General features: G+C 35.8%; 1 protein-coding gene across 9 annotated transcripts; it reads left to right on the forward strand.

Moving 5' to 3' along the window:
• Positions 1 to 2,176: 2,176 nt before the first annotated feature.
• On the forward strand, positions 2,177 to 98,875 carry LOC128223800 (uncharacterized). 9 transcript variants are annotated; one of them, XM_052933202.1, is made up of 11 exons: positions 2,177 to 2,272; positions 8,870 to 8,988; positions 9,749 to 9,934; positions 10,506 to 10,862; positions 11,144 to 11,186; positions 13,033 to 13,143; positions 87,339 to 89,327; positions 91,804 to 95,626; positions 96,060 to 96,278; positions 96,625 to 96,816; positions 98,590 to 98,875. In XM_052933202.1, exons 8-11 carry the CDS (start codon positions 94,614 to 94,616, stop codon positions 98,795 to 98,797), a joined length of 1,632 nt encoding a protein of 543 aa, XP_052789162.1. In that variant the 5' UTR covers positions 2,177 to 2,272; positions 8,870 to 8,988; positions 9,749 to 9,934; positions 10,506 to 10,862; positions 11,144 to 11,186; positions 13,033 to 13,143; positions 87,339 to 89,327; positions 91,804 to 94,613; the 3' UTR covers positions 98,798 to 98,875. The 9 variants fall into 9 exon arrangements, with proteins under 9 accessions (XP_052789162.1, XP_052789160.1, XP_052789168.1 ...); XM_052933204.1 differs by lacking the exon at positions 2,177 to 2,272 and adding exons at positions 5,962 to 6,062; positions 6,188 to 6,339 and having other exon boundaries at positions 87,339 to 95,626; XM_052933200.1 differs by having other exon boundaries at positions 87,339 to 95,626.
• Positions 98,876 to 144,179: the final 45,304 nt, after the last annotated feature.

Here is a 144,179-nt window from a genome sequence, read left to right on the forward strand (position 1 = left end):
TTCGGCTTTAAACTTGCAAAGTTTATTGCAGTGAAAAACGACATATGAAAAGTGGTGAACAAAACTTAACAAAGAAATGTTATGTATAAAAATATATGCATGAGATGGTATTTTATACATGAATATTATTCCAATATAACAGTACAAAAGGTCAGAAGAAGGTATAATTTCAGGTTGAATATTTAACTTAAATAAGTTGTTAGTAAAATTTCATTTCTTAATTTCGTTGCAAAAAATATGCATTTCGCAATATTCATTTCACATTTTTTATTTGGAGGACATAAGCGTTTCAAACTTATTTAATGTAAGCCATCTACAAAAGTAAGGTTTAAAATAGTTAATAGTTTTTTCTTAGGTCCCTGTATACAGGGCTCACAAGCAAAAACTGAAATTCTGTTTCACCACCTGTCGTTGAACAAACTTTACAAAGTCGTTCGTTTCTTGGTGTATTATCATACCCCCCAGTCTCTATTGCTAGTGTATGTGCAGATACTCTAAATTTTGTTAAAACGACTCTTTATTTTAAGACAGACATTGTCTACATAATTTTCTAACACGAAGGTTTGTTTAAACATACAATATGTCTTTAATTTACGAGAGTTATTTATATCGGCATAAATAATTGATAATACATATAAAACAATCGCTGTTTTATTTTTGATATTGGTATATCTATGTCGTTTTAGTTAGTCCAAATATACTCTAAGCCATGTTCTTGTAGGATAATTTTTACAGTTGTTGCCACCCTGCGTAATATTATTATCCGCGTCACATTTTAACATTGTATGAGTTCGGCGAATAAATGAATTTTCATCAGGTTTAAGTATTTTAGCCCAATATTTAAGCTTTCGGTGTTTACGGAGTATCAACGAAACTCTATCAAGATTACCATATAATGCGGACCTGTTAGTTGATTCTTTAACATTTAATAACTTTCTCAAAAAGTTGGTATGGATTAGTTGCAAATCCGGGCAGGGGTGCGAGCCAATAACTTCACTCCCAAAATGAGGAATCGATGAAACTAGGGAGTCAAATATCTTCAGCTTTTGATTCATAGGTAAATCAACTTTATAAGATATAGAAAAGAGTCTATTAAGTGCATATGATGCATGCTGAGCAATTGCGTTTTGGCTTCGGCACCACTGTCCATTCTTGTATATATTTATACCAAGATATTTAAAGGTTTTTATTAGTTCCAGCATTTCTCCATATATGAAGAATTCTGTTTTGGTATGTCGCCCATTTTCAAATATCATTACATTTGTTTTTTGTGTTTATTTTAAGCCCCCAAGTGTTGCAATAGTTTTCTATGCCTGTTATCATTGATTGTAACGCCTGGGCTGACTTTTCAAATATGACTTGGTCGTCGGCGTAAAGTAAAAGAAAAAGACGTAGTTCGTTACCACTGAAGATATCATCGATATTATCATTAATATTTTCTGTTAAATCGTTTACGAATATCATGAAAACTATCGGAGAACTAGGGTCCCTCTGTTTCACCCCTACTTTTGGGTCGAAGAAGGGTGATAACTCTTTCTTAAGTCGTACACACGATTTTACTTAGTTATACATTGCTTCTGCAAGAAATTTCTTTCATAGGAATCAAAACAACATTCATAGTCTACGAACTCAGCATGCAATTTGTCACCTGAATTAATTATTGATTACAGGATCTTAAATTAATGTTGCATTTGAATTCATAAATAATTGATATCAAATACACATTATTGTTATTTTCTGAAGACAATGGCCCATTCACCGCATTGATGACTTAATTATCACATTATAAAATCAGACGTCAATTCATTTTAAATTAAAAAACCTTTTCTCACAATATGCAGTTTGTGAAATGTGTTATTTTTGTTTTAAAAATGTGTACATACATCCATTTTTAATCTACCAAAATTAGCCTTTTATTTATAAATGTTATAATAAAATAACATGTGATAAACTCGTATTTGAATATAAAACACTACCAGTAGTCCACAATATTCTGGGTTTTTTTTATAACTTATACGTTCAATGAGCCAACATGTTTAAAGAAATCCTTCTTATTATATGTTGTCTGCGTTTCTCCATGGCCTTCTGTGTGTATGTTATCTGCGTTTCTTAAAACCCTTCTCTCTGTTTATATTATCTGCGTAACACTTTCTCTTTGTTATCTGCGTTTAATACCGGCCATCGTAGATAAAAAAAAAGCCATATTGACCTTGACCAAAGTATCACGATTTTATTTTGTATTAAAACAACATCATCCGGATAAAAGTTTACAGTAAGTTGTATGAATATATTCTTCAATAAGGCAACATTATTAAATCAGTAAGCGGTTTATCAAAGGACTAAGGCTTTTGCTATTTGAGAGAGTTTAAGAAATCCAAGAAACTTTGAGTGGGTGAGGAACCACTTGTTTCTGAAACATTGCCAAATTGTCAGGCTGAATAATGTGGCAAGAAAACATTTTCTGCCTGTGCATTTACCACATTAATTATCAGTCAACGAGTAACGCATTCCTTGACTGTCTGACTTCATTTATTTCTTACACCAGTAAAGGGTTAAGTACTGGTTGGAGAGCAGTAGCCGGCGGAAAGCAGTAGCCGGCAATCGCTTTTTATTCGTGTTTTTTTAAAAAAAAAATTCTTAAAAGAGGTGAGAATGGTAAAAAAGAACCGTATCCAAGCAACACCATTTGCATCGAATCCAGCACAAAGCATTCGTTTAAACATTTTATTTACAAAAAGTATTGGAAATGTCAAAAAGTTTGCCAACTTTCTCGTGGGGGATGCTCACGTGAATGTTACTGCGCATGCGCAATTGAATAAATTTGCATATCTAATTATAGCACTAGCATTGACCGACATTCAAGTGATGGTTATGAACAATTATTTGTCGATGAATCACAGCAAAATGTATTTTTTTAAAAAGCCTGTTGAAATGATATTTTCATATTGCACGTCAATCGCTTTCTAACAATATTGAGACATATTTAAAATTGTATGTACCCATGGTGTGGTTTTAGGCGCGTTGTTAAAGCGAGACTACTCCAGCGCTTGGTTACCAGTATTACTTCTCTGTTCAATAGAAGCGCCCCATGGGGAAATTATACTTAATAAGCCGATAAATATCGGTTTTATAGTCAAGGAGCGGTACTGAAATAAAACTGCCGGGTACTGCTTCTCATAATCCGTAAATTGGCACTAATTGATTACCCCCTTTGTGGCCCCAATTAGGCACGCGCTTCGTGACGACACAAATTTTAATATTGTAAAGTTAGTAGACCTTGACCCCTAGTTTATTAAAATGTAAGTATTATTTCCGTTACATTCCGATCTACCGAGAAAATCTTCAAAAACATGCAAAAACTGCCGTCTACTGCTCTCCAACCAGTAATGAAATTTCTTCCCAAACCATTAAAATTAAACGGTAGCCTTTGATGCATTACCTCTGATGGCAGCCGCTTACAGTAATTTGTTTTGCTTACATTTTTGACATATATTTGGCATGCGCAGGTTTTTGATAGGGTGTGGTTTTTTGGGAAATGCGGTCAGTCGTTTCATGTGCGCTCGAAGAACGTTGCGTGTAAGTTCTGTCGAAAATTATAATTTAGCTCACAAAACATTTCGATTGGTTCTGTGAGAAGAAAGTGATACTCACGGACTTTAATTCCCAAAAGGAGGTACTTTTTATGTGTTAATTCTTATATTTGTTTTAAATCAAATGCTGAATTCTGAGAGCGTAATTTAGACGTGCACTTTTGTAATGTCTTATAATCATTTAAATTTGTTTCAAGTATTTTTATAATTATTTCTTTCAGTTCGACGTAGACTAATGTAGAGCGTTAAATACGTAATAAAGCTACCAAACTACATAATTATGGATTCAGTCGCACCGGCATGCGATATCGGACCGTTACAGTCGAACTCTTTTTAATTGAGTGAATTTCGAACTACGAATAAGGGATATATATAGAGGTGCTGTGTTTCGAGAAATCGGAGTCAGAAATCGAACACCTTTAAAATGCTATAAATGTAGCACGTACTGGAGCTATATGAATTCAATGACTCACTGGATTTAAACTTGACTTATAATGGATAAGCTGTTGCGATGGATCTATGCTAGATAAACAATCGTGCTTGGGTGACATTTGATTCCTAGCTGCGGAGCAAAACACGTGTTTATCTTGTGATTAACTTGCTGGAGCGCCTAGCTTTGTTTCTGCGGTGTTTTATTACGCATACAAAATACCACATACATCAGTTAGAAAAATGAGTGTTTTCAGTTTAGGCCAAGTGAACGTTTAATGTTTGTTTCCTGAATACAAAGTGTATTAGTTTGCATAATTATTTTGTACTTTATTTTACATTCTAGTTATCTTTACAAACCAATCGTTTTTTATGATATGGTGATTTTGAATGTATTTTAACCGTTAAGACATAAAGGAAATTAGACTTAATATCTTTTAAATTTTGAATTTTGATTGTGCCTCTTTATTTCTTTAATTTATTTTTATTTCGATTGTCTGATCTGTCAAAAACTAAGCCAATGGATGAGTCTGCCGAGTCCGATAAACCAGCGCCCAAGCGTACGAGTGACCGTGCTATAATACTGAGTCAAAAGGGCTTTGAGTTTCAGTTACATATTTTGAAGGGAAGTTTCAAAACATCAATTTCTGCATGGCGTCGTCATCTGGCTCAAGCATTAACTTTGATCTCCGATTCAGCTGTAAGGGAGCATAATAATTTGTTCATACATTCTTTCGAAAAACTTACCATTACATTTTATTAGTGAATTGATTTATTTGGCCAATCATAGCAGGGTGTAGAATTACAAGAATAAGGAATTTATGATAGTGCAGAGAAGGAGCGGCAACACATTCTGCAGCAGATAGCTGCCCACATTAAAGAATTAAAAAGTGGAAGTGAAAATTCCGGTTCGGTTGTTTCTAAGAAATTCAGAAGGTCAAACTTGTCAAACAATAGTTCTCATTTGTCAGATGCTGCAACCCGAGCGGCGGTGTTATAAGCGGAGTATAAGTATTTTGATATAAAGTCTAAATCAAGGGCTTCAAATGTTGAAATAGATTATAATGGTTGAGGCTGAAGTTGATGCGTTATGTTCAGTTGTTGGGTCTTCTGGTGTTGACTAGCAGCTTACTGTTTCCTATCAGCAAAGTTCTGTATGTGAAGCACAGCCATCTCTTTTAGACATTTTGCCGCAGTTCATGTTCCAAATGTTCCTGCTTCTGTTGTACGTTCAATCTTGCGTGCGTCTGTCTTAGTGTCTATTATGTCGCCCTCTTTGCGTCAACGACCCAGGCTCCTAGCTTAAAAAACAGTCACTGTCTGAATCCAGGTGCCAACGTGTTTACGCCTGCGGCTGCATCAAGTATGCTGGCCCAGTTATTTCTATACATTCGTCGTCTTATATGACGTTGAGTAAGGTATCCCCAGTTGAAGTTCAGGAGCAGGGGCTTCTCGATTTAGCTTAAACATTAGCTGATCAAGTTCAAATCCGGCTGGGTTGCAGCCACCAGAACCGGGTGTTTTTAAGGGTGACCCTTTGAAATAAAATATACTGGTTGTAAGGCTGCCTTCCAAACTTTTAACGATCAGAGAAACATTCCCCAAAGGGGGAGGATTTATTACCTTAAAATGTACATTTGTAAGGAGGCGAAATGTGGTTGAAAACTTCTTCATGATGGCGACTGATGAAGAGGCTAAGAATTTGCTAGACGAGCGTTTTTGTAATACATTTCCCATTGCAAGTGCGTACAGAGTGATGTGAAATGGTTAGCAGATTTTTAGCGTCTTACCGCCATGAAAACAATTGGCCCATTTGTGGATCCTTGATGAGGATCAAGAAAACTGAAAACTGCTAAGTGAACTTCCAGATTGGCTTGTAACGAGATGGGCGAGAATTGCTGCGAAATACAAGGAACAGCATAAGGTTTACCAACCATTTTCCGAATTGGCAGATTTTGTTTCGCAGGAGGCAAAACTGGCATGTGGTCGAGTCACGTCTTCACGTGGATGGCTATAAATCCCGAAGGGTTGTAAAAGATAAAAGTAAGCCCCAAGGCCGTTCATTTCTGTTAGAAACATATAGCCACCCGAGTTAATCCGTCAATAATTTAATAGTTGTCCGATGTGCAATAAAGGCCATGAGTTATACGATTGCAATGTGTTTCTAGGTAAGCCGAAGGCGGAAAGAAAAACATTCATTCGGAACGCGCTTTTCTGCTTTGGATGTTTGGGTCCAGATCACATCACGCGCAAATGCAAGCATGGAAGACAATGCCGGTTTTGTTCGAAATTCCACCCGACATCGTTACATGGAAATCAGGTACAGACTAAGCAAGACTCCGCTGCGACAAAGAGCATCGCCAAACCCAAACCGATTTAAGATGGCTCATCTTTTCTTAACGATGCTAGTTCGGCGAGCAAATGCTCAATGATTGTTCCGGTCTTCGTTTCTCATTCAGATAATCCGAGCAATGAGAAATTGGTATACGCTTTTCTGGATACTCAATCTAATACAACGTTTATTTTGGAACAAACTTGCATTGATTTAGGTCTTAACGGTGTCGATGTGTAGTTGTCTCTATCTACAATATCACGTCCGTTTGCCTTTTCTAGAATGATAATGCCAGCGAATCGTTCACATTTTCCGACACCCGAAATTGCGAAATTCTGGCCACATTTGGAACCAATTGCAAACGACCTTATGCCGTTGAATGAATGCGAAATTGGTTTGCTTATAGGATACAATTGTTCAAGAGCTTTAGTACCTTGGGAGGTCATTCCTTGCAATGGTGATGGTCGACACGGCCAGAAAACTGATCTTGGTTGGGGTATTGATGAGTGACCGTGGGGATCATATTGATAATTACCTCGGTATTGATATAACTGCCCAAGCGAGCTTCATTGAACTACATACCCCTTTTTAATATTGTTCAAACATTGACCCTAATATGTTCTTATTTTACCTTTACTGCACTTTTTTGTATAGCCTGAACTGACTGATGGTCATTTCAAACGTAATAAGTACAGTAAGGGTCGATTCTGATTAAAAAAGTTATACAGATTATATAATAATCAATAATCATCTACAAAATGTAAGTCAAATCAACTTTTAACACGGAAACACCATTTTTTTATGACCTTGTACCTGTTTAACAACATTTATTAACTTCTGATATTGACATGAAGGCATGCATTCTGGGTCCTGGTAGCAGTTTTGGTACTTTTATTTTATTTTGACATCCTACCTCCCTTAGGAATGTGCAAGTTTTATAGTCAATTATACTTACAAGAAAGAGTAAAATAGTTCTATAACGTTACTTTGTTATTATACATTAACCAGATCCTTTATGACCAATGTTTACGGTCTCAGGAGTCCTAGCTCAAGAATAAGACCCGCAATTCGTTTTATTAAAACTCTCCTTCTCGCAGAACGTTTATGGTAACATTTTCTGAATTGACAACACTATCGTTTTGACAGAGAAATATCAATACTGTAAAATATATTAATTAATATAATCATTAGTCATTTGAACAATTTGCTTTTTTTAGCGTTTGTCTTGATTGTTTGTAACATGGGATTTGAACTTAAATACTGCCTCATCCCATTCAGTCAACTGAACATCTAAATTATATCAGTTTAATTTTATATACGCACGTAAAAAAACTGCTCTATCTAACATTCAGCGTCACGCTATTCAAAGAAGTATTACTTATTGTTTTTAAAGGAATAAAATATATGACGATTTACACAGAATTTATAAACAAGACAAAATCAAAATTGTTTTGTATATGAAGCGCACAAATCACTATTTATATTTAGTATGGCCTTTTTGAAATCGAAACTAGAGTATTTCCTGGAAAACATTATAGCTGTGAATCATAATAGCTTTTCAACTAATCATGGATTTATAACAGAAACAGAAACGGTACCAATAGGCGTTCACTGAAAAATTAGTGTATAACGAGGTGAAAACAATTGTGAGAAATAAAATGATGATATATTAACTTTAGATGACAAAACTATAAACATTTGATTGAATATGACTATTTATATGTCTGGATTCGTCCTACTGCTAACGATGCCTTAACTGAATATTGATTTTAGAAGAGATACATCTATGACTTTGTGTGTGCCATTCTGTTTATTTCAATAATTTTTAAATCAAAGTCGGATGTTATCAGCCTTCATCAATTCAAAACGTGTAAAGGCACCAACACCGCACCAAACCGATGTCTTGTGCATTACGATTTTTACCAATGTAAACAAAAATCTTAAAAAAAATCCTCAAACAAAAATGTTGATGTGCGTACATATTCATAAACTGGATATTCAATTCGCGCTTAACACAAACTTTTAGTGTTTTATATCCTTTAATGATTTAATTATTAAAACCCTTATTTCAAAGCAAAGTTACTGTGGAATAAAGCAGGTATATGTTTCTTTCATTTTAATAACAGGGGGTTACTTTCTTTAGCACAAAATTTGCCATGAAATAGATTATTTGTAATTCAATTTTAAACGGATTTTGAGCAAGTTTTTTACCGAAAATGTGAATACATCGTAAGGACATTTTGCAGAAACGTAAACAAATGTATTTCCACATGATCAGAGTATGGAATTAATAACTACCGTGTATGTCTCATCATAACTTCACCAAGTGTAAAACTGAAGGTAAATGTGCCAATGTATGGATTGTGACAAAGATGGTTTTTTCGCTCACTCGCCCTATTTATTTTAGAAAATTTCAATGACCATGGCATCAATTTATTGTACTAAGCCTAAGGTTTCTAGAAAGTACAAAAAAACAACCTCGTACGTTCATATTTAAAGTAATTTTACATCATTTCAGAGATGCTGATGATTGTACCAGGAAGGACATACATAAGGACGGTGAACACTGGCGCAGGCAAAATGGTTACATCACACATTTGAAACCAATATTTTTCACCGAACTATATTAAACGACACGTAAGCAATTCACGTCAAATTCTATTTATAGTATTTAATCGATCTAGTGTCGCTTAGCGATATTGTTATTTGACACAATTAAGTTATAATAATTTAACTCATATTTTCATGTTAACGAATGTGTACATGCATGTCAACTATTACTATTACACTCTTCAGTTTCACAGTACAAAATAGGACGATTTATTACTGAGGGAAATTAGTTTCATCTCATGACACAAACAGACGTTGTTTTTTTCTATCTGCATTTATATGCTTGGGAAACCAAACAATTATATTTGGTCAATACCTGACATCGTGTAGCGCACTAGCTTCGCACTAAAGCATCCCGGGTTTGAATTGAAGGCCTGAGCACATGTTAGTCTGGTTGGAGGTCAAGTGGGTTTCCACCTGGTACTCCGGGTTCCCCAAGTACTCATAATTCAATGAACTACAAGGATAAGCCCAGTGGTAGACAAATATAAAATTACTTAAGAGGCACAAACTCAGTGCTCAAATGACACTTAACGAGAGACAAACACGTTCACACATCGTATACACACGTAAACAGACCAAATGCACACGTACACACACCCCATACACACGTTCAAACATCGCATACACACGTACACAGACCACATACACACGTACAAACACCCCATACACACGTTCTAATAGTCTCTAAATAGTGGCGGATTGGATTCAAGTTAACTATGTTCGTACATGTATGCTCGCTGACAAGAAATAGGTACCGTTTAAAATGTATTTACCTTTCTTGCAGTTAATATTTCCAAGTACGTGTTAGCACAACTACCTGCAAGACATCGTGTGTTGGTCTCAAGCCCGAAAAAGATCAGTAGCAAATATAAGTACAGAAATATACTAAAATCATACCATATTTTTATTACGTTGGAACACAAACTCCCCTCAGATCAGCATCCATAGATTGAAGAAATCAAAAGAAGAGGTAAAGTGAACACATCTAGGGTTCTGCTCATCCTTTACTTGCTATGCAGCAGCTTGTTAATAAAACTCTCTTTGTATATGCTATCGTCATTGTCATACCATGCTTTATTATTGATTGTGATCTTGTATGTGCTGCTGTGAAGGAATTGCTGCTCAGGTCATCCCAGATCTGATCTGTGGTGATATTTTCGTTTAGACTACTTTTAATCTGCTTTTTGCAACTATTTTGACTATCAGTTTTTTATTACTCTTTTTCTTAAGTGTCTCTTAGGCCTCTGGTCTAGAGCAGCAGATCTTTCACAGGTTTAACCTCTTTTACTTGCTTTGCTATGTGATATGTGCTTATTTAACAATGCTCAAAATTATTTTAATGCTTTCTTACCATGATATTGTTGTTCAACATGTATACTATTGTTATAGTCGGTTCAAAAGCGCTTGTCGCTTATGTTATATTGTTATTTCTGACTTGCCGACTTAAAATAAAATTTATCTTATCTTATCTTATCTTATCTTATCCTATAACTACTTATACGTGCCATAAAATAGTAAGTTTTGCAATATTGTGTTTTTAGATATCCAACTGCAGTCCGTGTATCTTTCCAAAGATGGTTTTTGACTTCACGTTGGAAGGGAAGAACTTGAGATGGCTTACTTTTGGATTGTTCATCTTCCTTATCTGCCAGGCAGGCATTTTCCTCGGTCTGAAATCGGGATCGCGTTTTAAATATCCGACCTCTTCACCATTTATGCGAAAAGCTAAAATCATACCATTCGAATCCAACAGGCAGTGTATGGCATGTGATGCACTCAAGCCACCCTTATATAACATCCTAGACAATGATAAGGACATCACTGCACTAAGACAAAGGCATAACTATTCTTTATGTTGCGGCCCTTCCAACAATGTCATGCAGCTTCTTATTCAAAAGGTAGGTGTACAGAGTGTCAACTGATGATTACAATAAATATATGTTTTCAATGGTATTTGTTTCGTTTCTATTTATACAACATGTGAACATTATAAAACGACACACTGTGCATACTGGACTGAATTGCTTAAACAATAGAATATATAAGACAGAAAACAGTGTTACACACTAAAACGTTTCGTATTGAATCTTAAAACAACATGAATTGACTCATTTTAACGAATAAATTTTTCGAAACACTGTCGTAAACCTTTGCTGAATGCTTTGGTTCTTTATTTAAGGAAATGTCATTGCAGTATTACGAAACCAGCAACAGAGATTCAAGTAAGTAATCTCCATGTTTAAATTGAATGCAATGGTTCAATTTGATATCCGTTTTGTCGTATAGGCCTTGTAACAAAACAGAAGGAAGTTTCATATACATAAATATTGTAAAGACTGTCATTTTAATATTAGAAATCAAAATAGTATGTAATATTGTTTTAATGTAGCACCGTCTACTGTCATTATTTAAATTACGGACAAAAATAAACTATTGTAATGTTCATGGAATCATTAAGTCTGGGGGCCGGCAAAGAAAAAGTTGTCAAGTATTTGACAAGTTACGGCTTTCGTCGTTACCGCTATTACTACTGTAGGAAGATTTTGTGTATTTAACATTTGAGTAATGGCTTTAGTATAAAAGTCTAAATTTAGCTGGTAAATAATAAATGGATTTGACTGCAGATATATTTTTAATGGTTGACTATTTTTCTAAAGATTTATGAACCTTATACCCCTACTCTATAATGTAATTTATACATATAAAAGGTTCATCAAAGAGAGTTGTTAAAATAGAACAGTCCGTTTTCGTCACGTGATGCAAGTTAATATGAAAACAGCAAGAGGCATAGGAATAAGCAATCGTGTCTCGACACCGATGAAGGAGCCTCACGTTAAATTTTGGAAAACTGAAGTTTCTTTTTGAATTGTTTAAGGTGGACTCTTAAATATCGGAGACTAAAATAATCAGTGTGGAGCTTGCGCTACCTCTTCTAGTTACCCGTAGGGTTTCTTATGGGCCTATAAGTAAGCCTGGATAATTGCGATACAAACGGAACAGGATCAATGGTTGATTCCCCGTATGCAAGCATATAAAAAAGACTGTGGGTTTACATATTGTGAGATTAGTTTATGAATATTTGTTTACTTGCCCTGTTGAATATATGATATAGGCGTTGTAGATACATCAGTTGGTACGTTCTGTGGTTTTGCATAATTAAATATTGATACTTGAACAATAGTATTTACTATGATTTACAATCATTTGGTTTTGTCAGTATTAATTGTTAACCAAGTGTAAACACATACTGATTACATATTTAATTTTTGGGACAAGGCTGTCAGAGAAAAGGGATATAGATTGATTTAAGGCAGCGTGACCGAGCTAGTCAGGGAAAAAAACGTTACACTATGACCAGTCAGTTTGAATGCAAGGTCATTGCCACCAACGGGTTTAATGTAATGGGGAGAATTTCTCAAATTATTTTGTTTTAGAAATGGCTACAAAGTTTTATAGTTTTATAGGGTAACGCATCTTGTAAAGTTGTTAGTATTTTACTAGGACTAGTAGGCAAAATGTTTTGAAACGCCATAAGCAATAACATGGGAATGTTATACATATGACCATATCATGATTACAACTAAAGCAATAACTCCATACAAGTTAAGAGATGGTAAGTATTTAAAGGCAAATGTATAGAAAGTGTATCATATCAAGTATTTCAACATTGGCGAGAAAATGTTTTAATGAGTAGTGTGCTCTGCCAGTTGGGTTCTGAACATTATATTTTACCGTAAAGATGCGGAGCTCGAACACTTGGGATAGCGGAGCATGAGGTTTTTGTTAAAAAATGTCTTGATGAACTTTTTTGTAGATCAAAAGAGTTGCAATATGGCGACTCAGGTTTAAGGAAACCATCTCAAAAATGCATTCAACGTTTTTAAATAACGTTAAGATCTGATCGCTGTTTCCTTGGGATGTAAAATAAAGCAAAAACAGTAACAGTTACTAAAATACATATAGTAACCGGAAAATACTATATGGACATCTGCAATCTGTATTGTTTTAACTTTTGCATTATGACACTGTATAAGGTATTTTGCACCATACCATAAGTTTCTATTACAGGTATACTTCTAGAATCGTTTACGAACAACTGTGGCCAAAAAGAGGAATTCAAAACGCCAAAGGCTAATCTTGTCGGTGTAGTAGATAGCGTTCCAAGTGTTATTGTTAAAGGTAATCACTAATACCATTGTATTGTAAGTTACTTTTAAAAATGAAATATTATTTTCAGAGGAATTGTTTAATTCTTTACTAAAAGTGATAATCATGCATTCTCAATAAAACGGTGGAATGGCATTTTCAAAATGCCAAAAACTAAACCTTGGATTTTAAAATCAAAATGAACATTTTTATGCAGCTACTAGTATACTTGTATAGTTACAAAATATTTTCAACAAGATATAAGAGGTTTTGATTTTATGCTATTTTGAACAAACCCTGTCAAACAGGTTTTGAAACCTGTTAAGGTTAGTTACTTTGATGCATTCTTTCTTTAAGATAAACTACCTTAGACTTGCGTTAATTTTGAGGTCGATATTGCAGATATGTATTACTCCGCAGTATTTTATGAAACACTTCATACATTTTTTTATAATTTTATAACAAAGGAGAATTGTAAGTAATCGGAAAAATGTAACGAGTATTTTGTAAAATTATAAAAATCTAAATAAAGAGAGTAAATCAATATATATGCAAAAAGCTACAGAAACATGCTCAGTAGCAAGTTTAAACATAAACCCGGTTTAGTGGCAATGGGCAACGCCAAAGACATAGAACACAAATTCACAAACAAGAAACATAGAGAACAGCACACAACTCTACAAACAGCACAGTGCATAAATACTATATATATATATATATATATATATATATATATATATATATATATATATATATATAAAAATAATTCGTATGTTTATCAAGAATTGTTAGGCACCGCCTTGGAACGGTCAGTAAAATGTAAATTTACTGGGGGTTTAAACCAGTTTATGTGCACAAACCTCACTCTTATCCCAACAATTCTTAATAAAGATAAAACGCAAAAGATAAATCTTATCAAAGTATGCATTAACTTGAGGAAACTTATCAATAAAACAAATAATAATAAAAAACGAAAAGGTAAACCCTAAGTACTTCAATGGTAAGAGATCCCAACTCTTTCTGCAGACGGAGGGAAACAATTCAGAGCACCTAATGCAAATACTTTTCAAAGATACGATGCAGTCATCGTTAGAAACCAAAAGCTTCACACATATTTTGTTTATATTCACAGGTTTCTAAAATGACACATTGTTTCGGTGTGCAACCAAATGCTTTGCCGCATAAATGATAAAATATTTGCAATCATTACCTTTAATTAACCTATGTAAATTCTGATAGAGCAGTATGACTTCAAAGTAACCATTCTTACTACAAATAATGACGAACAGAAGGGATTCAAACAGACTATAAATATTTAGAATGAACGATAAGCTATATTTATTTTTAATCAAAACATGCTTATTTAATAACTATCTAACTTTATCGAACTGGATTTACACATAAAACACGTAAACTGATTAATGGAACAACCCAAGAACAAACAAACCACAACTATTTAATACTCAACACTGGAAAACACCGTAACATTGTTATGAAAGTAACCACCTTTAGTACACTAAACATGTCAAACGTTTATGAAAGAAAAAGAGTAATTACTAATCAAGTTTGAACTACCTTCACACAGTTAACTGTCTAGAAGTCACATTACTGATTTATGTAAGGTTCGTTACAAATTAAATCTTTGTTCATTTAAAAACGTTTCTTAAAATGTGTTGTTTTTTTTACCTGAGCAAAATATATTTAACTTAAATTCCACTCAACGTCAGATTTGCACAGGTCATTAAGTGTCAAATAACTTACACAAGTTCAATAATTTGTTATCTAGAGAGCTAAATTCAAAATTTGTCATAAGAATAATTGTATCATGTATATGACGTCATATCTGCCAACTAAGATGGTAAAATATCAGTCTCTCACACAGTAATTATAGTTTTTTTTTCTCTCTTGTATCTACAGTGTCAGGATTTCAGACGTATCTAGTGTAAGGTTCGTTCGGTTTTCATTTTTTTGAGTTGCCTTTAGGCAAACTCTCTGGAGTCATGTTTGATACCATATTTCAGAGTTACACTTTTTTTCGCGGACCCCTTGATTCAGGTAGAATGCCGCGCTGAAAGAAGTTCCATATCTATCATGTTTTCCACATGCATAGTTCAATTATTATGTGTGATGTGTCTTAATAAATCATTTATTGTGCGAGTCTGAAACTCGATTATTTGCATTTTGGTCAAATGAAGGTATTAAAAATGATTTATCCTGTCTCGTAGTAATTTATGCTTTTACATATTGTCAGAGGGGTGAGCGCAAGACTGTGTTAAGTGTAAAGCAATAAAGAATGCACTTAGCACAGTCTTGCGCTCACCCCTCTGTCAAATTGTGCAGTACCGGGTAATAAAAGTAGTCCATTGAATTTCCCGCCAGCTTGTCAAAACGCGCCCAATTCTGTGGTACTTCAGCTAAAAGTAGTCCATGAATGTGAAGTGTCGGGCGTGCTATTTTGTTATTTCATTAAAATAAACGTATGGAAATTAAAAAAAATTAACGTCGAGAAACGTTTGTTATCATAAGTGATTTATATACAATTCATTTTGAATGTTCGACTAAAATATCGCGGAGGAATCGTCGCCAGCTTCAATCCGGGCTAACTCTTCTACAAACCACAAACTATATCTGGTAAGTAGCCAACTATAACAAATTGTTTTTCCTTCAATTTCTTATTGTATATGTTGAGTATTTTACAATCATAGCAGTGCACTGTTATTTTTGTCTTGTGACATATCTGCACAATTTACAAAGCGTCCGAAGTCAGTCATTTTTAAAAAACTCTGGGCATCGTTCAACAACACCGGAGCCTGCCATTTTGTAAAATCTCGGCCCTCGTTCAAAAACAACGAATCGACAATCAGCAGTTCCGTTTGCATGCACTTGAATATATTGTCATTCAATTGAGTTTTCTTTTTATCGTAGGTTATTTATGTTTGATGTTCTCTGTGCATTTTTAAACAAACCATTTTTGCACAAATTACGTAGCGTCAAGGGGACGCCTGAATTCGACTTCGGAAAAACGATCCGTCTTCGTTCATTTTAGCATGCATGGAATAATTTCGTAACCAAGTCTTATGTTTATCTCGGGTTATATATGTATGTTGTATTCCGTGCATTTCTACTTAACGTTACTCGAGTGCGCATGCAAAATTTAGGTTATCATTTTACTGCGCTATTCGCCCCCACCACCATTATCAAACACGTACATTTGGGATTTTTTTATTGATGTTCACACTCACAGACATGTATTGAATTGACATATTAAAGACTGGTTAAAAATCAATTAACATTTTGTTTACATCAAGAGTTTGATAATCAATAGTTTGAGGTGTTTGGAATATTGGATACATTGTTAAAATATTGTAAAGCAAGTATTTGAGAAGCACTTGTGACTTTTTTCATCAAGTGTTTACATCACACGTGTTTGAATATTGGAAACGAGATTTTAATTGTTAAGTGGGTGTTTGATCAATAGAGTGAATACTTCCGCAATTTGGTACATTCAGTTTCTTGCAATTCAGCTGATATGAACATTCAATATGACTTGCATGTTTTCAATCTCAGATCCATTGCAGAAAATAATGTATGTAAAAACAAACACAAGTTTGTAAGTATTGTGCCAGAACAAACACTGCCATCATCTCAGACGTCGACCTCTATACCATTGCATGCATCTCCCATTGTTGCAGATTGTTTTCCACCTTCTCATCCAGCAGTTTGTGCGCCCATCACATTAATTGACTTGCCATTTCTTGTCCCTGTCAATCAACCTGTTGTTAACAGTAAAAAGAGAAAGAAATCCTCAAATGACCGCACAAAACCTGGCTGTGCGCAGCCAAAAAAACAAAAAACATCCCTGTTAAATTGTAATGAAGAAGAAATTGTATCGAGGTTCCATAATTCAGTCTCTGTTGGCCCTGAGTATGTTTGCAGTAGCTGCAACCAGCTTTTTTTCAAACATTCAGTTTTGAAACTTAAGTCCGACCTAATTCCGACTGACTTGAGTGCAAACTGTTTGAATGGAACTTCAAGTGTTGATGGTTTAGAATGGGTGTGTCATCATTGTAATACATATCTCAAACAAGGCAAAGTACCACCATGTTCTATAGGTAATAATCTGAAATTTGCAGACATTCCAAATGAATTATCAGGCCTTACAGAATTAGAAAATCGTCTTATAGCTCCGAGGATTCCATTCATGCAAATACGTGAGCTACCTCGTGGTGGTCAAAATAGTATGAAGGGAAATGTTGTCAACGTTCCATCAGACGTCAATAGCACTGTCAGATTACTGCCTAGGAATATGGATGCTACCGAAACCATACCTTTGAAATTGAAAAGAAGCAAATCTTTCAAGAGTTATATCTTATTTGAACAAATCAGACCTCAAAAAGTACTTGCTGCGGTCAAATGGTTAGTTTCAAACAGTTTGCTTTTCCAAAATGAAGGCATAAAAGTTGATGAAAATTGGCTGTATCAAACTAATAACACCTTCAAATGTGCTGAAAATGATTTGGTAGATGAGTGTGATAGTGACAATGACACTACCACAGACAATTGGTCTGAACCTGATTTATTACGACAGCCTCAAGGAAACTTGGATACTGTTATGCAAGCAGTAGATTTCAGAGAATTTAATCGAATTCTTACTGTTGCACCTGCAGAGAGTAACGTTCCATTGGGTATGTTTCAAGACATAAATGCAGAGTTTTTAGCTTTTCCTAGCATTTACTGTGGTCAAACCAGAGACTCAAATAACTGTAGAAAAGTTTTGTTGCATTACAGCACAATATGTAAATGGGAATTGCGGAATAAAGACAGGCGTGTGGCCAGTAACATATCAAACATATTTTTCAAGTTGAAGAAAGTGCAAATTAAACAAATTTCTGATAAAGTGTCTTTGGCGATTCGCAAATGTAAATTGAAAGGTCGCACGTTAACAGCAGGAGAGATTCTAAATGAAAATAGTTTTCAGAATATAATTAAACATGATGAAGGTTACAAGGTTTTGAGAACATTGCGTGGCTCGCCTCCTTATTGGGAACAAGCTAAAAAGGATATATTTGCAATGATTAGGCAGTTGGGTATTCCTACATGGTTTTGTTCCTTTTCCGCAGCAGAGACTAAATGGCATGCTTTATTACGTATGCTGGGAAATATAGTTAATAAAAAACAATATTCTGATGATGATATCTTGAACCTTTCATGGCATGAGAAATGTGAACTTATCAAATCTGACCCAGTGACATGTGCCAGATATTTTGATCATAGAGTGCAAGTCTTCCTGTCTACTGTCATGCAAAATGAACAACACCCTATAGGACAGATTAATGATTATTTCTACCGTGTAGAGTTTCAGCAAAGAGGTTCTCCGCATATTCATATGTTAATCTGGGTTAATAAAGCTCCCAAGCAAGATACTCATTCAAATGATGCGATTGTTTCTTTTGTAGACAAATACATAACTTGTCATAAAAGTATAGAAATTAGCAATTTGATCAATTACCAAACACATCGTCATGCACGAACATGTAGGAAAAAGCATACAGCCGTGTGTCGATTTGGGTTTCCTATACCTCCAATGGAAAAAACTGTACTTCTAACTGGCCTTGACCCAGACTTTATTGGACGTGCAAAAGCTGAGAAAGGCTATAGCATGATTATGAGTAAACTTGATCAAATGAAACTAACTGACAATAACATGACAATGACTACTTTCCTTCGTAGCATTGACATTTCATACAATGATTACATTTTGGCAATACGTTCACACATAAGTCCTGGAAAATCTAAATTATATGTTAAACGTGGTCTTTCTGAAATTCGTATTAACAATTACAGCCCTGTATTGTTGAAGTGCTGGGAAGCAAACATGGATATACAATATATACTTGATCCATTTGCATGTGCTGCATATATTGTTTCATATATTTCAAAAGGTCAGCGTGGTATGTCTAATTTGCTCAGTGAAGCATGTAAAGCTGCACGTACGACAGCAAATGACATAAGACAGCAAGTAAGGAGTATAGGAAATGTCTTCCTGTCACATGTTGAAGTAGGTGCGCAAGAAGCAGTGTACTTGTTGTTGCAAATGCCGTTGCGAAGAGCCTCTCGTCAGATAACCTTTCTTAATACCAATTTTGTCGAAAATAGAGTCGCATTGATTAAACCATCATCTGAATTGAAGAAACTTCCAAAAGAGTCTACATCTGTTGAAACCGACAATAACATTAAAAGGTATCAGCGTAGACCTCATTCAATGGAACAGTATTGTTTAGCTGATTATGTTGCATGGTTTGACATCAAATATCCTCATAAAAATGAAAAAAACAGTCTTGGATATTGTTCCAAATAGCAATGAATTGCCAGAAACAGATTATGAAATTGATACACTTGATGATCCAATTATTCACACATTTGGTTCATGTAGTTCTGATTCTGTAGAAGTGCATTACGCTCATGATGGTGCAATTTTAAAGAAACGATCAAGAGAACGAGTATTGTACACTGTTGGCTACAACATTGACATTGACAGAGAGAATCATTTTCGAGAGTTGATTATGCTTTACCTACCATGGCGTAATGAATCGAAATTGATAGACGGTTATGTATCTTTTGAAGAAAAGTACAACATATTTGCAGCAATTATTGACAAGAACAAGCAGTCCTATCATCGAATGTCTTCTTCTGATTTGGCAAATCTTAATTCGGATTTGCTTCACTTCACACCTGACAATGACATAATTGTTCCTCAGTCACAGCAACAGAACGATTTGGATGAGTTGGAAGGTTCTACAGAGTCTCAGCTTTACAAGTGTTTCGATCCTGGGAGACCAGACAATACCTATGATCTTGCTTTAGACCTTGGTATTGGTAGGAACCAAGTAAGTGAGTTTGAACAGGTCAAAGCATTACTTTGTGATGACGAATACAGACAATTGGTACAAAGGTTGAATAAAAGACAGAAAGAGTTCTTTTACCATGTCTTGTTTTGGCATAAAACAAAGACTTCACCTATATACAATTTCCTGACAGGTGGTGCAGGTGTTGGGAAAAGTGTTCTCCTGAAAACATTGTATCAAGCATTGACTAAATATTACTTATCCCAAGTAGGTGAAAACCCAGATAATTTGAAAGTCCTAATTTGTGCTCCTACAGGAAAAGCTGCATATAATGTTGGAGGTGTGACGATTCATTCTGCTTTCAACATTCCTGCAGAACAAGGATTTAATTTTAAACCTTTAGATATGCAACAACTTACTTCTTTTCAGACAAAATATAAATGTTTGAAATTAGTATTTATTGACGAAATATCAATGGTTGGTCAGAAGATGTTCAACTTCATCAATCTTCGCCTTCAGGAGATTATGGGAACTACAAAACCCTTTGGTGGCATATCAGTAATTGCTTTCGGTGATTTATACCAATTGAAACCAGTTATGGATAGGTGGATTTTCTCATCGTGTTCTAACATTCATGGACAAGAAACTTTGGCAACTAGTTTATGGGAACAATATTTCTCAATATTTGAATTGCATGACATTATGAGACAGAAAGATGATCTCAGTTTTGCGGAGCTTCTCAATAGATTACGAGAAGGATCCCATTTACCAGAAGACCTGCAATTGTTACAGAACAGACTTGTAGATAAAAGTGAAGATAACACAAGTATTCCGCATTTGTACACTCAAAGAGATGCTGTTAAAAATATAATGAATCAGTTTTTCAGAAATGTCCAGATGGAAAAAAAACTATTGTAAGTGCTATTGATAGTATCTCTGGTGATATCCCCTCACATTTGAAAACGAAATTGCTTTCAAAAATTCCTGAAGATTCTAATAAAACCAAGGGCTTATCAAAATATCTTCATATTGCTGAAGAATGTCCAGCAGAGTTATGTGCCAACATTGACGTCTCTGATGGCTTGGCAAATGGTACACCTTGCTTAAAAAAGAAAATTGAGTTTAGGGTTCCTGGCTCAGATCGTTGCAGTATTATTTGGGTGCATTTTGATGAACAAAACGTTGGCAAGACATACAGAAACCAGTACAAACACTTATTTACAGTTGACATTCCATCACACTACACACCTATTATTGAAATCAATAGACAGTTTTCATTCAATTACTACCAATCTTTCCATGTAACACGCAGACAATTTCCATTGATTATGTCCTCTGCTAAAACAGTCCATAAAGCACAAGGTTCAACTATGAATGAGGCTGTCATACATTTTGGATGTCGGAAGGTGGAGCATATGCACTATGTAGCTTTGAGTCGGGTAAAAAATTTGGCATCTGTCAAAATATTGGAACTTAATGCCAACAAAATAGCTTTATCTACTGCTGTCATTAAAGAGATGGCTCGTATGCGTCAGTCGGCTGTTACATCTTTATCAATTCCTCTTGTGTATTCATTTCCACAAAATTCACACACTTTAATTTTCCACAATTGTCGGTCTCTGCACAGATATATTAATGACATTCGTAAGGATTTCAATTTTCTAGCATCGTCATTCATAGCCTTCTCAGAAACTAAACTCAACGTCCAACCATCAGTGCAGTACGAGTTGCCAGGTTTCAATTTGTACAGAAATGATGGTTATGTAAATGATCATAATCATCAAATATATCATGGTACAGCTATCTTTACAAGAAATCCTGTACCAAATTTCAAAATTTTGAATACACATGGTTTGGAACTTTCTAGTGCTACAATTTCTTTGTGTGAATTAGAACTACAGATTGGTATAGTGTACTGCCCACCAAAGAATGCATCCTTCGACTCTTTTAAGAAAGTGTTCCAAGTATTTAACACAGAGTTCAATTTCAACAAACCACTTGTGATCATGGGTGATTTCAATGTGAACTTGATGCAGCAAGACAAGTTCTCTGCTTACATTACTTCTTCCCATAAATTGAGACAATTAGTCACTACTCCAACAACTGATCATGGTTCATTGATAGATCATATTTATACAAATCTGGATGATAAATACATTGCTAATAGTGGTACTTTGGAATCTTACTTCTCTGATCACAAGCCAATCTATTTAACGCTCAAATAGACTATATTTCCATATTATCTTGTTCCCCTGATCCTTAACCCATTACCTGATAGATACATACTTTGATACATATTGCCACATCTTAGAAATGGGATCATTGAAAACATCATAAAATTAGAGCATTTGATCATGAGGAGCAAATGATCTATTTTGTATGTTTTAAAAACAATTTCACATTCAAATTTTAGTTCTCCAAAAAGTTACCCATTTTGATCTAAATTTAAAAATTGATGCCATAATCTAAATATGGAATATCAGGTAATGGGTTAATGCTTGCTGTAAATAATCACACTTTAGTAATAAATTGCATTTGTAATCAATATTTTATTTTCAGCCACAGCAACGATGACGTCACTACTTGACATCATGAAAAAGACTGGACCCTTGCCACAGCCACTGCGGGTGTTGGTTGCTGCTGTCGCAGAGCCATACACCTACGCCCCAGAAAAGCAACTGCTGAAACTGACACTCTGTGATGCCACTGCCATGTGCAAGGCAGTGGTATTTGATGCGAAGAAATTCCCAAAGTTCAAGGAGAATAGCGGTGTAGTCTTGCACAACGCAGTGTTGAACAAGGACAGGGAGGTTGTGGTGACGACCCAAACACGAGTTTTCGTGTCGGTGGCTCCAGAGGTGCCAGCTGATCTTCTACTGTCGGCCATAGAGGTCATCAGGCCAACCCCTCCAGATATCGTCCCCATTGATAGAGCGAAGAGGTCCCCGGCCAAGCAGAGGACATCTATTCAAGGACAGATTGTAAATGTGAGTTCTTTCTTCAGTCGGCACTTATTTTTATGCCCCCTAGATCTTCAGACCTGGGGGCACATGGAGCCACATATTTTCAGTAGTGAGAAGTTAATGTCATCAAGGTCAAAGATCAATTTTTGAACTTATGCAGATAGGCTTCATATTAGGCATGCATGTGTGTAGCTCATCGAGCCGCACATTTTCGGTGCTAACATTACAAGGTCATCCTTCAAGGTCAACTGTCAACATTTGAACTAATACAGCTAGAGACTTCATATTAGGCATGAAGATGTTGTTCATAGAGCCGCACATTTTTGGTTGTATTATTTCAATGTCAATGTCATTTTTCAAAGTCAAAGGTTTAAAAAAGAGCAGTGCTTCACAAACACATTTCTTGTTTAGCAACATACATTAGATATCTACTGTATTTGGTGAGTACAAGTAATTTAAATTTTGAGAAACTATAATGTTCCTACACACTAATGATTAAATCTTAAGATGAATATTCACCAATTTTTAGCTCTACTGGCCAAAGGCCAGAGAGCTTATGTCATCACGTGGTGTCTGTTGTCAGTGCGTCCGTCCGTGTGTGTGCTTGAATTATGGCCCCTGAATTGGTCAAAATGGCACCGCCTTAAACAATTGTTTGTTTATGCTCTAAAGTCTAGTTTTGATTTTATCTCAAATTAAACTTGTACAGTAGTAAGGTATCAATGAGAGCTCGGTTCCTTTCGAAAACCAACCAGATCCGCCCATGCATGACTGAATTATGACCCCTGAATTGGTCAAAACGGCGCCTCCTGAAACAATTGTTTGTTTATGCTCTAAAGTCTTTAGTTTTGATCATATCTCAATCAAACTTGTACAGTAGTTACTGGGATTCATGAGAGCTCGGTTCCTATCGAAAATAAGCCAGATCCGCCCATACATGACTGGATTATGTCCCTTGAATTAGTCAAAATTACTACAAAACAGCTTGTTTATGCTTTAAATTCTCAATTTCTTTTCTGATCTTCACCAATCTTATTCAGTAGTTAGATATGTACATAAGTTCAGTTCCTTTTGAAAACCATCCAGATTCGCTAAGAACGACTGGATTATCTCCCCTGAAATCGTCGAAATTGCTAAAAAAAAATAAAAAAATTGCCATTTTGTCTTCATTTCAAATCCGATCTTCATCAAACTCAACAGTAGTAAGATATGTACATGAGTTCAGTTCTTTTTGAAAATCATTTAGATTCGCTTATGAACAACTGGATTATCTCCCCTGAAATTGTCAAAATTGCTTAAAAAACGGTGGGTTTTTTGCCATTTTGTCTACATTTCAAATCCGATCTTCATCAAACTTATACAGTAGTTAGATATGCATATGTGTTTAGTTTATTTAGAAAAAACAGCAAGATTCAGTCATGCATGATTGGATTATCTCCCTTGCAATTGTCAAAATTTGCTTTTTTATGCCATTAAGTCTCCATTTCAAATCTGATCTTCACCAAACTTATACAGTAGTTGAATATCTATGACAGCTCTGGGAAATTGACCAAACGAAAAAAAACAGTAGATCACAGGCCCTCATGGGCCTCTTGTTTTCAATGCATTGATTTAGTATTTCTTTCTATAAACAGCCTTTTTGGCAATATCTTGACAAAATGACTGCTGATTGACTGGATTTTTAACTTGTCTGTTTTTAAAACAAAAAAGTTTGAGGTATTGTTACCACTAGGTTGATTTGGGCGGTGGTATCATAAATGTCATTATGGAAAACTTATAACCTTTGTCATATCTTGAACATTTTATTATGCCCCCTTTTGAAAAAAGTAGGGTATATTGCTTAACACATGTCGGTCGGTCAGTCAGTCTGTCTGTCTGTCGGTAGACCAAATGCTTCCGATCAATAACTTTTAACGATTCATTCCAGGGATCACAAACTTGGTAGGCTTGTTGGTCATGACCAGCAGATGAACCCTATTGATTTTAGGATCAGTGGGTCAAAGGTCAACGTCACAGTGACCTTTAGCTGTAAAATGGTTTCCGATCAATAACTTGAGAATGCTTGGGCTCAGGGACATCAAACTAAATAGGCTGGTTGGTCATGGCCAGCAGATGAACTCTTTTGATTTTGAGGTCAATGGGTCAAAGGTCAAGGTCAGTGTGACCTTTAGCTGAAAAATGGTTTCCGATCAATAACTTGAGAACTCTTAGTCCCAGGGATCTCGAACTTAATAGACTGGTTGGTTATGAGCAGCAGATGAACCCTATTGATTTTGAGGTCAGTGGGTCAAAGGTCAAGGTCAGTGTGACCTTTAGCTGAAAAACAGTTTCTGATCAATAACTTGAGAATGCTTGAGCTCGGGGATTTCAAAATTCCTAAGCTGGTTGGTCAAGACCAGCAGATAAACCTTATCCAATTTTAGGTCAGGGTTCAAAGGTCAAGGTCAGTGTGATTCGAGCTGAAAAAACGAGTTTGAAATATTGGTCCATGTCTAAAAAAAAATGTCAAAATATTACTTACAACATGGCTCTTAAGGGGGCATGTTTTACAAACATCTCTTGTTTTAAGTTAATGTTATGAAATTTCTCGCACTAGTTTGATTTGTGAAATTTCTTTCTAAGTTCCTGTGTAACGGAACAGATATATGTTATCATTTGGGGCCCAGTAATTTTTTTGCAGTTGTCATATAGTAATCGCCCTATGTGTCTGTCTAGCCGTACACATGTTCGTGTCTGATCCATATCTCCCGTCATGAATAAATGATTTTTTAAATTTTACAGAAATGTTAACCACATCCAAGATTATGTGTTGCAGGTCAAAGTTCAATGTCACAAAGCTTAATTGTCATATATTATACTAATACAGCTAGTGACTTCATATTTGGCATGTAGGTGTACCTGATGGAGCCACCAATTTTCAGTGGTAACATTTGAAGGTCAAGGTCATCCTTCAATGTCAAAGGTCAACTTTTGAACTATTGCAGATACAGAATTGATACTTGACATGCATGTGTATCTCATTAAGTTGCAGATATTCATTTGTAACATAACACAGTCAAGGTCATCCTTCAAGGTCAAATGTCAAATTTATTTGTGACAAGACCCTTTGGGCGCATTGGTGTTTCAACTACACACTTTTATTTACCATCGCAAGGGTTACAATTTGACAGGGTAATAACTAACGTTTTTTTGTGTGCAAATTTAATGCCCCTTTACAGGCAGACAAATATTGGCATACATAAAAGATGATTGAAAATAAGCAATCAAAAACTTCTTTATGCCACATCAAAGATGTCGATGTTATTTCTCCTTGCAGGACAGCGTTGCCACTACAGTAATGGTGAATGACAAAGAGGTGAATGTGCAGACCATTACGGTGGAGGACCGTACTGGGAAGGTGAAAGTCAGCCTGTGGCGCAACATTGCAGCAGAGCCTGTGATGTTGGGGGATGTTGTTGCCATCACCAATATTGTTGTCAACAGCAAGAGATATAACAATGAGGAATCCCTGTCGTCAACACAATTTACAAAGATAGAGGTAAATGCTATATCTTGGAACATACAAACATACATGTACTCGAGCAAAAGTTCCTTTCCAAATCCTCTGATCTACCTAAACTATTTGCAATGCACAGACTTGAATTTAGCATGAAGGTGCATCTCAATGACCCACACATTTTGAGGGGCCACTTGTCAAGGTCACATTCAAGATGTAAAATTGCCATTAACTTTTCATCCATTTGACAAACTTCATATTTAACATGATATTGCATCTCAGGAAGCCGCTCATTTTTTTAGCGGCCATGTTAAGGTAAAGATGTCCCATCAACATCAAGCGTTTCATTTATGAAATGTTTATACTACCCCTGGCAATTACGCATGCAAACTATTTCGATAGTGTATTTGTCCCATACTCTAACTTAAAAACTACTTGAAAGAATTAAAGGAATTGAAGGAATTTGATTGAAACTTGCAACTTAGATAGATAGCAATGTGAAGTTGTGCACTTTGCAAGGGTTATAACGCTTGGTCAATTTGTTGCAGAGTTATCTCCCCTTGTTCCATAGTTTAATAGTGTAAACTTTGTCCAGAGCATACTATGACAACTACTAGATTATATTTGATAAAGTTTTAAACAATGGTAGAGCTCAATTAGAGGAAGTACAGTTTACAAATACCATAACCCATGTTTGCTTAATGACAGAGTTATTTCCCTTTGTTACTTTTTCTTGTCCAGTGCATAACTTGAAAACTACCGGATGGAATTTCATATACTGCATACAATGGTAGAGCTCAATGAAAGGAAGTGCAGTGTACAAGAACCATAACCCCTTTATGCTTAATAACGGAGTTATTCCCTACTTTATTTATATAGGTTACTGACATGCCAAACACCGAGATGACGGCCACCATTCTAGGACTTGACCTGGGTGATGTGGAATCCTAGTTACTCACAGAACAGGATGGAATCTTCAATGTATCAAACGAAGTGCTAGTTGCAGCCTTTCAGTGTCAGTTGGAAGACATTACAGCCAAACTACCAAAAACACTGAATTTCATAGCCAAAGGACAGTCTGTGGTCACCTTTAATGAGTGAAAAATCATGTTCAAAGTTTATAGTTTAGAGATGTTTACTTTTCATACACTGGAGCATGACAGTCTGTGGTCACCTTTAATGAGTGAAAAATCATGTTCAAAGTTTATAGTTTAGAGATGTTTACTTTTCATACACTGGAGCATGACAGTCTGTGGTCACCTTTAATGAGTGAAAAATCATGTTCATAGTTTATAGTTTAGAGATGTTTACTTTTCATACACTGGAGCATTCATAGTGTTGCCTGTTATATCATTCCATCACCAAGAATTACCAAACTTGCTAGCTCTTGACCTGGGTGGTGTGGAATCAAGCTTAGTCACAGAACAGGATGGAATCTTCACTAAATCGAACGAGGATCTAGTTATCACCTAGGATTACCAAACTTAGTGTGAGGATGCATATATTGAATGCAGCATTCCACTTTCATCAGTTTCATGTCCTTCTGACGTTGACCTTTACATTTGATCTTCATTATTTAGAGTAATATTCTTGATGAAAATTCACTTTAAAACACACAAAAATCTATCTTTGTCTGTTAGAGGACATTACCTATCTGTCATTGATGTGACAGATTGATGCATTATTTGATGTGAAAGTGGCGTATTTTACCTATTATAAAAGTCATTTGAATTCAATTTGAGAATTTTATTTCTCATAGTTCCTGCCCACAACTGTCAATCATTATGTGAACCACCAGCCGCGTTTCACAATTTTACTTTAAAGGTACCAGTATGAAACAAGAGCAGCAATGTGCCAATCAACCTCTTGTGTACTTTTTAATTGGCCAATTGTAAAGCACGCAACGGTTCGTAAACTAATTTACAATCTGGGGTGGGAATCATGAAGCATTAAAATCCTCACACTTTATTCATTTTGGTGTAATTAGGGACCCCCACACATCAATGTGGGAGCCCTATAGTAATCACCCTGTTTGTCTGTCCGTCCATTCGTTTTTTGTTTTGCTTCCATAACTTCAGTATTTCTTAACACATTATCCCCTATGCTATATTTAGATTCCGACGTCATTTTTATATTTTTAGCTAACCAAAAATAATCTTGAAGGCAAAGTATCGGTTTATCTCAATGGTTTTAAAGGCATTATGGGATGTAGAGCATTTGCTCCTCTATTTCTCACAATTTCTTCAAACATCAGCCACAATAATTGTGCAATAATGTGTCTCTAGGAGATAATGAGTGTTAATGGAATTTGATAAAACTTCATACAATAGTAAAGCTCAATGGGAAGAAATGCAGTGTACAAGAACCATAGCTCTAATTTACCTAATTATGGAGTTATTGACCTTTGTTACTTTGTCTTGTCCGGAACATAACTTGAAAACTACTGTATGGAATTTCATAAAACATCATACAATGGTAAAGTTCAATGATAGGAAGTGCAGTAATTTGCTTAATTACAGAGTTATTGCCCTTTATTACTTTTTCTTGTCCAGAGCAAAACTTGGAAACTACTGGATGGAATTTCATAATACTTCATACAATGTTAAAACTCAATGAGATGAAGTGCAGTGTACAAGAACCATAACTCTTAATTTGCTAATTATGGAGCTATTGTCCTTTGGTACTTTTACTTGTCTGGAGCATAACTTGAAAACTACTGGATGGAATTTCATATTTACTTCATACAATGGTAGAGCTCACTTGGTCAGATTTCTAGTTCAATTACATATTGTAGGAAAAAATCTACCTCTTTTACTAAAAATGATTTCATCTATAACGTTTTTGGTCATTACTTTTACCAGACGATATAGGTTTTTTTCGTGTTTGAAAGATTGAATATTCATCAGCAGAATTACTTTTAAATCTTTGTCAGTGCATATCTCCTATACTATATGGCCTACGATCACCAAACTTGGCTTGTGGTTGCATTTTTGGATTGTGAAGTGTCATGTATCACTATCATTCTGACCTTGACCTTCACATTCTACCTTGATTTTCACACACCAATTGAGTGGAGGCGTCCATGTAACATATACGCATGTCTACTAGTAGTTAAGTTTTAAATATACTTTAGTTAAATACAAGGAGTACAGGAATACTCGCATTTTATTATACCAGGCTTTAAAAATTGAATTTGCTTTTGCCAAATTCCAGCTACAGCTGTCTGCATTCTTTTTACATGCTCTTGGTGACACCTTCCCTAATTGACCACTACCTATCTAAGACAGGTAGTTGTATTAAAGAGTTGTTTTGCTGAATACACTCAACAAAACTCCTAATCGGTCACCTAGGTAATCTTCTAATATTCCCTTCCCTGTACAATAAGCTTAATTACAAATTAGATTTATGAAAAGACCATTATCTCGTACACATGCTGTGAAAACTTGGTTCACGTACTACGCTTCATCAAAAAGATACAGTGTCTCAAATGACAACACTATCAATAATAAAAGTCACAAAATCTAACATAGCGTATAAAGGAAGAAAAATAAAAATACCACCCTTTGTCACTTTAAAATGATATTACATGACATGTGAGACTGATACACAGTCACCAATGGCTTAATAAGTTAAAAAAAAATGTTCAACTTTAACATTACCTTCTATGTGAAACAGAGACTGTGTCAAAAGATTTTAAAAATACAAAATCAATGAAAAATGTGATTCCCTATGGAATTTGCATTGTAATTTCTTTTCCTTGTGACTTTTGGATTAGGAGTAATCACATATGAACTGTGTTTTCTTTGCCGTTTAAGCTTCGATTTAGCTGAAATTTTCTAAGAATATTGCCACGAGATGGGGAAAATAGAATACTGAACTGTATATTGTTGACACTTTATGCATTTTTCAGGAAAGTTACTTTACTAAGTGACCGATTAGGAGTTTTGCTAAGTTTACATCAGCTGAGACAATTTTCAAGTTGGTGGCATTACTTTGGGTACAATTTTGCCATTTAACACTTAAAAAAGTACCCTCCATTCAATGCATGACTTATTGTCACATGTTCAAACTTCTGTTGCTAATGCATGTTGCTAACTTAATGCATTTTAACACAATTGTGCCCTTCATATATTTTTTTTGCCCCCATCTCTTAAAGAGGGGGGCCATATAGATTTGCCTCTGTCCATCCAAAATATTTGTTTCGTGCATAACTCTAAAAGCACTCATACTTCAGACTTGAAACTTCATGGATATTCTGGGTGTGAATTTGTTCACCTTGGTATTTTCATCCAACCACATTTAACATTGACAGTCAAGTCAGAGTTATGGGCCTTGATTTAGTGAAAAAGTGGAATTTTCACTTTGTGTCACATGTTACTCTGAAACTATTAGTGCTAGAATGATATAACTTCATGGCCATATTATTCAGGGTGTGAACTTGTGCACCTGGGTATTTTCATCCAACCACATTTAACATTGACGAGTTATGGGCCTTGGTTTAGTAAAAAAGTGGAATTTTAATAACTCAAACTATTAGTGCTAGAATGATAAAACCTAAGTTATATATTTTTATATCAGCCGGTAAACTTGTGCAATGGGATATTTTCATACAACCATATTTTGATATTAACAGAGTTCTGGGCCTTGATGTGTTTGTGACCAAATGGTAAATGGGGGCATCTGTGTGCTATAGATACATTTCTAGTTCCATTTGGTACCAAATGAAAGTTGTGGGACTGCTGCAAGCATCCGAAATTTTCCATGTGAACTTTATTTCATGTACATTCACTTGTGTTTTTAGCTCACCTGAGTATACAGGTGAGGTATTGTGATCGGTCTCTGTCTACCAAAACTGTTCAAAGAATTCTGATATGTCAAAAATATCGCCACCAGGGTCGTCGCCAGTTTTCCTTATACACTATATAGAAAACTTTGAAAATCTTCATCTCCAAAACTACTGGTCCAATTACAAAATTATTTCACAGAAATGATCCTTGGGTGGACCTCTACCAAATTTGTTCAAAGAATTTTGATATGTCCAAAAACATGGCCGCCAGGGGCGGGGCCAGTTTTCCTTATACGGCTATATAGAAAACTTTGAAAATCTAATCGAAAACTACTGGTCTGATTTCAAAATAATTTCATAGTAATTATCCTTTGGTGTACCTTTACCAAAGTTGTTCAAACAATGATGATATCTCAAAAAACATGGCCACTAGAAGCGGCCAGTTTTTTTCTTATATACCTATATCATAAAGATTTTTGTGCTGTTTCTTTTGTTGCCCTTTTATCAGGTGAGCGATATAGGACCATAATGGTCCTCTTGTTAAATGTTTGGTAAGTTCACTTGTGCCATATTGCAATTCTGACATTATATGTAAATTTACTTATCTTCCATGTTTTTGATATGTCTTTTGCATATTATGTTGCCTATGATTTATTTCTACGGCTTGAGTAAACTTTCAACTGTTTTTAAATATTGTGTATACTCACTTGTGCCATAGTGAAATGGTATCAAACATACACTCAGTCAAAGTTCTAACCGATCACTATTTAAACTCGATTCTTTTAAAAACTATATTTCTGTGCTGTCTGAAAAATTAGACATACATTAATATACCTACTTAGCGTAAGCATGTAATATCCGATAGTGGATTCGTGTGTATGGGCGCTGTGTCGAGTGGTAAGAATGAATTTCATTTTTTCGCACATTTTCATTAATTTCATTTTGTGATACAAAATATAATAATTCAGCCATACAATCGATGTCATGGCTGAATAATTCTATTTTGTATCACAAAATTCATTTATGAGTAATTGATGCTTTTACATATCATACGGAGCAACGTACCTGTCTCACAAAAGTGCCGGTATTCACATACCAACAGCCATGGAATGATTCTTGATGGACAGTCGCCCCATGTTTAGTTTTTTTTTATTTATGGCGGTCGACATGTAATGTAAAGCCGCAGTTGGGTGTTCGAACCATCGAGTTGACAGGTTCCACATGCGAAAGAATGAAATATAGCCATACCGCTCATCACAGCACCCACATACACGAATCCACTATCGGATTTTACATGCCAATGCTAAATAGGTATAGTAATGTATGTCTTATTTTTCAGACAGGACGGAAATATAGTTTTAAAAAAAATCCAGTTTAAGAAGTGATCGGTTAGAACTTTAACTGAGTGTATGTCATTTCACATATCTTACAAACTATTGATATGTCATTTGCTTATTATGTTGCCTATGATTTCTTTCTATGTTATGACTAAACTTTTACTATACTGTACATATCGTTGTCTGTTTATCTTTGTTTCATTCAACTTAGATATTTTTTCAAGCCAATTTTTTTTTGCTAACCTTAAATTAATATAACAGGAATACAACTGCTTTCATAGTACATCGTTTACCCATTACCCGATATGCTATATTTGGATGATGACATTATTTTCTACACTTGGTTATAAATTTTTGAAATGCTTTGCAAAAGAAAAATTGAATTTCTAACAGTTTTGAAAACCTTTTAAAAAAAGTGAGCATTTGCTCCTTAAGAAGAACATGCTCCATTTTTAACATTTCTCGGATGCATCAAAATGTGTCTTATCAGATAATGGGTTAATAGTGTCGCGGGTTAGTGTTAGAACACATAATTAATGGCAACATATCAAAGCCAAGATCATCCTTCAAAGTCAAAGGTCAAATTTAAGGTTAATCAAGATGTTAATAGGCCATATTGCATACAGGCAGCAAATTGTTTTACAAACAGTGTTTTATGTGAAACATGAGACATACTATTTTACAAAACTGATAATGTACAACATAAACCTTGTACTTGTATTACTTTTACACCATCTTGTATGTACAATCTCATTCTAACCAGTATTTCAAGCAGATTCTATGCCAATCTAGTCATTGTTTTTTTTCTTCATCTCATATCTTCAAAGGCTTAGAAAAAATAACCCCTTCACTCCCAGGCCAAGTGTGCACATGAAAACTATTATATTTACTTCCAACTTAAAACACTTCCCCAACCTTTGGTAATAAAATCTATGGATTGAATTTCAAACAGTTTGGATCTAGATGAAACTTTAGTTTCTAAGTGTCTTGTACAGGCTCAAGCCATATTCATAAAGCTCCTAAGGAAAATCTTAAACTTAAGTGAACATTTACATTGCAGATTTCTCACTTTTTTACCCATAATACTTCAATGAAACTTTGCATTCATATGCAAAACTATGTTTTTCATAAGCATGAAAAGTTTCTTTGACGTTTGCTTAAAAATAAATTGGAAATCCGCATCTGAAATGTTCACTTAAGTTTAAGATTTTCCTTAGGAGCTTTATGAATACGGCCCCTGAGCTACTGTGTGCCCTTTAGGCCAGTAAACAGGTTAAATATTCACTATTTTGTTACCTCTGATTTTTTACCAAATCATACTTAATGTGCAATGTATCTATTTTCTTGATAAAAATAAAAGAAAAGTCCACAATTTTTTTTTTGTCACTATAACCACTTCATCAACGTCAAGGTCACACTGATTTCAACTGTTTTATGCAAGACTTGTAACTGCAAGTGATTTTACATCCGACAATTGTATACAGCTGTTTGTCTCCCTCCAAGTGTGACCTTGACCTTATAGGTAGGGACCTGGATCTTGTATATGTCACATCATCTTCATGTGCTGAACAACTGTGTATAGTTCTTTCAAACCATGACAATATTACATGTCTCATGTCTGCTAAAAATCTAGAACCTTTCGTCAAATATTTACAAAACTTTTGTTTACTCATATAAGCTTCATTTAGCAATGCATCTGCAAGAAACTTCTCTTGGCAACTCTCAGGACCTTCAGTCCTTTGATTTATTTCTTGGCCTAAATTTTACTTTCAATGTTTTTCAAATCAGATTCGCTTAACTTATACATCCGTCTTGATTTTCCTGTTGGGCTTGGTTCTAGTACGCTACATATTATGTTCTGTCTATCTATCCAAATTCTATCCTCGTGTTTTGGCAACTGCAGCAGCTTCCTAACATCCTCGTCATTTCCCAATATTTTGCCAATATACACTTTTGTACCATACATAGCAACAACAAATGTCCCTACAGCCAGCACATAGGGTTCTTCGGCAATGAGCTTCTGTGGTACTTCCCTTTCAACTGTCGGTCTTTTCCTTTCTTCTTCCTCGACAACAATTGTCTTGAAAATGGTACATCTCCAGTCATTCGACTTACACGTTTAATCAGTGATACAATCTGGGCAGTAGCAGCTGACGCTGGATGTTAAGATCATGTTATCCCCCTTTCCCAAGACCCGTGCACTTTCATTGGCTTGATGTCCCACTCAGTCAAAGAGTGTGTCTTCTCCTGGCATTCTGTTATAGACATGTACAAGATATACATATTTTTCATAGTGCATTGGTTTGATTGTGTCCATCGATAAAATTCTTCTCCATCTTGTATGGTTACTTTTCCAGCTTTCACTGCTTCATCGGCCATTCTCTTTGTCGTTCCCCCCAACCCATCGCCCGGCTTCGAAGTAATTCCGCACAGCTTTGCAACTGTAAATATTCTCGTGGTTTGCGACAACACTGAATATTGCTTTATTTCTATACTGTGACGTAGGGCTGTCCGTAAAGTAGTGCAATTTGCGAACACTTGGTACATGCTTCTGGATTTCAGGAACAATCTTGTCTACAAAGGTTAGTACTGTATTTGAATTGTGGCCCATTTCATCCGACACAATAACGATACTCGGGTGCTTCAAATCGTTTTTTTTTTTTAAATAAATAACCACTGGATGGAGGGTTACTGCACTTTTGTTCCAATACGCCGACTGCATTTCTTCTACACTTTTGCATGCATAGTTTCCAGCACAATCCATGCAGACCACGACCTCATCATCGGGGAGGTCCTTCTTTATTTTCTACGATTCACCATACTGCCTACGGACTATGTGGACATGCTCAGTAAATTTCTTGACTTGTACTTTCATATGTTTCAAGAATTCACCTTTATTGAGTGTTCGGGTGATGACTTTCATTGCCATCTTCGTTTTCCCTTTGTCTTCTACCTGAACTCTCTTCCATTGCCCATATGTAACATCGGCTGGTGTTTTCTTTCATTTTTTTCGATGTTAGCAGCATCCTCTATACATTTCTCAGGATTGAGTGGTACGTCAATACCGCACTTTCTTAACGCCTGTGTGCACAATGCAAAAGTTTGATGTTTCGTGCAGAGGCAACAGCTGCGAGAAATGAATTTGGTCAATTTTATATGTGCTGGGCGTAAGCGACAGAATGAGGCCAAGGACAGTTTGACTTCTGGATTTTCGCTCAAGAATTTCAAGTGCAAGTTCTTAAGGTAGTCCGTAAGTATCCTAGTTTGGCGTGTTTCTCCATTTATTTTCAGTTTATCTTGCTTTCCAGGATTACATCTTGAATTATCATCACGCATAAGAAACTCCAGTACATGAGCCCTATACCTCTCGACCTCTCTTTGTCGCCGATTTCTGTATATGGTGTTTTCAACTGAAGCTACTTAGGTAATTCTGTTTCGCCAAAGACCCGTTAATTTGCTTACTTCACTTCCTAACTTATATTTGCTTAGGATCTTTCCACCTTTCAGACCACGCACATAATCCAGTTCCATTCGTTTTATTCCCAATCGACGGTTCTCAATTTGGGCTTGAACAACATTTGCAAGTAGAAGTTGTTTTCTGACTTTTGCACTCTGATGTTTACTCAAACCCGCATTCTTCAGATTTGCTTCGTTTTGCTTCTTGGTGTATCTGGTGTTCCCGCTTCAATGTCAATTCTATAAACAGCCGAGGTACTTGGTGTTTCTTGGCTCCGTGCGTTGCATTCTGTTGCAGGATGTTCAGAAGGACATTTGCTTTCGCTGTCTGCAGCACTTGATGCTCCCGTTCTCTGTCCCCTGTCTTTCTTTTTGATGCGTTGCATCGATCTCATTGTACTTCTATATTTTTTTCTTCAAATCATCAAATTTTACTTTCAGATCAGATAACCATAGGGTAACGAACCTTACATACACTTTTGTGGTGAATGAAAACCACAGGGTGTCTTTCATTTAAATGACCTTTCATTCAGAACAAAACGACTGAATTTTGTTTCTGAACAACATATATTTGATCATATGTTTGTAATAAATAACAAATCAACAAGTGTTCTAGATGGCGGTTAAACAGGAATTTTGTACATGAGGGACAATCTGGAGTCAATGCGCCGGAGATCTAGGCGGCGCCATTTTAGGGTGTGTAGCATGTCAGTTACACTGGAAGTGCGGCCAAAGTCAGCCATCGCCCAACGCGCTGACCTCCTCTGGACCGCTTCTATTTGGTCTATTTGAGTTTGAGTATAAGGGGACCAGACTTCGGAGCTATAATCCAGCTAGGGTCTGACAAGGGTCTGGTATGCCATGGACTTAAGGGGTATGGAATTGACCTTTATGTTCCTGCGAAGGAAACCTAGAGTTTGATTTGCCTTTTTTGTTGTCCTATTTATCTGGGTGTCCCACGATTAATCATTTGAGATATCCACTCCGAGGTATTTTGCTGAGGTGACAGATTCTAAGAGTGTATTGTGTAGATAGTATTGTGAGGGAATAGAATGTTTCCTTCTTGAGACGTGGATAACTTGACACTTGGAGGGATTGAATTCCATATCCCAGTCCAGCTCCCACTTTTCTAGTGTCTTAAGATCATTTTGTAGGGTATACGACTGTTTGACTGAGGTAAGTGACATGTATATTGCTGTGTCATCTGCAAATAGACGCACTTTAGACTGGATGTTTTGTGGGAGGTCATTTATGTATGCAAGGAAGAGCAGGGGCCCGAGCACAGACCCCTGATGAGACAGGTATTGGCTCTGAGCTTGTACCGTTTAGGATCACAGATTGAAGCCGGTTATCTAAAAAGCTCTTAATCCATTTTAATTTTGACGACGTATGCCATAATTATGCATTTTTAGGAGGACTTTCTCATGGCTCACTTTGTCGAAGGCTTTGCTAAAATCTAAGAGTATCAGGTCAACCTGTTGTTTGTTGTACACTGATTTTACAAGGTCATTTACAAGCATTGTTAGTTGTGTCACACAGGATCTTTTTTCTCGGAAACCATGTTGGAGATTGTACAGAATGCCAAAGTTTGTAAAGTGTTTTGAAATTGATGAGGATACTATATGCTCCAGTGTTTTGCAAAGTACACATGTAAGGGATATTGGCCTGTAGTTGGCTGGGTCTGAGTTGTCGCCCTTCTTGTAAATAGGGGTTACAATTGCATTATTCCACTGGGAGGAATCCCTCATCAATGGATTTCTGGAAGAGAATTTCAAGGATTGGTGACAGCTCCTTTGAAAGAGTTTTAAGAATGATGGGCTTGATTTTGTCTGGCCCACATGCCTTATGAGGGTTGAGATTTGTTAGGAGCTTTTCAATGCCGTTGGAACTTATGTATATATTTGGCATTCTTTGGTAATTTTGACTGTCTTCAGGTGGTGAGTTTTTTTTTATCAGTTATCTCTTGGAGTTTCATCTTGCAGTAGGATGCTAAGTTAACGGGTGATTTTGGACTAAATACCGATTGGAACTGTTTATTTAAAACTTTGAAGTGTCATCTGTATAGAGTTTGTTTCGGTATTTCAGGGGTGGCAGGGATGCTGAATCTTGTTTGGAATGTTTTAGGAGGGAGTAGAACTTTTTGGTGTTTGGCTTTGATGAGGGAGAGGCATCAGACAGGTTTACATTAAGAATATCCTCAAGGTAATTTTGATAGACCTCTTTTGTTTTCCTTCGGACTGTATGTTTGAGGTCCAGGAAGTATTTGTGATCAGAGGGTTTGTTTGATTTCCTAAATTTTTGAAGGTCCTATCACGCCTTCTAATAATCCTCTTTGTACTTTGATTAATCCAGGGAAGATGGTTTCTAATGGAGGACATTTTTGACGGTATGAATTTCTCTGATAGGTTATTTAGAGTGGATGAGAAGTTAACCCATAGATCTTCGATTGATAGGGTGGATTATTTGCCCTCCTTTAACATTTCCTGATGGTACGTGTCCATTGACTGTTTAAATCCTTCCCAGTTTGCTTTTTTATATAGTTGGATTTTTCGAGGCTTTTGGTAACAGATTTTGGTTGAGGTAAGAACTTTGACCTCAACAATGTTGTGGTCGCTGATGCCAGGTAGGATGTTAACCTGATTTACCAGGGTTGGATTTGTTGTAAAGAATAGGTCTAATATATTATTTTCCCTAGTAGGTAGGTTGACCATTTGTGTTAAGGTTAAAATCGTTTATGGTCTCAAGAATTTCTCGGTAGTATGTAGGATGTTTGCATTCAGGGGATGGACTCATGGTGTTCCAGTCCATTTTTGGTAGATTCAGATCCCCAGCCACCCAAACGTTAGTGATTTTTTGTTAACTTTTGCTAGGGATTGTGCAATTCTAAAGAGCTGGATGTATCTAGCTCGCGTGGTTTGTAGTATGCACCTATAATTAATGGTTTATTGCCTACTAGGTCAACTTTAGTCCAGAGATCTTCGCAATTGGACTGAAGTTCGGGCATTTCTTGGGCATTAATGCAATCTCTCACTGCGATGAATACTCCACCACCTGCCTGTGTGACACGGTCTCTTCTAAAAGTTGTGTAACCTATATCTGGGTCAAAAATTTCATTTGTGTAATGTTTAGGTTTAAGCCAAGATTATTATTATATCAGATCTTGTTGAGAATGCTAGGTTGCTAAACTCATGTTTCTTGTCAACAACTGATCTGTAGTTAACGATAAGAACTTTAATTGATCTTTTAATATTGTTTTTAGTAGACATTTTGGATTTCTGACTTTTGGGTTCCTTGTTTCGCTTTGGTGTTGAGGTGTGAGCCATGGAGAAGGACAGATCACTGGAGTTTGATTGGTTAAGGTTTTCAAACGGATTGGGTGTTTCAAGAGAGTCTAAGCTGGGGGTTGAATTTAGTGTGATATTTACATTTCACATATAGTGCATTTCCAGACACCAACCCCACTGGAATTTCCGAGTCTGTCATACATAGATTCATCAATGTTCTGGCAGTTAGCATGAAACCAGACATTGCACATGTCACACTGGACACCTTTACAGGTCCAGGCGACAGGGGTTTGACAATTTCCACAGGGAAAGACTGTGGAGTTACCTTCCAGGTATTGTCCAGTTTGGACAGGGCCGGGGTTGCTTTCAACATCAAGGGCAATGGCAAGAAGAAGGGGGAATAAAAAGAGCATGGATTTGAAAACATCTTTACCTTTGTCCTTTTTATATGGGGAGGTTTTCTTTAGCCACTTGATTAAGAGGGACATTTGAAGTTTGACAATTCCCTTGGCCAATGGAGTGTGGTTGGTAGTACCTACGCTAACACAGAGGGAACATAATATAAAAATAAACAAAACAACTGTAGTTTTAAACATGATGGATTAACTGAGAAAAAAGTGAATCACCTGGACAGGAAGCAGAAAATGTAAACACAGGGGAGATAACAGTGTTGATAACTGTGTATGGGCTAAAAAAATGGACATGGAAACAGGGGTATAAGTGGCTAAATACTGCTATTGCAAAAATTTGATGAATTGCAGAAGCTATAAGGAGTAAATATACTCAGATGGGGATGAGTTTTACCATAACCTGCTTTCAAGTGAAAGGAATTTATGAAGTTTTACTGGAGCCGATAGAAAAGGATGACTTGCGGCTGACGCATGGGCACTGTCATCTCAGATTTGTTGTCTCAGATTTTTTGGTAACAATGCCTTCAATTCAGTCATATACGATAACTAACAATAGAACATATCTCAATTATTTGGAAAACTGCCGAAAATGTCATTGTTTTAGCTTTAGTACCGCTTTTAGCCATGCGACATCAATTTCCGAATGTAAATATGGATTACTGCGACATGAAATTGTGTCTGCTCTTGTATTTCAGGTTTCAAGATATTATACAAAAACTGGCTCATTTGAAGACAAAACATCCGTTAGATCGCAGCTTTTAATGATAAAAAAGATGCAACTCAAAAGAGGGTCTTTTTTATAAAAACTGATCAAATCGAGTTAATATATCAACAACAAAAAAAGAAACTGTATGACAGACCTTTGCCTTTCCTTAATTTATCATATTTTCAGAACCGTTCAAATTTATAATCACGGATTTATGTAAAACTTTAAGCTAAATGAATTTCTCTCCTTAGCATCGTTTTGACCTTTATATGGTAATTGATAGATATGTGTTTTAGAGAGAAAATATTTCATTTTTCTAGCGCAACATCATCTCAAATGGGTCTTTGAAAAACTGATTTTAACAACAAATGCATATAAACCTTATGTAAAACAATGTCCCTATATGAATAATATCATGCATGTCTTGCCAAAACTCATTTCAATAATATCATTGTATAATAGTAAATGTATGTCCTCTAGACAATTTCTGCTTGGCAACAATGTTTATGAAAAATGTTTAATTGATGTATAATTCTGGCCTGTATGGCCAAGAGTAAGCCTACGATTGACCACGACATATATATATTTATATATATATATATAATTAACGTATCTGTGGGTCGGATATGTAGTGAAGTGATAATCTGCATTATGAGTGTTTTTTGCAAAGGCTTTTACAATGTTTTATACAGGAACAAAGCAATGAATGAAATGCAAAGGTAAATAATCATAGTATTCAATGTTTCGTAATAAAAGGGTGAATATAATGTCAAATCTTCTTTCGTAATGTCCGTATAGTTCTTTACTATTTTTTTACTGTTTTTTTTTAAATAAATGGAACTATAGACTTATCCAATTGTCTGGAAAATAGTCCGATGTGTTCAAATCTCTATCAAGAGAAGAACCTTTGGTAGGCCACGCTGAGTAATACACTGTTATACCACCGGACAGCCAAGCCCCCCACCAACCAAATGTCCCCATAGTAACAATCACGTGATCACAACACACCATGAGTGCAAAGTCCAAGACATCGGTTTGAAATGGGGAGTAGAACACGTCTGGTCCTGATGTACTGATTTTGCACCATTTGATGTCATCACTAATTATCAAAGTTGACTGTTCTGTTGTTAAACCGATTTCTAAAGAAGTCTATCGACCTTTTGAGATACGCCGGATCCGTTGGGAGATTCCCGCGTTTTATGGCGACCTCCTGGAGCATGTCTCCTCTTCTGACATGTACGCAGACGTTCACAGCATCTGTAATAAACACATAAATATTCGTTAGAAATATTTGGGAAAGGAGCATCTACTATTTATATAAATCGTATGTTTTACTTGACAAATTGCCAAACACAAGCCTGTCTTAGTGTAACGGTTTTCGCTATACCTTTCCCCGACCCTCAACGCCAATTGTGAATGTTTGATTTTTGTGTAAAATTTTTGACGATTACCATACGACGATTGCAACAATTTTACAAGGTTATACAAATAAAAGCGGTTTATGTATGATTAGGAATGATTCAAAACGATTGTTCAAATATTTGTTATAATCCGTATTACATCGTAAATTTTCATCTTCATTCAAACTGAAATAATAAAGCAACGATCGACTACGATCATCTAACGATAGGCCACAAATACCGTATACTTGTCGCACTTACGACTATCCCCTATTGCGCTACGTTTGCGCTACGGTTGGAAAGCGTTTTGAAAACAGTCGTAACGAATTGTAGCAGCTCCACGACAATTTTAAATCTTTTCGCCTGAATCTTTATCTTGAAATGAAATGATTCCGTAACCTATTTCTAGCTTTAAGATGCATTCTTACTCCCAAGTAAGATTTACCACAATAAATTCAATTGTTTTAATATACCCAAAAGGATGAATAAATGTCCAATACAATGGTTCATATGAAGGATACCGTGTTAAATTTGAAAGAAAGGTATAGCAACACGGTATAACGACCTTATGAGACGGTATAAAAGTAGATCAGAGTTTATCTTTTAGAATTCACCAATCATTTAATATTTCTGCGTTTTCAGCTAATAAATACACGGTTACCATCTTGTTATCAGTTATTAATGATTTTCAATAAATGAATTATTTAGTAACTAGTTAAAGGTTCAACAGTCAAAATTATGTTTGTTATACGCGTGTATGTATCAATTTTGAATAAGAGTGTCACTTAAAGATTAAATACAACAATCTAAATACAAGTTACCCGGAGATGATATGTTTCTAAGGAATCCTTTAGCTTTATCCGTATATTCGCTCTTTAACGTGAACATCTGCCGTACTTCATTTCTCGCATTAGCAAAATATCTCCAACTCTGGCGAAATCCACCTAACGTCCAATTGCGAGATGTGTCCAACGTTTCAACCACCGTTTGGTACTCATGCCTTTCTTCCTTAACCAGAATGGAATTTGTTGCCGGGAACTTGTAATATATTGGTGGCAATTCAAACCACTTGAATATTCGATGGTTATCAAATGTCGTCCGAGGTAAGAACCCGTGTCTCTTGGCCACTCCAATTAAAGCTGCGATTTTAAACATGACGTTCCCAGCGCCTCCTTGCGGATCATTCAACGTAAGAAATGTATTGCAAGTTCTGTTCTCACGCGTAATGTTTCGAAGTGCAACAGTCGTATGATTCATCACTTCAATTTCTTCTTGTGCATGGTGTTTCTTTATTTGTTGGTAAGCGTATTTTGCCCAGAATATTTTAAAACAACAATCGGTCCTTTGACAATAATTCCGGTGGTTGCACATTGATATGTTTGAGTTAGTCCGTCGCTGATAAATTGCATCATACAATATAAACATATCTTCTTTAAATATGTATATAACATAAACAAATGCCAACAATATTATTGACGCGTACATTCCGCGGTAACTCATCTTATTTCTTTCTGTAAACAAATATTCAATATACCCATAATACTTCAATGAAACTTTGCATTCATATGCAAAACTATGTTTTTCATAAGCATGAAAAGTTTCTTTGACGTTTGCTTAAAAATAAATTGGAAATCCGCATCTGAAATGTTCACTTAAGTTTAAGATTTTCCTTAGGAGCTTTATGAATACGGCCCCTGAGCTACTGTGTGCCCTTTAGGCCAGTAAACGGTTAAATATTCACTATTTTGTTACCTCTGATTTTTTACCAAATCATACTTAATGTGCAATGTATCTATTTTCTTGATAAAAATAAAAGAAAAGTCCACAATTTTTTTTTTGTCACTATAACCACTTCATCAACGTCAAGGTCACACTGATTTCAACTGTTTTATGCAAGACTTGTAACTGCAAGTGATTTTACATCCGACAATTGTATACAGCTGTTTGTCTCCCTCCAAGTGTGACCTTGACCTTATAGGTAGGGACCTGGATCTTGTATATGTCACATCATCTTCATGTGCTGAACAACTGTGTATAGTTCTTTCAAACCATGACAATATTACATGTCTCATGTCTGCTAAAAATCTAGAACCTTTCGTCAAATATTTACAAAACTTTTGTTTACTCATATAAGCTTCATTTAGCAATGCATCTGCAAGAAACTTCTCTTGGCAACTCTCAGGACCTTCAGTCCTTTGATTTATTTCTTGGCCTAAATTTTACTTTCAATGTTTTTCAAATCAGATTCGCTTAACTTATACATCCGTCTTGATTTTCCTGTTGGGCTTGGTTCTAGTACGCTACATATTATGTTCTGTCTATCTATCCAAATTCTATCCTCGTGTTTTGGCAACTGCAGCAGCTTCCTAACATCCTCGTCATTTCCCAATATTTTGCCAATATACACTTTTGTACCATACATAGCAACAACAAATGTCCCTACAGCCAGCACATAGGGTTCTTCGGCAATGAGCTTCTGTGGTACTTCCCTTTCAACTGTCGGTCTTTTCCTTTCTTCTTCCTCGACAACAATTGTCTTGAAAATGGTACATCTCCAGTCATTCGACTTACACGTTTAATCAGTGATACAATCTGGGCAGTAGCAGCTGACGCTGGATGTTAAGATCATGTTATCCCCCTTTCCCAAGACCCGTGCACTTTCATTGGCTTGATGTCCCACTCAGTCAAAGAGTGTGTCTTCTCCTGGCATTCTGTTGAAGACATGTACAAGATATACATATTTTTCATAGTGCATTGGTTTGATTGTGTCCATCGATAAAATTCTTCTCCATCTTGTATGGTTACTTTTCCAGCTTTCACTGCTTCATCGGCCATTCTCTTTGTCGTTCCCCCCAACCCATCGCCCGGCTTCGAAGTAATTCCGCACAGCTTTGCAACTGTAAATATTCTCGTGGTTTGCGACAACACTGAATATTGCTTTATTTCTATACTGTGACGTAGGGCTGTCCGTAAAGTAGTGCAATTTGCGAACACTTGGTACATGCTTCTGGATTTCAGGAACAATCTTGTCTACAAAGGTTAGTACTGTATTTGAATTGTGGCCCATTTCATCCGACACAATAACGATACTCGGGTGCTTCAAATCGTTTTTTTTTTTAAATAAATAACCACTGGATGGAGGGTTACTGCACTTTTGTTCCAATACGCCGACTGCATTTCTTCTACACTTTTGCATGCATAGTTTCCAGCACAATCCATGCAGACCACGACCTCATCATCGGGGAGGTCCTTCTTTATTTTCTACGATTCACCATACTGCCTACGGACTATGTGGACATGCTCAGTAAATTTCTTGACTTGTACTTTCATATGTTTCAAGAATTCACCTTTATTGAGTGTTCGGGTGATGACTTTCATTGCCATCTTCGTTTTCCCTTTGTCTTCTACCTGAACTCTCTTCCATTGCCCATATGTAATATCGGCTGGTGTTTTCTTTCATTTTTTTCGATGTTAGCAGCATCCTCTATACATTTCTCAGGATTGAGTGGTACGTCAATACCGCACTTTCTTAACGCCTGTGTGCACAATGCAAAAGTTTGATGTTTCGTGCAGAGGCAACAGCTGCGAGAAATGAATTTGGTCAATTTTATATGTGCTGGGCGTAAGCGACAGAATGAGGCCAAGGACAGTTTGACTTCTGGATTTTCGCTCAAGAATTTCAAGTGCAAGTTCTTAAGGTAGTCCGTAAGTATCCTAGTTTGGCGTGTTTCTCCATTTATTTTCAGTTTATCTTGCTTTCCAGGATTACATCTTGAATTATCATCACGCATAAGAAACTCCAGTACATGAGCCCTATACCTCTCGACCTCTCTTTGTCGCCGATTTCTGTATATGGTGTTTTCAACTGAAGCTACTTAGGTAATTCTGTTTCGCCAAAGACCCGTTAATTTGCTTACTTCACTTCCTAACTTATATTTGCTTAGGATCTTTCCACCTTTCAGACCACGCACATAATCCAGTTCCATTCGTTTTATTCCCAATCGACGGTTCTCAATTTGGGCTTGAACAACATTTGCAAGTAGAAGTTGTTTTCTGACTTTTGCACTCTGATGTTTACTCAAACCCGCATTCTTCAGGATTTGCTTCGTTTTGCTTCTTGGTGTATCTGGTGTTCCCGCTTCAATGTCAATTCTATAAACAGCCGAGGTACTTGGTGTTTCTTGGCTCCGTGCGTTGCATTCTGTTGCAGGATGTTCAGAAGGACATTTGCTTTCGCTGTCTGCAGCATTTGATGCTCCCGTTCTCTGTCCCCTGTCTTTCTTTTTGATGCGTTGCATCGATCTCATTGTACTTCTATATTTTTTTCTTCAAATCATCAAATTTTACTTTCAGATCAGATAACCATAGGGTAACGAACCTTACATACACTTTTGTGGTGAATGAAAACCACAGGGTGTCTTTCATTTAAATGACCTTTCATTCAGAACAAAACGACTGAATTTTGTTTCTGAACAACATATATTTGATCATATGTTTGTAATAAATAACAAATCAACAAGTGTTCTAGATGGCGGTTAAACAGGAATTTTGTACATGAGGGACAATCTGGAGTCAATGCGCCGGAGATCTAGGCGGCGCCATTTTAGGGTGTGTAGCATGTCAGTTACACTGGAAGTGCGGCCAAAGTCAGCCATCGCCCAACGCGCTGACCTCCTCTGGACCGCTTCTATTTGGTCTATTTGAGTTTGAGTATAAGGGGACCAGACTTCGGAGCTATAATCCAGCTAGGGTCTGACAAGGGTCTGGTATGCCATGGACTTAAGGGGTATGGAATTGACCTTTATGTTCCTGCGAAGGAAACCTAGAGTTTGATTTGCCTTTTTTGTTGTCCTATTTATCTGGGTGTCCCACGATTAATCATTTGAGATATCCACTCCGAGGTATTTTGCTGAGGTGACAGATTCTAAGAGTGTATTGTGTAGATAGTATTGTGAGGGAATAGAATGTTTCCTTCTTGAGACGTGGATAACTTGACACTTGGAGGGATTGAATTCCATATCCCAGTCCAGCTCCCACTTTTCTAGTGTCTTAAGATCATTTTGTAGGGTATACGACTGTTTGACTGAGGTAAGTGACATGTATATTGCTGTGTCATCTGCAAATAGACGCACTTTAGACTGGATGTTTTGTGGGAGGTCATTTATGTATGCAAGGAAGAGCAGGGGCCCGAGCACAGACCCCTGATGAGACAGGTATTGGCTCTGAGCTTGTACCGTTTAGGATCACAGATTGAAGCCGGTTATCTAAAAAGCTCTTAATCCATTTTAATTTTGACGACGTATGCCATAATTATGCATTTTTAGGAGGACTTTCTCATGGCTCACTTTGTCGAAGGCTTTGCTAAAATCTAAGAGTATCAGGTCAACCTGTTGTTTGTTGTACACTGATTTTACAAGGTCATTTACAAGCATTGTTAGTTGTGTCACACAGGATCTTTTTTCTCGGAAACCATGTTGGAGATTGTACAGAATGCCAAAGTTTGTAAAGTGTTTTGAAATTGATGAGGATACTATATGCTCCAGTGTTTTGCAAAGTACACATGTAAGGGATATTGGCCTGTAGTTGGCTGGGTCTGAGTTGTCGCCCTTCTTGTAAATAGGGGTTACAATTGCATTATTCCACTGGGAGGAATCCCTCATCAATGGATTTCTGGAAGAGAATTTCAAGGATTGGTGACAGCTCCTTTGAAAGAGTTTTAAGAATGATGGGCTTGATTTTGTCTGGCCCACATGCCTTATGAGGGTTGAGATTTGTTAGGAGCTTTTCAATGCCGTTGGAACTTATGTCTATATTTGGCATTCTTTGGTAATTTTGACTGTCTTCAGGTGGTGAGTTTTGTTTTTATCAGTTATCTCTTGGAGTTTCATCTTGCAGTAGGATGCTAAGTTAACGGGTGATTTTGGACTAAATACCGATTGGAACTGTTTATTTAAAACTTTGAAGTGTCATCTGTATAGAGTTTGTTTCGGTATTTCAGGGGTGGCAGGGATGCTGAATCTTGTTTGGAATGTTTTAGGAGGGAGTAGAACTTTTTGGTGTTTGGCTTTGATGAGGGAGAGGCATCAGACAGGTTTACATTAAGAATATCCTCAAGGTAATTTTGATAGACCTCTTTTGTTTTCCTTCGGACTGTATGTTTGAGGTCCAGGAAGTATTTGTGATCAGAGGGTTTGTTTGATTTCCTAAATTTTTGAAGGTCCTATCACGCCTTCTAATAATCCTCTTTGTACTTTGATTAATCCAGGGAAGATGGTTTCTAATGGAGGACATTTTTGACGGTATGAATTTCTCTGATAGGTTATTTAGAGTGGATGAGAAGTTAACCCATAGATCTTCGATTGATAGGGTGGATTATTTGCCCTCCTTTAACATTTCCTGATGGTACGTGTCCATTGACTGTTTAAATCCTTCCCAGTTTGCTTTTTTATATAGTTGGATTTTTCGAGGCTTTTGGTAACAGATTTTGGTTGAGGTAAGAACTTTGACCTCAACAATGTTGTGGTCGCTGATGCCAGGTAGGATGTTAACCTGATTTACCAGGGTTGGATTTGTTGTAAAGAATAGGTCTAATATATTATTTTCCCTAGTAGGTAGGTTGACCATTTGTGTTAAGGTTAAAATCGTTTATGGTCTCAAGAATTTCTCGGTAGTATGTAGGATGTTTGCATTCAGGGGATGGACTCATGGTGTTCCAGTCCATTTTTGGTAGATTCAGATCCCCAGCCACCCAAACGTTAGTGATTTTTTGTTAACTTTTGCTAGGGATTGTGCAAATTCTAAAGAGCTGGATGTATCTAGCTCGCGTGGTTTGTAGTATGCACCTATAATTAATGGTTTATTGCCTACTAGGTCAACTTTAGTCCAGAGATCTTCGCAATTGGACTGAAGTTCGGGCATTTCTTGGGCATTAATGCAATCTCTCACTGCGATGAATACTCCACCACCTGCCTGTGTGACACGGTCTCTTCTAAAAGTTGTGTAACCTATATCTGGGTCAAAAATTTCATTTGTGTAATGTTTAGGTTTAAGCCAAGATTATTATTATATCAGATCTTGTTGAGAATGCTAGGTTGCTAAACTCATGTTTCTTGTCAACAACTGATCTGTAGTTAACGATAAGAACTTTAATTGATCTTTTAATATTGTTTTTAGTAGACATTTTGGATTTCTGACTTTTGGGTTCCTTGTTTCGCTTTGGTGTTGAGGTGTGAGCCATGGAGAAGGACAGATCACTGGAGTTTGATTGGTTAAGGTTTTCAAACGGATTGGGTGTTTCAAGAGAGTCTAAGCTGGGGGTTGAATTTAGTGTGATATTTACATTTTCACATATAGTGCATTTCCAGACACCAACCCCACTGGAATTTCCGAGTCTGTCATACATAGATTCATCAATGTTCTGGCAGTTAGCATGAAACCAGACATTGCACATGTCACACTGGACACCTTTACAGGTCCAGGCGACAGGGGTTTGACAATTTCCACAGGGAAAGACTGTGGAGTTACCTTCCAGGTATTGTCCAGTTTGGACAGGGCCGGGTTGCTTTCAACATCAAGGGCAATGGCAAGAAGAAGGGGGAATAAAAAGAGCATGGATTTGAAAACATCTTTACCTTTGTCCTTTTTATATGGGGAGGTTTTCTTTAGCCACTTGATTAAGAGGGACATTTGAAGTTTGACAATTCCCTTGGCCAATGGAGTGTGGTTGGTAGTACCTACGCTAACACAGAGGGAACATAATATAAAAATAAACAAAACAACTGTAGTTTTAAACATGATGGATTAACTGAGAAAAAAGTGAATCACCTGGACAGGAAGCAGAAAATGTAAACACAGGGGAGATAACAGTGTTGATAACTGTGTATGGGCTAAAAAAATGGACATGGAAACAGGGGTATAAGTGGCTAAATACTGCTATTGCAAAAATTTGATGAATTGCAGAAGCTATAAGGAGTAAATATACTCAGATGGGGATGAGTTTTACCATAACCTGCTTTCAAGTGAAAGGAATTTATGAAGTTTTACTGGAGCCGATAGAAAAGGATGACTTGCGGCTGACGCATGGGCACTGTCATCTCAGATTTGTTGTCTCAGATTTTTTGGTAACAATGCCTTCAATTCAGTCATATACGATAACTAACAATAGAACATATCTCAATTATTTGGAAAACTGCCGAAAATGTCATTGTTTTAGCTTTAGTACCGCTTTTAGCCATGCGACATCAATTTCCGAATGTAAATATGGATTACTGCGACATGAAATTGTGTCTGCTCTTGTATTTCAGGTTTCAAGATATTATACAAAAACTGGCTCATTTGAAGACAAAACATCCGTTAGATCGCAGCTTTTAATGATAAAAAGATGCAACTCAAAAGAGGGTCTTTTTTATAAAAACTGATCAAATCGAGTTAATATATCAACAACAAAAAAAGAAACTGTATGACAGACCTTTGCCTTTCCTTAATTTATCATATTTTCAGAACCGTTCAAATTTATAATCACGGATTTATGTAAAACTTTAAGCTAAATGAATTTCTCTCCTTAGCATCGTTTTGACCTTTATATGGTAATTGATAGATATGTGTTTTAGAGAGAAAATATTTCATTTTTCTAGCGCAACATCATCTCAAATGGGTCTTTGAAAAACTGATTTTAACAACAAATGCATATAAACCTTATGTAAAACAATGTCCCTATATGAATAATATCATGCATGTCTTGCCAAAACTCATTTCAATAATATCATTGTATAATAGTAAATGTATGTCCTCTAGACAATTTCTGCTTGGCAACAATGTTTATGAAAAATGTTTAATTGATGTATAATTCTGGCCTGTATGGCCAAGAGTAAGCCTACGATTGACCACGACATATATATATATTTATATATATATATATAATTAACGTATCTGTGGGTCGGATATGTAGTGAAGTGATAATCTGCATTATGAGTGTTTTTTGCAAAGGCTTTTACAATGTTTTATACAGGAACAAAGCAATGAATGAAATGCAAAGGTAAATAATCATAGTATTCAATGTTTCGTAATAAAAGGGTGAATATAATGTCAAATCTTCTTTCGTAATGTCCGTATAGTTCTTTACTATTTTTTTACTGTTTTTTTTTAAATAAATGGAACTATAGACTTATCCAATTGTCTGGAAAATAGTCCGATGTGTTCAAATCTCTATCAAGAGAAGAACCTTTGGTAGGCCACGCTGAGTAATACACTGTTATACCACCGGACAGCCAAGCCCCCCACCAACCAAATGTCCCCATAGTAACAATCACGTGATCACAACACACCATGAGTGCAAAGTCCAAGACATCGGTTTGAAATGGGGAGTAGAACACGTCTGGTCCTGATGTACTGATTTTGCACCATTTGATGTCATCACTAATTATCACAAAGTTGACTGTTCTGTTGTTAAACCGATTTCTAAAGAAGTCTATCGACCTTTTGAGATACGCCGGATCCGTTGGGAGATTCCCGCGTTTTATGGCGACCTCCTGGAGCATGTCTCCTCTTCTGACATGTACGCAGACGTTCACAGCATCTGTAATAAACACATAAATATTCGTTAGAAATATTTGGGAAAGGAGCATCTACTATTTATATAAATCGTATGTTTTACTTGACAAATTGCCAAACACAAGCCTGTCTTAGTGTAACGGTTTTCGCTATACCTTTCCCCGACCCCTCAACGCCAATTGTGAATGTTTGATTTTTGTGTAAAATTTTTGACGATTACCATACGACGATTGCAACAATTTTACAAGGTTATACAAATAAAAGCGGTTTATGTATGATTAGGAATGATTCAAAACGATTGTTCAAATATTTATTATAATCCGTATTACATCGTAAATTTTCATCTTCATTCAAACTGAAATAATAAAGCAACGATCGACTACGATCATCTAACGATAGGCCACAAATACCGTATACTTGTCGCACTTACGACTATCCCCTATTGCGCTACGTTTGCGCTACGGTTGGAAAGCGTTTTGAAAACAGTCGTAACGAATTGTAGCAGCTCCACGACAATTTTAAATCTTTTCGCCTGAATCTTTATCTTGAAATGAAATGATTCCGTATCCTATTTCTAGCTTTAAGATGCATTCTTACTCCCAAGTAAGATTTACCACAATAAATTCAATTGTTTTAATATACCCAAAAGGATGAATAAATGTCCAATACAATGGTTCATATGAAGGATACCGTGTTAAATTTGAAAGAAAGGTATAGCAACACGGTATACAGTTATTAATGATTTTCAATAAATGAATTATTTAGTAACTAGTTAAAGGTTCAACAGTCAAAATTATGTTTGTTATACGCGTGTATGTATCAATTTTGAATAAGAGTGTCACTTAAAGATTAAATACAACAATCTAAATACAAGTTACCCGGAGATGATATGTTTCTAAGGAATCCTTTAGCTTTATCCGTATATTCGCTCTTTAACGTGAACATCTGCCGTACTTCATTTCTCGCATTAGCAAAATATCTCCAACTCTGGCGAAATCCACCTAACGTCCAATTGCGAGATGTGTCCAACGTTTCAACCACCGTTTGGTACTCATGCCTTTCTTCCTTAACCAGAATGGAATTTGTTGCCGGGAACTTGTAATATATTGGTGGCAATTCAAACCACTTGAATATTCGATGGTTATCAAATGTCGTCCGAGGTAAGAACCCGTGTCTCTTGGCCACTCCAATTAAAGCTGCGATTTTAAACATGACGTTCCCAGCGCCTCCTTGCGGATCATTCAACGTAAGAAATGTATTGCAAGTTCTGTTCTCACGCGTAATGTTTCGAAGTGCAACAGTCGTATGATTCATCACTTCAATTTCTTCTTGTGCATGGTGTTTCTTTATTTGTTGGTAAGCGTATTTTGCCCAGAATATTTTAAAACAACAATCGGTCCTTTGACAATAATTCCGGTGGTTGCACATTGATATGTTTGAGTTAGTCCGTCGCTGATAAATTGCATCATACAATATAAACATATCTTCTTTAAATATGTATATAACATAAACAAATGCCAACAATATTATTGACGCGTACATTCCGCGGTAACTCATCTTATTTCTTTCTGTAAACAAATATTCAATATACCCATAATACTTCAATGAAACTTTGCATTCATATGCAAAACTATGTTTTTCATAAGCATGAAAAGTTTCTTTGACGTTTGCTTAAAAATAAACTGGAAATCCGCATCTGAAATGTTCACTTAAGTTTAAGATTTTCCTTAGGAGCTTTATGAATACGGCCCCTGAGCTACTGTGTGCCCTTTAGGCCAGTAAACGGTTAAATATTCACTATTTTGTTACCTCTGATTTTTTACCAAATCATACTTAATGTGCAATGTATCTATTTTCTTGATAAAAATAAAAGAAAAGTCCACAATTTTTTTTTTGTCACTATAACCACTTCATCAACGTCAAGGTCACACTGATTTCAACTGTTTTATGCAAGACTTGTAACTGCAAGTGATTTTACATCCGACAATTGTATACAGCTGTTTGTCTCCCTCCAAGTGTGACCTTGACCTTATAGGTAGGGACCTGGATCTTGTATATGTCACATCATCTTCATGTGCTGAACAACTGTGTATAGTTCTTTCAAACCATGACAATATTACATGTCTCATGTCTGCTAAAAATCTAGAACCTTTCGTCAAATATTTACAAAACTTTTGTTTACTCATATAAGCTTCATTTAGCAATGCATCTGCAAGAAACTTCTCTTGGCAACTCTCAGGACCTTCAGTCCTTTGATTTATTTCTTGGCCTAAATTTTACTTTCAATGTTTTTCAAATCAGATTCGCTTAACTTATACATCCGTCTTGATTTTCCTGTTGGGCTTGGTTCTAGTACGCTACATATTATGTTCTGTCTATCTATCCAAATTCTATCCTCGTGTTTTGGCAACTGCAGCAGCTTCCTAACATCCTCGTCATTTCCCAATATTTTGCCAATATACACTTTTGTACCATACATAGCAACAACAAATGTCCCTACAGCCAGCACATAGGGTTCTTCGGCAATGAGCTTCTGTGGTACTTCCCTTTCAACTGTCGGTCTTTTCCTTTCTTCTTCCTCGACAACAATTGTCTTGAAAATGGTACATCTCCAGTCATTCGACTTACACGTTTAATCAGTGATACAATCTGGGCAGTAGCAGCTGACGCTGGATGTTAAGATCATGTTATCCCCCTTTCCCAAGACCCGTGCACTTTCATTGGCTTGATGTCCCACTCAGTCAAAGAGTGTGTCTTCTCCTGGCATTCTGTTGAAGACATGTACAAGATATACATATTTTTCATAGTGCATTGGTTTGATTGTGTCCATCGATAAAATTCTTCTCCATCTTGTATGGTTACTTTTCCAGCTTTCACTGCTTCATCGGCCATTCTCTTTGTCGTTCCCCCCAACCCATCGCCCGGCTTCGAAGTAATTCCGCACAGCTTTGCAACTGTAAATATTCTCGTGGTTTGCGACAACACTGAATATTGCTTTATTTCTATACTGTGACGTAGGGCTGTCCGTAAAGTAGTGCAATTTGCGAACACTTGGTACATGCTTCTGGATTTCAGGAACAATCTTGTCTACAAAGGTTAGTACTGTATTTGAATTGTGGCCCATTTCATCCGACACAATAACGATACTCGGGTGCTTCAAATCGTTTTTTTTTTTTAAATAAATAACCACTGGATGGAGGGTTACTGCACTTTTGTTCCAATACGCCGACTGCATTTCTTCTACACTTTTGCATGCATAGTTTCCAGCACAATCCATGCAGACACGACCTCATCATCGGGGAGGTCCTTCTTTATTTTCTACGATTCACCATACTGCCTACGGACTATGTGGACATGCTCAGTAAATTTCTTGACTTGTACTTTCATATGTTTCAAGAATTCACCTTTATTGAGTGTTCGGGTGATGACTTTCATTGCCATCTTCGTTTTCCCTTTGTCTTCTACCTGAACTCTCTTCCATTGCCCATATGTAATATCGGCTGGTGTTTTCTTTCATTTTTTTCGATGTTAGCAGCATCCTCTATACATTTCTCAGGATTGAGTGGTACGTCAATACCGCACTTTCTTAACGCCTGTGTGCACAATGCAAAAGTTTGATGTTTCGTGCAGAAGCAACAGCTGCGAGAAATGAATTTGGTCAATTTTATATGTGCTGGGCGTAAGCGACAGAATGAGGCCAAGGACAGTTTGACTTCTGGATTTTCGCTCAAGAATTTCAAGTGCAAGTTCTTAAGGTAGTCCGTAAGTATCCTAGTTTGGCGTGTTTCTCCATTTATTTTCAGTTTATCTTGCTTTCCAGGATTACATCTTGAATTATCATCACGCATAAGAAACTCCAGTACATGAGCCCTATACCTCTCGACCTCTCTTTGTCGCCGATTTCTGTATATGGTGTTTTCAACTGAAGCTACTTAGGTAATTCTGTTTCGCCAAAGACCCGTTAATTTGCTTACTTCACTTCCTAACTTATATTTGCTTAGGATCTTTCCACCTTTCAGACCACGCACATAATCCAGTTCCATTCGTTTTATTCCCAATCGACGGTTCTCAATTTGGGCTTGAACAACATTTGCAAGTAGAAGTTGTTTTCTGACTTTTGCACTCTGATGTTTACTCAAACCCGCATTCTTCAGGATTTGCTTCGTTTTGCTTCTTGGTGTATCTGGTGTTCCCGCTTCAATGTCAATTCTATAAACAGCCGAGGTACTTGGTGTTTCTTGGCTCCGTGCGTTGCATTCTGTTGCAGGATGTTCAGAAGGACATTTGCTTTCGCTGTCTGCAGCATTTGATGCTCCCGTTCTCTGTCCCCTGTCTTTTTTTTGATGCGTTGCATCGATCTCATTGTACTTCTATATTTTTTTCTTCAAATCATCAAATTTTACTTTCAGATCAGATAACCATAGGGTAACGAACCTTACATACACTTTTGTGGTGAATGAAAACCACAGGGTGTCTTTCATTTAAATGACCTTTCATTCAGAACAAAACGACTGAATTTTGTTTCTGAACAACATATATTTGATCATATGTTTGTAATAAATAACAAATCAACAAGTGTTCTAGATGGCGGTTAAACAGGAATTTTGTACATGAGGGACAATCTGGAGTCAATGCGCCGGAGATCTAGGCGGCGCCATTTTAGGGTGTGTAGCATGTCAGTTACACTGGAAGTGCGGCCAAAGTCAGCCATCGCCCAACGCGCTGACCTCCTCTGGACCGCTTCTATTTGGTCTATTTGAGTTTGAGTATAAGGGGACCAGACTTCGGAGCTATAATCCAGCTAGGGTCTGACAAGGGTCTGGTATGCCATGGACTTAAGGGGTATGGAATTGACCTTTATGTTCCTGCGAAGGAAACCTAGAGTTTGATTTGCCTTTTTTGTTGTCCTATTTATCTGGGTGTCCCACGATTAATCATTTGAGATATCCACTCCGAGGTATTTTGCTGAGGTGACAGATTCTAAGAGTGTATTGTGTAGATAGTATTGTGAGGGAATAGAATGTTTCCTTCTTGAGACGTGGATAACTTGACACTTGGGGGATTGAATTCCATATCCCAGTCCAGCTCCCACTTTTCTAGTGTCTTAAGATCATTTTGTAGGGTATACGACTGTTTGACTGAGGTAAGTGACATGTATATTGCTGTGTCATCTGCAAATAGACGCACTTTAGACTGGATGTTTTGTGGGAGGTCATTTATGTATGCAAGGAAGAGCAGGGGCCCGAGCACAGACCCCTGATGAGACAGGTATTGGCTCTGAGCTTGTACCGTTTAGGATCACAGATTGAAGCCGGTTATCTAAAAAGCTCTTAATCCATTTTAATGTTTGACGACGTATGCCATAATTATGCATTTTTAGGAGGACTTTCTCATGGCTCACTTTGTCGAAGGCTTTGCTAAAATCTAAGAGTATCAGGTCAACCTGTTGTTTGTTGTACACTGATTTTACAAGGTCATTTACAAGCATTGTTAGTTGTGTCACACAGGATCTTTTTTCTCGGAAACCATGTTGGAGATTGTACAGAATGCCAAAGTTTGTAAAGTGTTTTGAAATTGATGAGGATACTATATGCTCCAGTGTTTTGCAAAGTACACATGTAAGGGATATTGGCCTGTAGTTGGCTGGGTCTGAGTTGTCGCCCTTCTTGTAAATAGGGGTTACAATTGCATTATTCCACTGGGAGGAATCCCTCATCAATGGATTTCTGGAAGAGAATTTCAAGGATTGGTGACAGCTCCTTTGAAAGAGTTTTAAGAATGATGGGCTTGATTTTGTCTGGCCCACATGCCTTATGAGGGTTGAGATTTGTTAGGAGCTTTTCAATGCCGTTGGAACTTATGTCTATATTTGGCATTCTTTGGTAATTTTGACTGTCTTCAGGTGGTGAGTTTTGTTTTTATCAGTTATCTCTTGGAGTTTCATCTTGCAGTAGGATGCTAAGTTAACGGTGATTTTGGACTAAATACCGATTGGAACTGTTTTTTAAAACTTTGAAGTGTCATCTGTATAGAGTTTGTGTTCGGTATTTCAGGGGTGGCAGGGATGCTGAATCTTGTTTGGAATGTTTTAGGAGGGAGTAGAACTTTTTGGTGTTTGGCTTTGAGGGGAGAGGCATCAGACAGGTTTACATTAAGAATATCCTCAAGGTAATTTTGATAGACCTCTTTTGTTTTTCCTTCGGACTGTATGTTTGAGGTCCAGGAAGTATTTGTGATCAGAGGGTTTGTTTGATTTCCTAAATTTTTGAAGGTCCTATCACGCCTTCTAATAATCCTCTTTGTACTTTGATTAATCCAGGGAAGATGGTTTCTAATGGAGGACATTTTTGACGGTATGAATTTCTCTGATAGGTTATTTAGAGTGGATGAGAAGTTAACCCATAGATCTTCGATTGATAGGGTGGATTATTTGCCCTCCTTAACATTTCCTGATGGTACGTGTCCATTGACTGTTTAAATCCTTCCCAGTTTGCTTTTTTATATTTGGATTTTTCGAGGCTTTTGGTAACAGATTTTGGTTGAGGTAAGAACTTTGACCTCAACAATGTTGTGGTCGCTGATGCCAGGTAGGATGTTAACCTGATTTACCAGGGTTGGATTTGTTGTAAAGAATAGGTCTAATATATTATTTTCCCTAGTAGGTAGGTTGACCATTTGTGTTAAGGTTAAAATCGTTTATGGTCTCAAGAATTTCTCGGTAGTATGTAGGATGTTTGCATTCAGGGGATGGACTCATGGTGTTCCAGTCCATTTTTGGTAGATTCAGATCCCCAGCCACCCAAACGTTAGTGATTTTTTGTTAACTTTTGCTAGGGATTGTGCAAATTCTAAAGAGCTGGATGTATCTAGCTCGCGTGGTTTGTAGTATGCACCTATAATTAATGGTTTATTGCCTACTAGGTCAACTTTAGTCCAGAGATCTTCGCAATTGGACTGAAGTTCGGGCATTTCTTGGGCATTAATGCAATCTCTCACTGCGATGAATACTCCACCACCTGCCTGTGTGACACGGTCTCTTCTAAAAGTTGTGTAACCTAGATCTGGGTCAAAAATTTCATTTGTGTAATGTTTAGGTTTAAGCCAAGATTATTATTATATCAGATCTTGTTGAGAATGCTAGGTTGCTAAACTCATGTTTCTTGTCAACAACTGATCTGTAGTTAACGATAAGAACTTTAATTGATCTTTTAATATTGTTTTTAGTAGACATTTTGGATTTCTGACTTTTGGGTTCCTTGTTTCGCTTTGGTGTTGAGGTGTGAGCCATGGAGAAGGACAGATCACTGGAGTTTGATTGGTTAAGGTTTTCAAACGGATTGGGTGTTTCAAGAGAGTCTAAGCTGGGGGTTGAATTTAGTGTGATATTTACATTTTCACATATAGTGCATTTCCAGACACCAACCCCACTGGAATTTCCGAGTCTGTCATACATAGATTCATCAATGTTCTGGCAGTTAGCATGAAACCAGACATTGCACATGTCACACTGGACACCTTTACAGGTCCAGGCGACAGGGGTTTGACAATTTCCACAGGGAAAGACTGTGGAGTTACCTTCCAGGTATTGTCCAGTTTGGACAGGGCCGGGGTTGCTTTCAACATCAAGGGCAATGGCAAGAAGAAGGGGGAATAAAAAGAGCATGGATTTGAAAACATCTTTACCTTTGTCCTTTTTATATGGGGAGGTTTTCTTTAGCCACTTGATTAAGAGGGACATTTGAAGTTTGACAATTCCCTTGGCCAATGGAGTGTGGTTGGTAGTACCTACGCTAACACAGAGGGAACATAATATAAAAATAAACAAAACAACTGTAGTTTTAAACATGATGGATTAACTGAGAAAAAAGTGAATCACCTGGACAGGAAGCAGAAATGTAAACACAGGGGAGATAACAGTGTTGATAACTGTGTATGGGCTAAAAAAATGGACATGGAAACAGGGGTATAAGTGGCTAAATACTGCTATTGCAAAAATTTGATGAATTGCAGAAGCTATAAGGAGTAAATATACTCAGATGGGGATGAGTTTTACCATAACCTGCTTTCAAGTGAAAGGAATTTATGAAGTTTTACTGGAGCCGATAGAAAAGGATGACTTGCGGCTGACGCATGGGCACTGTCATCTCAGATTTGTTGTCTCAGATTTTTTGGTAACAATGCCTTCAATTCAGTCATATACGATAACTAACAATAGAACATATCTCAATTATTTGGAAAACTGCCGAAAATGTCATTGTTTTAGCTTTAGTACCGCTTTTAGCCATGCGACATCAATTTCCGAATGTAAATATGGATTACTGCGACATGAAATTGTGTCTGCTCTTGTATTTCAGGTTTCAAGATATTATACAAAAACTGGCTCATTTGAAGACAAAACATCCGTTAGATCGCAGCTTTTAATGATAAAAAAGATGCAACTCAAAAGAGGGTCTTTTTTATAAAAACTGATCAAATCGAGTTAATATATCAACAACAAAAAAAGAAACTGTATGACAGACCTTTGCCTTTCCTTAATTTATCATATTTTCAGAACCGTTCAAATTTATAATCACGGATTTATGTAAAACTTTAAGCTAAATGAATTTCTCTCCTTAGCATCGTTTTGACCTTTATATGGTAATTGATAGATATGTGTTTTAGAGAGAAAATATTTCATTTTTCTAGCGCAACATCATCTCAAATGGGTCTTTGAAAAACTGATTTTAACAACAAATGCATATAAACCTTATGTAAAACAATGTCCCTATATGAATAATATCATGCATGTCTTGCCAAAACTCATTTCAATAATATCATTGTATAATAGTAAATGTATGTCCTCTAGACAATTTCTGCTTGGCAACAATGTTTATGAAAAATGTTTAATTGATGTATAATTCTGGCCTGTATGGCCAAGAGTAAGCCTACGATTGACCACGACATATATATATTTATATATATATATATAATTAACGTATCTGTGGGTCGGATATGTAGTGAAGTGATAATCTGCATTATGAGTGTTTTTTGCAAAGGCTTTTACAATGTTTATACAGGAACAAAGCAATGAATGAAATGCAAAGGTAAATAATCATAGTATTCAATGTTTCGTAATAAAAGGGTGAATATAATGTCAAATCTTCTTTCGTAATGTCCGTATAGTTCTTTACTATTTTTTTACTGTTTTTTTTTAAATAAATGGAACTATAGACTTATCCAATTGTCTGGAAAATAGTCCGATGTGTTCAAATCTCTATCAAGAGAAGAACCTTTGGTAGGCCACGCTGAGTAATACACTGTTATACCACCGGACAGCCAAGCCCCCCACCAACCAAATGTCCCCATAGTAACAATCACGTGATCACAACACACCATGAGTGCAAAGTCCAAGACATCGGTTTGAAATGGGGAGTAGAACACGTCTGGTCCTGATGTACTGATTTTGCACCATTTGATGTCATCACTAATTATCACAAAGTTGACTGTTCTGTTGTTAAACCGATTTCTAAAGAAGTCTATCGACCTTTTGAGATACGCCGGATCCGTTGGGAGATTCCCGCGTTTTATGGCGACCTCCTGGAGCATGTCTCCTCTTCTGACATGTACGCAGACGTTCACAGCATCTGTAATAAACACATAAATATTCGTTAGAAATATTTGGGAAAGGAGCATCTACTATTTATATAAATCGTATGTTTTACTTGACAAATTGCCAAACACAAGCCTGTCTTAGTGTAACGGTTTTCGCTATACCTTTCCCCGACCCCTCAACGCCAATTGTGAATGTTTGATTTTTGTGTAAATTTTTGACGATTACCATACGACGATTGCAACAATTTTACAAGGTTATACAAATAAAAGCGGTTTATGTATGATTAGGAATGATTCAAAACGATTGTTCAAATATTTGTTATAATCCGTATTACATCGTAAATTTTCATCTTCATTCAAACTGAAATAATAAAGCAACGATCGACTACGATCATCTAACGATAGGCCACAAATACCGTATACTTGTCGCACTTACGACTATCCCCTATTGCGCTACGTTTGCGCTACGGTTGGAAAGCGTTTTGAAAACAGTCGTAGCAGCTCCACGACAATTTTAAATCTTTTCGCCTGAATCTTTATCTTGAAATGAAATGATTCCGTAACCTATTTCTAGCTTTAAGATGCATTCTTACTCCCAAGTAAGATTTACCACAATAAATTCAATTGTTTTAATATACCCAAAAGGATGAATAAATGTCCAATACAATGGTTCATATGAAGGATACCGTGTTAAATTTGAAAGAAAGGTATAGCAACACGGAATAGACGGTATACAGTTATTAATCGATTATAAATAATTATTAGTTATTACTAGTTAAAACTAGGTTCAACAGTCAAAATTATGTTTGTTATACGCGTGTATGTATCAATTTTGAATAAGAGTGTCACTTAAAGATTAAATACAACAATCTAAATACAAGTTACCCGGAGATGATATGTTTCTAAGGAATCCTTTAGCTTTATCCGTATATTCGCTCTTTAACGTGAACATCTGCCGTACTTCATTTCTCGCATTAGCAAAATATCTCCAACTCTGGCGAAATCCACCTAACGTCCAATTGCGAGATGTGTCCAACGTTTCAACCACCGTTTGGTACTCATGCCTTTCTTCCTTAACCAGAATGGAATTTGTTGCCGGGAACTTGTAATATATTGGTGGCAATTCAAACCACTTGAATATTCGATGGTTATCAAATGTCGTCCGAGGTAAGAACCCGTGTCTCTTGGCCACTCCAATTAAAGCTGCGATTTTAAACATGACGTTCCCAGCGCCTCCTTGCGGATCATTCAACGTAAGAAATGTATTGCAAGTTCTGTTCTCACGCGTAATGTTTCGAAGTGCAACAGTCGTATGATTCATCACTTCAATTTCTTCTTGTGCATGGTGTTTCTTTATTTGTTGGTAAGCGTATTTTGCCCAGAATATTTTAAAACAACAATCGGTCCTTTGACAATAATTCCGGTGGTTGCACATTGATATGTTTGAGTTAGTCCGTCGCTGATAAATTGCATCATACAATATAAACATATCTTCTTTAAATATGTATATAACATAAACAAATGCCAACAATATTATTGACGCGTACATTCCGCGGTAACTCATCTTATTTCTTTCTGTAAACAAATATTCAATATACCCATAATACTTCAATGAAACTTTGCATTCATATGCAAAACTATGTTTTTCATAAGCATGAAAAGTTTCTTTGACGTTTGCTTAAAAATAAACTGGAAATCCGCATCTGAAATGTTCACTTAAGTTTAAGATTTTCCTTAGGAGCTTTATGAATACGGCCCCTGAGCTACTGTGTGCCCTTTAGGCCAGTAAACAGGTTAAATATTCACTATTTTGTTACCTCTGATTTTTTACCAAATCATACTTAATGTGCAATGTATCTATTTTCTTGATAAAAATAAAAGAAAAGTCCACAATTTTTTTTTTGTCACTATAACCACTTCATCAACGTCAAGGTCACACTGATTTCAACTGTTTTATGCAAGACTTGTAACTGCAAGTGATTTTACATCCGACAATTGTATACAGCTGTTTGTCTCCCTCCAAGTGTGACCTTGACCTTATAGGTAGGGACCTGGATCTTGTATATGTCACATCATCTTCATGTGCTGAACAACTGTGTATAGTTCTTTCAAACCATGACAATTTACATGTCTCATGTCTGCTAAAAATCTAGAACCTTTCGTCAAATATTTACAAAACTTTTGTTTACTCATATAAGCTTCATTTAGCAATGCATCTGCAAGAAACTTCTCTTGGCAACTCTCAGGACCTTCAGTCCTTTGATTTATTTCTTGGCCTAAATTTTACTTTCAATGTTTTTCAAATCAGATTCGCTTAACTTATACATCCGTCTTGATTTTCCTGTTGGGCTTGGTTCTAGTACGCTACATATTATGTTCTGTCTATCTATCCAAATTCTATCCTCGTGTTTTGGCAACTGCAGCAGCTTCCTAACATCCTCGTCATTTCCCAATATTTTGCCAATATACACTTTTGTACCATACATAGCAACACAAATGTCCCTACAGCCAGCACATAGGGTTCTTCGGCAATGAGCTTCTGTGGTACTTCCCTTTCAACTGTCGGTCTTTTCCTTTCTTCTTCCTCGACAACAATTGTCTTGAAAATGGTACATCTCCAGTCATTCGACTTACACGTTTAATCAGTGATACAATCTGGGCAGTAGCAGCTGACGCTGGATGTTAAGATCATGTTATCCCCCTTTCCCAAGACCCGTGCACTTTCATTGGCTTGATGTCCCACTCAGTCAAAGAGTGTCTTCTCCTGGCATTCTGTTGAAGACATGTACAAGATATACATATTTTTCATAGTGCATTGGTTTGATTGTGTCCATCGATAAAATTCTTCTCCATCTTGTATGGTTACTTTTCCAGCTTTCACTGCTTCATCGGCCATTCTCTTTGTCGTTCCCCCCAACCCATCGCCCGGCTTCGAAGTAATTCCGCACAGCTTTGCAACTGTAAATATTCTCGTGGTTTGCGACAACACTGAATATTGCTTTATTTCTATACTGTGACGTAGGGCTGTCCGTAAAGTAGTGCAATTTGCGAACACTTGGTACATGCTTCTGGATTTCAGGAACAATCTTGTCTACAAAGGTTAGTACTGTATTTGAATTGTGGCCCATTTCATCCGACACAATAACGATACTCGGTGCTTCAAATCGTTTTTTTTTTTTAAATAAATAACCACTGGATGGAGGGTTACTGCACTTTTGTTCCAATACGCCGACTGCATTTCTTCTACACTTTGCATGCATAGTTTCCAGCACAATCCATGCAGACTACGACCTCATCATCGGGGAGGTCCTTCTTTATTTTCTACGATTCACCATACTGCCTACGGACTATGTGGACATGCTCTCAGTAAATTTCTTGACTTGTACTTTCATATGTTTCAAGAATTCACCTTTATTGAGTGTTCGGGTGATGACTTTCATTGCCATCTTCGTTTTCCCTTGTCTTCTGCTTCTACCTGAACTCTCTTCCATTGCCCATATGTAATATCGGCTGGTGTTTTCTTTCATTTTTTCGATGTTAGCAGCATCCTCTATACATTTCTCAGGATTGAGTGGTACGTCAATACCGCACTTTCTTAACGCCTGTGTGCACAATGCAAAAGTTTGATGTTTCGTGCAGAAGCAACAGCTGCGAGAAATGAATTTGGTCAATTTTATATGTGCTGGGCGTAAGCGACAGAATGAGGCCAAGGACAGTTTGACTTCTGGATTTTCGCTCAAGAATTTCAAGTGCAAGTTTCTTAAGGTAGTCCGTAAGTATCCTAGTTTGGCGTGTTTCTCCATTTATTTTCAGTTTATCTTGCTTTCCAGGATTACATCTTGAATTATCATCACGCATAAGAAACTCCAGTACATGAGCCCTATACCTCTCGACCTCTCTTTGTCGCCGATTTCTGTATATGGTGTTTTCAACTGAAGCTACTTAGGTAATTCTGTTTCGCCAAAGACCCGTTAATTGCTTACTTCACTTCCTAACTTATATTTGCTTAGGATCTTTCCACCTTTCAGACCACGCACATAATCCAGTTCCATTCGTTTTATTCCCAATCGACGGTTCTCAATTTGGGCTTGAACAACATTTGCAAGTAGAAGTTGTTTTCTGACTTTTGCACTCTGATGTTTACTCAAACCCGCATTCTTCAGGATTTGCTACGTTTTGCTTCTTGGTGTATCTGGTGTTCCCGCTTCATGTCAATTCTATAAACAGCCGAGGTACTTGGTGTTTCTTGGCTCCGTGCGTTGCATTCTGTTGCAGGATGTTCAGAAGGACATTTGCTTTCGCTGTCTGCAGCATTTGATGCTCCCGTTCTCTGTCCCCTGTCTTTCTTTTGATGCGTTGCATCGATCTCATTGTACTTCTATATTTTTTTTCTTCAAATCATCAAATTTTACTTTCAGATCAGATAACCATAGGGTAACGAACCTTACATACACTTTTGTGGTGAATGAAAACCACAGGGTGTCTTTCATTTAAATGACCTTTCATTCAGAACAAAACGCCTGAATTTTGTTTCTGAACAACATATATTTGATCATATGTTTGTAATAAATAACAAATCAACAAGTGTTCTAGATGGCGGTTAAACAGGAATTTTGTACATGAGGGACAATCTGGAGTCAATGCGCCGGAGATCTAGGCGGCGCCATTTTAGGGTGTGTAGCATGTCAGTTACATGGAAGTGCGGCCAAAGTCAGCCATCGCCCAACGCGCTGACCTCCTCTGGACCGCTTCTATTTGGTCTATTTGAGTTTGAGTATAAGGGACCAGACTTCGGAGCTATAATCCAGCTAGGGTCTGACAAGGGTCTGGTATGCCATGGACTTAAGGGGTATGGAATTGACCTTTATGTTCCTGCGAAGGAAACCTAGAGTTTGATTTGCCTTTTTTGTTGTCCTATTTATCTGGGTGTCCCACGATTAATCATTGAGATATCCACTCCGAGGTATTTTGCTGAGGTGACAGATTCTAAGAGTGTATTGTGTAGATAGTATTGTGAGGGAATAGAATGTTTCCTTCTTGAGACGTGGATAACTTGACACTTGGAGGGATGAATTCCATATCCCAGTCCAGCTCCCACTTTTCTAGTGTCTTAAGATCATTTTGTAGGGTATACGACTGTTTGACTGAGGTAAGTGACATGTATATTGCTGTGTCATCTGCAAATAGACGCACTTTAGACTGGATGTTTTGTGGGAGGTCATTTATGTATGCAAGGAAGAGCAGGGGCCCGAGCACAGACCCCTGATGAGACAGGTATTGGCTCTGAGCTTGTACCGTTTAGGATCACAGATTGAAGCCGGTTATCTAAAAAGCTCTTAATCCATTTTAATTTTTGACGACGTATGCCATAATTATGCATTTTTAGGAGGACTTTCTCATGGCTCACTTTGTCGAAGGCTTTGCTAAAATCTAAGTATCAGGTCAACCTGTTGTTTGTTGTACACTGATTTTACAAGGTCATTTACAAGCATTGTTAGTTGTGTCACACAGGATCTTTTTTCTCGGAAACCATGTTGGAGATGTACAGAATGCCAAAGTTTGTAAAGTGTTTTGAAATTGATGAGGATACTATATGCTCCAGTGTTTTGCAAAGTACACATGTAAGGGATATTGGCCTGTAGTTGGCTGGGTCTGAGTTGTCGCCCTTCTTGTAAATAGGGGTTACAATTGCATTATTCCACTGGGAGGAATCCCTCATCAATGGATTTCTGGAAGAGAATTTCAAGGATTGGTGACAGCTCCTTTGAAAGAGTTTTAAGAATGATGGGCTTGATTTTGTCTGGCCCACATGCCTTATGAGGGTTGAGATTTGTTAGGAGCTTTTCAATGCCGTTGGAACTTATGTTATATTTGGCATTCTTTGGTAATTTTGACTGTCTTCAGGTGGTGAGTTTTGTTTTTATCAGTTATCTCTTGGAGTTTCATCTTGCAGTAGGATGCTAAGTTAACGGGTGATTTTGGACTAAATACCGATTGGAACTGTTTATTTAAAACTTTGAAGTGTCTCTGTATAGAGTTTGTTTCGGTATTTCAGGGTGGCAGGGATGCTGAATCTTGTTTGGAATGTTTTAGGAGGGAGTAGAACTTTTTGGTGTTTGGCTTGATGAGGGAGAGGCATCAGACAGGTTTACATTAAGAATATCCTCAAGGTAATTTTGATAGACCTCTTTTGTTTTCCTTCGGACTGTATGTTTGAGGTCCAGGAAGTATTGTGATCAGAGGGTTTGTTTGATTTCCTAAATTTTTGAAGGTCCTATCACGCCTTCTAATAATCCTCTTTGTACTTTGATTAATCCAGGGAAGATGGTTTCTAATGGAGGACATTTTGACGGTATGAATTTCTCTGATAGGTTATTTAGAGTGGATGAGAAGTTAACCCATAGATCTTCGATTGATAGGGTGGATTATTTGCCCTCCTTTAACATTTCCTGATGGTACGTGTCCATTGACTGTTTAAATCCTTCCCAGTTTGCTTTTTTATATAGTTGGATTTTTCGAGGCTTTTGGTAACAGATTTTGGTTGAGGTAAGAACTTTGACCTCAACAATGTTGTGGTCGCTGATGCCAGGTAGGATGTTAACCTGATTTACCAGGGTTGGATTTGTTGTAAAGAATAGGTCTAATATATTATTTTCCCTAGTAGGTAGGTTGACCATTTGTGTTAAGGTTAAAATCGTTTATGGTCTCAAGAATTTCTCGGTAGTATGTAGGATGTTTGCATTCAGGGGATGGACTCATGGTGTTCCAGTCCATTTTTGGTAGATTCAGATCCCCAGCCACCCAAACGTTAGTGATTTTTTGTTAACTTTTGCTAGGGATTGTGCAAATTCTAAAGAGCTGGATGTATCTAGCTCGCGTGGTTTGTAGTATGCACCTATAATTAATGGTTTATTGCCTACTAGGTCAACTTTAGTCCAGAGATCTTCGCAATTGGACTGAAGTTCGGGCATTTCTTGGGCATTAATGCAATCTCTCACTGCGATGAATACTCCACCACCTGCCTGTGTGACACGGTCTCTTCTAAAAGTTGTGTAACCTAGATCTGGGTCAAAAATTTCATTTGTGTAATGTTTAGGTTTAAGCCAAGATTATTATTATATCAGATCTTGTTGAGAATGCTAGGTTGCTAAACTCATGTTTCTTGTCAACAACTGATCTGTAGTTAACGATAAGAACTTTAATTGATCTTTTAATATTGTTTTTAGTAGACATTTTGGATTTCTGACTTTTGGGTTCCTTGTTTCGCTTTGGTGTTGAGGTGTGAGCCATGGAGAAGGACAGATCACTGGAGTTTGATTGGTTAAGGTTTTCAAACGGATTGGGTGTTTCAAGAGAGTCTAAGCTGGGGGTTGAATTTAGTGTGATATTTACATTTTCACATATAGTGCATTTCCAGACACCAACCCCACTGGAATTTCCGAGTCTGTCATACATAGATTCATCAATGTTCTGGCAGTTAGCATGAAACCAGACATTGCACATGTCACACTGGACACCTTTACAGGTCCAGGCGACAGGGGTTTGACAATTTCCACAGGGAAAGACTGTGGAGTTACCTTCCAGGTATTGTCCAGTTTGGACAGGGCCGGGGTTGCTTTCAACATCAAGGGCAATGGCAAGAAGAAGGGGGAATAAAAAGAGCATGGATTTGAAAACATCTTTACCTTTGTCCTTTTTATATGGGGAGGTTTTCTTTAGCCACTTGATTAAGAGGGACATTTGAAGTTTGACAATTCCCTTGGCCAATGGAGTGTGGTTGGTAGTACCTACGCTAACACAGAGGGAACATAATATAAAAATAAACAAAACAACTGTAGTTTTAAACATGATGGATTAACTGAGAAAAAAGTGAATCACCTGGACAGGAAGCAGAAAATGTAAACACAGGGGAGATAACAGTGTTGATAACTGTGTATGGGCTAAAAAAATGGACATGGAAACAGGGGTATAAGTGGCTAAATACTGCTATTGCAAAAATTTGATGAATTGCAGAAGCTATAAGGAGTAAATATACTCAGATGGGGATGAGTTTTACCATAACCTGCTTTCAAGTGAAAGGAATTTATGAAGTTTTACTGGAGCCGATAGAAAAGGATGACTTGCGGCTGACGCATGGGCACTGTCATCTCAGATTTGTTGTCTCAGATTTTTTGGTAACAATGCCTTCAATTCAGTCATATACGATAACTAACAATAGAACATATCTCAATTATTTGGAAAACTGCCGAAAATGTCATTGTTTTAGCTTTAGTACCGCTTTTAGCCATGCGACATCAATTTCCGAATGTAAATATGGATTACTGCGACATGAAATTGTGTCTGCTCTTGTATTTCAGGTTTCAAGATATTATACAAAAACTGGCTCATTTGAAGACAAAACATCCGTTAGATCGCAGCTTTTAATGATAAAAAAGATGCAACTCAAAAGAGGGTCTTTTTTATAAAAACTGATCAAATCGAGTTAATATATCAACAACAAAAAAAGAAACTGTATGACAGACCTTTGCCTTTCCTTAATTTATCATATTTTCAGAACCGTTCAAATTTATAATCACGGATTTATGTAAAACTTTAAGCTAAATGAATTTCTCTCCTTAGCATCGTTTTGACCTTTATATGGTAATTGATAGATATGTGTTTTAGAGAGAAAATATTTCATTTTTCTAGCGCAACATCATCTCAAATGGGTCTTTGAAAAACTGATTTTAACAACAAATGCATATAAACCTTATGTAAAACAATGTCCCTATATGAATAATATCATGCATGTCTTGCCAAAACTCATTTCAATAATATCATTGTATAATAGTAAATGTATGTCCTCTAGACAATTTCTGCTTGGCAACAATGTTTATGAAAAATGTTTAATTGATGTATAATTCTGGCCTGTATGGCCAAGAGTAAGCCTACGATTGACCACGACATATATATATTATATATATATATATAATTAACGTATCTGTGGGTCGGATATGTAGTGAAGTGATAATCTGCATTATGAGTGTTTTTTGCAAAGGCTTTTACAATGTTTTATACAGGAACAAAGCAATGAATGAAATGCAAAGGTAAATAATCATAGTATTCAATGTTTCGTAATAAAAGGGTGAATATAATGTCAAATCTTCTTTCGTAATGTCCGTATAGTTCTTTACTATTTTTTTACTGTTTTTTTTAAATAAATGGAACTATAGACTTATCCAATTGTCTGGAAAATAGTCCGATGTGTTCAAATCTCTATCAAGAGAAGAACCTTTGGTAGGCCACGCTGAGTAATACACTGTTATACCACCGGACAGCCAAGCCCCCCACCAACCAAATGTCCCCATAGTAACAATCACGTGATCACAACACACCATGAGTGCAAAGTCCAAGACATCGGTTTGAAATGGGGAGTAGAACACGTCTGGTCCTGATGTACTGATTTTGCACCATTTGATGTCATCACTAATTATCACAAAGTTGACTGTTCTGTTGTTAAACCGATTTCTAAAGAAGTCCATCGACCTTTTGAGATACGCCGGATCCGTTGGGAGATTCCCGCGTTTTATGGCGACCTCCTGGAGCATGTCTCCTCTTCTGACATGTACGCAGACGTTCACAGCATCTGTAATAAACACATAAATATTCGTTAGAAATATTTGGGAAAGGAGCATCTACTATTTATATAAATCGTATGTTTTACTTGACAAATTGCCAAACACAAGCCTGTCTTAGTGTAACGGTTTTCGCTATACCTTTCCCCGACCCCTCAACGCCAATTGTGAATGTTTGATTTTTGTGTAAATTTTTGACGATTACCATACGACGATTGCAACAATTTTACAAGGTTATACAAATAAAAGCGGTTTATGTATGATTAGGAATGATTCAAAACGATTGTTCAAATATTTGTTATAATCCGTATTACATCGTAAATTTTCATCTTCATTCAAACTGAAATAATAAAGCAACGATCGACTACGATCATCTAACGATAGGCCACAAATACCGTATACTTGTCGCACTTACGACTATCCCCTATTGCGCTACGTTTGCGCTACGGTTGGAAAGCGTTTTGAAAACAGTCGTAACGAATTGTAGCAGCTCCACGACAATTTTAAATCTTTTCGCCTGAATCTTTATCTTGAAATGAAATGATTCCGTAACCTATTTCTAGCTTTAAGATGCATTCTTACTCCCAAGTAAGATTTACCACAATAAATTCAATTGTTTTAATATACCCAAAAGGATGAATAAATGTCCAATACAATGGTTCATATGAAGGATACCGTGTTAAATTTGAAAGAAAGGTATAGCAACACGGTATTACGACCTTATGAGACGGTATAAAGTAGATCAGAGTTATCTTTTAGAATTCACCAATCATTTAATATTTCTGCGTTTTCAGCTAATAAATACACGGTTACCATCTTGTTATCAGTTATTAATGATTTTCAATAAATGAATTATTTAGTAACGTTAAAGGTTCAACAGTCAAAATTATGTTTGTTATACGCTGTATGTATCAATTTTGAATAAGAGTGTCACTTAAAGATTAAATACACAATCTAAATACAAGTTACCCGGAGATGATATGTTTCTAAGGAATCCTTTAGCTTTATCCGTATATTTCGCTCTTTAACGTGAACATCTGCCGTACTTCATTTCTCGCATTAGCAAAATATCTCCAACTCTGGCGAAATCCACCTAACGTCCAATTGCGAGATGTGTCCAACGTTTCAACCACCGTTTGGTACTCATGCCTTTCTTCCTTAACCAGAATGGAATTTGTTGCCGGGAACTTGTAATATATGGTGGCAATTCAAACCACTTGAATATTCGATGGTTATCAAATGTCGTCCGAGGTAAGAACCCGTGTCTCTTGGCCACTCCAATTAAAGCTGCGATTTTAAACATGACGTTCCCAGCGCCTCCTTGCGGATCATTCAACGTAAGAAATGTATTGCAAGTTCTGTTCTCACGCGTAATGTTTCGAAGTACAACAGTCGTATGATTCATCACTTCAATTTCTTCTTGTGCATGGTGTTTCTTTATTTGTTGGTAAGCGTATTTTGCCCAGAATATTTTAAAACAACAATCGGTCCTTTGACAATAATTCCGGTGGTTGCACATTGATATGTTTGAGTTAGTCCGTCGCTGATAAATTGCATCATACAATATAAACATATCTTCTTTAAATATGTATATAACATAAACAAATGCCAACAATATTATTGACGCGTACATTCCGCGGTAACTCATCTTATTTCTTTCTGTAAACAAATATTCAATATACCCATAATACTTCAATGAAACTTTGCATTCATATGCAAAACTATGTTTTTCATAAGCATGAAAAGTTTCTTTGACGTTTGCTTAAAAATAATTGGAAATCCGCATCTGAATGTTCACTTAAGTTTAAGATTTTCCTTAGGAGCTTTATGAATACGGCCCCTGAGCTACTGTGTGCCCTTTAGGCCAGTAAACAGGTTAAATATTCACTATTTTGTTACCTCTGATTTTTTACCAAATCATACTTAATGTGCAATGTATCTATTTTCTTGATAAAAATAAAAGAAAAGTCCACAATTTTTTTTTGTCACTATAACCACTTCATCAACGTCAAGGTCACACTGATTTCAACTGTTTTATGCAAGACTTGTAACTGCAAGTGATTTTACATCCGACAATTGTGTACAGCTGTTTGTCTCCCTCCAAGTGTGACCTTGACCTTATAGGTAGGGACCTGGATCTTGTATATGTCACATCATCTTCATGTGCTGAACAACTGTGTATAGTTCTTTCAAACCATGACAATATTACATGTCTCATGTCTGCTAAAAATCTAGAACCTTTCGTCAAATATTTACAAAACTTTTGTTTACTCATATAAGCTTCATTTAGCAATGCATCTGCAAGAAACTTCTCTTGGCAACTCTCAGGACCTTCAGTCCTTTGATTTATTTCTTGGCCTAAATTTTTCTTTCAATGTTTTTCAAATCAGATTCGCTTAACTTATACATCCGTCTTGATTTTCCTGTTGGGCTTGGTTCTAGTACGCTACATATTATGTTCTGTCTATCTATCCAAATTCTATCCTCGTGTTTTGGCAACTGCAGCAGCTTCCTAACATCCTCGTCATTTCCCAATATTTGCCAATATACCTTTTGTACCATACATAGCAACAACAAATGTCCCTACAGCCAGCACATAGGGTTCTTCGGCAATGAGCTTCTGTGGTACTTCCCTTTCAAACTGTCGGTCTTTTCCTTTCTTCTTCCTCGACAACAATTGTCTTGAAAATGGTACATCTCCAGTCATTCGACTTACACGTTTAATCAGTGATACAATCTGGGCAGTAGCAGCTGACGCTGGATGTTAAGATCATGTTATCCCCCTTTCCCAAGACCCGTGCACTTTCATTGGCTTGATGTCCCACTCAGTCAAAGAGTGTGTCTTCTCCTGGCATTCTGTTATAGACATGTACAAGATATACATATTTTTCATAGTGCATTGGTTTGATTGTGTCCATCGATAAAATTCTTCTCCATCTTGTATGGTTACTTTTCCAGCTTTCACTGCTTCATCGGCCATTCTCTTTGTCGTTCCCCCCAACCCATCGCCCGGCTTCGAAGTAATTCCGCACAGCTTTGCAACTGTAAATATTCTCGTGGTTTGCGACAACACTGAATATTGCTTTATTTCTATACTGTGACGTAGGGCTGTCCGTAAAGTAGTGCAATTTGCGAACACTTGGTACATGCTTCTGGATTTCAGGAACAATCTTGTCTACAAAGGTTAGTACTGTATTTGAATTGTGGCCCATTTCATCCGACACAATAACGATACTCGGGTGCTTCAAATCGTTTTTTTTTTTTTAAATAAATAACCACTGGATGGAGGGTTACTGCACTTTTGTTCCAATACGCCGACTGCATTTCTTCTACACTTTTGCATGCATAGTTTCCAGCACAATCCATGCAGACCACGACCTCATCATCGGGGAGGTCCTTCTTTATTTTCTACGATTCACCATACTGCCTACGGACTATGTGGACATGCTCAGTAAATTTCTTGACTTGAACTTTCATATGTTTCAAGAATTCACCTTTATTGAGTGTTCGGGTGATGACTTTCATTGCCATCTTCGTTTTCCCTTTGTCTTCTACCTGAACTCTCTTCCATTGCCCATATGTAATATCGGCTGGTGTTTTCTTTCATTTTTTTCGATGTTAGCAGCATCCTCTATACATTTCTCAGGATTGAGTGGTACGTCAATACCGCACTTTCTTAACGCCTGTGTGCACAATGCAAAAGTTTGATGTTTCGTGCAGAGGCAACAGCTGCGAGAAATGAATTTGGTCAATTTTATATGTGCTGGGCGTAAGCGACAGAATGAGGCCAAGGACAGTTTGACTTCTGGATTTTCGCTCAAGAATTTCAAGTGCAAGTTCTTAAGGTAGTCCGTAAGTATCCTAGTTTGGCGTGTTTCTCCATTTATTTTCAGTTTATCTTGCTTTCCAGGATTACATCTTGAATTATCATCACGCATAAGAAACTCCAGTACATGAGCCCTATACCTCTCGACCTCTCTTTGTCGCCGATTTCTGTATATGGTGTTTTCAACTGAAGCTACTTAGGTAATTCTGTTTCGCCAAAGACCCGTTAATTTGCTTACTTCACTTCCTAACTTATATTTGCTTAGGATCTTTCCACCTTTCAGACCACGCACATAATCCAGTTCCATTCGTTTTATTCCCAATCGACGGTTCTCAATTTGGGCTTGAACAACATTTGCAAGTAGAAGTTGTTTTCTGACTTTTGCACTCTGATGTTTACTCAAACCCGCATTCTTCAGGATTTGCTTCGTTTTGCTTCTTGGTGTATCTGGTGTTCCCGCTTCAATGTCAATTCTATAAACAGCCGAGGTACTTGGTGTTTCTTGGCTCCGTGCGTTGCATTCTGTTGCAGGATGTTCAGAAGGACATTTGCTTTCGCTGTCTGCAGCATTTGATGCTCCCGTTCTCTGTCCCCTGTCTTTCTTTTTGATGCGTTGCATCGATCTCATTGTACTTCTATATTTTTTTCTTCAAATCATCAAATTTTACTTTCAGATCAGATAACCATAGGGTAACGAACCTTACATACACTTTTGTGGTGAATGAAAACCACAGGGTGTCTTTCATTTAAATGACCTTTCATTCAGAACAAAACGACTGAATTTTGTTTCTGAACAACATATATTTGATCATATGTTTGTAATAAATAACAAATCAACAAGTGTTCTAGATGGCGGTTAAACAGGAATTTTGTACATGAGGGACAATCTGGAGTCAATGCGCCGGAGATCTAGGCGGCGCCATTTTAGGGTGTGTAGCATGTCAGTTACACTGGAAGTGCGGCCAAAGTCAGCCATCGCCCAACGCGCTGACCTCCTCTGGACCGCTTCTATTTGGTCTATTTGAGTTTGAGTATAAGGGGACCAGACTTCGGAGCTATAATCCAGCTAGGGTCTGACAAGGGTCTGGTATGCCATGGACTTAAGGGGTATGGAATTGACCTTTATGTTCCTGCGAAGGAAACCTAGAGTTTGATTTGCCTTTTTTGTTGTCCTATTTATCTGGGTGTCCCACGATTAATCATTTGAGGTATCCACTCCGAGGTATTTTGCTGAGGTTACAGATTCTAAGAGTGTATTGTGTAGATAGTATTGTGAGGGAATAGAATGTTTCCTTCTTGAGACGTGGATAACTTGACACTTGGAGGGATTGAATTCCATATCCCAGTCCAGCTCCCACTTTTCTAGTGTCTTAAGATCATTTTGTAGGGTATACGACTGTTTGACTGAGGTAAGTGACATGTATATTGCTGTGTCATCTGCAAATAGACGCACTTTAGACTGGATGTTTTGTGGGAGGTCATTTATGTATGCAAGGAAGAGCAGGGGCCCGAGCACAGACCCCTGATGAGACAGGTATTGGCTCTGAGCTTGTACCGTTTAGGATCACAGATTGAAGCCGGTTATCTAAAAAGCTCTTAATCCATTTTAATTTTTGACGACGTATGCCATAATTATGCATTTTTAGGAGGACTTTCTCATGGCTCACTTTGTCGAAGGCTTTGCTAAAATCTAAGAGTATCAGGTCAACCTGTTGTTTGTTGTACACTGATTTTACAAGGTCATTTACAAGCATTGTTAGTTGTGTCACACAGGATCTTTTTTCTCGGAAACCATGTTGGAGATTGTACAGAATGCCAAAGTTTGTAAAGTGTTTTGAAATTGATGAGGATACTATATGCTCCAGTGTTTTGCAAAGTACACATGTAAGGGATATTGGCCTGTAGTTGGCTGGGTCTGAGTTGTCGCCCTTCTTGTAAATAGGGGTTACAATTGCATTATTCCACTGGGAGGAATCCCTCATCAATGGATTTCTGGAAGAGAATTTCAAGGATTGGTGACAGCTCCTTTGAAAGAGTTTTAAGAATGATGGGCTTGATTTTGTCTGGCCCACATGCCTTATGAGGGTTGAGATTAGGAGCTTTTCAATGCCGTTGGAACTTATGTATATATTTGGCATTCTTTGGTAATTTTGACTGTCTTCAGGTGGTGAGTTTTGTTTTTATCAGTTATCTCTTGGAGTTTCATCTTGCAGTAGGATGCTAAGTTAACGGGTGATTTTGGACTAAATACCGATTGGAACTGTTTATTTAAAACTTTGAAGTGTCATCTGTATAGAGTTTGTTTCGGTATTTCAGGGGTGGCAGGGATGCTGAATCTTGTTTGGAATGTTTTAGGAGGGAGTAGAACTTTTTGGTGTTTGGCTTTGATGAGGGAGAGGCATCAGACAGGTTTACATTAAGAATATCCTCAAGGTAATTTTGATAGACCTCTTTTGTTTTCCTTCGGACTGTATGTTTGAGGTCCAGGAAGTATTTGTGATCAGAGGGTTTGTTTGATTTCCTAAATTTTTGAAGGTCCTATCACGCCTTCTAATAATCCTCTTTGTACTTTGATTAATCCAGGGAAGATGGTTTCTAATGGAGGACATTTTTGACGGTATGAATTTCTCTGATAGGTTATTTAGAGTGGATGAGAAGTTAACCCATAGATCTTCGATTGATAGGGTGGATTATTTGCCCTCCTTTAACATTTCCTGATGGTACGTGTCCATTGACTGTTTAAATCCTTCCCAGTTTGCTTTTTTATATAGTTGGATTTTTCGAGGCTTTTGGTAACAGATTTTGGTTGAGGTAAGAACTTTGACCTCAACAATGTTGTGGTCGCTGATGCCAGGTAGGATGTTAACCTGATTTACCAGGGTTGGATTTGTTGTAAAGAATAGGTCTAATATATTATTTTCCCTAGTAGGTAGGTTGACCATTTGTGTTAAGGTTAAAATCGTTTATGGTCTCAAGAATTTCTCGGTAGTATGTAGGATGTTTGCATTCAGGGGATGGACTCATGGTGTTCCAGTCCATTTTTGGTAGATTCAGATCCCCAGCCACCCAAACGTTAGTGATTTTTTGTTAACTTTTGCTAGGGATTGTGCAAATTCTAAAGAGCTGGATGTATCTAGCTCGCGTGGTTTGTAGTATGCACCTATAATTAATGGTTTATTGCCTACTAGGTCAACTTTAGTCCAGAGATCTTCGCAATTGGACTGAAGTTCGGGCATTTCTTGGGCATTAATGCAATCTCTCACTGCGATGAATACTCCACCACCTGCCTGTGTGACACGGTCTCTTCTAAAAGTTGTGTAACCTAGATCTGGGTCAAAATTTCATTTGTGTAATGTTTAGGTTTAAGCCAAGATTATTATTATATCAGATCTTGTTGAGAATGCTAGGTTGCTAAACTCATGTTTCTTGTCAACAACTGATCTGTAGTTAACGATAAGAACTTTAATTGATCTTTTAATATTGTTTTTAGTAGACATTTTGGATTTCTGACTTTTGGGTTCCTTGTTTCGCTTTGGTGTTGAGGTGTGAGCCATGGAGAAGGACAGATCACTGGAGTTTGATTGGTTAAGGTTTTTCAAACGGATTGGGTGTTTCAAGAGAGTCTAAGCTGGGGGTTGAATTTAGTGTGATATTTACATTTTCACATATAGTGCATTTCCAGACACCAACCCCACTGGAATTTCCGAGTCTGTCATACATAGATTCATCAATGTTCTGGCAGTTAGCATGAAACCAGACATTGCACATGTCACACTGGACACCTTTACAGGTCCAGGCGACAGGGGTTTGACAATTTCCACAGGGAAAGACTGTGGAGTTACCTTCCAGGTATTGTCCAGTTTGGACAGGGCCGGGGTTGCTTTCAACATCAAGGGCAATGGCAAGAAGAAGGGGGAATTAAAAAGAGCATGGATTTGAAAACATCTTTACCTTTGTCCTTTTTATATGGGGAGGTTTTCTTTAGCCACTTGATTAAGAGGGACATTTGAAGTTTGACAATTCCCTTGGCCAATGGAGTGTGGTTGGTAGTACCTACGCTAACACAGAGGGAACATAATATAAAAATAAACAAAACATCTGTAGTTTTAAACATGATGGATTAGCTGAGAAAAAAGTGAATCACCTGGACAGGAAGCAGAAAATGTAAACACAGGGGAGATAACAGTGTTGATAACTGTGTATGGGCTAAAAAAATGGACATGGAAACAGGGGTATAAGTGGCTAAATACTGCTATTGCAAAAATTTGATGAATTGCAGAAGCTATAAGGAGTAAATATACTCAGATGGGGATGAGTTTTACCATAACCTGCTTTCAAGTGAAAGGAATTTATGAAGTTTTACTGGAGCCGATAGAAAAGGATGACTTGCGGCTGACGCATGGGCACTGTCATCTCAGATTTGTTGTCTCAGATTTTTTGGTAACAATGCCTTCAATTCAGTCATATACGATAACTAACAATAGAACATATCTCAATTATTTGGAAAACTGCCGAAAATGTCATTGTTTTAGCTTTAGTACCGCTTTTAGCCATGCGACATCAATTTCCGAATGTAAATATGGATTACTGCGACATGAAATTGTGTCTGCTCTTGTATTTCAGGTTTCAAGATATTATACAAAAACTGGCTCATTTGAAGACAAAACATCCGTTAGATCGCAGCTTTTAATGATAAAAAAGATGCAACTCAAAAGAGGGTCTTTTTTATAAAAACTGATCAAATCGAGTTAATATATCAACAACAAAAAAAGAAACTGTATGACAGACCTTTGCCTTTCCTTAATTTATCATATTTTCAGAACCGTTCAAATTTATAATCACGGATTTATGTAAAACTTTAAGCTAAATGAATTTCTCTCCTTAGCATCGTTTTGACCTTTATATGGTAATTGATAGATATGTGTTTTAGAGAGAAAATATTTCATTTTTCTAGCGCAACATCATCTCAAATGGGTCTTTGAAAAACTGATTTTAACAACAAATGCATATAAACCTTATGTAAAACAATGTCCCTATATGAATAATATCATGCATGTCTTGCCAAAACTCATTTCAATAATATCATTGTATAATAGTAAATGTATGTCCTCTAGACAATTTCTGCTTGGCAACAATGTTTATGAAAAATGTTTAATTGATGTATAATTCTGGCCTGTATGGCCAAGAGTAAGCCTACGATTGACCACGACATATATATATTTATATATATATATATAATTAACGTATCTGTGGGTCGGATATGTAGTGAAGTGATAATCTGTATTATGAGTGTTTTTTGCAAAGGCTTTTACAATGTTTTATACAGGAACAAAGCAATGAATGAAATGAAAAGGTAAATAATCATAGTATTCAATGTTTCGTAATAAAAGGGTGAATATAATGTCAAATCTTCTTTCGTAATGTCCGTATAGTTCTTTACTATTTTTTTACTGTTTTTTTTAAATAAATGGAACTATAGACTTATCCAATTGTCTGGAAAATAGTCCGATGTGTTCAAATCTCTATCAAGAGAAGAACCTTTGGTAGGCCACGCTGAGTAATACACTGTTATACCACCGGACAGCCAAGCCCCCCACCAACCAAATGTCCCCATAGTAACAATCACGTGATCACAACACACCATGAGTGCAAAGTCCAAGACATCGGTTTGAAATGGGGAGTAGAACACGTCTGGTCCTGATGTACTGATTTTGCACCATTTGATGTCATCACTAATTATCACAAAGTTGACTGTTCTGTTGTTAAACCGATTTCTAAAGAAGTCCATCGACCTTTTGAGATACGCCGGATCCGTTGGGAGATTCCCGCGTTTTATGGCGACCTCCTGGAGCATGTCTCCTCTTCTGACATGTACGCAGACGTTCACAGCATCTGTAATAAACACATAAATATTCGTTAGAAATATTTGGGAAAGGAGCATCTACTATTTATATAAATCGTATGTTTTACTTGACAAATTGCCAAACACAAGCCTGTCTTAGTGTAACGGTTTTCGCTATACCTTTCCCCGACCCCTCAACGCCAATTGTGAATGTTTGATTTTTGTGTAAATTTTTTGACGATTACCATACGACGATTGCAACAATTTTACAAGGTTATACAAATAAAAGCGGTTTATGTATGATTAGGAATGATTCAAAACGATTGTTCAAATATTTGTTATAATCCGTATTACATCGTAAATTTTCATCTTCATTCAAACTGAAATAATAAAGCAACGATCGACTACGATCATCTAACGATAGGCCACAAATACCGTATACTTGTCGCACTTACGACTATCCCCTATTGCGCTACGTTTTGCGCTACGGTTGGAAAGCGTTTTGAAAACAGTCATAACGAATTGTAGCAGCTCCACGACAATTTTAAATCTTTTCGCCTGAATCTTTATCTTGAAATGAAATGATTCCGTAACCTATTTCTAGCTTTAAGATGCATTCTTACTCCCAAGTAAGATTTACCACAATTAATTCAATTGTTTTAATATACCCAAAAGGATGAATAAATGTCCAATACAATGGTTCATATGAAGGATACCGTGTTTAATTTGAAAGAAAGGTATAGCAACACGGTATTACGACCTTATGAGACGGTATAAAAGTAGATCAGAGTTTATCTTTTAGAATTCACCAATCATTTAATATTTCTGCGTTTTCAGCTAATAAATACACGGTTACCATCTTGTTATCAGTTATTAATGATTTTCAATAAATGAATTATTTAGTAACAAGTTAAAGGTTCAACAGTCAAAATTATGTTTGTTATACGCTTGTATGTATCAATTTTGAATAAGAGTGTCACTTAAAGATTAAATACAACAATCTAAATACAAGTTACCCGGAGATGATATGTTTCTAAGGAATCCTTTAGCTTTATCCGTATATTCGCTCTTTAACGTGAACATCTGCCGTACTTCATTTCTCGCATTAGCAAAATATCTCCAACTCTGGCGAAATCCACCTAACGTCCAATTGCGAGATGTGTCCAACGTTTCAACCACCGTTTGGTACTCATGCCTTTCTTCCTTAACCAGAATGGAATTTGTTGCCGGGAACTTGTAATATATTGGTGGCAATTCAAACCACTTGAATATTCGATGGTTATCAAATGTCGTCCGAGGTAAGAACCCGTGTCTCTTGGCCACTCCAATTAAAGCTGCGATTTTAAACATGACGTTCCCAGCGCCTCCTTGCGGATCATTCAACGTAAGAAATGTATTGCAAGTTCTGTTCTCACGCGTAATGTTTCGAAGTGCAACAGTCGTATGATTCATCACTTCAATTTCTTCTTGTGCATGGTGTTTCTTTATTTGTTGGTAAGCGTATTTTGCCCAGAATATTTTAAAACAACAATCGGTCCTTTGACAATAATTCCGGTGGTTCCACATTGATATGTTTGAGTTAGTCCGTCGCTGATAAATTGCATCATACAATATAAACATATCTTCTTTAAATATGTATATAACATAAACAAATGCCAACAATATTATTGACGCGTACATTCCGCGGTAACTCATCTTATTTCTTTCTGTAAACAAATATTCAAAGCATATGACCGATGCTGTTAATAGTTGATATAGAGCTGCATTTAACTCATGCTGGATTTATATGACTTATTTGGAAAGAAACAATGTATATGAACTTTATAAGTTTGGTAATGTATTTTTATGTATACTATAAAAGACCGAATGACAGATTTCACTTTCAAAATCGTTTTATTTTAATAAGTATATCTGCTAGATTATTATTTTACAGCAACAGACGGAAACACCTTTGAACAAACCTCAATGCCCAAATGAATTATAATTTTTCACCCAAATGAAGAAATTTCTATCCAATTTCAAATGTTTGTGAAAGAAACCCCATCGAAATGGTAGACCCCTATATTAAATCCTTAAAAATCCTTTTACATTAATGTGTTGAATGTGCATCAATTTAGCTTGATCCACAATTTTTGAGTTTTTCCACTTTGGATCCGTCTAATTCCAGCCATATTCTGAGATATTCCTGATACCGAAATTAAGCATGAGTGTGCCACTGTCTTATCCCTTTAATTAGGGAGTACTAAAACTGTTCCCAAATATTGGTTTCAATGTTGATTTAATGGATATGCATTTTAGTGCAAAAAACAAATTGTCGACCCCTATATCAAACACAAGAGAGACTTTTACTACAGTCTTTTGCATCCGTTTAACTTGATGTGTATAAAGAGTTTATCCACTTTGGGTCCGTTTAATTCCAGCCCTATCCTGAGATATTCCGGTTGCTGAAATAAGGCATGAGTGCGCACATTTCATTCCTCGTGATTAGCGATGAGCTGTACCCAAATATGGGTTTCAATGTTAATTTAATGAATATGCATTTTAGTGCATTATAATAAATGGCTGACCCATATATCAAATACAAGATAGTCTTTTTACAATAATCTTTTACATCCATTTAACTTGTTCCAACATATATAACTATTTTTGTCCAATTAAGGTCTGTCAATCCAGCCCTATTCTGAGATATTCTGGATGCTGAGATTAAGTGTGCGACCTGAATTCCTCTTGATTGGGTACTTAAGCTTAACCAAACTATGGGTTGCAATGTTGATTAAATAATTTTGCATTTTGGTGCCAACCAGCACCAGAGAGTCCCTTAAAAAGCCTGATATATATGTACCGTTCTACGTTTTCATGTCCCAGCACTGTTGGTGTTATATTCGCTCATACTTTCCTCATATCGAACGCATAATATCTGCGACAAATTAGTACATTTATTTTTAAAACTTTAAAACTAGGCACAAATAATATATCACACAATTCACAATCTCATGCCAAAACACACTTATGTAGAAGTAAGTATGGCATATGACGGCAGAGTCCCGACACTTGAGCTTGGTCCGTATGGAGTGATGTTAACGAGTCGCAAGCTTGTTATGGGCACGCGTTTATTTGCTGTTCAATCCAGTGTTAATATACCAACTAGTCCTGAAAAGTAAAAAAAAAACACGGCTATACAATCAAATACATGGTAAAAAGGTAAATGGTAAGGTTTTCCAGTTACTTAGAAAAAATAATAAAATCATTTGCAGAGAACAGATTAAAACACTCAGGGGTTCTTAACTTAAAGTATGCACATTAACCTGTGTGGAAAGAAGTGATATTATGAATTGCGTCATGGTCTCCATAGGAACACGAACAGACAAAAATATGTAAGGTTCGTTACTAAAAGTAACGAACCTTTCATGCTCCTTGATGCCCCATATATGTCATAACATAAATCAAAGAAAGTATAATCTACCTTGTTTTATTATCAGTGTTTAATTTTCTAAAATTGTAACACATGAATGAAAAATATAATTCAGTCAAAAATACAGAATGATGATATTAGAAAAGGCGGAAGAAAACACATGCACGCGTTTGTGATGTCATAAGGAACAAAGCGATGCCGTCATCGATTTTCTCGATTAACCAGTTTTGGTACTAGCCTTGAATGAAGATATCGGAAAAACGAACCTTACACAGGGGTGTGTATTATGGAATATTTTTTATCTCTGAAATAAGTAGGCTTGAGTTTTAAGCTCACATGAGCACAAAGTGCTCAAGGTGAGCTTTTGTGATCAGTCAATGTCCGGCATCTGTCGTCAACAATTGGTTATAATCATCTTCTTCTCCTAAACCGCTAGGATAATTTTAAATGATCCTTGGTTAGTGCTTTTTCAAAATTGTTCAAAGAAACTAATTCCATTGCCATGGCAACCTTAAGGAAAATGTCAACAATAGGTCATAATAATCTTCTTCTCCTAAACCGCTTGGACAATTTTGATGAAATTTCATAGGAATGATCCCTGGTTGGTGCCTTTTTAAAATTGTTCAAAGAAATTAATTCTATGCAGAACTCTGGTTGCCATGGCAACCTCAAGGAAAATGTCAACAATTGATTATAATCATCTTCTCCTAAACCGCGTGGACAATTTTGATGAAACTTCATAGGAATGATCCTTGGTTGGTGCTTTTTCAAAATTGTTCAAAGAAAATAATTCCATGCAGAACTCTGGTTGGCATGGCAACCTGAAGGAAAAACTACAAAGTTTTTTTGGCAAATACTATGAAGCCTAGTGCTTAAATATTTGGTTTGTAACATTGTCGATTGGTCATCTATTGGTCATCTACCATGTTTATTCAAATTATGCCCCTGGAGAAAAATTGGCCTCACCCAGTGGGTTACAAGTTCATTATAAATACATTTTGTTAAAATTTGATAGTTATGTAAAGTTTACTCTTAAAACAGGGGCAGCAAGTCTTGCTATATGGTCTCCTTTTTTGTTGGAGATTCCACTACTTTCTATTTTTTTAGTAACAAGAGAATATATTTTAATGTTATTAAGTCTTCAACATAGTCACTTCTAAAGTAATTATTGTACTTTTCTAAGGTTCATAGATTCAAATCATTATTATACACTTTATTTTTTAAAAGAAATTTCATTTTTACTTAATTATAAATTTAACTATCAGACTTTTCCATTGAACTTCATGTAGATTATTGTTCATGCAGATGCTATAATCTTATCTTCTGTGTGGAATGTGTTATTCACTTATAACTTATATAAAGACATTTTTTATTATTAACATTAGAAGGAATGTGAGTTGTCCTAGATGGGTAAAGGTGATAATATTAGTTTTTAGAGCTTAGGCAGTTTATTGATTTTACTGGGTTGTGCACTGTTTGTTATTTGTGTATCTATACTTCAAGTTATTTCAGTGTGCAAGCAATTTAACATAGTTTTGTCAGTGTGCAGGCACTTGAACAAAGTCCTGTCAGTGTGCAGGCAATTGAAAACAGTCCTGTGAGTGTGCAGGTATCTGTACCAAGTGCTGTCAGTGTGCGGTCAATTATCAAGTCCTGTCAGTGTGGTGCGCAGAGAACTGAACAAAGTCCGGTCAGGTTGCAGGTGGGAATCAAATTCTGTCAGTGTGCATTCAATCATCAAGTTCTGTTAGTGTGCAGGCAACTGAACAAAATCCTGTCCATGTGCAGTCAATCGACAAGTCCTGTCAGTGTGTAGGAAACTGTGACAAGTCCTGTCAGTGTGCAGGCAACTGTGACAAGTCCTGTCAGTGATTATCCAGACAACATGTTTGACTAGTATGTTTTTATGCCCCCGAAGGTGGGCATATGAAAATCGCACATTCCGTCCGTCCATCTGTCTGTCCGTCTTACCTGTGTCTGGTTCAATAACTCGTGTCCGTGCTGAATGAGAGGGAGTGCAGTGTACAGGAACCGCAATTCTATTTCAGCTAATTACAGAGTTACTGCCCTTTGTTACCTTTTCTTGTCCGGAGCATAACTTGAAAACTATTGGATGGAATTTAATAAAACTTCATACAGTGATAGATCATAATGAGGGGAAGTGTAGTGTACAGGAACCGCAATTCTATTTAAGCCAATTATAGAGTTATTGCCCTTTCTTACTTTTTTCTTGTCCGGAGCATAACTTGAAAACTACCGAATGAAATGTAATAAAACTTTATACAATGGTACAGCACAATGAGGTGTTCAGTATACATGAATCACTACACTATTTAAGCAAATTATTGCCTTTTTCTGTGTGTGTTTTTTTTGTCAAACTTTTGTCCGGACAGTAACTTAAAAACTCTTAGATGGAATAGCATAAAACTTCATACAATGATAAATCATAATGAGAGGCGGCGTTCGGAGGTATTAATCACCTTCAGTGATAGCTATAGTTTACAATGGAATGCTGCATATAAGTACATAGAGTATAGGCTGTCGTGTCCGGGCTGTAACTTTCCCTTGTATGGACAGATTTTAGAATGACTTGCCACATGTTTTCGACATACCAAGACGACGTGTCGGGTGCAAGACCCATGTCCCTACCTGTAAGGTGAAAGATACACTAAGTGTTTATTCACAATGGAATGCTGAATATGAGGACATAAGAGTGTTGGCTGTCAAGTATGGTTGGTATTTTTTCTATGCTCAGAGGCAATTTAAAATAACTTGCCATATGTATTTGACACATAAAGGCAAGATCAACTTTTTATATACTTGTCCATAGGTCAATGTCACCTTCGGGGGCATTCGTCACATACCGTGACAGCTTTTGTTCAATATTCTTTGAGAAACAAGCTATATTGATAACAAAGATTAAATTCTTTTACTCAGGTGAGCGATTTAGGGCCATCATGGCCCTCTTGTTTGGTAAGTATCATCTAATTTGATTATGGTGCAATATAAAATAGGTTTGATGTTAGGTTGCTTTTTAATAGTTTTATAGTAAGCTCGGTAACCAACCTTACAGTCTTAAATCAACGCTGGCAAAAATGATATTTAAATTGCATTTTTTCAAAACGTCACTCATTTGTTAAAGTTAAAGCATTTAAAACAATTATAACTAGAATACTAAATAATATTTAATCATATTTTTCAAAACAGTGTCATCCCACGCGATATTATACTTGCCAAGAAACAGGTATAAAGAATTTACCCTTTCCTCGGCGACATCTGATCACAGCCGCACTGTTGTTCACTTAATAGTAAAAAGAGGTCAAAACTGTGTTTTCTGGATGTATACATACATAGAAATTAAAATAAGTCATCGCCAAACAAACACAGCCGGAAAATATTCGCCTTCTAAAACATAAATTCCGTCCGGCGACAGTCACGGACCTTACAGAAACGCATTAGGCTGGTGTGATAACTAAGGATTGTACGAAATAAAATGTTGATAGTCTGGTATAGATTCCCCAAGGGTTCATCTAATAAACCAAATACATATTTAACTCCAGGGTACTTTCAAACCGGTGTCAGTAAACGGCGACAGGTGTAAATGTTAGTTGCACCGTCTTATTGAGAATGCATGAATACATTTCATTAACGACCTGTATTAATAAGGCTTCTTGATAAATGACTATAACGGCTACTTTCTCTCTTTCATAGGCCATTCAAAGCTTCGATGGAATAAATACTGCCGCACATTCACAGCAAACAAGTGCATTCATCTAGAACTTGAGGGGGAAATCTTTGTAAAAAAACAAGGCTACTATATAGTTTTGTCAACACTGAATGTTAATTCCACGAGCAGAAACCATACACCAGCAATATTCAGTCACAACGTTAATCTACAGGCACACGGATTTGGAACGACTGGTGTCCTTATGCAACGCAGAAGAACCATCAAAGAATCAGACGGTGCTGTCTTTACAAGTTTTATGTCCGCAGTTTTCAAGTTGCAAAAAAATGATGGGATCTCTGTGTCTGTCAGCCACCCGGAATATGTAGCTCGTAACTCTACTGGTGACAATTTTATTGCATACTTTACCTACGATTTAAACTAAAGTATTGCAAAAAAAATCTTTAAATAAATATATATCCAGTAATTTAAAAACATTGGCGTGTCTCTGTACATCGCATGATAAACACATCGCGGCAATTATTAAGAAGCGATTTGGAAAAGCATTTCGAAAGCATAATTATTTATCGAATTTTAATAATGTTGACAAGTCAGGCTATTGAAAAATGATCTGTTTGTAATGATGTCGGGAGCTCTTGTGAAACGTTGTAATTATATTTGTGTTTTAAACTTTTGGTTAGAAATCCGTTTGTACCAGCCATTCAAATTTAAGTTTACAGAGGCTGCCTTTTAATAGTAGATTTTCTAAAGAAAGCTTTGTTTTTGTTTTCTTATAGCAAAATTGATTTCGTGGCTTCTGTTTCACTTTTCGTGGAAGAATCTTTGAGCACCGGTGTTGAATAGTTGTAAAAATGGTATCATTTTTTTGCAAAGGGGCTTAAAAGTAAAAAAAATCTTTTTTTTTGGTTCGAATCATTCATCCGGGACGATCATTAACTTATAAGCAGTTTCAGCAAAACACATCCTAAAACGGAATAAGGAGTTTGTATTGTTCGATGACTCATTTTTTAATATAAATACTATTATGTAGTGAAGTTAATGTATTGTTCTCGGTAAACAAACATTTTAATCACATTTAGTAGGCAGTGAATATTACTGTTCGCTCACGTGTTAAATTGCTAGGTAAAACAGGTGATGCCATTGAATGTTTTACTCGTTGTCAGGCAAGGTGAACGTTTGAGTCCATTTTTATTTGATATGTATCTAATCGATATAGAGGAAGAGATGATGACAAAATGTACGAATGGCTTTGATGTTAATACATTAAAATATGACATATTCCATTTAATAACATAAAAGTTCCGTCAAATTTTGAAAAGTGGGACTAGATCTAACTATGACAACAAGTGAATGTAAATGTTATTTATACAATTAAAGAATCATTAATAAAATTTATAGAAATTTAATTTCCATGAGATTATTCTACCTATAATCGAAAAAAACGGATGTTTTAAAGAAGGCAAGAAGATATTTTTGACAGACACAAGTACCCGTTTTCCCATATAGGCAAGTATAGATAGGCCTGAACCTAACTTACAACAACAATTTACTACTTTTTTCCTTGAACATCGAGACTTTTAAAGTCTATGGATATATTGGCAAACTATAAAACATCTTGATTTCATATACATGTGCCGTCTAAAGGATTAAAAATAAAAGGATTTAAAAAATACTCTACGTGGATTGTGCGTCTGTCAAAAAAAGACGTTCGCGAAAGTATGGTAAACATTTTAAATGTGTACAGCATATTGCTAAAAAGAGAGTAATTCAGTGGTTAATAACATTATTACCCTGTGAGAATGATCAGTTTTACGCTTAATTGGGTATTTAGTTGTTAAACTGTTTTAACAATGTTGCGAAAGTCTTTTCTGTCAATTTTAGAAATTGACGTTCGCATCCTTTGCTCCTTTTACGCGATTGCTTCCGCTTACACACTGTCTTAAAAGATACAACGGTCCGAACCAATTGTTTCCGAATGACACAATATGGCGGAAGCTGTGGCAGTTGATGTTTAGGTCAGGCTTTTTTTGCGTTTATTTTCGTGTCTGTCAACAAAATATGATGATCGCAACTATTGGCGTTAGCAACCAAGGGCTAGATTTATAGCGTTTCAAATCGTATACAGGTTAATATCACTTATTAAAGGTCATTTGTCGACATTAAATCGACGACCTTGTTGTCCGCGATGTTGATGGTGGTAACATTTTCGAGTTTCGTTCTCCGGCTGTTTCGTACGTCATATATTGACGGAAAATGTTGTTGCTAACATTCAATATTGACGGATTCAATTGTTGCGACCGTCATTCTTTGACACCGATTATTGTTGCGATCGTCATTATTTGACAACTGCAGTGTTGCTAACGTAATGCATAGACAGAATTTCCTGATGCGTTCGTCATGTTTTGACAACTGTTGTGGTGCTATCGTCATGTATTGACAGAAGTCATGATGTCAACGCCATGCTACTTTAGACTCTCATTTATTGAATAAAGAAACTTGGTTAAAAGAATTTAAAAAATAAACAAAAAATGTATTTATTATTGTGCAGTGAAGAACCTGTTTACACAGCTTATTTAAATGTGCTGTAAGAAATATAATTAAATACTTTTAGCAAAATCGTGTTGACCATGTGTACATTTAATCAGGAGAAGAGTTATAATATCTTTTATTATAACAGAACATTAATTAATTTTGTGTAAAGAATTTGAATTAAGATGTTGTTACTTGACTCCTTTGAAAAATGATTAGAGTAAATAGAGAATTCTAACATGACACGCGACTTTGTCACAATAAACAAAGAACAAATCTAGCATTGTTGATTGTGCAAAAAAAACGGCTGGACAAATGGCGCCACTTTGTCAAGTTCATGACATCATTGTTTACTTAAAGACGTCTGGTTGCTAGTGGACGTCGGTTACAACACGCGTTAGAATATAGTTCTGCATATTTGAGATTGATACAGAGTTATAGTCATGTTAGAATGAAAATAATCGATGCATTCTTGTTGTTCATCGTCTGATATATCACTTTGTGCAAATCGTTCGGATGCTTGTACATTTAACCACTCAGGCTACGCCCTCGTGGTCAAATTCCTGCGCATCCGAACTCTTTGCACACCTTGATATATTAGACGATGAACAACGCGAATGCATCGATTATTTTTTAATCTTAATATACTGAAAGCGAAATGACTGAATAATATGGGGCTAGCCATATATTTAAGTCAAGTTATTATGATCGCCTTGTTGTCGTCGTCTTTGTCATTTATGCATCGTCCCAAAACTTTAACCTGACCTCATAACTCAAAAACCGTTCAACATTTTCAAACGAAACTTGGTGTACACTATATTCCTAGGAGCAAAACACGTATATCTATACAAAGTCACATAACTCTGGCTTTAATAATTACTAAGTTATTCCCTTGTCGAACTTAAAAAACCCGACGAGCATTGGCACTACCTCTGAAATGCTTTTGTCAAGTTAATTGTGTGATTTTTAAGCTGTGACACCCTGAACTGACAGACAACTGGTGCAACAAACTGTACGCTCGGGCAGTTTCCAAGCAATGTCACATATAGAGGATATTAAATGAATGTATGTTGAGGATTTAATTTATTGATCGAGTTGGATAAAATATATTTCTATCCATCGAGTCATTGTGATAGCCTTGGCGTTGTCTGCGTCGTCATCGTCTGCGCAAAAAAAACCTTTAACCTTACCTCATAACTCAAATGGAACTTGATAGATATATTCCTAGGAAATGGAACACATATCTATACAAAGTCACATAACTCTGGCTTTATTATTACTGAGTTAAATGCCCCTTTTAAAAAAAGACGAGCGTTGGCACTCGCTCTGTGTTGCTCTTGTTATCACATAGTATTTGTTGTTTCCGGGTTAATTAAACCTTCAAGAATTTTCTTATCTTACACACATGTTTACAAGACAAGAAATGACGCCATAGCTTAATCATGCTATATTGTACCAAATGACGTCACAATACACGACGTTACTTTCAGCTTATTCTGCTAACAGTTAACTAGTTTAAGTATCATTCATACTCTTCAATATGTGATAAAAATAATCTTACACTCGTTGTCTTATAAGATAAGCTGTTCTTAAACGCGTCTAGACTAAAATGTTACTTAGCTCCCAAAGGCTTATCTCAAACGACAACTCGTGTAAGATCCAATATGTATCACATAAACACCGCAAGGCATTGTTATGGAAGAAATTTGTATTTCTGCTGTCCTTCTGCCCTATAAATGTATTTGGCGCTAAAATGTTTACATCATTTATGGTAACGTCATCAGGTTTTCATGAATTCTCACAGAAATTATCAGTGCTTGTGTAGTTCAGTGGCTATAGAAACACTATTTTGCCATTGGGAATGGTGCCCTATACCAGAAGTAGATACACATGTATAAGATAAAACAGCCCATGGTTCCCAAGGGTTGACTAAAATTACCCAAGCTTTGTTCTTAATTTCAGATCCACCTGCTAGAAAATGAATAGATCAACGACTTTTCGAAATAAACTTAAAGGAAGATGATCCTGACAGATACAAAGCGTATTTGGACAAGCAGAAATTGCGAATGAAGGAGAGGAGAGAAAAACAGAAGAAAGAATTGCAAAAGAAAAATCCATCTGAAGCTGCAAAGCTACAAAAACAGCATGAACTGCTACTTCAGCGTGAAAGACAACAAAAGTGGTTAGATAAAAAGAAAATGGAGGCCAATGGCTCTATCAAAACTCCGCCAAGGTCAGTAAAAAAATCAGTTGTTGCAACAAGACACAGTATTGAGTCAAAAAGGTCTTACAATCGAGAAATGAAAAGGAAAGAAAGACTCATGCAGTTGACCAAAAGAAAATGTGGATAAGAAAAAGGGACAGAGAGAGGAAAGGTTTGAAGAGAGAGGCTTTGAAGAGAGAGAAAGCTTCTCACATACAGCCTGCAAGTTCAGTCACTAGCCCAGTCAACCCTTTTACTTTAAAGAGAACGGAATGGAATATAACAAGTAAAGTACGAAGAAAGTTGCCAAACTCACCTGGAAAATTTGCAAAAGTCATTTCAAACCTAAAACAAAGAGCAAGTCCAAGGAAAAAGAAGGCGTTAGATGACCTTAAAGAAGCCCTTTCTGTGAAAAAGAGAAAGGTAGATAAGAATCGGCGAAACAATAGCTCATGTAAGGCAGCAACACGGCTTGTTAAGAAAAGTTTTTTGAAACGCAAAAGTAGAGTAGATGTTTTGGGGATCCGGAAGTTTTTCATGAGAGAAGATATATCACGCATACTGCCGCAGAAACGATATGCAACCAAAGATGGTAATGGGTACGCTATGCAAGTGTCGCTAAAGGCAGCTCACTCGAAATACAATTTTGAAAATCCTACCAAAGCAGTGAGTCTGGGAAAGTTTGCTGCCCTGCGAAAAAGAAATGTCCGTCTTTTAAAGATTTCATTCCGGGAGTATTGCTGCTGTGTCTACTGTATTAATGTAAGATACAAGATGCTTTCCCTTACTAAGGCCATGGCAGATCCAGAAAAGATGAAGAGTACCAATGAAATGGATATTCCAAATATTGTCTTGTGTCCAAAACGTGATGGTCAACAATTTCATGATCCTGCATCAATGGTATTTGCAAGGACTGCAATAGTCATATGAGCAAACTGTCTGAGTACTACAAAAGCGTCCCTGAGGAAAAAACATTAACATGGTGCAGATGGGTGTATGAGAAAAATGACATGGGTAAAAGTAAGCGTGTGGTTGTTACAAAAAAAGGAACAAAACAAGAATGTCTGAAGGAGTTTCTGGAACATGACATACTGAAGGCAGCTCAAGGTACAAACATCTTTCAACATCTGCATACAGCAATTTGGCAATCAAATCAATTTAATAAGATTAAACAGGAACTTCCAAACAGGGATATATTGCAAGTGATGGATTTTGCTAAAAACAGGGAGGTGAAGTACCAAGATGAGGTAAAGTCTGCCTTTTATACCGCCAGTCAAATAACATTACATCCCATAGTGACATATTACAAATCAGACATTGGTCTCGTCAGACATTCGAGTATAGTCATATCTGAGGACAACGGGCATGATTATCATGCGGTTAACCATTTCGCACAGGTTGTTGACCATGAACTAGAAAATACTCTAGGCTACAAGCCCAACAGAAAAGTGATATTCAGTGATGGGTGCAGTGCACAATACAAATCCAAAGGACCACTAGCTGACATTGCCCACTCAAATGATACAAAAATCAACAGAAACTTTTTTGGATCAGAACATGGTAAAGGTGATTGTGATGCAGAAATTGGCGTTTTAAATAAAGCTGTAGACAGGGCTATTGTAGGAAGACATGCACAAATAAATAACGCCAATGAACTTTACAAGTACTGTAAACAAAACTTAGAATTAGATGACATTCTTTCGAAAAGAACTTTTCATTTTGTTGGTTTGGGAGAAATCAACAGAGATAGACCAGATGTTACAAATGTTAAAACAGTTCCAAATACAAGAAAGCTACACCAAGTGCTGAATATTAGGTCAGTCAAAGACAAACTGAAAGTTAGAAATCTATCATGGTTTTGTAACAATTGTGAGGTGGATGACCCGGACTGCTTAAATGCTAAGTATGTGAATACTTTTGAAATAAAGACCCTTGTGCCTGAGAGACTGAAATGCCAGGAAAGCCAGCCCGCTCCAGATACAGTGTCGTCTCGTCGAAATGGTCCAACAAGAAAAACCAAGCCAAAAACCAGGCAGTGCGATGTCCAGAAAAGACAATCCACTGAATCAGATACAGATTCAGATTCATCTCATCGAAATGGTCAAACAAAAAAAACCAAGCCAAAAACCAAGAAGTGCGATGTCAAGAAAAGACAATCCACTGAATGAGATACAGATTCAGATTCATCTCATCAAAATGGTCCAACAAGAAAAACCAAGCGAAAAACCAAGAAGTGCGTTGTCCAGAAAAGACAATCCACTGATCCAGATACAAAGTCATGTCATCGAAATGGTCCAACAAGAAAAACCAAGCCAAAAACGAGGCAGTGCGATGTCCAGAAAAGACAATCCACTGAATCAGATACAGATTCAGATTCATCTCATCGAAATGGTCCAACAAGAAAAACCAAGCCATAACCAAGAAGTGCGTTGTCCAGAAAAGACAATCCACAGATCCAGATACAGAGTCACCTCGAGGAAATGGTCAAACCGGAAAAAGCAGTTCCATCTGTTTCAAAACTGTGATTGAGACATTGGAACAAGCAACCACATTTCAGGAGTTAAAGCAAATGGTGATGTACTTCAGACAAGAAAATGTTATGAAGGATATAGAATTACAAGGACAATCATACAATGTTGTTCAGCTATCTGCATGCATTGACCAATATGCAAAAGATCTGATGCCAGATGAAGTTTGGGAACCAGAAATTTTGAGAGTACCAGTAAGAGTTGGGGCTGATGGCAATTGCCTACCTCGTTGTGGCTCAATTTTCTCTTTTGGATCAGAAGACCATCATCAAGAAATACGAGCAAGAATAGTAATAGAAATGGTTGAGAATTCGGACATTTATCTTGATTACAAGTTTCTGTCACAGGGCCGAGATGAAAACTCTGAAATTAGGGCTGAGCAGCTACCGAACCATTTTGCAATGTATTCGGATAAATTTATGCCTGGCAGCCAGTTATCTCCATCAAAAATCAGATCCATATATGAACAAGAAGTTCTAGATATCTGCCAAAACTCTGTCTACATGGGAATCTGGCAATTGTTCGGGCTTGCTTCAGTACTTGGTTGTAATGTGCAGTCTGTATACCCTAATCTCGGAAATCCTCATGTCAGAGAAGACTTGAACAGGCTTATAAAGCCAAGAGGAACAGAAACCAAAGAACGTGTTCATATCCTGTGGACAACAACAAGGACTGATATGTTGGCTAGTAATTGGGTTCCCAACCACTTTGTTCCCCTGTTGCCCATTAGCAAACATTCTGATGAAGTTCTGTTCTCAGACTCTGAGGAGGAAATAGATGAATCACTATCTGTATTGGAATTTCTACAGAATTGGGAAGATAACAGAGCTAATCCAGATGATGAAGGCCTGTCAACAAAACAGTATATGACAGAGCAATATGACCAGGCAAGAGATGACATTATGACAGACCAGTCAGAGATTCCAACAGGTTGGCCTGATGAGCAGATGAGCCAAACAGAGGGCCAGTCAGTATTAGACAACCCCATGGAGACAAGTCCCATAGCAGATCCAGACAGTCAAGCCTATCTGCCGGATAGCCTAGATGGCTCAAGGTAAGTTGAAATGTGAATTATCTGTCTAAGCAGCAATGATCAGAGGTCAAGATAACTGATGCATAAAGCTCACATTTTCTGCCATGTCATTTGCTCTAAAAATAATCCTTTTTGCAACTATCTGCTGATACTGTTTCAACCAAACATTGTAACGACGTTACCATAGGCGACGTTAGCCTTTTCACAGTTAATCTATAGGGCAGAGGGACTGCGGAAATGCACTTTACCGCTAAAAACTATGCCTTGATGAAGTATATATGTGAGAATAATCACATTCATGTTTGTTAATTATCTTTTTTTAATAAAATAGTGGGCGGAAAAAAAAATGATGTTGTTTAGAACTTGTTTAGAAAACTTGATAATAAATGAGCACTCATGTAAATCTTTTTATTGCTTGAGTAGATAATTATCTTCATTTATGTAATAATTTCAGGTACATTCCTCAGTATGATGGCCATGTGACAGAGCCATATGACCAGAAAAGAGATGGCTCCGACATTCAGACAGTCAAGCCAGACAGTCCATCCTGTGGGCCTGATCTTTGGATGAACCAACCAGTGGGCCAGCCAGTATCAGACAATCCCATGGAGACTAGTTCTTTAAAGCATCAAGACAGTAGACCTTATCTGCTTGAGAGCCCGTCAAGCTCTAGGTATGTTGAAATATGAATCGTAGCATGAATTTATCTTATCAAAATGTTAAGCATTTAAACCATCTATATATAAACATACATGCTCTGGTCAATTATTAACCCTTGGCTTGCTAATTGCGGCCAAAGTACCATTTGCAAACAGCTGGGATCCAGATAAGACGCCAAGTAACTCGCAGTCTCATCAGGACCCAAGATGCTTGACACCTTGTCAACATTTCTAAAAAATATGGAGTATTTTTTTTAGATTTCAAAAACATCGGCTTTTTGAGTTTGCTCATGCCCAAACTTTCGAAGCAAGGATAGAGTTAATCCTTCATTATATCTGCATATATATATATGATTTCAGGTATACAACATCTCTTGATGACTTAGTAGCTGAACTTGACCAGGCAAGAGAAGATGCTGTCACTCTGCCAATCCAGCCAGAGAGCCAGACCGGTCAGCCCAATGAGTGGACCAGACAGTATCCGGACCAAGACCAGACAGCATCCGACAACCCAATGGACCAATCAGATACTCAGCTCATTACTAAAGCAAGGTTTGATTGTTTCCTGATTTCTATCATGTATCATTACAGTTAAAGTCACTTTTATAATGGTCAAATGCAAAGCTAGATCATTGAACTTCTTAGGCCATGAAACAAACGCTATGATCGTTGTTTTGTTCACAATATTTCAGTATTTCTTTACAAGTTTCTCCTTATTGAAAGTAAATTGATTCTCAAGCTTGCAGATTTATATTTCTTTGTTTAATTGATACTTTTGGTGTTTGATGATGTAATGTTATATCTTACTAGTGTTCTCTGGTTTTATTAAACTGTCATAATGAAAATGAAGAAAGGTCATTTTGTGTGGTTGGCCACAACAGCACACACTGGCCTTTTTTTCATTTGCATAATGACAGTTCAATAAATCCGGAGGATAATGCTGAACATTGTTCAATAATCACTTAATAGGTACGACATTGGAACCCATATTTTGGTAGCTAATGGGGAAAAAAAACATACCTGCAGTAGTAAGTGTAAATAGTTGGTTGTTAAATTATTTATAACATGGCCTAAAACAAACTGTGCAAACTATGTAAATTCATTTTTTTAACCGTGTGCACTCTACGGTGGGACTTCATAAACTGTTTTGAATCAGTAAATACACTGAGTAACTCGGTTGCTTAACTGGTTTAAAACTGATTTAAACTGAGGGTCTGCATATGACGATTTTTGTTGATTTGTTGAACTCTAGCTAATGTTATTTCTTATAGTTCTAATATACATGTATACCATATACATCTGATCATCTCATATTTTACGGTATCCAATATTGACCAAGAATCAGTTTAAAAATCATAAGGAAGTGTGTTTTGAAATTTTGCATCATTGACTTCTTATTGTTCATGAAAAGATCAGGAAATATAGTGTAAAGAATAAAATATAAAGGCCATGTTTGTTAAATGTTTGGGATTTCCTCCTTTCTTTGTTCATTCTTTATATAGTACAACCTCTCTAAAGCAGCCATTCTTTAAACAGGCAAGGATTGACACAAAGGCAAGTGGTTGCCTAATGCAGGATAAAAATAATGCAAAAAGCGTTTTCTGTATTGCGTTCAGCCTGCATTAGGTAGCCACCTGTCTTAAGTTAAGTTGCTTTTTGGTGGCCCCTATAGATCTGGTTGACAATGTTTGGGTTTCTTGTCAGTTAATGTATTTATGAGAGCATACTATGTATGAACCATGCCATGAATAATACTGTTTGTGGATTTATTAAAATAGTGTCGACATGGACAAACATTTATGTTTTGCGGACAAACACTTATGTTTTGCGGCTGGTCTTTGACTTAAATTTAATATACGCTACTCTTTACAAAACCCTCATTATATATTTCCTTACAGAATGGTTCATGATATTGTTTATACTGTTCTTGATTTATTTTTCGGACAATTAAATGACTGCATTTTTTTCTTTTTAAATGAGCTTAAATTGGCTTTTAAATGATTCATACATTCACAATCTATTTTTTGTGGAAATGACATCAGTTTCAACAAATTGGATCTCAGATTATGTTCTTTTGATGTGTTTTATCTGGATTCAAACTATTAGCACAAGAGTTTGTACTCAACATTTTATAACTCCTCCTTAGTACTGAAAAAGTAACCGTCTGAACCTCTGTATTTTCTCACAACTTTGTTGGCATATGTGACCAGCCTTTTTATTGAAACTCAAACCTTAGGTCATTGCAAAAAGTTTAGATCCAGACTAATGTCTGATAACTGATATATGTTATTAAGGTTATCATAATGATGTTGTTGTTTTTTTCAGGTTGTTGATGGACCGACGGATCCGCAGTTTGGAATTTGGGCCCAATATTTCAAAAAATCTAGGAGTGTGTGGATCCTCAATGATGAACAATATTTCATTTTATTTTCTGATATTGTTCAATGCTTGGAGGTTCCATCTATTGGCAACGCTGGATCTCGCATTTATTATTCTTTTCCAGATTTTTTATAAACTTAAATGCCTCGTTTGATATAATCCGAGCCTTCTCTGCCCCTAAACCAGCCCTTTTTAAGATTTTTGATATTTCATGTTTCTGGCACACGTAGGGTCAGAGGAATTTCTATGGTGAAAATGTGGGACTCTCACATTTTCACTATAGAAATTCCTCTGACCCTACACCAGCCACATAAAATATCAAAAATCATATAAAGGGCTGCTTTAGGGGCAGAGGAGGCTCAGATTAAGTTTGAGGTTCAGGGTACCTAAACCATGGGTTGGGGTTAGACATAGTTATGATGATATACATGTTTGTTAATGTTTATAACAGGACTCCAGATGAGCGTGTGTATCTGAGTTATTTTTCTGTGCGTATCTGAGTTATTTTTCGATCAGTTTCAATATTTCTCAACCAAACCATTTGTTGTTAACATTCATAAGATAAGAATCGTCTTGGAAAAGACGAGTCCTATGAATGGTCACAACATAGAGTTTGGTCGCTAAATAAGTGTTTTAAAATTTGCGATGTACACACCTTATCTGGGACTCTGATATAGATGAATCAGCTATTGGACACAAATTCAGAATAATAACAACGAATTATGAAGGGATTTCATATAATCAGTCTTTACATATAGTGATATCAGCTGCAAACAGCTCAGATCCATATATATCAGATGCAAAGTTTATACTTTGTTTATGATCTGGATCCAATCTGTTTGACACTTTGACCAAAGCATGTGTAGTTTCTCAAAACATTTGGTAGCCAATACATTTGAACTAGCATGATGCTGGTATGTATATGATTATCTATAGGATATATATAGTATATATTGAGATATATCGATGAATAAAGAGTGATTGAAAATGAAGAATGGTTGCTATGGTGAGCCCCCAGGTCCACAAGATTTGATTTGTGGTTGCCCGGTTAACCAGTCAAGTTATTTGACTAGGGGATGTTTTCAGCACTACTGACTACATTATCAAGATGTTAAAAATGTTCATAATTCTGTAACAGCTGTATGCTGCTTAATTCACATTAAAATACTAGTGCTGAAAATATCCCAGCCCAATACGGATGAGGATGTGCAAGGATGAGGTTATGTGCAAACTAAGGTTTTGTGCAAACTAAGCACTATTATGATGTTCAACCGACCTGGCTGAGATATCTATATGACACCCAGTATAGCACATGAAATGGGCATTTAACCCTACATTGGTAATGTTACACTTTTACTTTATCCGAGAATTTACAGGTAGGGAGCTTGGATTGAAAATTGATTTCCCATGCAGCACGAATGGTATGAATGGAATAACATAACATTACAGATAATGGCAATATCCCAATATACAATTATGGTACGATCCTTGCTATAAATAAAACTGCCAGGTGCTATAAATAAAACTGCCAGGTCGGTTTAAATGGTAAATTTATACTAGCTATGGAAAGCAACCTTGATACCACATGCTTACACAATACACACAACATCCGTCTACCATGCTGATATGTTACAAAGCACCATAGCATACAACAGAGGGTAGTTAATGGGTTAAGGGCACATACATAATGTTGTCAATTTATCCTATTCACAATAAAATATCAACATGATAAGGATTAGATGACTAGCTGATCCTGATCAAAACTGTCCATAAGTAACATTAGCAGAATGGACAACTGTCCATTTGTAACATTAGCAAAAAACATAATGTAGCGATATAGGTACTTTTTTGTTTAATAAAAAAAAATCATCTATAGATATAACTAACAAGGAACTGCTATATTATATTTGTTTAATAAATGATCAGTACAAGTTATGTAGTATTGCTTCAAATGAATGTTTTTGATTTTGTGCTAATGTTACTACAAACGGGCAGTGTTTTTTTGCTAATGTTACATCATGCTAATGTTACTATTTTCCGTCCTCTCTTCATTGCAAAAACGAAATTTTCAATAACTTTATTTATTCTAGAACTAATCTTTATAAATCCAAATAGTAACGGTAATATGTTATTACATTTTGACAAATATTTTAATCTTTTTAAAGTTTTATTACATAAAAAAAGAAATAACCGCGATGTTATTTTTCCGTCTTATCCGTCTCATGTGAAAAACATTATTTTTGGGGAAGATTCATCAAAATTCTCAAAAAAGTTCAATTAAACAGATTCCAGAATTCAAAATGTTCCATAAATCCTCAATTTTGCCATAATAATGTTAGCAACAATTTATTCCGTCAAAATTTTATGTTTGCAACAGGTTGTTCTGTCAAAAAAAGATGTTGGCAACAACTTGTTCCGTCAAAATTTTATGTTTGAAACAGGGTGTTCTGTCAAAAAGAGATGTTAGCAACAATTTGTTCCGTCAAAAGTTTATGTTTGCAACAGGTTGTTCTGTCAAAAAGTGACATTATCAACAACAACAAAAATTGAATAACTTTGTATCTGAAATGTTTTCTGCTAATATAGTATTTGATTTAGCACAAAGTTTTCATGTTTTATCAACCTGATGAAATGTTTATTACAATAATGTAAGAAACTCTTGAATATTTCAACAAATTTGAAGTTGCGAACATAAAAATGTCTGTCAAATATTCCGTCAAAAAATGATGTTAGCAATCTTGAATTTAAATATTTAATTAAAAGCAAACTAAATTAGCTATAACTTTTATTTTTACATGCTTTCTTTTACATTATCATTATCTTGCATGACAAGTTAAAAAATAAACAGGTTTTGAATTCAGATAAAAAATTTTATCTGGGAGCGATTTCCACACTGTTAAATGGAATATGTCATATACTTGTTGATTTATGCAGACGATATAGTTATTTTTGCAACTACACCAGACGACAGTCAAATTAAGATTTTCTGGAGCAATACCGTAAACGCTGAAGATTTATTGTTTATTGAGATAAAACAAATGTAGTTGTGTTTAGAAAATGATGCAGACTGCCTAATGAATTTTACTTCTGTTATGACGGTGGGAATATTGATATTGTTAACAAATATTGTTATCTGGGTATTGTTTTCACGCCTGGTGGTTCGTCTTATTAGATAGTCATATATAGCTATATTTAAGTTATATTTATTACATTTCACTAATATCTCCGTAGAACATCGTTTAGATTTTTTTAATAAATTGGTTAAGTTTATCTCATTTGATGGGTGTGGAGTTTGTGGATTTACAGATGCATTATGTTTTGAAAACACTATTAAAAGTCAAGACATCAACACAGAATGATTTTGTTTATAATGAACTGGAAATATTAGATTTTGTTCATCTACGTTGTATCGAAGAATGTATACTGGTTTAGTTTAAACAAATTTTATTCATCAGCGTATACACACATTACATAAAGACAAACAGAAAACACATGTACAATCTAGAAAAGGATTAGAACGAAAGATAAATATATCTTAAAAAGTTCTTTTTTTCAAAAAAATACTTGTTAAAAGTAATAGAGTACGCGGATAGAAAATTTACTAATAATATGTATACAATTATCTTAAAAGACATTGATATTAAACCAAGTAAAACAGAACAGGGCTGCTAGTTAAGAGACATGCTGTATAATTTTGGATTCAATAAGTAGTTATTAGCTCGTTTAAAGCAAAGGTTCAAAGATAAATGTATTCAAAACCTAAATAGTCCTCTAAATGAATCATTTAGAGTTACGTTTTAAAGATATTTCGATAGATTGATTTGAATTCGAAACGTACTTGAACATTGTTAATGTAGAAAAACACGGAAATGCTACGTCACGTTTAAGACTTAGTTATCATCGTATACTTATGGAAACCGAAAGATGGTCAAATGTGCCAAGAGAAAACAGGATCTGTTATTTATGTCAAGTAACTTGAAAAATGAATACCATTTTTTGATGGATTGTAACCTGTTAAATAATATTAGAGATATATATATAAAACGATATTATAAAATAAGGCTTATAAATATGTGTAAGACTGTACAACCTTTGCTGTCCGAGAAGGTTTAGTACTTGCCTTCTTGTTTTCGATGATGTTCAAAATATAAAATTGAATATGGCGTCCTTACATAACTAAGCTTTCAGTGCTTTGATTTTATGAACTTATTGGAGATTTATGTTCTCTTTAAAACCGTTTTTTTTCTGCTGGCTATTGATGTTCCATCGTGTGACGTCTCTTTCCTTAAATTTTACTTAGGTTATCATTTGGAAGAACAGTTTAGCTAGTACATGTCTTTTTATTTTTAATAATGTTTTCTTTATTTGATCCCAATTTTAGTACAGTGATGCTTTTAATTATGAAACTCAATGATCTCACAGTTTTAAACCTTTTATTTGCTAAGACAGACTGTGTGTTATGCTCATAGTTTCAAACAATAATTGCATCGTATCTTTGATATTTTTTTTGCATTAGGTACTATGAATTGTATTCCTTCGTCTGCAGATAGAGTTGGGATTCATACTCATTGAAGTACTTTAGGTTTACGTCTTAGTTTATTACGATTTGTTTTATTTTTAAGTTTAAGTTAATGCATACTTTGATAAGTACATTTACATATTACTGACCGTTCCAGGGCGGTACCTAACAATCCTTGATAAACTCACCTAGTTTTTATTACCTCACCTGAGCATAAAGTGCTCTAGGTGAGCTTTTGTGATCGGTCTATGTCCGTTGTCTGTCGTCCGTCGTCCAGCCTCAGTAATTGCTTATAATTGTCATCTCCTAAACCACTTGGACAATCTTAATGAAACTTAATAGGAATGATCCTTGGTTGGAGCTCTTTAAAAATTGTTGAAAGAAATGAATTCAATGCGGAACTCTGTTTGCCATGACAACCTAAAGAAAAATATTCAAACTTATCTTGACAAAAACCATGAGACCTGTAGCTTTGGTATGTAAGTTCACTATAAATACATTGTGTTATGTAAAGTTTACTCTTTTAGCAAGGGCAGAAAATCTTGCTATATGATCTCCCTTTCTGTTGAGGAGTGCATTGCCTATTTTAAGTTTTTCTATTTTTAGTAATTAGGGATTATATATGGGTATTCATTTTTACCCAATGATGAATTTAATAATCAGACTTTACCATTGAACTACATGTAGACCATTGTAATTTGCAATCTTATCTTATATGTGGTTAGTGAATTCACCTTATATAAACAAGACTTTCATGCATAGATGGAAAGAAATGTTCTGTTGGATAGCAAGTGAGACAAGGTAACTAGGTTATTCCGGAAATAGTTCAATCAAATCCTCATAGTTCATTGCAGTTATATATTTTATTGGATGGTGCGCTGTCCGTTGTTCGTATGTCTTACACTATTGCTTGTGAAAATAAAATTACGCCTCTGTGACCTTTTGACCTACTTTCTTATCTTTGATGATATAGTTTTTAAATTTGGATCATATGTACAACTTTGAGAACAAATATCAAGCTTTATAGATTACAAAGGTTAAACACTTACTCAGCTAAGCGATTTATGGCCATCATGGCCCTCTTGTATAGTATAAAGACATTGTGTTGTATGTGGAGTTTTGTGCTGTTGTTCCATGTTTCTTGTTTGTGATTTTTTGGCACTTACCCTGTGCCATTAATCGGGGTTTATGTTTAACCTTTTGGCTATTGAGCTTATTTCTGTAGCTTTTCATGTAAATATTTATACTGCTAGAAATTTGTCAGTATACATACATCATGCTTTTCGAATAAAAAAAAAGTGCGAGTTTATACTAGACGTACATTGCATATATCAAATAATATTATACCTTACATAAATGTGTCCATTCAAATGTGTCCCTTCTTTGTATATAAAGTCGATCGGTCCGTATTTCATTGTATTTTGATACAAATCCAGTTTTATTACGTCAGCGGTCCATATGATTTATTTTGGATGGTCCGGACCTGGCCAAAAATGTAATATCGACCGCTGAAGTCATAACACTGGAAAGTGCGTCTTGCTATTTTCACGGTAAAAGCTTGTCACAAGTAAACATTATTAACTTAGTTCAATTAAACACATCTAAAGCGCATTAAAACTATTGGTTATGTAAATGTTCGGTATAATATAAGATATATTTCTACGTATGAGCTATTGTATGGCATAGATTATCTTCATGGTAAAACCTTGGTCAAAACTAGCCATTCATTATTGAGGTTATTTGTACATAATGAGTATAATAGTAACGTGTATTACTATAACTATCAAAACTCATTAAATTGATTAATTATAATATTGCGTGTAAGTTATAGTCTTTAGATATACAGTTAAGGTATAAATCATACTGGGTACTTTAAGAGGATAATATTAAATTCTATAGATTGGTTGTTAAATGTTGTTTAATCTGTGATATGAATGTATAAGTAAAGTTAATATAACTGTTCCACCATACATTATATATATGTCATTGTTTTGATCATTGGTCATGTTTAGCCTTTTTCAAATATGTATTGTGTGATACGTTTCTATGAATCAACTTTTTTCTTCTTCCTGAGTGCATGGCATGAATATAAATCAACATGTCAATGTATATGGTAACGGGTTTTTGAGTCACACATTTGAAAAGGTAGGGGATATTTTAATATTTTGGGACTTAATAGATTTAGCTTGTCTGTTTTTTAGCTCACCTTAGTCGTAGGCTGAGGGTGAGCTAATAGGATTGATGATTGTTCGTCGTTCATCCACACTTGGTTTGTTAACACCTCAATTGTCACGAAACTTGGTCAGGTTGATTGTCCCAGTAATTACTCGGACGAGTTCGAATATGGATCATCTGAGATGAAAAAGCCCAAAATAGAACTATCATGTTAACACTTTAGAGTTTTTTTTTAGAGATACAGTTAAGGTATAAATAATACTGAACACTTTAAGAGGATAATATTAAATTCTATAGATACGGTTGTTTAATCTGTGATATGAATTTGTGATATGAATGTATAAGTAAAGTTAGTAAAACTGTTCCACCATACATGTATATATGTCATTGTTTTGATCATGGGTCATGATTAGCCTGTTTCAAATATGTATTGTGTAAGACGTTTCTATGAATCAACTTTTTTCTTCTTCCTGAGTGCATGGCATGGATATAAATCAACATGTCAATGTATATGGTAACGGGTTTTTGAGTCACACATTTAAAAGGGTAGGGGATATTTAATATTTTGGGACTCAATAGATTTAGCTTGTCTGTTTTATAGCTCACCTAGTCGTAGGCTGAGGGTGAGCTAATAGGATCGATGATGGTCCGTCGTCCGTCCACACTTGGTTTGTTAACACCTCAATTGTCACGAGACTTGGTCAGGTTGTTTGTCCCAGTAATGAGATGAAAAAGCCCAAAATAGAACTGTTTTTTTCAGTCCAAATATCCTGCAATTTTGTCAGTTTTTTTTTGATGATTTCTAGGTAAAATTCGAATATGGGTGATCTGGGGTTAAAAACTAGGTCACAGAGCCCAAATATGGAAACACCTTGTGAACACTAGGTAACTTTTTCAGTCCAAATATCCTGCAAATTTGTCAGATAGGTTGTTTTGATGATTTCTAGCTCATATTCGAATATGGGTCATCTGGGGTCAAAAACTAGGTCACAGAGCCAAATTATGGAAAAAACCTTATGAACACTCTTAGAGGTAACATTTTCAGCCCAAGTATCCTTTAAATTTGTCAGAGATGTCGTTTCAATGATTTCTAGCTCAAGTTCGAATATGGGTCGTCTGGGGTTAAAAACTAGGTCACAGAACCCAAATATGAAAAAAAACCTTGTTAACACTTTAGAGGTAACATTTGCAGCCGAAATATCCTTAAAATTTGTCAGAAAGGTCGTTTCGATGATTTTTAGCTCATGTTCGAATGTGAATCATCTGGGGTCAAAAACTAGGCCACAGAGCCCTAATATAGAAAAACTTGTTAACACTCGAGAGGTAACATTTTCAGCCCAAATATCCTGGAAAATTGTCCATGAGGTTGTTTTGATAATTTTCGTCAAGTTCGAATATGGGTCATCTGTTTTTTATTTTATCGTTTTAAAATCATTGAAGGTACCAAGTATAAACTTCATGAACTTATTCACAATAAATTGTGATTTTTTTGTGACGAGTTATATAAATCCTATCCTAAGCTTGTAAGAGTTATTGCCCTTTGTATCTTTTTAAACAAATTGATATTTGTCATGCTTAACACGCCTGTTTAAAAAACACTGGACTTATAAATATAGTTCCACCTATGATGTATGGAAGGGCAGACAGGCACCATCCAGTATGTAGTCCGATTAATTACTTTTGAACCCTTTGTCCAATCATGACCAAATTTTGTCAGAATGTGTATGCTCGTGTTTGATAATTAGCAAAATTGCTGTAGTTACCCGAGAGTGATTGCGCTTCAATTATAGAAATTACCTAAAATTGCTCTTGCCCTATCAATAACTTTTTAAGCATTTGACCAATTATCACAAAATGTGGTGAGAATATGAATGGGCATAATACATCAGAGAAGCAAAATCCCTGTATTATTGCCCTTTAATTATCAACAAGTCTATAGCACAAAGTTTTACTCAAGTGAGAGATATAGGGCCATCTTTGCCCTCTTGTTTAAGTAACTCGCTTCATCTAATTTCAGGTAAATAACTTCATGTTTAAAAAAGACAAGTTTTAGAATCAAAATGCTTTACAAGTTATTACACTTCAGCAATTTCGATTCAATGGGATATTTTTATGTTTCAATTATTTAATCATATACACTTATATAGTCGCCATCCATACATATATTGTACTTTTTCACATTCTTGATGACTATATATACTAAATTATATGTAAAATGCGAATACATGAATAAACGTATTTCAAGTTTAAATGACTTCATATTTTTTTCTTTTGTGTACATAACATTCTTTTGAAACTACTATTGGTAGTGGCATTCGTGATAGTAGCAGCAGCAACATCACCAGCAGTAATATTAGTAGTAGTGGCAGAAACCATAGTTTTTTCAATTCAAGAACTTTTTTTTAAATTATGTATGTGTTTGTGGAGTTTGGTGCTGTTTTGCCATGTTTCTGGTTAGTGATTGCTTGTTTTCGTGTTCTTTCGCATTAACCATGTGCAATTAAACGTGGATTATGTTTAAACATTCGACTATTGCACAGTTTCAGTAGATTTTCATTTAATTATAAGTTGCAGCAGCAACAGCAGCAGTAGCAGAAGCAGCTGTAGTAGCAGTGTAACTTCAGAGGCTATAACAGGGAAGATAAAGGTCCACAATTTTGTCAGAGGTGGTGAAGGATAATGGCATATAGCCGATTGCTCCAGAGTTGAAAGGCTCTTTGCTTCTATTAAGAGCTGTATGCTGGTTCGCTTGTATTTAGGATTTAGGGAAAGCTTTTTTGATTATTAATGTCTATAATTTAAAAGCTGTACGAGTCGGCGACGATCAAGTAAGCCATTAGTTTGAAACATTGGCACTAGGCACGGGACGTAATCAGTGTAATCATTATTAGAGTATATATATAAATGAGTTGCCACACTTTCTGATGTCTGAAGGACATCGGGTTTCTTTCATAACGAAGCAAATATAATAGGCATTTAGTTTGCATTTGATAAAGCATATTGCACAGACACTGTTTGAACTAAAATTACGATTCAATTTTATTTCTGTTTTTTTTTTTGTTTCTAATACGAATACGACTACATACCAAAAGAAATAGAGCATATTTGTTTATTTCAGTGTAAGATCGTATTTTATTTCACGAGTGTCATAGGAAAGCGAAGACACGAGTGAAAATGTATTTTTTCTATGGTCACGAGTGAAATTAAATACGATCTTACACTGAAATAAACAAATATTCTGTTTCTTTTATTCTTATTTTTAGAGTTTTATTTTTGAATTACCCCTTTTTTGAAAAGGGTGGGTTTTACGCCGCTACCCATTTTTATTGCAAAGATTTATGAACAGTTAACAGTGAAGTTTTATTAGTGTACATATGTTTCAAAAAATAATGAAAACACTTTTATTTTAAGATGAGCATGAATACATAACCAAATTACTAAGCCGCTATTTAAAGAATGAAAATTTGGAGATCAAATGTGGATGCTCATTGGTTTTTAAACATTCTTCTTAGTTTAAGACTGCATGTGTTTTATAGTAAATTAATATTCAGTCATCTTACTGTCAGAGACCAGTATGTTTCGCTTTAAAACAGGTTTGTTTTCCAGATGAAGAGTGAATGCCACGCTAGTTTGTTGACACATTTTGAGATGTGGGTGGGGTAAAAAATATCGGATCTATCTGTAAATTGTTGTGTGAATTTTCCAGGAAGCTCATTTTACGTACTACAAAGGCAAACAGTTCGAAATACATTTGAACAATTATATAAAATTGTATTTATGTTCGAACAGTTGGTTTTGTCTAATTTGTTTGGTATGAAAGCAAATGTTCGAACATTCAGCTTCAAAGATCAGGAAAATGTTTTAAAAACGGGATAACCGGTAATAAACGGTTGTTAAAAGTTGTTAATTTCCAATTATATATTTATTTAAATTTATAAAACATTTCTTTAATTTTAGAACATTTTTTGACATAATTTACTGAAGTTCAGTGTTCTGTTTTGATCACGGCCAGTACATGTTACAACAATAGAATTTAAAATTAGTTCTGAAAGTTGATTTTTTCACTACTTATTTTGCAGTGAAAATATCAAATTTGTATTTTCACTGTTGTTTTTTTCACTGTTAAAACGCCATATTTCATCGTAAAGCACGAGAGGAAAGAAAATATTGTATTTAAAAACGGTGAGCGGACCTTGCATACAAACATAAGTCTTATTCCTGTAAATGCTACATCAGTGAATAATACATGGGGATTTAAATCACAACTAAATTATCCATGATAAAGGTAACAAGAGCGGTCACAGACAGCTATATCCCCCGCCTCATGGGAGCTTTTTTGTAACGAAAGCCAATCAATGATAAGGGTAGTTTCTCAGGAACATAAGAAATGCGTACAATTAAGAAAGGGCAATAACTCTTTCAAAAAAGTCAAATTACAAAAGCCTGACAATATGCGCTGTGTCACTATATAGTCATAAATGTAAGGAGTTGCGAAGAAACCAATTTTAAATGTAAAATAAGCAAAGGGCAATAACTCTTTCAAAAATGGTTGAATCGCGAAAGCCCAACAATATGCGCTGTGTCACTTTATAGTCATCAATCTGTGAAAGTTTGGTAGAAATTGCATGAAAAATGTAAGAGGAGTTGTGAAGAAACCAATTTCAAATGTAAAAAAGGGACCATTACTCTTTCAAAAATGGCCGAATCGGGAAAGCCCGACAATATGCGCTGCGTCACTATATAGTCATCAATCTGTGAAAGTTTGGTAGAAATCGCATGAAAAACGTAAGAGGAGTTGCGAAGAAACCAATTCTAAATGTAAAATAAGCAAAGGGAAATAACTCTTTCAAAAATGGTCAAATCGCAAAAGCCAGACAAAATGCGCTGCTTCACTATATATGATCATCAATCTGTTAAAGTTTGGAAGAAATCGCATGAAAAACGTAAGAGGAGTTGCGAAAAAAAAAATAAATGTAAGATCAGCAGAGGGAAATAACTCTTTCTAAAATGGTCAAATCAGGAAATCCCGACAATATGCGCTGCTTCACTTTATGATCATCAATCTGTGAAAGTTTGGTAGAAATCGAATGAAAAACGTAAGAGGAGTTGCGAAGGAACCAATTTTAAATGTAAAATAAGCAAAGGGCAATAACTCTTTCAAAAATGGTCAAATCAGGAAAGCCCGACAATATGCGCTGTTTCACTTTATGATCATCAATCTGTGAAAGTTTGGTAGAAATCGCATGAAAAACATGAGAGCAGTTGCTAAGAAACCAATTTTAAATGTAAAATAAGCAAAGGGCAATAACTCTTTCAAAAATAGTCGAATCGGGAAAGCCCAACAATTTGCGCTTCTTCACTTTATGATAATGAATCTGTGAAAGTTTGGTAGAAATCGCATGAAAAACGTAAGAGAAGTTGCGAAGAAACCAATTTCAAATGTAAAATAAGCAAAGGGCAATAACTCTTTCAAAAATGGTCAAATCAGGAAAGCCCGACAATATGCGTTGCTTCACTTTATGATCATCAATCTTTCAAATTTTGGTAGAAATCGCATGAAAAACGTAAGAGGAGTTGCGAAGAAACCAATTTTAAATGTAAAATAACCAAAGGGCAATAACTCTTTCAGAAATGGTCGAATATGGAAAGCCCGACAATAGGCGCTTCTTCACTTTATGATTATCAATCTGTGAATGTTTGGTAGAAATCGCATGAGAAATGTTAGAGGAGATGCAAAGAAATGAATGTGGGCCGGACGGACGCACACACACGGAATCGCGCCTACCATTACTATATCCCCTCGCCTTTTCAAGGCGGGGAATAAAAACAGCATGGGAAGTAATTCATGCTAAAAGTTACAAGAGAAAATTTATGAATAACTTATTCCATGATGGAGCCTAAACGTAAAAATACGAGTATGGAACAGGATTTTAAATATAAAATTTAAAAAATGCCGTATATCAGCTCTGGCAAAGAAGGGTTTAATGCCCTGTTATTACATTTATTTAATTCATAGACTTATTTTTATTATGTTGTACTTCGCTAATAAACATTGAAAATAAAGGGTTGCATGAATAAATGGGTGTTAGATGTTACCACATTTTCAGGCTTGCTTGATGAGCGAGGCTAAAGTGAAAAGGTACGAATTAATCGTATCAACACAGCAATCCGCTGTCCAGTCCAGCAGAACCCGGGCCAGAAAGAGCCTTGGACAAAGGCCTTGGAGATATAAACTTAAATCGGAATTAAGTTAAACACTTTTATTCCGTACTGTAAATAATGAACTTGCATACTCAGTATGTTTAAATTGAAGAACGTAAAAAATGCCCTCAGTCACTAAATTGTGCCTTACAATTATTAAAAGCTGATCGTCAAAGATACGAGTTTTTTAACTATGTAATTGTAATATTATCGAGTATGAGCATTTGAGAAAACATAACTTAAAAATCGTATTTTTATCAATAGGGGATGGAGGGCATCCGCTATCAAGAAAAGGCGGTGCTTACTAAGAACATGGATGTCTTTATAAGAAAAAAATCCTGCATGATGTCTCTGAAAGGGATTCTAACCTACATTTGTTTTTACTTGAAACACCGACTTTAGCTGCTTGTCTATAATGGTATTTTCGTACCAAAAACTTTTGTGTTTATTTCATAATCCTTGTCAATGCGAAAACAAAATGCATAATGTATCGTCAAAATTTGTACTTGTCGCTCTTGTAGGCCTCGGTGTTTGGGGATGGATGTAATGAAACGTAAATAACTTCTTTAACTCACTGCAAAAGATCTTCAATTTTTGCACGAAAGTGCCATTGTGTACCATGATTATAACTATGTTGGTGGTTTAAGCTTTTAGAATAGTGTGTATTACATCGGTAATACCTAATATATATATATATATATATATATATATATATATATATATATATATATATATATATATATAAATGCCGTATATCAGCTTCGGCAAAGAAGGGTTAAAAGGCCTTGTAATTACATTCATTTAATCCTTAAACAAACCAATTTATCGCGTTTTACTTTTATTTTGTTGTACTTCGCTAAAAACATTAAAAAAATAAAGGGTTGTATGATTTAATGGGTGTTAGATGTAACCCAATGTTTTAAGGCTTGCTAGAAGAGCGAGGCTAAAGTGAAGAAGTACGAATTAATCGTATCAACACAGCGATCCGCTCTCAAGAACAACCAGGACAAAGGCCTTGACGGTATAAACTTAAATCGGAATTAAGTAAAACACTTATTTTCTGTACTTTAAATAATGAACTTGCCTACTCAGTATGATTAAATTGAAGAACTTAGAAGAAACCCTCAGTTACCTAATTGTTCCTTACAACTATTAAAAGATGATCGTCAAAGATCCGAGTTTTTTAACTATGTATTTGTAATATTATCGATTATGAGCACTTGAGAAAACATAACTTAAAATCCGTGTTTTTATCAATAGGGGATGGAGGGCGTCCTCTATCATGAAAAGGCGCTGCTTACTAAGAACAAGGATGTCTTTAAGAAAAAGTTCCTGCATGAAGTCTCTGAAAGGTATTCTAACCTACAGGTGTGTTTTTACTTTGAAACACCGACTTTAGCTGCTTGTCTATTATGGTATTTCCGTTGTGTGCCTTCAAACAAGCGTATACTACAGTGTTTGACTTAAGGAAAGATCCTTTAGTTTTGTTTGTGTAGTACTGTTTAAAGTTTTGTTATGTATAGATTTGAATTGAAATAAACTCCTTGACATTTTGGAGGGGCATTTCAGCCCGTTTAGTGTTTTTGTTTCTTCACATATTTTGTGTTTAAAAGTACACTCTTTTTTAAAAACTCCATATTCTGAGTTAATATCATAAGTAAAATGCATTTTTTTGAAAGAGTACATTTTATGACAAGTCAAGTTATGCTTTAAATTGTATCATGAAAAATGTTGATTTCTAAGCATTTTATAAGCTAAAAAATTGTATTGTTACATGATATTATGTAAATTTTCTTCTAAACTGGACGGTAAACAATCATAGATTGTCTAATAAATTGTTCAATAGACATAGAACATATCTAAAATTATTTCACCAGCTTGCCTTTTTTAACTTCTTTTATGAGTTTCATAAAACTGCTATATATTTTCAAATATCGAAATACTGCTCCGTTCCGAAGGGTGCAAAATCAATCAAAATGATTTTTTCCTATATATGAATATTTTGTTCATTTGAACTTAGTTTTCTGTTAACTGAAGTGTATTTTACCAGAAACTTTTGTGTTTATTTCATAATCTTTGACAATGCGAAAACAAAATGCACAATGTATCGTCAAAATGTGTACTTGTCGCTCTTGTAGGCCTCGGTGTTTGGGGGTAGATGTAATGAAACGTAAATAACTTATTTAATTCACGGCAAAAGATCTTCAATTTTTGCATAAAAGTCCCATTGTGTAACATGAGTATAACTATGTTGGTGGTTTAAGCTTTTAGAATAGTGTGTATTACATTGGTTATACCTAAAATATAAAATAAAAAAATGCCGTATATCAGCTTCGGCAAAGAAGGGTTAAAAGGCCTTGTTATTACATTCATTTAATTCTTAACCAAACTTATTTATCGCGTTTTACTTTCATTTTGTTGTACTTCGCAAATAAACATTAACAAAATAAAGGGTTGTATGATTTAATGGGTGTTAGATGTAACCCAATGTTTAAGGCTTGCTAGAAGAGCGAGGCTAAAGTGAAGAAGTACGAATAAATCGTATCAACACAGCGATCCGCTCTCAAGAACAACCAGGACAAAGGGCTTGACGGTATAAACTTAAATCGGAATTAAGTAAAACCCTTATTTTTTGTACTTTATATAATGAACTTGCCTACTTAGTATGATTAAATTGAAGAACTTAGAAAAACCCCTCAAGTTACCAAATTGTGTCTTACAATTATTAAAAGCTGATCGTCAAAGATCCGAGTTTTTTAACTATGTATTTGTAATATTATCGAGTATAACACTTGAGAAAACATAACTTAACATCCGTGTTTTTATCAATAGGGGATGGAGGGCGTCGTCTATCAGGAAAAGGCGCTGCTTACTAAGAACAAGGATGTCTTTAAGAAAAAGTTCCTGCATGAAGTCTCAAGGGATTCTAACCTATAGGTGTGCTTTTACTTTGAAACACCGACTTTAGCTGCTTGTCTATTATGGTATTTGCTTTGTGCCCCTCAAAACAAGCGTGCACTAAAGTGTTTGACTTGAGGAAAGGTCTCTCTAGTTTTCTTTGTGTAGTACTGTTTAAAGTTTTGTTATGCTTAGATTTGACATTCGGGAGGGACATTTCAGCCCGTTTAGTGTTTTTGTTTCTTCACATATTTTGTGTTTAAAAGGACACTCTTTTTAAAAAAAACCTCTGTATTCTGAGTTAATATCATAAGTAAAATGCATTATTTTGAAAGAGTACATTTTATGATAAGTCAAATTATGCTTTAAATTGTATCATGAAAAAGGTTGATTTCTAAGCATTTTATAAGCTAAAAAATTGTATTGTTACATGATATTATGTAAATTTTCTTCTAAACTGGACGGTAAACAATCATAGATTGTCTAATAAATTGTTTAATAGACATAGAAAATATCTTAAATTATTTCACCAGCTTGCCTTTTTTAGCTTCTTTTATGAGTTTCATAAAACTGCTATATATTTTCAAACATCGAAATACTGCTCCGTTCCGAAGGGTGCAAAATCAATCAAATGATTCTATATATGAATATTTTGTTCATTTTAACTTTAGTTTTCTGTTAACTGAAGTGTATTTTACCAGAAACTTTTGTGTTTATTTCATAATCCTTGACAATGCGAAAACAAAATGCACAATGTATCGTCAAAATATGTACTTGTCGCTCTTGTAGGCCTCGGTGTTTGGGGGTAGATGTAATGAAACGTAAATAACTTTTTTAATTCACGGCAAAAAATCTTCAATTTTTGCATAAAAGTCCCATTGTGTACCATGATTATAACAATGTTGGTGGTTTAAGCTTTAAGAGAAGTGTGTATTACCGAAGTAATACCTACAATAAAAAAATGCCGTATATCAGCTTCGGCAAAGAAGGGTTAAAAGGCCTTGTTATTACATTCATTTAATTCTTAAACAAACCAATTTATGGCGTTTTACTTTCATTTTGTTGTACTTCGCTAAAAAACATTAAAAATAAATAAAGGGTTGTATGATTTAATGGGTGTTAGATGTAACCCAATGTTTTAAGGCTTGCTGGAAGAGCGAGGCTAAAGTGAAGAAGTACGAATTAATCGTATCAACACAGCGATCCGCTCTCAAGAACAACCAGGACAAAGGCCTTGACGGTATAAACCTAAATCGGAATTAAGTTAAACACTTATTTTCTGTACTTTAAATAATGAACTTGCATACTCAGTATGATTAAATTGAAGACCTTAGAAAAAACCCTCAGTTACCAAATTGTGTCTTACAATTATTAAAAGCTGATCGTCAAAGATCCGAGGTTTTTAACTATGTAATTGTAATATTATCGAGTATGAGCACTTAAAAAAACATAACTTAAAATTCGTATTTTTATCAATAGGGGATGGATGGCGTCCTCTATCAGCAAAAGGCGGTACTAACTAAGAACATGGATGTCGTTAAGAAAAAGTTCCTGCATGAAGTCTCTGAAAGGGATTCTCGGTGGTCACAGTTTTAAACAGTATTTGCTAAGCAGACGGTTTAAGATGTTCAAACAATAACTTTATCGATTTTCTACTATAGTCCAGTCATATCGTGACAAAAATTGAGGGCGAACGCAGATGGATCGTCACACATACAAGACTGCGGATGCAATGTAGTAATATTATTGAACATTTGCTAGCTTAAAACTTGACCAATAGCCCAAATTGTCGATGTGTTAAAATTGAGGACACCTACCATTTCTACTCCACCTGACCACTCTATCGTGCTCAGAGGAATCATCTAATCAGCCAAATGTCTGCTATAAGCTATGTCACTTCAAGTACAACTGTTTAGATTAAAAAGCCAAAGACGTGAACAGCTCAACGATACTCAATCACGTTTAGCACTACATTCGCCAAACAACACTACATCTCCATTAGAAACTAAAGACAAACAAGATTATACAACTGACATGACCTGTACATACCTTGCCCCGTCTTCCTGCTTCTTGACGATTCCCGTTTGATCCGATCATTTTTTAAACACATTTTGCTTATTTCTCCCATATGTCATTCACCTTTCACCTTATCCATCAAATTACAACGATAACAAAAATATATAAAATAATCAGAACAACATTTACATAACAAACAGCTTGAAAGTCTGCACACTTGCGTTTGATACACCGAAGGTTGTGGAATTTCGCATATCCTATGCCTCGCGGAGATCGCAAAAACTGCCTGATATGTGTCCCCCTTACTTCGACCCTCACGTATCTGCAATTAATGATAGCGCTCTCAGTTTCAATTATTTGTTCAAACTTCGCGTAGAAAGCCCAATTTCTGTCGATAATTTGTTTATTTCAACATTTGTATGTCTATTGAATATTGCCAATGACACTGTATTACTTAAACAAGTATGTATGATGTATGTATCTTCAATCGGTTGGTCCAGTATACGTCTCTTGTAATGAATGATCTTTCTTCATCCTTTTCGCTGTTGTTTTCAGAAAATGATCCTGATTATAACTTGTTCCACAATCGTTGTAAATCAAAAGGTACGATGAAGTCGTTTAGAGATAATCAACAATAAAAACATATTTTTTAATTTTTATATGAGGCAGCATCGGCAACCGAAAACGGTTTTAAAGATAACCCTCAATTTTCAAGTTAACCATTCGCTCACTTCAATTGCAAACTGTTACAGTCAAATGCAAACTGTTACAGTGTGTGTATACCACGTGATAAATTGCGTCATTAATGCTACGTCGGAAGGAAAAGTTTTGATTTGAAAAAGGACTTTAAATAAAGATAACTTCACCTATTTCTTCACCATTTTAAATGAAACACAGCGCAGTCTTCGCCGCTTACGGAGCCCCACCTTTGGTTTTCTTTAAACACTTCGACAAACCTTTTCACAATGCGGCCGTCTGTCGAAGCACTGTCAAAACATTATTTTGGAAACGGGTTTGTCGAAGTGTTTGACTAAACAAATGACCTTACCAAATTTCGGTAATAAAACAGATGCGGGGCTCTCGAAGCTTTTTAGACTGCCCTTTGTTAAATTTTAAATGGACTTGTAAAAGAAAAGTTATCTTTGATTTAAGTCTTCACTTAAAGCAAAATGTCGCCTTCCGATGTAGCATATATGACGTAATTTATCACGTGGTATACACACTGTTAGTAACAATATTTTTATTAGGAAAGGTAATTGAAGCAAAAGTTAACTTTCACTCCTTCAGTGTAAGAAAACCTGAAAACATGACTGCTATTAATTCTATTACGCCCTGGTTATGTAAACACCATTTTAAAACAAGCATTTTCAGTGAAAAGATATCCCCCGCCAACGATGGCTTGTTTGTGCTTGAAGGTTAAAAAAAATCTCAGAAAGAATAAGATAAGCACATTGGTTTATCCCTTTCCGAGCCAAATTATAAATATCGACCGGGACTACTTTATGATAATTTTTTTAACGAAATAAATCAGAGGGATGATAAAATAAAACTGTCTTTTCCGAAACTGCTTACTCGGAAACATCAATCATTGCAAAATAGTACTCAGTAGTTGAGATAACAAGAGGCCCAAAAGGGCCTATGCTCTACTGGCATGGCTTTTTTGGTCATATCAATCCAGAGCATGTATGTATGGGTAAAAGGCAACAGACGTATAGTTTATGTTTTGTGTTTGGGTTACCTAAAAACGTAGCACGTTCAACATCTGAGCCCAGAAAGTATTGTAAGCAGATTAGTTGCATGAGCTATTTTAATATGTGCCAAGTAAAAGTCATCTGAAAAAAAAAATGCTTTCAACACTGTACTCATAGTAAAAAATTCTGTAGTTTTAAAAGTTAAAAAAAGTTGGTCAAAGTCAAGGGCATCCTAGGACAACATTGATCAATTTGAACAAACATTCACAATCAATTGTGCTGAGATGGATGCACGAACACACAAAAAGATTTTCAAACCTTTCCAGATTTATGTTTACCAAACCTGTGAACCCTGGGTGTGGCCAGTAATGACACCAGGTGCATAACTTAAACATTCACAACCAATTTTGTTAAGATGAATGCGCAAACTACAGAACTTAAAGCTAAAAAATGGCCTTTGGGCTTTCAACAAGAACAAGGCAGAGTAATTCACAAAATCAGCTGCAGAAGCAAAAAGCAAATTGTCTCTCAAAATCCTAGACTTGCAAATTGTCTCCCTTAACTCTAGACTTGAATTTACATGTACATGTAAACTTGGCTAAAAATAGAATTCACTCATGCAGACCTGGCTAAAAATAGAAAGCATTTCTTTGAAACTTTCATGGCCCATAATCTAGGCATTCATGGGCGGATCTGGCTGGTTTTCGAAAGGAACCGAGCTTTAATCTATATCTAGATACTGTACAAGTTTCATCGAGATACAATCAAAACTGAAGACTGTATCGTGTTCACAACCAATTGTTTACACAATAGCATTTTTTTATACTATCAAGGGCCATAATCTAGGCATGCATGGGCGGATCTGGCTGGTTTTCGAAAGGAACCCAGCTCTAATGGATATCTAGATACTGTACAAGTTTCATCAAGATACAATCAAAACTGAAGACTGTATCGTGTTCACAAGCAATTGTTTACAGACGCACGAACGCACATACTACGTACACATTACCATCGCATAAGCTCTTCTGGCCTTTGGCCAGTACAGCTAAAAATGTAGCCGTAGAAATTCACTGAAGAAGTTCATTGCAGGATGTTGGTTCATATGACATTTAGGTTTCATTAAATTCTAGCAGCTAGTTACTGAGAAACGGCTGCAAACAATGATTTTTTAATAAATCAAGGGCAATAACTCTAAGGAAAATTGACCAATCCAAAAGAAAAATAGACAGGCATTATCACAGTATGTTGGTTCTTATATATTCCAAGTGTCATGAAATTCTACCAGCTAGTTGCATAGAAAAGGCTGCAAACATGGCCTTTTAATAAATCAAGGGCAAATAACTCATATAGAAATTACACAATCCAAAATATAAATAAACAGGCATCATCGCAGTATGTTGGCTCATATTTATTTCAAGTTTCAAGAATTTCTACCAACTGAGAAATGGCTGTAAATGAGAGTTTTTCAAAAAATCAAGAGCAATAACTACAAGTACAATTGACCAATCCAAAAAAATATATATGAACAGGCATCATCCCAGTATAGTAATTCATATTTATTTTAAGTTTCATGAAATTCTGCCAGCGAGTGACTGAGAAATGGCTGTGAATGGGCATTTTTAAAAATATCAAGGGATATAACTCCAAGGACAATTGACTAATCAAATTTTATTTTGGACGGGCATCATTCCAGTATAGTGGTTCATATTTATTTTAAGTTTCATGAAATTCTACCGGCTAGTTACTGAGAAAACGCAGGTGACAGACGGAAGGAAAGACGGACAACGCCATTTCAATATCCCCCTGCCTATTTCATAGGCGGGGGATAAAAAGGATCATTTCTGATTTTGGATTATTTACTATCCAAACCCTTCGCAGCCGATGAGCAAGACTTAAGGATTACGGACCCTTATGGGCACTAATAACAATTTAATGGAAACTTATCTTATTCAAATATATATTATTAAAGCAACTTATTTCCAGATTTTAAACACTTTACCATGTTTAACTTGAGATATTTAATTTGAATATGGTACCCCCAGCCTCGGAAAATGCAGAAAATAAACAGGATACCTGTCACAAAACCATGTCTATTGTTTATAATTATGATTGAAGAATATCCAAATATATGTTTTATTGTGAACTTTCATCACTCTAATAAAAGGAAAAATCTAGAAGCTACAATATGTTCATCTTGTTATTTTTTAGTATCATAAGTGCTTCAAAGAGAGCTCCGACAATGCCTATTTTGTCCGAAAACTAATATCATGTGCTAAAAATATCTACTTTTTAAAAGAAATCAGGTTCAGTTCAATGAAAATAGAATTGATATTAATTATCTACAACATTCAAGAAAAATTATGACCAAATCACAGATTTTACCACGGCTAACTCATTTTATAGCATGCTCAACAAAATAGGTGTCAGTTTTAAGTGTCCAAAATTTGTTGGAAATAAGTTGAATTGGAATTATAATCAACATCTTGAATTTTGAATGTCTGTTAAAGTACTGACAACATTATAAGTCATCCAAAACTTTATTGAAATATTAAAAACGCTTTTGAATTGGACTTAACCAGGAAATTATTAAATAAATTAAATTTTACAAATGTTGTGCGAAATGGGAAATAACAATTAAACATTTGACCTCAGAAAAACTGTCACACACATTTGACAGTTACATTGAACACTGCACATAAAATATGATATAGAAAAAAATGGATAGAACATTGTTGTTTTAAAATATGCATCAAGTTTTGGTATCACACTTCCTAGCACTCTTTTTGTATTAGTAACACGCGGCTGTCCTTCAGAGTAAATGTGTTATGTAAACCATCTTCCCCCTGTCGAAGAAATATTTTCTTGAGACTATTAAAGTTCAGGCCAGAACTAGCAATGTTCTTAGCCGTGGCCAATTTGCACACACCACAGGCAACAAGAGCTTGTAATGTACCCAGATTTTAAGCATTATGATTTGATGGTTTCTTCTGTTGACTTGATGGCTCATGTTGACTTGATGGCTTCTCCTCAACATCTGACCACAAAATCACAAACAAGAAACATAGAACAGCACAAAACTCTACAAACAGCAGTGCATAAATACTATATATATATATATATATATATATATATATATATATATATATATATATATATATATATATATATATATATATAATTGGTATGTTTATCAAGAATTGTTACCGCCTTGGAACGGTCAGTAAAATGTAAATTTACTGAGAGTTTAAACCAGTTTATGTGCACAAACCTCACTCTTATCCCAACAATCCTTAATAAAGATAAAACGCAGAAGGTAAATCTTATCGAAGTATGCATTAACTTCAGGAAACTTATAAAAAAAACAAATAATAATAAAAAACGAAAAGGTAAACCCCAAGTACTTCTATGATTAGAGATCCCAACTCTATCTGCAGACGGAGGGAAATAATTCAGAGCATCTAAGGCCAATACTTTTCAAAGATACGATGCAGTCATCGTTAGGAACCAAACACATCACACACAATCTGCCTTATAAAATAGAAGGTTTAAAACTGTGTGATCATAGAGTTTCATAATAAAAAAGCATCATTGTACTAAATAAAACTGGGAACGAATAAAGAAAAACATAAAAAATAAAAGCGACTTGTATAAGCTATTTTCCCCTTCCTAATGATTTGAAAACGTAAAATATTTGAAGAAAATTAATTCACAGCCAAAACACTCGGAGTCAGTCAACACGTGTTCGCCAAAAAAGGTTTTAAAGATAACACGACTTAGCGAATTCTTCATAAAAATCAGAGCACTGAAAGTCTAGTTATGAAAGGATGCTATATTCAACCCAATATTTTGTTTCAGGTATTCATCTTCAAAAACAAGACGGCAAGTGCTCTTCTTTATATCCACGGTTTAAATAAAATCCAAGTTATTCATTAAGTCTATCTGCCCAACTTGAGCCTGGAACCCTCGAAATACAGTCCCACAGCTCTAGACTACCAACGTATGCGTGTCGCCATATTGGATTATCCAAAATAATGACGTCACAGTGGAAAATACCCTTTCACGTGACAAAAATATACTATAAATAGGTATTACGGCGAATGTCGAAAGAAGGCGAGAATGCCTTCGTGTGTACTACGATATTTACCGACATTACCGGATATTCACCGATTCATTAGGGTCCGTAATCCTTAATGTTGCGTTTGGTAGCGCTATTACAAGGATTCCACGATTCGAAATTGCTGCATAATTATGTTTACTTAAAGCTGCACTTTCACAGATATACCGTTTTTAAAACATTTATTTTTTTGTCTTTGAAAAAGAAAAAAAAATGATTGAATTTATTTCTGCAAACCGATGATAAAAGATTGCTGAAAAACAATCAAATTGCAGATTTTCACATTTGCGTTCAAAAATTAATGTTTTATGGCTAAAACCGTTTCTAACGGTTTATGAAAAATGCATAAAACATTTATTTTTGAGCTTGAATACAAAATCTACGATCCATTTTTTTTGGTAATGAATCTTACTTAACTGGCTTTCATGCATTTTGGGAAAAAAAGGCTCATTCCAAGACAAAATGTTGTTTAAATGTTCAATCTGTCAGAGTGCAGCTTCAAACATGTTATCTATATACATTTCAAAATAAGAGAAAAAGCGCCATTTTTTATAAAACATAGGAAAATTGCGTCTTTAAAAATGAATTAACAAGCTAGAAAAAATAATTTAAAATGAAAACAAGCATTTGTTGTGGAAAACGGAATCTGTCCAACAGAACTATGACGATATTGACAGCTGCTATGCTAGGTACACCTGGTGTTGAGGACTTTATTAAGTGCCATATACCTTTGGGCTGTATGTTTTTTGTTGCATTCCATGTCCAATCCAATCAAGTTTCAATTTCACAAACAGCTATTAACATTAGGAAAGCATAGTGTCACTATCATATTATAATTATAAACATTGTTTAATCCGAATACTGAGCCGGATGCTCATTGAATACAGAGGTAGGAGGCAGACTGCACAAAGTGTCGATAATGTCCATGGCATGGTCAACACCATGACCGTGTAGGGCGCTAGATACATCCAGCCAACAAAGCTCGTGAACCTTGCCACCATACATGTAAAAAATCATTTATTAACAAGGATGCACTTTTATTAATCCCCCGCCACAGAGTGGGGAGGGGATTATAGGAATGCACTCCGTCCGTGTGTTTGTCTGCCCATCCGTCTGGCTGTAACATTTCGTGTTCGGCCTATAAATTTTTTATGCATGGATGGATTACCATATTACTTGGTACAAATATTTCCTCATTGAGACGATGTGCAGTGAACTTGACCCGGGTTCATACCTCAAAGGTCATGGTCACACGTGACATTTAAAGGTCAGAGTACAAATGCTCGTGTCCGCGCTATAACTTACTTATGCATTGATGGATTACCATATTACTTAGTACAAATATTGTCCTCATTGAGACAATGTGCAATGACCTTGACATGGGTCCATACATTAAAGGTCAAGGTTACACCATACATTTAAAGGTCAGAGTACATATGCTCGTGACCACGCTATAACTTACTTATGCATTGATTGATTACCATATTACTTGGTACAAATGTCGTCCTTATTGGAACGATGTGCAGTGACCTTTACCCGGGTTCATACCTCAAAGGTCAAGGTCACATGAGACATTTAAAGGTGAGAGTACACATGCTCGTGTACGCCCTATAACTTACTTATGTACTGATAGATTAGCATATTACTTGGTAAAAATGTTGTCCTCATTGAGACGATGTGAAGTGACCTTGACCTGGGTCAATACCTCAAAGGTCAAGGTCACATGAGACATTAAAAGGTCAGAGGACACAAGCTGGTGTCCGGGCTTTTTATGCTAAATAGAGGATAAAATATAAATGTTAAATGAAAGTGTTTAACAAGTTGTACAGATTGATACTTAGAGCACTCTACCAAGCATAATCACTATGTGCAACAAGTTTAATATTAAAAAAAACCCCCACAAATGTGATAATTTATTTAAAACATGTGTTTTCTCATCAAAAGCAGTAACACAAGGTTATGAAGTCACCGCTATATATATGTATCACTTTATCGAAAGTACTTGAGGCTTGCTATTTCATCAATGTTATAAATCAAGGACTCATTTTCCTTAGCCAAAACAACCTTGGCATTGATGTTATGTACACAGCACACAATATGAATAACAACAAATCCTTTATGATATGTTCAAATATCCAAGGAGACCGATCAGACTACTCGTATTTCCTATATTCCCACTCTTGACCAGTGGTTGTGTACAATTTTGGTCAGATTTGACGTACCAGTCAGGTTGGAATTTTTTTTTTTAACGATTGATCAACATCAACAAAAAGGGCCACTTTCCTGTTTTGCTTCAAAAACATCTCTTTTAACTACCAGTCCTAATTCAATGAAACCTTATAGGAAGCTTCCTTCGGTAAACTTTTACAAAAATACAACTAGAGGTCTCGATTGATCAACAACACTCTGGCCAACTTCCTATTTTTCTTTAAAAGACATCTATGAAAGCACCAGGCAAAATGCACTTAAACTTAAGAGAAAGCTTTATTGCATGACCCTCTACAAATACAACAAGGCATTGAGGTTAATCATAAACAACAACAAAATGGCAAACTTCCTGTTTTGCTTCAAAAGCATCTCTTCTGAAACTACCAATACAAATTCAATGAAACTTTACAGGAAGCTTATTTGGGTGACCCTCTACAAAAATACAACAAGGCATTGTCATCAGTAAAGATGTTTTAATTGCGACATTTTTATTAATGCTTAATCACAGAGTTGTGACCCTTTGCTTAGGTGAGCGTTTTAGGGCCATCATGACCCTCTTTTTTATAGTGTTGTAGTTGCAGGTACCTATTGTAGATTTTTCATCAGTGACCACTCGGGTGCCACTTCATCTTCATCTACAGAGCTGAACCGCTAAGCAATTGTATGAAGGTAGTCAAGGCCGAAATAGTGTTGCCTATTTTAAACTAAATTAAAAAAAACCACTACTAATTAGTAAACGGTAAGAATATAGGCATTATAGAATGATGTTCTCTAAATACAAAAGCGTTTTAATGTGATTTAATATTAATTTCCTTTCATACTCTTTTGATACTAATTTATACTTATATAATAACATAATTAACCTATATTTATTTTTTTTTAAAGTGGGGAAAGTTGATTTTTTCAGTTTTTTGAAAAACATATAACTGGGTAAGGAATAACGTGACTTCAACGGGATTCTCACATGTGTCACCACGGTTCAAAACCGATATAAACAAGCAAGTAAGTAACAGTAATTCCTAAATAATGCTTTTGAGAGAAAAGATAAGAAAATATTTCTTAGCCTATAAAAGACTATGCTCCTACAAGTGAGAAATATTTTGAATTTACTTGTATTTCAACGATGCAATTCGACGGAATTCTGTAGAACGCTGTGTGTGCCGTAAGTCTTTAGTAATATAAAAGAACTAATACGTATGCTAATTTTATTCATTTCTTTCATTAAAAGGACCTGTTTGTAAAATGTTTTTAGTTCTTTTAATGAATATCGAGGTCATGATAGGCGTTAACGTGTAATTTATATATATGCTGGTGTTAACGTGAAATTTTCTCATAACATGCTCATTGTATTTAACAAGTTGTTTGAAATACTCTATCAACTGTTAAGACAATGCATTCAATATGAACTATTATTCCAAATGATAGTTCTTTTATGAAATGAATATATAACCATCCCTTTCATCGAATCTAAATTGTTAAATTTAGTATTTAGGGAGGCCGTCATGGTGATACGTCCTACGTCCAACCTATCCATTTTCCCTCTGGAAGAGACAGAGTCACGAAATGTTTACAGAAGATGGATAAATTCAATTGATGCAGTGATGAACAAATTCAAATAGAAGCCAAGATATACTCCAGCCAACTCCGTTTCATGTATATCCTCCGATAAAAGAAAGTCAACCGTCAAGAAATGATTGAACTACGTGTTTATGTACAATTAAACTATTGAATCGAAAAAATAAATGTTTGCCTTTGTTGCTTGTTCTGTCCGTTGTACGTGACGTCATTATAAACTACTTACTTTTTTCATGCTATAACTTAAGCCAAACCCGTTGAGTGAAATGATTCAAAACGTCGCGCTCACATAATGTAAAATTTATCGATGTAGTGGATGCAATAACAATTTCTTTTATATATACAATATTTACACCTCAACTTCCATTCCTTAAATTAACTGCCTTTCGGCAATTGCGTTCATCAATTGATGAACGCAACATCTTCGGATATGTTCGGATCGTAATTCATTGCATAACAATATACATGAAAGCTATTGATCTTGTTATTGGTTGTATTGTGTCTGCAGGTCCCGTTAAATATAGATCAACGTTTTTAAAAGTGTTAGTTTATTATATTTTAAATATAATGGTACCAGAAGTGTTTCAATTTTACGTTTTAAAGTGATTTCAAGTGGTTGATCTTTTCCCGCGTTATTGTGACGTCATTTGAAAAAAATGTTTCCGGTTATAGTCGGGTCGTTCTATTTACACAATGGGTAAGAAATGAAATGAATAATTTTTTTAACAATTCTTGAATGAAATAATGAACTATTGGTGTAAATATAAGGAATGAATTGCGGGGTTGATGTCATTATCGGGGATATGAACGCAATTGGGTTTGTCAAAGTACCCGTGGAGTCCTTCGGACTCCACACACATTGACCAACCCAATTGCGTTCATACCCCGATAATGACATCAACCCCGCAATTCATTCATTAAATAGTTGCATTTGGAACTTACAATAATTGCATTTGGAACTATCTTCAGTGAATGGTGGAACTATTTTCAGTGTGGTGGAACTTTCTTCAGTGAATGGTGGAACTTTTTTCAGTGAATGGTGGAACTATCTTCATTGAATGGTGGAACCGTATTCATTGAATGGTGGAACTATCCCCAGTGCTTCAGTGAATGGTTTACCTATCTTCAGTGAATGTTGGATTTATCTTCAGTGAATGGTGGAACTATCTTTAGTAAATGGTGAAACTTTCTTCAGTGAATGGTGGAACTATCTTCAGTAAATTGTGGAACCAGCTTCACTGAATGGTTGACCAGGTATTTTTTTGTAATTAGATACTTCTCAGTTTATTTACCTCTCCGTGCGTCAATAATAAAGATTAATATAGATTTGTCACAATACGATACAAGGCTAAGCTGTTTTGCTTTAATGCGTTTTTGTTGTTGTTTTAAATCAAAACCTTCCCGCTCTTGATTTTGATATGATGAATAATTGGACGTTTCGAATCGACGAAAGCTTCTGATGGGAAACAAAGTGTTTCGTGATTTTTACTTAAATGTAATTACAGATACATTGTTTTTAAGAATCGCATCAAAACCTTAAGTAAACTTTAGCGCTTATACAGCAATTGTTTCAAGTTCAGGGGGGAGAATCGAGCTTAACCTTAGCATTCAAACAAGATGGCGGCGCCCATGTAAAAGGTGAGTTTTTCGGCGATTTAAAATTTTGGAAGCCAGTTTAGACACTGGCATATTGTGAAAAGCCTGCTAGAGAAAATTCCATACCCATTGGTACTTGGATCTCCATGAAACATGCTGTAGTTTTGTCAAACATTCGGACATCGGCATCGACTCGAGAGGAAAACGAACTAAAAGGCACGGCTAAGGTTAGGATCCCTCGATAATATTGGCCTGTTTTGACGATTAGCAACACTATTCATGATTGTTGTGTCAAGTTGGTGCAATATAAATGTGTATTGATCAAAAGTTATCCGTCTAGAAACCCATAATGACGTATTTGCTTCAAAATTAGTATTTATGCACAATGCTAAGGAGCAGTGCACGCAAATAAGTGGCTAAGGTTAGGTGCCATTTATTGAGAGAGGCGTTCATTACCTACGGTAATTTTGTTTCCTGTTTGTATCTGTTCTTTCTGAGAGATTAAAGGTTTCCGTAATACTGCGACATCATCATTATCCAGATGAGGTATTTTGAAACTGCCAAATCTGATTTCGCTGTGTTTTCATCTAGATACAGTTGAGAAAAAAACTACAGTGACGCGATGTTGTGGATGAAAATCGTCTATTTTGTAGTGTTTGGTGTACCTGTTTAAATTTGAGGATGCATTAAAACAAGTAATAAAGAAATATTCACATTCATATTTAATCAATCGTTACCAGAAGCGAAACTGATCGCACTTAATTAGTACTTAAATTGTCAACGGTAGATCGGTCTTGTCAAAAATGTTAACAAACTGTAAACTCATTAAATGTACGGTATTCGGTATCGTTCGTTTTTAAAATTGAAATCGTTTCAGCTGGTGCTATTCCCATTCCGATTAAAAAATAATAACGCTCCGTAGTTCAGCGTCTGTAGTTGTTGTCATGACGCACGCTGGTATGGTTTCCTTGACTGTTCAAATAAACAAGCTGCCATTTTTCAACCGGATCTAGTAAACACCGTTGGATTATACAGAAATGACGTCAGGACGTTGACATTGAACGTGAAAGATTTCCGTGAATTTTCACCGATAAGAACAGTTTATAAATGACATTTCTTTAGGCGAATGAATAATAAAAAGTATACACATTTTGTTGTGCGCCGACTGGGGCCTGTTGCGTACACGGAAGAGCAATTTGACCTTTCCAAACAACATGTGAAAACTGGAGACGGAGTGTGTTATTTCGACGCCACAGGGTCCGTTGTAAAGAACATTAGATCAGCTTAGAACACTGTATTATGCACTAGTAGTCAAAGGCAAATACCCAGGCACACTTCCAATACCTGTCTTTGAATTCATTTCGGATGAGCAGACAACACATTTGGTGACAAGAGCAATCATGAGTTTTCAGCACGCTTTGGCTAAATACACAAACAAATCAATTCAGACAAAACGAGTAGAAATGGATTTTAGTTGGGCGCTTCTACATGCTGTGACAATAACTTTTAACCATATGCCCCTGGAAATGTACATTAAATTGTGTTTTGGAGTGCTTCGAAATCAAAATGAGAAACAGAATGTCACCGTTCTACATATTGGTGCAGCACACATGATCAAATCATTCGTTGGAAGCGTTTCAGCGATAGTCAAGAATAAGGGAATGAAAGATTTGACAATTAGATGCTTTGCGCTGATGCAAAACTGCACGTCTTTAGATGCGTTACATAGCATCTGGAAATTGATAGTGGCTGTATTGAATGGCCCATCAAAATCTTCAGAAGTGGAGAATTACCTTTCGAAGTTGAGGCACATCGTTACAGAAGCTTCATCTATTGACTTTGATGTGGAAACTCACAACGTTCAAACCCCTGCCCTTACGAACGATGAGACATCGCTTCGCAGAAGATCGCCATTATTTGGACTGTTTGAAGTTAAAGTGACCTCAGGACAACACCAGCATGATTTTTTCTGTGCAGAAGCAAAAACGCTCTAACATACACAATACATGTCATTGGCTACGCTTTGGATAGGGATAATGTTAGTAGCCGATATGAAGTCAGGCATTCAAATGACAAGAGACACCAACAATACAGTTGAAAACTGGTTCAGAATTGTAAAATGTGATTCTCTACAAGGCAAAAAGAAACTACGTGTTGGATTATTTGTTCGGCGAATGCATGTAGTCCTAATTGGAAGGTTTACCGCGTATTTATCTGGGTTAGATGAAAATATCCAGAAGACGAAGTTGAAGAAACAAGGTAGTAAACGGTCGAAATGTACGAATAATGATGGCGAATGCCAATACGATGCGAAGGAAAGTTGGGAAAAGCCAAACAAAAGGAAAAAGAAAATGTTTCCACTATACCCCCACAAAAGACTTCCCGACGCCTAAAAAGCAGCGTACGAAATCTAGCCAACCAGAATCGGGAACGTATCCTGGCATACGAAATACGTAACCGTCCATTTATCTTTTCAGTCATAATCTCGCACCCTGCCGGGGGGTGGGGGTGGGGGTGCAGCCAGGGTTTTGCTTGACAGGAGGGGATACCCCTCCCCGTCCAACTTCTTAACCTTTACAGTCACGATCACTCACAATGCCATTGTGTCGGAACCGTCCATTTATTTTTTCAGTCATAATCTCGCACTCTGCAAGGGGGGTTGCCGCCAGGGTTTCGCTTATCATGAGGGGTTACCCCTCCCGCCCGACTTCTTAATCTTTTCAGTCACGATCACTCACAAAGCCATGGTGTTGGTCCGCAACTGTCCATTTTTCTTTTCAGTCAGGGAGGCGCTGCTCTGGGTTTCGCTTGAAAGTAGGGGATACCCCTCCGACACCCTCACCGTCCAACATCCAATAGAAAAGGTTGCACTTGAATTGTCATGAATAGAAAAGGTTGCTCTTGAATTGTCAAGTTCGTACAAAAATACCGAGCGTTACTTGAAAAAGAATGTATCCGGGTGTTGTTCGTGTTTAGAAAACACACTGAAAGATAGTCTAATAGAAAACAGATCCTGATTACGCGCATAGGAAATGGTCAAGATCACCAACACCAAAGACAAGAAAAATGCCCTTCAACTTCCCTCACAAGAAAATGCCAACGATGAACAAAAAGCAATTTGGATCATCCGTACTTAAGATATTCAAGTTTATGCTTTTAAGTGGAAATTACCCATCAGAACCGAAAATTGGCTATATAAATTCATTCTTTAAATGAAACGAACCTAACGATCCATCTAACTATAGAGGTATTAGAATTACAAGTCTGTCGAAAGTATTTTATAGTGTATTAAATGAAGGACATCAAAAACAGTGATACTCATGGTATCATTGATAAAGCTCAGATTGGATTTCAAACAAAAGCAAGAACAAGTGATAATATGTTTGCGGTGAAAACACTCCTTGAAAAATACTTAAGATTATGGGAAAAAGTATGTGCCTGTTTTGTTGATTTGCCAAGGCGTTCGACACAGTTATATATTCAATACTTTTAAATAAACTTTGTGATATAGGATAACGGGACCTTTTTATATGACTATAAAGGATATGTATAGCAGCAATTATATGCATGTAAGATTTAAAGATACTTAAACAGAAAAGTTCATACCCAAAAAAGGTCTAAGGCAATGTGATAATATCAGTCCTAATCTTTTTAAATCATATCTTAACAACCTACCACAGTGTTTGGTGAAGCAGATGACCAAGTTACTTTAAAAAAAACCCGTAAACTTAGCTTGATGCTGTATGCAGATGACCTTGTATTGTTATCAACTAGTGAACAAGGATTACAAAGTTGCCTTTACAGACTTTCACAATATAGTGATAAATACTGAATATCAGTCAATCTGAACAAAACTAATATTTTTACATTTTGCAGAAGTGGACGCATATCATCTACACAGTATTTTATTTTATAAAGATTGCGAAATAAAACATGTTACAACATATAACTCTATAAGGATTCTATTTCCTCCTCGTCAACATTTTCACACTGTCAAAATGACATTTATAAAAGAGTATTGAAAGCTAATTTCATATTACATAAAAGTTTTGGCAACTTTATCCCAGATGTAAAAACAAGTTTACATCTTTTTGATCAAACTGTCAAACCTGTTGTATTATATGCCAGTGAAATATGGGGTCCTATAAATACTACTTCTTCTGAAAGACTGATTTTGATATCGTCAGATAAAGTAGCGACATGCCCAGTGATTTTTATTTAAATTTTCCATAAATACTACTTCTTCAAAGGATAAAAAGACTGATTTTGATATCGTCAGATAAAGCAGCGACATGCCCAGTGATTTTTATTTAAATTTTCAATTACAATATGGGAAAAAAGCGAGTTTATTCCCAAAATTGGGAAAATAAAATGAACATTACAATGGTCATTTAAAATAACCAGTAACAAAGATACCTATTAAAATCGTTTCAGCCCTCTTAAATGACAGTTACTCCCACCAAAACATGTAAAACATGTTGTGCCAAATGATTCCTATAAAGCGTTATCACTTTCTCACCAAACAAATTTCACTTTCTCACCAAACAAATTGCAATTTCAGCTTTCTGGTCTTGTGATATGTTAATTAATTACAAGATCCTAAAATACACAATAAACAAAGTTGCACTGAAAGCATACATACGTAACAAAAAACCATTGTACTTTGAGCATAATACAATCTCTTAAATTGCAGTTACTATCATAAAAACAGGAGCTACTCATCTTGTAAAATACAAATTCAACGAACATTAAAATCATACATAAGAAACAAAAAAATAATACTGAAATGTATTGTAATTTGAACATTAACTTTAGACAACTGCAGTAACTATCATGATAAAAACATGCGAGTCTAACTCTTGTCTAGTGACCCTTGAACATATCTCTTTTTGAAACTAATGTACATTTAAGTCAATACATTACAATTTTAGCATTCTGGTCTTGCGACCCTTGACCGTATCAACTAAATGTTCTTGATCTTCATCCGTCAAAACTCTGTTCTGGTGACAAATCCTCATCGTGCCATCCAGATGCATTTGGTTGAACTGTTCCTCTTCTTTGTCATAATGATAGCCATCAGTGAAAAACTACGCTCCACCACTCCTGTAGACGAGGGGATGACCATGTAGTAGTAAATCAGCTTGTATGTACACGGAAAGCAGTCCCTTAGAACTGGATCCCTAGCGAACTCTTCATAAAGAGACTGTAGAATAGTTTTACTATTTCGTCTGTAAAAAGAGAAACTTAGAGTTACCAAATTTATCAATTTATCGAGATATATTATCATATACAACTGTACTGTACTGGTCGTATTGTGATGAATTAGTAAACATGAGAATATGTTTGGAAATTGCGTATATAATTTATATATTTATTGTTTATTATCCATAAAATACTGACCTTAAACCTTAATGTTATGTAAAATTAAACATATTGTAAAAGGCCTAGGGTAGCCATGTTGCAGTGGCCTATCGTAGCCTAGAAAAGGTCTTGAAAGTCCTAGCTCGAAAGGAAAATCAAACTGAAACAAGTCAAGGAAAATGTAATATGATAAACTGAATGAACTGAACTATACAACATGTAATTCAACTATTTTCTATTTGAAAAATTAACAAAACAAGAGTGTGGTTGATTATCTCATCAGTGTCTATTCAATAAAAAACAGGTATTATTACACAAAAATAAGTCAATTTTTTAATCTTATGGTGTTAGTATAAACTGTTTGATCAAAAGCTGATAGAAATCTACCACACCCATGTGTATTAAAACTATTACTATCTAAATAATTTAATTTTGAAATGTAATTTAATGCATACACCAAATAGCTTGAACTGTATAAAAAAAACTGTGCACACAATAACAAAACATGATCAACGATTTTGTGCACAAAACAACATATACCTTAACATATATAGTTGTACTGACACTCTTTAACTCTGTCTCCAACTGGACTGGGTTCATCAAGGCTGGCATGTTGGTAGTATGGCCAATGAAGGTGTCAGTCTTCGCAGTCCCATAGAAATCCAAGTCTTTGGATGGATGCCTATAAGAGATCAATCCACATAAAATTTAATACATGATGATAAAGCAACTGCTATTCATTAAAACAAAATGTATGTGATTAACTGATATAACAAAAGGCTGACCTAGTAAAGCCTTTAAAGGCCAGTGGCAGAAACATTTTAAAATACAAACTGCTTTCTCAATAGTTTTATTTGTTGTTATATATGTCTGTGTGTTGTTCTGTGTTAGCTTGTGTGTTATCGATTGGCTATTATTATTTTTTGTACATTTCATGCTTTCATTAACATTCAATATGAATATTGCAAATATATATTACTTTTAAAAAGACCAATAAATAAACAGTTGCATACATTGCAATATTCTGGTAGGTCTGACACTGCTTCTGGCAAGTTTGAGGGATTGAAGAACCCAACGGCGTTCAACACTGGGTCCCCCGGTGTTAAATGCATTTTGAATTTCCTGCATGAACTTGTTTTGTTTTTCAGACCGAGTAAATGGCATTGTATATAATTCATAGCAATATAATTATTCAAACAAAAACACTGTGCTTTGTTGTACAACAATTTCAGCTGCACCAGATAAACCTATAGTTTACAAGAATTAGTAATCAGAATAGTAAAATGTTTACAAATTAAAGCTCTCTGCCTACAGATATTCTGATTTACCATACATTAGTTATCAAACTGTTTGCACCTGTTTCTTCAATAAATTGATCAAGTGTCAGGTTTGGCCTCCCGCCATGTCTCCTTCGATTCAGGTCTGTCCTTTCATCCATTTTAAAGAATAGCTCCCCACACCTTGCAAACCCTGTTTCGCTGTTTTCCAAGTTGCCATTAAACTGCCGATATACCTCAATCAACCCTTTCAAAGAGTCTGTGGTCATTTTCACATGCACAGGCAAGCATCGTATACACATACAATTGTAGTTAGTCAAAGGTATGTTGATAAATTAACAGCACATCATGAACAGTTGGAGACACTGTAATGATGCAGAAGGTTGTTTGTGTTGTCACCAAAATGGGGCTAATGTGTTTGCACTAAACAAAATAGGGGGTTAATGTACAAAAAATCGGCCAGGAAACGTGTACAATCGAGTAATAACCATGACATTTGGAATATATATATAAAAGTACGGTTACATGCAGAGATATGCCATATTTGCCGAGATAATACGAAAAAATGAGGATAAATTCAACACATTTATTTGTAAACATTGCCTCCAGAGCCACAATCTATTCAATAACTTTTTTATCTTTTAAGTTATGATACCAAACTAAGATGTCGATTGAATAATATGCTTTTCCCCACACACTGGGCGCATTCAATTTTCAAAATTATGAAAAAAAGTTAATCTTACCTTACCAGGCAAAGAAAGGTCCCAGAATCGGCACTTATCGATAAAAATACGCCATTTTGATTGCCATGAATTTTTTTTCTCACTTAATGTTTGCCAGAAATCAAATTACGTCCTCCCCCTTGACTAAGTCTGATGCCACTAATCTCTGGCTCCCTCTTCTCTGCATAGATTGCTTCGAGGGTATCAAGTATACATACATACCTAAAATGAGAATGAATTATGTCAACCTGAAATATGGACAACTGGAATTTAAACAAACCTTACCTTAACTTAAATCTTACCTCTTTGATTGAAATTGTAAAACAATTAGAGAAATTACAATTACTTCAAAAACTACACACGGATGCATGTCATTATTTCCTACCAGTACAATTACAATTAAATAATGGTATGAAATGCTTAATTTCTATCGAAACAAAGTTTTTAATCTTGATACCTGGAGATAAATATCGCTAAGCTTTGCAGGTGTGACAGCAATCTTGTAGTTGCAGCTCGGGTGATGGCTAGTAGATCCTTCTCATACACTACCTGGTGGGTAGAACTTAACTATAGTGTTTGTAATTTAATTGTAAATTAATGATTATATTTGAAGCTTTTCACTGTGTAATATATCATCATGGTATGCAAAACATTTCACAAAGGCTCACATGGAAAGTTGGATTTGCCAAAATGTGTTGCCTCTCAAAATTAAGCTGCTACTATTTTTAAAATTATTATAATTAATAATATTTTTTTCTAATACATGTATGTGCCCAGCAAGTTTCTGAGGGGAAAACTCAAACAACTTCCACAAAGATAGAACCCTAGAGTCAACGTTCTGAAGAAGTGGTAACCTCTTAATCAGGTGTGCAAGACAGAGTGCCGGTCTGTGTTTCGACAATTGATGCACACTGCAAATGGACATGTGTGTTACTTCTTCTCTGTACACCAGAAAGAAACAAAAAATAAAACATCTATACACAACATATTTGATTTCAAACTTCATTTCTGTCTTATGTTTACCATACCTTGATGAAATTGTTAATCATGACTGAATGAAAAACATATGATTTACTAAAATGAATAAATCAAATTATTTTCTCCTTTTTTACAAATAATTTGTGAAAAAAAAACAGAAACAGTTAGCAACCTTTCTGCACAACGCTCATGGTGTTACATCCATCGAACCCTGTGAATCTCACATTTGTCATGTCAATGTTCTTTGCCTGAAGAAAGGTTTCAATGGACTTGGTGATACATTCTGTTGTACCCTTTTCAAGAAGGATGAATCCAATGAAATGAGTGTTTACTGTAGACACATGTTGATTTCTAAATCGCACTCATTTGGCTTCTGTTTGCGACATCAGAGCTTTCATCAGCTAACAATGAAAATTCTTGGCCCCTCAGATCATCTAACACCTTTCTCTCAAGGTAGTCCGACATGCACTTCACCATCTTGGTTATACTTCCAGATGACTGATACTTAACCGAGGAAGAACTTGACAGATGGGCCTTCAGCTCCTTGCCACCAATATCTTGCTCCTTGCCACCAATATCTTCCACGAACCGTATCAACTTTTCTGCGTTTTCAGTAATCGCCCATTTCTGTTTGATAATGAAATCAATACACTGAAATATTTGCTTAACAGCTGACCTACTGTCCTGTGTACTTTTTACCGCCTTTAGTTTGATCTGATGATACACATTCACATTTGACTTTGACAATTTCTACCGATCCACAGCAAACTTGTGGTATCTACTGTCTTTATGTATTGACAGTGTTCGGGCTGGGTGAGTACCCAGCTTAACCCCCTTTTTGACAAATGGTTTGTCACTGACACATGATGTACCAAACATCTCACAGAATTTACACATGTTACATTCTGATACTACCGAGAAGTACAACCAAGAAAAATCTTTTTCATAATTTATTGGTGCAAACTTTCTGTTGTCTGGCACAAGACTTACAGCCTCAAACTGTGCAGATGATTTGACAGTGACGGATGGTGATTCTTCTGGTGTACATTTGTCAACAACAATGGGAGATGGTCTTTCTTTGACAGGTTCAGATATACTTTATACTGGTTAATGATCTGGCTCAACTACAATCGAATCATTGCTCGCAGAGCTAGTTGACGGTTCTACATTTGGACTTTTTTGTTGTGCAATGCCCTTCAAGAAAGTTGTATTTTTTGGCACATCACTTTTGTTGAGTCTTTTAACGTAATATTTATGATGAACAGTAATTGTTACATTTTTCGCTATAAGATAATGCTATCACTTATTATTTGTTATTGTTTGCCGGAAAGTTGAAGTCTAAACTCGAAAATCGTTAAAAAATTGAACAGTGTCATTAGACAAATTACCTGCGTCTCGGTGATGATGATCAGAAACGGTTTATTCCCTGGCCCTATCCCGGATCGAACTGGTTCCTACTATTGTCGCGCGTACGCATTGTGTTTAAAATGTTTTACGAAATAAAAACAAAAAGCACAATTCATATTTGTATTTTTATTCATTTCTGAGGGGAATCGATTACCTTTTTGGGGGAAATAGAACGATTTTGGGCGAAGGGAAACAGCCGTTTTTCGGCGGTAAATTTCATGAAAAAATCACTGATGCCATGTGAAAAGCTTTACATAAAATTCTTATAATATAAACTAGGTGTTCACAAAAGACAACAAATGCTGCAGTTGTTGGTGAAATAGGGCATTTTTCATTATTTTTTGTTGTTCTAGTCTTTAGTATTGTCAAGTATTATTATTGATTGTTATCTACCGATACAGTTTGTAACACAGCGCTTTTTCAGAAAGTAATTTACTTTATGGAAATAGTAAAAATAGCTGGGTATCTAGTTTTCAATTTCTTCTGAAATAATTTCAAATACTGCATACATCTATGTATAATAAACATTTGCACAAGAAAACCTATTTCTGTTTAAACAACATTTTAGAAAAATATTGGCTGAAACTAGCAAACTTAGAGAATATAACTTATTTTAAAGTTAAAATTTTCTTAACTTTTGCAGAGAACCATACATAAGTTTTATTAAGACCCATGATGAAAGAACATGTTTCTCAAACTTTAGAGTAAGCTCTCATAAGCTAGAAATAGAAGTTGGCAGATACAATCATATTAAAGCTATCAAGACATGGTAAAATTTGTTATTCTACAGAGGTTGAAGATGAGGTCCATTTTATTACCGACTGCAAACCTTATGATTAACAGCGAAAACTCGAATCCTTGTAAAAAACACTAAAAAGTCTATTTGGCTCTTCAGTAATGAAAGTAAATATGTGATATTACACTTCACCAACTATGTATTTGAATGTTTTCAAATAAGATCATTTTGTTTGGTGAAATTACATTATAACAATGTACATCTCACAAATGTATGCAATATTTTAGTTGATCAATAACATAGATATCGATCGCTTTTTAAACTCTACAAACCTTTTTCCTAATTTAAAACTTAAAAAATAAATCCGTCTGGCAAAATCTATATCTGCCAGACATTTTCAACCATTTCGGAGTTACTCTTTCTTTTCCCTTTTGCCACAAATGAACTGCTGAAACTTGGCTGTGCAAATATAAATCGGTTTATACTCATTTGGGAGGTTATCAGTAGTGACTTAATAATGATTATCAATTGGTGAGTGAATTCCTTCATTTTGCTGTTGTCTCCTGTTAAAAGTTTTATAAATACTAATTTGTGGTTGATTATAAACATGATTCGCAATTTTCAGTTATAAACAGACTCAAACATCAACTCTGGATATTTAAGTAGTCGTTTAGATTATGGTATTTCATTATTGTCACTTATCACAACAACTGAAAACACAATTTAGTAAGGCGTAAATTGAAATGGAAAACATGTTTATTCATTTTCAAAATGAGCTTATGTTATTTGTGATTAAAAAAAACAAAATGAAGCCTTATTTACTTAATATGTTGCCTTATTGTATCAATTTATTTTCTGCATTATGCAAACTGTGGTTAACATGTCATATCAACATGACCCATAATTGGAAATTAAATTTTATCTTACGTTGAAAAACACCGAATAGTCTTGCACGGCTGTAAATAACGGTTTTAAAGATAACAAAACTCTGCACAGAGAATTGACTGAGTCATATGAGATATATATAATAATACTTGTATTAAATGAGATTTGATTCTCATATGGACCAGTGGAAACTCAGAAATTAACATGATTTTGATCGATAATATCTGTCATGTGTTCCCGTTCCGGATAGAAAAATCCGACCCGATGGCACCTGCGTTGTCAGATAACGAGGCTTGCCGGGTTACCGGCCACGCAGCGTGCCCGAGGGTCGGATTTTTTAGCCGGAACGGACATAACAAGACATTTCTAGCTTACATAAATTACATTTTTATGGAGAAAATACATAAAAAGCGCATTTTTGTACGTATCACCAAAAAGCGCGTGCGATGATGTTTACTGACGTCATGACGCGCAGTAATTTGTCAAGAAGTTCCTTCAGTATCACGTCTTTTAAGGGTTATTTTGTTTTGTTTTTTTAAAGTATATTTTTGTAAAGTTAATGTTAATGGAACTTACCGGTATCTATTTAAATCTCATAATTATGATTACATAAAGTGTATTATAAAAGAAATTGAAATTATTACGTCACAGCGCGTGATTAATCTGCCATTGGGGGATGCCAGATGGAGTTTTTCAGCACGGCTGAATTCACCGGAAAAGCCTATCCGGTGTGCTAGAATAGCTAATATACAATTTCATTCAGATTTATTTTATTAAAATGAGATGTACACATGTCAGTTATAAAACATGTAATATTATATATGACAAAGACTCATAATCAATCTAACTTACCCTCCTTTACATTAACAGTATGACGACAAACAAGAAGTAGGTCCCTCTCAATTCTTCAGTAACATACACATGGCGGTTGATCGGCCTGCACCGTACCAATTCAGATGTAAACAAACACCGGCCATCTTGGATATGAAAAGGTATGTTATTAACTATTTCTCCGTTTTTAGAATGAACTTGGAAGAAAAGAAGAAATAATGTAATGAACCTGCTCCTAACTTTTCCACATCTTTTTGTACGTCGACTACAAACTCATTTTAGAACAAAAGTTACATGTGCATGGCAAATGAATCGACGTGAAATGGTCACGATTTGACAGGGTTAAGTGCAGTGCATTTTGCTATTTCTCATCGTTTTTTGTCCAGGAAAGTTATTTTAATGGCACAATCTCCAAATATGAAGTACCAATTTACATTTTATGTTCAATGACAAAGTTCCAAATCGAATCATGCACTACTATTCAGTTAAATTGACATATTTCATTTTTGGTAGGCGTAGTGCTATAAAACAAATGATAAAGTGTAGTGCTATAAAATAAATAATACGTATTTCATTGTTGGTAAGGCGCAGTGTTATAAAATAAATAATAAAGTGCAGTGAACTTTTTCCCCGTATAAACAAATGACATTATCGTCGTATATTTCAGTCTGACAATACGCACAGACCAGCACCGATTGCCAGTAAGTTGCAGTTCATGTATATGTACATAAGCTTAAAATTTTGACGAAACGTTACTTAACTTAAAAACAGTGATAGTTAAAATACACACCTTCAATTTTTCTGTTTAAAACTTAAGCATCTTTCGCTACTCAACTTAAATTGTAATCAATCTTCAGCATGTAATACAAAGGAACTGTTTCTGTTTAATATCTAAGTGCAAACACCCACGGATATGATGAGAAGAACTCATCCGACCGGTGCGACAAACAGTTCAGCAAAATGCACTACCCTGTCAACTCGTGACCATTTGACGTCGATTCAATTTATCATGCACATGTAACTTTTGTTTCTACTCGACGTAGGTACCAAAAGATGTGGAAAAGTGGGGAGCAGGTTCATAATTTTATTTCTTCTTCAAGTTTATTTTAAAAACGGAGAAATAGTTAAAAACATACCTTTTCAGATCCAAGATGGTCGGTTTTTGTTTTTAGCTCTGCTGGCCAAAGGCCAGAAGAGCTTATGCGAAGGTAATGTGTACGTACTATGTGCGTCCGTGCGCAGTATTTAGATATCAATTAGAGCTTGGTTCCTTTCCAAAACCAGCCAAAGCCGCCCATGCATGCCTATATTATGGGCCTTGAAAGTTTAAAAGAAATGCTATTTTCTATTTTTAGCAAGGTCTGTATGAGCGAATTCTATTTTTAGCCAAGGCTACATGTACATGTAAAGTCAAGGCTAGGATTAAGGGAGACAATTTGCTTTGTTGTTATTCAGTAGATTTTGCAAATTACTGTGCCTTGTTCTTGTTGAAAGCCCAAAGGTCATTTTTTGCTCTTAGTGTCTGTACTTCGCGCATTCATCTTAACAAAATTGATTGTGAATATTTGTTCAAGTTGTGCACCTGGGGTCATTACTGGCCACGCCCAGGGTTCCCAGGTTTGGTAAACTTAAATTGGGAAAGGTTTGAAAATCTTTTTGTGCGTTTGTGTATCTATCTTAGCACAATTGCTTGTGAATGTTTGTTCAAATTATGTTCCTCCCCAGGGTTCACAGGTTTGGTAAACTTAAATTGGAAATATTTGAAAATCTTTTTGTTGGAACCAGCTTTGCAAACACTCTATTTTGAATAAGGCACCACAAGGCTCAAAATATACCCCTGGGGCCAAAGCTAGCCCAGCCCCGTTTGACTTTTTTATTCTTAAAGCTTCAGCAATGATATTTAGACCATGTCTACAGTTTTGCAAATGAGCATCAATGTTGTCCTTAGATGCCCTTGACTTTGACCTTTTGACCAACTTTTTTTAATTTTTAAAACTACAGAAAATTTTACCATGAGTACAGTTTTGAGGACCTTAATTTGGCACATATTAAAATAGTTCATGCAACTAATCTGCTTACAATACTTTCTGGGCTCAGATGTTGAACGTGCAACGTTTTCAGGTAACCCAAACGCAAAACGTGAACTATATGTATGTTGCCTATTTCCCATACATACATGCTCTGGATTAAAAATGACCACAAGAGCCATGCCAGTAGAGCATAGACCCTTTCGGGCCTCTTGTTTTGAAATGGTACGATGTAGGTCGATTACCCGCCCTGATTCAGGTGACATAGAAATCAAATTTTGACACAGGATACTTTATCACATTTACCTTGCTTTTCAATGCGACATAATCATTGCTTTAGTCAACACATTTCACATCTAGAACATACCCATCTTGATGCGTTGTATAACCCTCAAGCTAGTGGTAATTTCTACGTTTTGCATGGTGAAAATCATCAAATAACACTCGGTAGTTATATATATCAAAGATCGATATTGATGGCGCTAGGGATATATCATATGAAACCCTAATATCTGTTGATGTTTGTTTTAAAATATCACTTCGATCTTCAACCAAGCCATAAGGCTCAACTTCAATATTCAAACTTGCAGGTATTTCACACAGTTCAATTAACAGTGCTTTCTAAGTTCTGAAGCTCACGGAGAGATGTTCTATCAAATTGTTCCATAATTACTGCCAGCAGCTACTTGAATATTTTAAAACAGCCGCCATCATTGTTTGTACCTACATCACGCGATACGGTGTCGGGAAAAGGTCCGTGTATATACCGTATTTTCGTGTGTATTTTATAATTAAAAGTAAAAAACAAAAGCATACAAATCCCTTATGTTTTTTTTTTGACAGAACAGAAAACCCAAATTGCTTTTCTTATCCTGTGTGTTTCTTTTCAATTATAGACACGAACTACAAAACAAGGAAAATATCTACTTAAAACCGTTTTCCCTTTTGCAAAGTGTAAAACGAAAAAAAAATCGCTTGGTCCGTGTATAGGCTTTTTCCTTCTCTGTTCTTTTCAAACATATCCACGGAATACAAACAAGAACAAGATTAATTCTAACCGTTTTTCGTTTTGTGATTATACAAAGTGTTAGTAAAACGACGAAAAATAAGCTTTACTGTCTTTTCGGTTTTCATGTTTCACTTTTGATAATGAAGAATATGTAAATCGTTTTTCTTACAGCAAATAATAAAACCAAAACGGATTTCTATGCCATGATTTCAATATACTCACATAAGTCAAAACAAGAGATTGATTTATTAAGAGTGCCGCTGCAATTTCCTGTTTTCGTATTAACTTGATGACATTATCTAAACGACATAAAGGGCGAGAATTCTAGATCCAACGTGAAGTTAACACATATCGATTTTTGAGGTGAGCATTTTTAATAAATATACAAAAACAGATACCATCTCCTGCTTGTATCATTCAGTGTTTGGTGTTGGAAAATAGAAAACACATGAACTATTAATTGGATACAAACTAAAGTCGTATTGCAGTAAATTTGTTTTCAACATTTGTTATACCAATCATGGTATAATAGCCAGTATAAATTGGTCTGAAAGTATCCAGGTTTACATTCATGAATAAGGATGGCATTACCAGCGCCATTTATGAATGTAACATTCAGTGTGTTTTGTAGAAAAATCAAAAGCAATGTAAATATCGCTCAGCTGAAGTATATAAATTAATATCTGATCAAATTTACTTATAAGATGCATATAGTGTTGTATATACGTTTTGTTCAATAATTAAACTTATGAGCTCGTTTTTCTTAAGAAAGTTGACCCTAAATCAACCTATATTTCACCAAGACAACACTCTTGTGAACAAATGATGTGTATATTCATAGAACTATGGTCAAAAACAAAGTCACCAGGTCGAATTAAAGGAAAAGCTTGTTAACACTTTAGAGGTCACATTTATGACTGTATCTTCAGGAAACTTGGTCAGAATGTTAAAATTAATAATCTCTAGTTCAAGTTCGAATCTCAGTCATGTGCGATTAAAAACTAGGTCACCAGGTCAAATTGAAGGAAAAGCTTGTTAACACTCTAGAGGTCTCATTTATGACTGTATCGTCTTGAAAGTTGGTCAGAATGTTTATGTTAATAATCTTGAAGTCAAGTTTAAATCTTGGTCATGTGCGATCAAAAACTAGGTCACCAGGTCAAATCATAGGAAAAGCTTGTTAGCACTCTTGAGGTCACATATATGACTGTATGTTCATGAAACTTATTCAGAATGTATATTTTGATTAGCTCTAGGCCAAGTGTGAATCATTTTTATGTGCGGTCAAAAGCTAGGTCACCAGGTCAAAT

This window comes from Mya arenaria, chromosome 17 (genome assembly GCF_026914265.1).
Source record: "Mya arenaria isolate MELC-2E11 chromosome 17, ASM2691426v1".
In the NCBI taxonomy this organism is placed as follows: domain Eukaryota; kingdom Metazoa; phylum Mollusca; class Bivalvia; order Myida; family Myidae; genus Mya; species Mya arenaria.

Coding starts and splice junctions, on each gene's coding strand:
- LOC128223800 (XM_052933200.1), top strand. CDS start 94,614: ATGGTGATGTACTTCAGACAAGAAAATGTTATGAAGGATATAGAATTA. Junction 95,627..96,059: donor GATAGCCTAGATGGCTCAAG/GTAAGTTGAAAT, acceptor TAATAATTTCAG/GTACATTCCTCAGTATGATG. Junction 96,279..96,624: donor GAGAGCCCGTCAAGCTCTAG/GTATGTTGAAAT, acceptor ATATGATTTCAG/GTATACAACATCTCTTGATG.